The sequence below is a fragment of the Xenopus laevis genome, chromosome 7L (assembly GCF_017654675.1).
Source record: "Xenopus laevis strain J_2021 chromosome 7L, Xenopus_laevis_v10.1, whole genome shotgun sequence".
Taxonomy (NCBI): Eukaryota; Metazoa; Chordata; class Amphibia; order Anura; family Pipidae; genus Xenopus; species Xenopus laevis.
The window spans coordinates 97,570,878-97,706,405 of record NC_054383.1 but is presented as its reverse complement, the minus strand read 5'-3'; the positions used below and the strand labels follow the sequence as shown (position 1 = coordinate 97,706,405).

Below are 135,528 nucleotides of genomic sequence, written 5' to 3'. Positions count from 1 at the left end.
AAAAACCAAATAATTTTTAACAATTTGGAATATTTGGATAAAATGGAGTCTATGGAAGAAGGCCCTTGCGTAATTTGGCAATTTCTGGATATAGGGTTTCCGGATAACAGATCCTATATCTGTATATATATTTTTTTAAATATGAATTACTTTCCTGGCTTTATCAGTAAATAATTTCTGCAATAGAGGATCTTGTACATTGAAGAGCACTATTTTTTGTTTCTTTTGTGCTTCATGGTGGCTGTGATTACCATATTAGCACAGAAAACCAGTGCTTTTAGTTGTTTGTATGCACAACTCATGAATCATGTATGTCATGATTTTGTAACTAGTGACTTCCATGCTGGTGTGGGTAGTGTGTCTGTTGCACAGGAAGGGCTTAAATGCTTAGTTTATTTTGCATATCTGTGATTGATAGCTATTTATAATAACAGATTTGAAATTCATATTTAAGACCTGGCCCTTCATGGGCTTTAATGCTGTTTTTCAACTTTCTTTACAGTCATCTAAGAAAGACTGCATACAGGGCCTTCATAGCATCGGCACATGGATATTTGCACCCTCCAAAAGGTAAGGCCATTCCAGCATGTGTGGTCAACATTGTGTGAGTCTCTTTACCTTACCCTGTCGAACTTAATAGAGGCTTCATGAAGATTTATGATTATGCAGCCTCCTACATGGTGTGTATACTGTAAAAGTGCCATCCTCCATTGTTTTGTTTAGAAAAGGGAATGTCAAGCTATGGAACAAATGACTGACATTGTTAGATGAACTGTGCTAGATATGAATTAATATAATTAGTTGTTCTTCATGTCATAAGGAGATGCCTCTATTTACTAGAAAATGCCTAATGGCATCTCTGTTAATTCATATGATCCATATTAAGCCGTCACTGGAATGTTTTCATTGGCAGTTTTCCACCATTATAGAAATGCTATGTGTGACATAAGAGAAAAGTGTGGGGCTTCACTGGATTGCCTGTGCAACTAAGCAATATAATACCTGTGCTTTAAGTTATGCCAATTACCTGTTTAGTATTTCCCATACTCATTATGGGGAATACTAGAATTCCTGCATGTAATCCTTTTAAAGAGGCAGCTCATACCTTACCACTTGAGATTTATTCTGTTGGATGTTATTTCCCACGAGAAAAGGGGGCGTGAATTAAAACTAAAACAGATAGAAGATTCACAAATCTCCAATTAAAAAATGGCCTGTCTACACCTTCATATTTAATTTAGCAGTATAGATAATATCAACTGTTATTGGTTCTTAGTTCTTGGTCCTCACCAAAAACCAACATAATGCATCTACTTTAAGAAATTTGAACATATGTGAAGAGAAGAAAGACTGATCAATCAACTTGTTTCAAACCAAATCTTTCCATGTCATTCATAGGGACTGAACAAAAACAAGACAAAGAAAAGAAACACATGGCCGATGATGTAATATTACAGTAATATTTAATATGAAAACAACAATAACAGGCAAGTAAATGCTGAAAACCTAATTAACAAAAAAGATTTTTGGTGCCAAATTAGGCAAATCCAAGGTTAAAAATACAAAATGAATGATTAGCAAAGTAGTAGTCCTTCTGCTCTAGCGCCCAGGCTCATCAGATGAATCATCCTCCTCTTCTGATCTTGGGGGTCTGGTGGGTGGCTGCCTCTCTGGGGCCGTGCGCTTTGCTTGAGTATGTTCAGTGTGGTCAGATCCACGTTTCCTTTTCTGACCATGCCTCTCACGTAGAGGAGGCTCAGCTTGAAACTCAGTCATTTGCCCAGTGGGTGTAGGGCAAGATTCCTGCTTGGTCTTTTTCTCAAGCGGCTCTTCAGAACTTGACATGCGTGATGTCTGTGGAGTTACTGCTTCTTGATGGTCTGGGTGTTTCCTCTTGGCATTTAAGTGCTCACCATTAGAATTTTCCCTAGATTGATTGTCCAGGTGGTGAGTCGTCTTAGTGCTCTTCCCACTTGCTGTGTTAGCAGGATGGTGTTGAGTGCCAGTTGTAAGTGCATCACTGCACACACCTCTGTACTGGGAGCTTACATGTGACAAATAACTACTAAGAGGTGGGCTTGAGTCACATTCATCTTCAGAGAAATCTGAAAGACTTGACAGCTCCTCATCTGAACTCTCACTAGAGATTAGTTGTGTGCTTGAAGCTGAGGTTGTGGCTTGCTCCGTTGTAACATAGGAACAGCTTGGGCGTTCATCTCTCAGCTCCTCTTCGCTGAGTTCAGTCCGAACAGAAGAAGAAGTGCCCTCTGTCTCCGTAAACTCTCGTTCAGTGTGGTCAGATCCACGTTTCCTATTCTGACCATGCCTCTCACGTAGAGGAGGCTCAGCTTGAAACTCAGTCATTTGCCTAGTGGGTATAGGGCAAGATTCCTGCTTGGTCTTTTTCTCAAGCGGCTCTTCAGAACTTGACATGCGTGATGTCTGTGGAGTTACTGCTTCTTGATGGTCTGGGCGTTTTCTCTTGGCATTTAAGTGCTCACCATTAGGATTTTCCCTAGATTGATTGTCCAGGTGGTGAGTCGTCTTAGTGCTCTTCCCACTTGCTGTGTTAGCAGGATGGTGTTGAGTGCCAGTTGTAAGTGCATCACTGCACACACCTCTGTACTGGGAGCTTACATGTGACAAATAACTACTAAGAGGTGGGCTTGAGTCACATTCATCTTCAGAGAAATCTGAAAGACTTGACAGCTCCTCATCTGAACTCTCACTAGAGGTTAGTTGTGTGCTTGCAGCTGAGGTCGTGGCTTGCTCCGTTGTAACATAGGAACAGCTTGGGCTTTCATCTCTCAGCTGCTCTTCACTGAGTTCAGTCCCAACAGAAGAAGAAGTGTCCTCTGTCTCCGTAAACTCTGTCCCCCCTTCTTGCACAGTCAGGAAGGGCTCTCTGCACAGGGGACACACGGGATTGATTTCTGCCCACTTCACTATGCACTGGTGGCAGAATGTATGTATGCAGTTATCTGGGTGGGAGATATTCTCTATCCTCTCCATACATATGGGGCATATTGCCTCCTGTCGGTTGACATGTGTAGTGCTTGTACTAGATCTTGATGGTTGTTGGTAATCTCGCATTTATGATAATAACAAAATAAACTCTTTAAAAATCTGCAAAATGATAGTAGCATAAGTTACAAAACAGCCTTTATCATTATCTAAACAACAACAACATTATTAGGCCCATGGCTCCTAAGGCTAGACTTGGTTTAAGAGGCAAAATGACTTCTCATTATAGTAAGCTGAAGGAACTTTCAAAACATGATTTTAAAGAACTAAACACATTTTGGTGTGTTTGGTAGGATTTTTTGATGTATGTCAATAAATATAAGAAATGTTTCAGCCTATAGATTCCCATTTCCACAATCATCCATCTAACTCAAATGTAAAGCTAAAGAAACAGCATACATTAACCAAAGTGATGCCTAAAGCACGCTTAGCACTCAGGTGAACATTAAAACCCCAAACAGGTATGAGATATAGAGGAGTAATTGATAAAAGGTGCTTACCTCTCGATATCCAAGAAATTAATGATGGCTCCTGTGGTTGGCTCTGCTTGCAGCACGGTGTTTGTGATGTCATAGAGGTCACCATAGTGACCGTTAACAGACATATCCAAACATTAAGTTGCAGTGGATAAGCGCTGATATCAATAGGATTGCTGGTGGTCTTATAAAATGTCAAATGGTTAAAATGATTGGAGCACCCAGTGTATTCATATTAATACTATTAAAGCCTCTGCATTCCACTACATATTGGAATATTGTTGGTTGGATTTGCTTCCTTTCAGCCATAAGATCATTATTGAGGTTGGCCAAAATTGCTTAGCGTTTATAAATGAGCCCAAGAGTGTCCAATTAGTTTTGGGCAGATAGTGTTTTATACCAATGTCATTATAATTATGCCATTCAGGTGAGTGGTGCAATCTGGCGAAAGCCCAAATAACTGAGAAGTTCCACAGCATGTGTCCATGTCAAAGCAGGAGAATACCTCCACACGTTTTTGACAATAATAGACATGAAGAGGAATATTTGTATTGCTTGACATTATGATTTTCTTTATGTGGACAACAAATTAGAAGCATTAAGGTATTACCTAAATATTATAGCATAAACAATATAAGTATATATATATATATATATATATATATATATATTTGTACTTCATCTGGGCCATGTGGTATTTTTTCTTTTTAAAGCACAGCATGAGTGTATAACTTCCTTTATACTTGGAAGTGAGTGGCAGTTGACATTTTTCTTGCCTTCACCAGCTTAAGATGATGAAGATATTTTCCGTCTTCAAATAAAACTATGACTTGAAATTCCTCCAAGATAACTGACATCATGCTTATGTCCTATAATATAACCATACATTGCTTTGGTTGTTTCCTCTCGGTGTGTTGCAACTTTCTGGGAAAAAATAAATAAAAAAACATGCAAATATAAAAAGTATTGTACAAGTGATACCTATATTGGCTAACAATAAAAATATAATGCAAGCTTTCAGAGCACCAAGGCCCCTCCGTCAGGCAAAATACAAATGAAAGCTAGAAAGGCACAGCATATGTACTGTTAGATCAGTGAAAGGTATTCATGTTACACATAGATAGAGATTAATGAGGCACATTTACTTGGGTTCGAATAGTCGAACGATTTTTAGTTCGAATCGTTCGATTCAAAGTCGTAGTCGAAGGTCGAAGTAGCCAATTCGATGGTCGAAGTAGCCAAAAAAACATTCGAAAGTATTTTGTCTTCTATTCCTTCACTCGAGCTAAGTAAATGTGCCCCTTAATGTAGAGATAATACAATGAATTAGGCATTAAGACAGGGCCTTAATTTAGCATCAGGTTTCATGTCCCACTATGTGACCTGACTGAATCCAGACTCCTGGACTATTTGCAACCCACCCTAATTCATTGTATTATCTCTACAATTGATCTCTATCTATCTGTAACTTCCTAATTTATTGCCCATAAATACCTTTCACTGATCTAACAGAATATATGCTGTGCCTTTCTAGCTTTCATTTGTATTTTGCCTGACGAAGGAGCCTTGGTGCTCTGAAAGCTTGCAATGTATTTTTATTGTTAGCCAATATAGGTATCACTTCTACAATACTTTTTTTCTATTTGTTTTTTTATTTGTTATTTTTGCTACTGGCTAACGCGGTATCACAGTTTTTGTATTGTGCTTAACTTTCTGGGAAAAAATCCAATTTCTTCCGGTTCTTCATGGCTACCAATCGGCAACAGTTGCAGTGAAAGGACTGGATTGCTGTAGGACTTGCTATAGGAGATCAGTGTAGCTGAAAAGATTTCTCCACAGCACAAAAATATGAACCCATTATTTAAAAGCTTCAGGAGCTCAACACCTTCCTTCCTTCCTAACGTTCATATCATTCAGACATGCAAGTTAGGGAGCACAAGGTATAAAGGAGTCTTGTCCTTGCCTTATGTTCCGTGGAAAGCAGTTTAGGGAGGGCTGCTTTGCACCTGCCAGTACTGCTCTCTGCACCTCTTTCTGGATTTGCAATATGGCACAAGGTTTAGAGTGCAGCAATGATGAAATAGTTGGGTAAATGAGCAATAAGTGGTGGGATTTCTCCAGTTCTTAGTGACCTAGCACTTGTCTGACACATTCAAAATGTGCCTCTTCTGTGTTTCTAATGCACTTTCTAATGTCTTAACACAGTGGGAAAGTTAACAAAGTTAAAGGGGAATTCAACCCTTTAAGAAAAAACCCGTACCTCCCACCCCACAGAGACGCTGCGTGGTACTCCAATGCCAGATTCTGCGCAGAGGGGTAAGTATAAAGTATGGGGCATTTCCCCAGGGGGGGCAGTTAGGCTGGGGGGAGGAGGGAGGGGTGGGAGGTACAGGTTTTTTTCTTAAAGGGCTGGGGGTCTATGTAGGGTAGGCATTTGTTAGGGTTTAATTCTCCTTTAGACACCACACTCTGTAGTAATTTACAGGAGGGTTGGATGTGGTTGGCTGAGGGTGCTGGTAATCCGTACCATAACGTTACAGAAAATCTGTGCTTTTAGTTGTTTGTATGCACAACTCATGTATCATGTATGTCATTTTGTTACTAGAGACTTCCATGCTGGTGTGGATAGTGTGTCTGTTGCACAGGAAGGGCTTAATGCTTGGTTTATTTTGCATATCTGTGATTGATAGCTATTTATAATAACAGATTTGAAATTCATATTTAAGACCTGGCCCTTCATGGGCTTTAATACTGTTTTTCAACTTTCTTTACAGTCATCTAAGAAAGACTGCATACGGGGCCTTCATAGCATCGGCACATGGATATTTGCACCCTCCAAAGGTAAGGCCATTCCAGCATGTGTGGTCAACATTGTGTGAGTCTCTTTACCTTACCCTGTCGAACTTAATAGAGGCTTCATGAAGATTTATGATTATGCAGCCTCCTACATTATGTGTATACTGTAAAAGTGCCATCTTCCATTGTTTTGTTTAGAAAAGGGAAAGACAAGCTATGGAACAAACGACTGACAGTGGTAGATGAACTGTGCTAGATATGAATTTATAGAAATAGTTGTTCTTCATGTCATAAGGAGATGCCTGTATTTACCAGAAAATGCCTAATGGCATCTCTGTTTGCTAACATTTCATATTTAATTCATATGATCCAAATTAAGCCGTCACTGGAATGTTTTCATTGGCAGTTTTCCACCATTATACAAATGCTATGTGTGACATAAGAGAAAAGTGTGGGGCTTCACTGGATTGCCTGTGCAACTAAGCAATATAATACCTGTGCTTTAAGTTATGCCGTTTACCTGTAGTTTAGTATTTCCCATACTCATTATGGGGAATACTAGAATTCCTGCATGTAATCCTTTTAAAGAGACAGCTCATACCTTACCCCTTGAGATTTATTCTGTTATTCTGACGTTATTTCCCATGAGAAAAGGGGGCGTGAATTAAAACTAAAACAGAGAGAAGATTCACAAATCTCCAAATAAAAAATTGTACATTATGTGAAGAGAAGAAAGACTGATCAATCAACTTGTTTCAAACCAAATCTTTCCATGTCATTCATAGGGACTGAACAAAACAAGACAAAGAAAAGAAACACATGGCCGATGATGTAATATTACAGTAATATTTAATATGAAAACAACAATAACAGGCAAGTAAATGCTAAAAAACCTAATTACAAAAAAGATTTTTGGTGCCAAATTAGGCAAATCCAAGGTTTAAAATACAAAATGAATGATTAGCAAAGTAGTAGTCCTTCTGCTCTAGCGCCCAGGCTCATCAGATGAATCATCCTCCTCTTCTGATCTTGGGGGTCTGGTGGGTGGCTGCCTCTCTGGGGCCGTGCGCTTTGCTTGAGTATGTTCAGTGTGGTCAGATCCACGTTTCCTTTTCTGACCATGCCTCTCACGTAGAGGAGGCTCAGCTTGAAACTCAGTCATTTGCCCAGTGGGTGTGGGGCAAGATTCCTGCTTGGTCTTTTTCTCAAGCGGCTCTTCAGAACTTGACATGCGTGATGTCTGTGGAGTTACTGCTTCTTGATGGTCTGGGTGTTTCCTCTTGGCATTTAAGTGCTCACCATTAGAATTTTCCCTAGATTGATTGTCCAGGCGGTGAGTCGTCTTAGTGCTCTTCCCACTTGCTGAGTTAGCAGGATGGTGTTGAGTGCCAGTTGTAAGTGCATCACTGCACACACCTCTGTACTGGGAGCTTACATGTGACAAATAACTACTAAGAGGTGGGCTTGAGTCACATTCATCTTCAGAGAAATCTGAAAGACTTGACAGCTCCTCATCTGAACTCTCACTAGAGATTAGTTGTGTGCTTGAAGCTGAGGTTGTGGCTTGCTCCGTTGTAACATAGGAACAGCTTGGTCGTTCATCTCTCAGCTCCTCTTCGCTGAGTTCAGTCCGAACAGAAGAAGAAGTGCCCTCTGTCTCCGTAAACTCTCGTTCAGTGTGGTCAGATCCACGTTTCCTATTCTGACCATGCCTCTCACGTAGAGGAGGCTCAGCTTGAAACTCAGTCATTTGCCTAGTGGGTATAGGGCAAGATTCCTGCTTGGTCTTTTTCTCAAGCGGCTCTTCAGAACTTGACATGCGTGATGTCTGTGGAGTTACTGCTTCTTGATGGTCTGGGCGTTTCCTCTTGGCATTTAAGTGCTCACCATTAGGATTTTCCCTAGATTGATTGTCCAGGTGGTGAGTCGTCTTAGTGCTCTTCCCACTTGCTGTGTTAGCAGGATGGTGTTGAGTGCCAGTTGTAAGTGCATCACTGCACACACCTCTGTACTGGGAGCTTACATGTGACAAATAACTACTAAGAGGTGGGCTTGAGTCACATTCATCTTCAGAGAAATCTGAAAGACTTGACAGCTCCTCATCTGAACTCTCACTAGAGGTTAGTTGTGTGCTTGCAGCTGAGGTCGTGGCTTGCTCCGTTGTAACATAGGAACAGCTTGGGCTTTCATCTCTCAGCTCCTCTTCACTGAGTTCAGTCCCAACAGAAGAAGAAGTGTCCTCTGTCTCCGTAAACTCTGTCCCCCCTTCTTGCACAGTCAGGAAGGGCTCTCTGCACAGGGGACACACGGGATTGATTTCTGCCCACTTCACTATGCACTGGTGGCAGAATGTATGTATGCAGTTATCTGGGTGGGAGATATTCTCTATCCTCTCCATACATATGGGGCATATTGCCTCCTGTCGGTTGACATGTGTAGTGCTTGTACTAGATCTTGATGGTTGTTGGTAATCTCGCATTTATGATAATAACAAAATAAACTCTTTAAAAATCTGCAAAATGATAGTAGCATAAGTTACAAAACAGCCTTTATCATTATCTAAACAACAACAACATTATTAGGCCCATGGCTCCTAAGGCTAGACTTGGTTTAAGAGGCAAAATGACTTCTCATTATAGTAAGCTGAAGGAACTTTCAAAACATGATTTTAAAGAACTAAACACATTTTGGTGTGTTTGGTAGGATTTTTTGATGTATGTCAATAAATATAAGAAATGTTTCAGCCTATAGATTCCCATTTCCACAATCATCCATCTAACTCAAATGTAAAGCTAAAGAAACAGCATACATTAACCAAAGTGATGCCTAAAGCACGCTTAGCACTCAGGTGAACATTAAAACCCCAAACAGGTATGAGATATAGAGGAGTAATTGATAAAAGGTGCTTACCTCTCGATATCCAAGAAATTAATGATGGCTCCTGCGGTTGGCTCTGCTTGCAGCACGGTGTTTGTGATGTCATAGAGGTCACCATAGTGACCGTTAACAGACATATCCAAACATTAAGTTGCAGTGGATAAGCGCTGATATCAATAGGATTGCTGGTGGTCTTATAAAATGTCAAATGGTTAAAATGATTGGAGCACCCAGTGTATTCATATTAATACTATTAAAGCCTCTGCATTCCACTACATATTGGAATATTGTTGGTTGGATTTGCTTCCTTTCAGCCATAAGATCATTATTGAGGTTGGCCAAAATTGCTTAGCGTTTATAAATGAGCCCAAGAGTGTCCAATTCGTTTTGGGCAGATAGTGTTTTATACCAATGTCATTATAATTATGCCATTCAGGTGAGTGGTGCAATCTGGCGAAAGCCCAAATAACTGAGAAGTTCCACAGCATGTGTCCATGTCAAAGCAGGAGAATACCTCCACACGTTTTTGACAATAATAGACGTGAAGAGGAATATTTGTATTGCTTGACATTATGATTTTCTTTATTTGGACAACAAATTAGAAGCATTAAGGTATTACCTAAATATTATAGCATAAACAATATAAGTATATATATATATATATATATATAAGTATATTTGTACTTCATCTGGGCCATGTGGTATTTTTTCTTTTTAAAGCACAGCATGAGTGTATAACTTCCTTCATACTTGGAAGTGAGTGGCAGTTGACATTTTTCTTGCCTTCACCAGCCTAAGATGATGAAGATATTTTCCGTCTTCAAATAAAACTATGACTTGAAATTCCTCCAAGATAACTGACATCATGCTTATGTCCTATAATATAACCATACATTGCTTTGGTTGTTTCCTCTCGGTGTGTTGCAACTTTCTGGGAAAAAATAAATAAAAAAACATGCAAATATAAAAAGTATTGTACAAGTGATACCTATATTGGCTAACAATAAAAATATAATGCAAGCTTTCAGAGCACCAAGGCCCCTCCGTCAGGCAAAATACAAATGAAAGCTAGAAAGGCACAGCATATGTACTGTTAGATCAGTGAAAGGTATTCATGTTACACATAGATAGAGATTAATGAGGCACATTTACTTGGGTTCGAATAGTCGAACGATTTTTAGTTCGAATCGTTCGATTCAAAGTCGTAGTCGAAGGTCGAAGTAGCCAATTCGATGGTCGAAGTAGCCAAAAAAAACATTCGAAAGTATTTTGTCTTCTATTCCTTCACTCGAGCTAAGTAAATGTGCCCCTTAATGTAGAGATAATACAATGAATTAGGCATTAAGACAGGGCCTTAATTTAGCATCAGGTTTCATGTCCCACTATGTGACCTGACTGAATCCAGACTCCTGGACTATTTGCAACCCACCCTAATTCATTGTATTATCTCTACAATTGATCTCTATCTATCTGTAACTTCCTAATTTATTGCCCATAAATACCTTTCACTGATCTAACAGAATATATGCTGTGCCTTTCTAGCTTTCATTTGTATTTTGCCTGACGAAGGAGCCTTGGTGCTCTGAAAGCTTGCAATGTATTTTTATTGTTAGCCAATATAGGTATCACTTCTACAATACTTTTTTTCTATTTGTTTTTTTATTTGTTATTTTTGCTACTGGCTAACGCGGTATCACAGTTTTTGTATTGTGCTTAACTTTCTGGGAAAAAATCCAATTTCTTCCGGTTCTTCATGGCTACCAATCGGCAACAGTTGCAGTGAAAGGACTGGATTGCTGTAGGACTTGCTATAGGAGATCAGTGTAGCTGAAAAGATTTCTCCACAGCACAAAAATATGAACCCATTATTTAAAAGCTTCAGGAGCTCAACACCTTCCTTCCTTCCTAACGTTCATATCATTCAGACATGCAAGTTAGGGAGCACAAGGTATAAAGGAGTCTTGTCCTTGCCTTATGTTCCGTGGAAAGCAGTTTAGGGAGGGCTGCTTTGCACCTGCCAGTACTGCTCTCTGCACCTCTTTCTGGATTTGCAATATGGCACAAGGTTTAGAGTGCAGCAATGATGAAATAGTTGGGTAAATGAGCACTAAGTGGTGGGATTTCTCCAGTTCTTAGTGACCTAGCACTTGTCTGACACATTCAAAATGTGCCTCTTCTGTGTTTCTAATGTCTTAACACAGTGGGAAAGTTAACAAAGTTAAAGGGGAATTCAACCCTTTAAGAAAAAAACCCGTACCTCCCACCCCACAGAGACGCTGCGTGGTACTCCAATGCCAGATTCTGCGCAGAGGGGTAAGTATAAAGTATGGGGCATTTCCCCAGGGGGGGCAGTTAGGCTGGGGGGAGGAGGGAGGGGTGGGAGGTACAGGTTTTTTTCTTAAAGGGTTGACTTCTCCTTTAAACAAAGGAAACAGAACCAATGTACAGCATTTATACATTGTATAAAATAACAAAGGAATTAAAAATATATATACACACACACACACACACACACATGAAGCCATTGGCTCTTTTTTGATGTTTGTGTTGAAGGCAGGCAATGATGATCTCTTCTTCTTGGCTGCAGAATGTGACGGATCTTCCAGACACTGCAAGCCCCCCCCACCCCAAGGTTGTGAATACCTGATAAATAATTTAAAAGAATTAGAAACTAGCAGTCACCCTAAATGTTATCCTGTTAGCCATTTACAAGGGGTACCCACTAAAAAGCGCCACTGCCCCAGTTGGAAAACCTTTAGCGTACAGTGGTACTCTAATTGTGGAACATCCAGAGCAGTGATCCCCAACCAGTGGCTGGTGAGCAACATGTTGCTCTCCGACCCCTTGGATGTTGCTCCCCGTAGCCTCAAAGCAGGTGGTAATTTATGAATTCCAGGCTTGGCGGCAAGTTTTGGTTACATAAAAACCAGGTGTACTGCCAAAATAAGCCTCTTGTAGGTTGACATTGGTAGTGCACATAGGGCTACCAAATGGCCAATCACAGTCCTTATTTGTCACCACCCCGGATCATGCTTGCATTGCTCTCCAACCCCTTTTACATCTGAATGTTGCTCATGGGTAAAAAAAAGTGTGGAGGACCCCTGATCTACAGAGAGGGTTGGCCTCCCTAGGGGGCACCAGTTTTCTTAATTGAATCTCTTTATAAAACCAATTTACAGCCCAATTTGTATTGATGATTCATAAAGGCTAATCTACAAACAAATTTGTACTGTAACCTTGCTATGAGAGAGACCCAACAAGAAGGCCATTTACAGTGAGATTTGGGGTGAGTGACAACATTTTCATATCTTTGTAACCTAGTTATGAACTGGGAGCCTAAGAAACTGCTGTCACAACAAGGGGGCTTAAATTTTTCAAAACATCTTATTCTCTGTAATGATTAAACCGTGCCTTGTACTTGATCCAGACTAAGATATGATTAATCCTTTTTGGAAACAAAAAATCCAGAAACCCCAGGTCCCAAGCATTCTGCATAACGGGTCCCATTTCTGTATGTGCAATGCTAGCCAAAGAAACAGCATTAAACAGGGTGTTTGGTCCCCAGTGACAAGTTAATGTTGATGGCAGTGGTTACAGGAAAATTCAACCCTAAAGTTAAAAAATGTTAGGGGCATTTGCCCGGGGTAACACATTTAGGCTGGGGGTCTATGTAGGGTAGGCATTTGTTAGGGTTTAATTCTCCTTTAGACACCACACTCTGTAGTAATTTACAGGAGGGTTGGATGTGGTTGGCTGAGGGTGCTGGTAATCCGTACCATAACGTTACAGAAAATCTGTGCTTTTAGTTGTTTGTATGCACAACTCATGTATCATGTATGTCATTTTGTTACTAGAGACTTCCATGCTGGTGTGGATAGTGTGTCTGTTGCACAGGAAGGGCTTAATGCTTGGTTTATTTTGCATATCTGTGATTGATATCTATTTATAATAACAGATTTGAAATTCATATTTAAGACCTGGCCCTTCATGGGCTTTAATACTGTTTTTCAACTTTCTTTACAGTCATCTAAGAAAGACTGCATACGGGGCCTTCATAGCATCGGCACATGGATATTTGCACCCTCCAAAGGTAAGGCCATTCCAGCATGTGTGGTCAACATTGTGTGAGTCTCTTTACCTTACCCTGTCGAACTTAATAGAGGCTTCATGAAGATTTATGATTATGCAGCCTCCTACATGGTGTGTATACTGTAAAAGTGCCATCTTCCATTGTTTTGTTTAGAAAAGGGAAAGACAAGCTATGGAACAAACGACTGACAGTGGTAGATGAACTGTGCTAGATATGAATTTATAGAAATAGTTGTTCTTCATGTCATAAGGAGATGCCTGTATTTACCAGAAAATGCCTAATGGCATCTCTGTTTGCTAACATTTCATATTTAATTCATATGATCCAAATTAAGCCGTCACTGGAATGTTTTCATTGGCAGTTTTCCACCATTATACAAATGCTATGTGTGACATAAGAGAAAAGTGTGGGGCTTCACTGGATTGCCTGTGCAACTAAGCAATATAATACCTGTGCTTTAAGTTATGCCGTTTACCTGTAGTTTAGTATTTCCCATACTCATTATGGGGAATACTAGAATTCCTGCATGTAATCCTTTTAAAGAGACAGCTCATACCTTACCCCTTGAGATTTATTCTGTTATTCTGACGTTATTTCCCATGAGAAAAGGGGGCGTGAATTAAAACTAAAACAGAGAGAAGATTCACAAATCTCCAAATAAAAAATTGTACATTATGTGAAGAGAAGAAAGACTGATCAATCAACTTGTTTCAAACCAAATCTTTCCATGTCATTCATAGGGACTGAACAAAAACAAGACAAAGAAAAGAAACACATGGCCGATGATGTAATATTACAGTAATATTTAATATGAAAACAACAATAACAGGCAAGTAAATGCTAAAAAACCTAATTACAAAAAAGATTTTTGGTGCCAAATTAGGCAAATCCAAGGTTTAAAATACAAAATGAATGATTAGCAAAGTAGTAGTCCTTCTGCTCTAGCGCCCAGGCTCATCAGATGAATCATCCTCCTCTTCTGATCTTGGGGGTCTGGTGGGTGGCTGCCTCTCTGGGGCCGTGCGCTTTGCTTGAGTATGTTCAGTGTGGTCAGATCCACGTTTCCTTTTCTGACCATGCCTCTCACGTAGAGGAGGCTCAGCTTGAAACTCAGTCATTTGCCCAGTGGGTGTGGGGCAAGATTCCTGCTTGGTCTTTTTCTCAAGCGGCTCTTCAGAACTTGACATGCGTGATGTCTGTGGAGTTACTGCTTCTTGATGGTCTGGGTGTTTCCTCTTGGCATTTAAGTGCTCACCATTAGAATTTTCCCTAGATTGATTGTCCAGGTGGTGAGTCGTCTTAGTGCTCTTCCCACTTGCTGAGTTAGCAGGATGGTGTTGAGTGCCAGTTGTAAGTGCATCACTGCACACACCTCTGTACTGGGAGCTTACATGTGACAAATAACTACTAAGAGGTGGGCTTGAGTCACATTCATCTTCAGAGAAATCTGAAAGACTTGACAGCTCCTCATCTGAACTCTCACTAGAGATTAGTTGTGTGCTTGAAGCTGAGGTTGTGGCTTGCTCCGTTGTAACATAGGAACAGCTTGGTCGTTCATCTCTCAGCTCCTCTTCGCTGAGTTCAGTCCGAACAGAAGAAGAAGTGCCCTCTGTCTCCGTAAACTCTCGTTCAGTGTGGTCAGATCCACGTTTCCTATTCTGACCATGCCTCTCACGTAGAGGAGGCTCAGCTTGAAACTCAGTCATTTGCCTAGTGGGTATAGGGCAAGATTCCTGCTTGGTCTTTTTCTCAAGCGGCTCTTCAGAACTTGACATGCGTGATGTCTGTGGAGTTACTGCTTCTTGATGGTCTGGGCGTTTCCTCTTGGCATTTAAGTGCTCACCATTAGGATTTTCCCTAGATTGATTGTCCAGGTGGTGAGTCGTCTTAGTGCTCTTCCCACTTGCTGTGTTAGCAGGATGGTGTTGAGTGCCAGTTGTAAGTGCATCACTGCACACACCTCTGTACTGGGAGCTTACATGTGACAAATAACTACTAAGAGGTGGGCTTGAGTCACATTCATCTTCAGAGAAATCTGAAAGACTTGACAGCTCCTCATCTGAACTCTCACTAGAGGTTAGTTGTGTGCTTGCAGCTGAGGTCGTGGCTTGCTCCGTTGTAACATAGGAACAGCTTGGGCTTTCATCTCTCAGCTCCTCTTCACTGAGTTCAGTCCCAACAGAAGAAGAAGTGTCCTCTGTCTCCGTAAACTCTGTCCCCCCTTCTTGCACAGTCAGGAAGGGCTCTCTGCACAGGGGACACACGGGATTGATTTCTGCCCACTTCACTATGCACTGGTGGCAGAATGTATGTATGCAGTTATCTGGGTGGGAGATATTCTCTATCCTCTCCATACATATGGGGCATATTGCCTCCTGTCGGTTGACATGTGTAGTGCTTGTACTAGATCTTGATGGTTGTTGGTAATCTCGCATTTATGATAATAACAAAATAAACTCTTTAAAAATCTGCAAAATGATAGTAGCATAAGTTACAAAACAGCCTTTATCATTATCTAAACAACAACAACATTATTAGGCCCATGGCTCCTAAGGCTAGACTTGGTTTAAGAGGCAAAATGACTTCTCATTATAGTAAGCTGAAGGAACTTTCAAAACATGATTTTAAAGAACTAAACACATTTTGGTGTGTTTGGTAGGATTTTTTGATGTATGTCAATAAATATAAGAAATGTTTCAGCCTATAGATTCCCATTTCCACAATCATCCATCTAACTCAAATGTAAAGCTAAAGAAACAGCATACATTAACCAAAGTGATGCCTAAAGCACGCTTAGCACTCAGGTGAACATTAAAACCCCAAACAGGTATGAGATATAGAGGAGTAATTGATAAAAGGTGCTTACCTCTCGATATCCAAGAAATTAATGATGGCTCCTGCGGTTGGCTCTGCTTGCAGCACGGTGTTTGTGATGTCATAGAGGTCACCATAGTGACCGTTAACAGACATATCCAAACATTAAGTTGCAGTGGATAAGCGCTGATATCAATAGGATTGCTGGTGGTCTTATAAAATGTCAAATGGTTAAAATGATTGGAGCACCCAGTGTATTCATATTAATACTATTAAAGCCTCTGCATTCCACTACATATTGGAATATTGTTGGTTGGATTTGCTTCCTTTCAGCCATAAGATCATTATTGAGGTTGGCCAAAATTGCTTAGCGTTTATAAATGAGCCCAAGAGTGTCCAATTCGTTTTGGGCAGATAGTGTTTTATACCAATGTCATTATAATTATGCCATTCAGGTGAGTGGTGCAATCTGGCGAAAGCCCAAATAACTGAGAAGTTCCACAGCATGTGTCCATGTCAAAGCAGGAGAATACCTCCACAAGTTTTTGACAATAATAGACGTGAAGAGGAATATTTGTATTGCTTGACATTATGATTTTCTTTATTTGGACAACAAATTAGAAGCATTAAGGTATTACCTAAATATTATAGCATAAACAATATAAGTATATATATATATATATATAAGTATATTTGTACTTCATCTGGGCCATGTGGTATTTTTTCTTTTTAAAGCACAGCATGAGTGTATAACTTCCTTTATACTTGGAAGTGAGTGGCAGTTGACATTTTTCTTGCCTTCACCAGCCTAAGATGATGAAGATATTTTCCGTCTTCAAATAAAACTATGACTTGAAATTCCTCCAAGATAACTGACATCATGCTTATGTCCTATAATATAACCATACATTGCTTTGGTTGTTTCCTCTCGGTGTGTTGCAACTTTCTGGGAAAAAATAAATAAAAAAACATGCAAATATAAAAAGTATTGTACAAGTGATACCTATATTGGCTAACAATAAAAATATAATGCAAGCTTTCAGAGCACCAAGGCCCCTCCGTCAGGCAAAATACAAATGAAAGCTAGAAAGGCACAGCATATGTACTGTTAGATCAGTGAAAGGTATTCATGTTACACATAGATAGAGATTAATGAGGCACATTTACTTGGGTTCGAATAGTCGAACGATTTTTAGTTCGAATCGTTCGATTCAAAGTCGTAGTCGAAGGTCGAAGTAGCCAATTCGATGGTCGAAGTAGCCAAAAAAAACATTCGAAAGTATTTTGTCTTCTATTCCTTCACTCGAGCTAAGTAAATGTGCCCCTTAATGTAGAGATAATACAATGAATTAGGCATTAAGACAGGGCCTTAATTTAGCATCAGGTTTCATGTCCCACTATGTGACCTGACTGAATCCAGACTCCTGGACTATTTGCAACCCACCCTAATTCATTGTATTATCTCTACAATTGATCTCTATCTATCTGTAACTTCCTAATTTATTGCCCATAAATACCTTTCACTGATCTAACAGAATATATGCTGTGCCTTTCTAGCTTTCATTTGTATTTTGCCTGACGAAGGAGCCTTGGTGCTCTGAAAGCTTGCAATGTATTTTTATTGTTAGCCAATATAGGTATCACTTCTACAATACTTTTTTTCTATTTGTTTTTTTATTTGTTATTTTTGCTACTGGCTAACGCGGTATCACAGTTTTTGTATTGTGCTTAACTTTCTGGGAAAAAATCCAATTTCTTCCGGTTCTTCATGGCTACCAATCGGCAACAGTTGCAGTGAAAGGACTGGATTGCTGTAGGACTTGCTATAGGAGATCAGTGTAGCTGAAAAGATTTCTCCACAGCACAAAAATATGAACCCATTATTTAAAAGCTTCAGGAGCTCAACACCTTCCTTCCTTCCTAACGTTCATATCATTCAGACATGCAAGTTAGGGAGCACAAGGTATAAAGGAGTCTTGTCCTTGCCTTATGTTCCGTGGAAAGCAGTTTAGGGAGGGCTGCTTTGCACCTGCCAGTACTGCTCTCTGCACCTCTTTCTGGATTTGCAATATGGCACAAGGTTTAGAGTGCAGCAATGATGAAATAGTTGGGTAAATGAGCACTAAGTGGTGGGATTTCTCCAGTTCTTAGTGACCTAGCACTTGTCTGACACATTCAAAATGTGCCTCTTCTGTGTTTCTAATGCACTTTCTAATGTCTTAACACAGTGGGAAAGTTAACAAAGTTAAAGGGGAATTCAACCCTTTAAGAAAAAAACCCGTACCTCCCACCCCACAGAGACGCTGCGTGGTACTCCAATGCCAGATTCTGCGCAGAGGGGTAAGTATAAAGTATGGGGCATTTCCCCAGGGGGGGCAGTTAGGCTGGGGGGAGGAGGGAGGGGTGGGAGGTACAGGTTTTTTTCTTAAAGGGTTGACTTCTCCTTTAAACAAAGGAAACAGAACCAATGTACAGCATTTATACATTGTATAAAATAACAAAGGAATTAAAAATATATATATATATACACACACACACACACACACATGAAGCCATTGGCTCTTTTTTGATGTTTGTGTTGAAGGCAGGCAATGATGATCTCTTCTTCTTGGCTGCAGAATGTGACGGATCTTCCAGACACTGCAAGCCCCCCCCACCCCAAGGTTGTGAATACCTGATAAATAATTTAAAAGAATTAGAAACTAGCAGTCACCCTAAATGTTATCCTGTTAGCCATTCACAAGGGGTACCCACTAAAAAGCGCCACTGCCCCAGTTGGAAAACCTTTAGCGTACAGTGGTACTCTAATTGTGGAACATCCAGAGCAGTGATCCCCAACCAGTGGCTGGTGAGCAACATGTTGCTCTCCGACCCCTTGGATGTTGCTCCCCGTAGCCTCAAAGCAGGTGGTAATTTATGAATTCCAGGCTTGGCGGCAAGTTTTGGTTACATAAAAACCAGGTGTACTGCCAAAATAAGCCTCTTGTAGGTTGACATTGGTAGTGCACATAGGGCTACCAAATGGCCAATCACAGTCCTTATTTGTCACCACCCCGGATCATGCTTGCATTGCTCTCCAACCCCTTTTACATCTGAATGTTGCTCATGGGTAAAAAAAAGTGTGGAGGACCCCTGATCTACAGAGAGGGTTGGCCTCCCTAGGGGGCACCAGTTTTCTTAATTGAATCTCTTTATAAAACCAATTTACAGCCCAATTTGTATTGATGATTCATAAAGGCTAATCTACAAACAAATTTGTACTGTAACCTTGCTATGAGAGAGACCCAACAAGAAGGCCATTTACAGTGAGATTTGGGGTGAGTGACAACATTTTCATATCTTTGTAACCTAGTTATGAACTGGGAGCCTAAGAAACTGCTGTCACAACAAGGGGGCTTAAATTTTTCAAAACATCTTATTCTCTGTAATGATTAAACCGTGCCTTGTACTTGATCCAGACTAAGATATGATTAATCCTTTTTGGAAACAAAAAATCCAGAAACCCCAGGTCCCAAGCATTCTGCATAACGGGTCCCATTTCTGTATGTGCAATGCTAGCCAAAGAAACAGCATTGAACAGGGTGTTTGGTCCGCAGTGACAAGTTAATGTTGATGGCAGTGGTTACAGGAAAATTCAACCCTAAAGTTAAAAAATGTTAGGGGCATTTGCCCGGGGTAACACATTTAGGCTGGGGGTCTATGTAGGGTAGGCATTTGTTAGGGTTTAATTCTCCTTTAGACACCACACTCTGTAGTAATTTACAGGAGGGTTGGATGTGGTTGGCTGAGGGTGCTGGTAATCCGTACCATAACGTTACAGAAAATCTGTGCTTTTAGTTGTTTGTATGCACAACTCATGTATCATGTATGTCATTTTGTTACTAGAGACTTCCATGCTGGTGTGGATAGTGTGTCTGTTGCACAGGAAGGGCTTAATGCTTGGTTTATTTTGCATATCTGTGATTGATAGCTATTTATAATAACAGATTTGAAATTCATATTTAAGACCTGGCCCTTCATGGGCTTTAATACTGTTTTTCAACTTTCTTTACAGTCATCTAAGAAAGACTGCATACGGGGCCTTCATAGCATCGGCACATGGATATTTGCACCCTCCAAAGGTAAGGCCATTCCAGCATGTGTGGTCAACATTGTGTGAGTCTCTTTACCTTACCCTGTCGAACTTAATAGAGGCTTCATGAAGATTTATGATTATGCAGCCTCCTACATGGTGTGTATACTGTAAAAGTGCCATCTTCCATTGTTTTGTTTAGAAAAGGGAAAGACAAGCTATGGAACAAACGACTGACAGTGGTAGATGAACTGTGCTAGATATGAATTTATAGAAATAGTTGTTCTTCATGTCATAAGGAGATGCCTGTATTTACCAGAAAATGCCTAATGGCATCTCTGTTTGCTAACATTTCATATTTAATTCATATGATCCAAATTAAGCCGTCACTGGAATGTTTTCATTGGCAGTTTTCCACCATTATACAAATGCTATGTGTGACATAAGAGAAAAGTGTGGGGCTTCACTGGATTGCCTGTGCAACTAAGCAATATAATACCTGTGCTTTAAGTTATGCCGTTTACCTGTAGTTTAGTATTTCCCATACTCATTATGGGGAATACTAGAATTCCTGCATGTAATCCTTTTAAAGAGACAGCTCATACCTTACCCCTTGAGATTTATTCTGTTATTCTGACGTTATTTCCCATGAGAAAAGGGGGCGTGAATTAAAACTAAAACAGAGAGAAGATTCACAAATCTCCAAATAAAAAATTGTACATTATGTGAAGAGAAGAAAGACTGATCAATCAACTTGTTTCAAACCAAATCTTTCCATGTCATTCATAGGGACTGAACAAAAACAAGACAAAGAAAAGAAACACATGGCCGATGATGTAATATTACAGTAATATTTAATATGAAAACAACAATAACAGGCAAGTAAATGCTAAAAAACCTAATTACAAAAAAGATTTTTGGTGCCAAATTAGGCAAATCCAAGGTTTAAAATACAAAATGAATGATTAGCAAAGTAGTAGTCCTTCTGCTCTAGCGCCCAGGCTCATCAGATGAATCATCCTCCTCTTCTGATCTTGGGGGTCTGGTGGGTGGCTGCCTCTCTGGGGCCTTGCGCTTTGCTTGAGTATGTTCAGTGTGGTCAGATCCACGTTTCCTTTTCTGACCATGCCTCTCACGTAGAGGAGGCTCAGCTTGAAACTCAGTCATTTGCCCAGTGGGTGTGGGGCAAGATTCCTGCTTGGTCTTTTTCTCAAGCGGCTCTTCAGAACTTGACATGCGTGATGTCTGTGGAGTTACTGCTTCTTGATGGTCTGGGTGTTTCCTCTTGGCATTTAAGTGCTCACCATTAGAATTTTCCCTAGATTGATTGTCCAGGTGGTGAGTCGTCTTAGTGCTCTTCCCACTTGCTGAGTTAGCAGGATGGTGTTGAGTGCCAGTTGTAAGTGCATCACTGCACACACCTCTGTACTGGGAGCTTACATGTGACAAATAACTACTAAGAGGTGGGCTTGAGTCACATTCATCTTCAGAGAAATCTGAAAGACTTGACAGCTCCTCATCTGAACTCTCACTAGAGATTAGTTGTGTGCTTGAAGCTGAGGTTGTGGCTTGCTCCGTTGTAACATAGGAACAGCTTGGTCGTTCATCTCTCAGCTCCTCTTCGCTGAGTTCAGTCCGAACAGAAGAAGAAGTGCCCTCTGTCTCCGTAAACTCTCGTTCAGTGTGGTCAGATCCACGTTTCCTATTCTGACCATGCCTCTCACGTAGAGGAGGCTCAGCTTGAAACTCAGTCATTTGCCTATTGGGTATAGGGCAAGATTCCTGCTTGGTCTTTTTCTCAAGCGGCTCTTCAGAACTTGACATGCGTGATGTCTGTGGAGTTACTGCTTCTTGATGGTCTGGGCGTTTCCTCTTGGCATTTAAGTGCTCACCATTAGGATTTTCCCTAGATTGATTGTCCAGGTGGTGAGTCGTCTTAGTGCTCTTCCCACTTGCTGTGTTAGCAGGATGGTGTTGAGTGCCAGTTGTAAGTGCATCACTGCACACACCTCTGTACTGGGAGCTTACATGTGACAAATAACTACTAAGAGGTGGGCTTGAGTCACATTCATCTTCAGAGAAATCTGAAAGACTTGACAGCTCCTCATCTGAACTCTCACTAGAGGTTAGTTGTGTGCTTGCAGCTGAGGTCGTGGCTTGCTCCGTTGTAACATAGGAACAGCTTGGGCTTTCATCTCTCAGCTCCTCTTCACTGAGTTCAGTCCCAACAGAAGAAGAAGTGTCCTCTGTCTCCGTAAACTCTGTCCCCCCTTCTTGCACAGTCAGGAAGGGCTCTCTGCACAGGGGACACACGGGATTGATTTCTGCCCACTTCACTATGCACTGGTGGCAGAATGTATGTATGCAGTTATCTGGGTGGGAGATATTCTCTATCCTCTCCATACATATGGGGCATATTGCCTCCTGTCGGTTGACATGTGTAGTGCTTGTACTAGATCTTGATGGTTGTTGGTAATCTCGCATTTATGATAATAACAAAATAAACTCTTTAAAAATCTGCAAAATGATAGTAGCATAAGTTACAAAACAGCCTTTATCATTATCTAAACAACAACAACATTATTAGGCCCATGGCTCCTAAGGCTAGACTTGGTTTAAGAGGCAAAATGACTTCTCATTATAGTAAGCTGAAGGAACTTTCAAAACATGATTTTAAAGAACTAAACACATTTTGGTGTGTTTGGTAGGATTTTTTGATGTATGTCAATAAATATAAGAAATGTTTCAGCCTATAGATTCCCATTTCCACAATCATCCATCTAACTCAAATGTAAAGCTAAAGAAACAGCATACATTAACCAAAGTGATGCCTAAAGCACGCTTAGCACTCAGGTGAACATTAAAACCCCAAACAGGTATGAGATATAGAGGAGTAATTGATAAAAGGTGCTTACCTCTCGATATCCAAGAAATTAATGATGGCTCCTGCGGTTGGCTCTGCTTGCAGCACGGTGTTTGTGATGTCATAGAGGTCACCATAGTGACCGTTAACAGACATATCCAAACATTAAGTTGCAGTGGATAAGCGCTGATATCAATAGGATTGCTGGTGGTCTTATAAAATGTCAAATGGTTAAAATGATTGGAGCACCCAGTGTATTCATATTAATACTATTAAAGCCTCTGCATTCCACTACATATTGGAATATTGTTGGTTGGATTTGCTTCCTTTCAGCCATAAGATCATTATTGAGGTTGGCCAAAATTGCTTAGCGTTTATAAATGAGCCCAAGAGTGTCCAATTCGTTTTGGGCAGATAGTGTTTTATACCAATGTCATTATAATTATGCCATTCAGGTGAGTGGTGCAATCTGGCGAAAGCCCAAATAACTGAGAAGTTCCACAGCATGTGTCCATGTCAAAGCAGGAGAATACCTCCACAAGTTTTTGACAATAATAGACGTGAAGAGGAATATTTGTATTGCTTGACATTATGATTTTCTTTATTTGGACAACAAATTAGAAGCATTAAGGTATTACCTAAATATTATAGCATAAACAATATAAGTATATATATATATATATATATATAAGTATATTTGTACTTCATCTGGGCCATGTGGTATTTTTTCTTTTTAAAGCACAGCATGAGTGTATAACTTCCTTTATACTTGGAAGTGAGTGGCAGTTGACATTTTTCTTGCCTTCACCAGCCTAAGATGATGAAGATATTTTCCGTCTTCAAATAAAACTATGACTTGAAATTCCTCCAAGATAACTGACATCATGCTTATGTCCTATAATATAACCATACATTGCTTTGGTTGTTTCCTCTCGGTGTGTTGCAACTTTCTGGGAAAAAATAAATAAAAAAACATGCAAATATAAAAAGTATTGTACAAGTGATACCTATATTGGCTAACAATAAAAATATAATGCAAGCTTTCAGAGCACCAAGGCCCCTCCGTCAGGCAAAATACAAATGAAAGCTAGAAAGGCACAGCATATGTACTGTTAGATCAGTGAAAGGTATTCATGTTACACATAGATAGAGATTAATGAGGCACATTTACTTGGGTTCGAATAGTCGAAAGATTTTTAGTTCGAATCGTTCGATTCAAAGTCGTAGTCGAAGGTCGAAGTAGCCAATTCGATGGTCGAAGTAGCCAAAAAAAACATTCGAAAGTATTTTGTCTTCTATTCCTTCACTCGAGCTAAGTAAATGTGCCCCTTAATGTAGAGATAATACAATGAATTAGGCATTAAGACAGGGCCTTTATTTAGCATCAGGTTTCATGTCCCACTATGTGACCTGACTGAATCCAGACTCCTGGACTATTTGCAACCCACCCTAATTCATTGTATTATCTCTACAATTGATCTCTATCTATCTGTAACTTCCTAATTTATTGCCCATAAATACCTTTCACTGATCTAACAGAATATATGCTGTGCCTTTCTAGCTTTCATTTGTATTTTGCCTGACGAAGGAGCCTTGGTGCTCTGAAAGCTTGCAATGTATTTTTATTGTTAGCCAATATAGGTATCACTTCTACAATACTTTTTTTCTATTTGTTTTTTTATTTGTTATTTTTGCTACTGGCTAACGCGGTATCACAGTTTTTGTATTGTGCTTAACTTTCTGGGAAAAAATCCAATTTCTTCCGGTTCTTCATGGCTACCAATCGGCAACAGTTGCAGTGAAAGGACTGGATTGCTGTAGGACTTGCTATAGGAGATCAGTGTAGCTGAAAAGATTTCTCCACAGCACAAAAATATGAACCCATTATTTAAAAGCTTCAGGAGCTCAACACCTTCCTTCCTTCCTAACGTTCATATCATTCAGACATGCAAGTTAGGGAGCACAAGGTATAAAGGAGTCTTGTCCTTGCCTTATGTTCCGTGGAAAGCAGTTTAGGGAGGGCTGCTTTGCACCTGCCAGTACTGCTCTCTGCACCTCTTTCTGGATTTGCAATATGGCACAAGGTTTAGAGTGCAGCAATGATGAAATAGTTGGGTAAATGAGCACTAAGTGGTGGGATTTCTCCAGTTCTTAGTGACCTAGCACTTGTCTGACACATTCAAAATGTGCCTCTTCTGTGTTTCTAATGCACTTTCTAATGTCTTAACACAGTGGGAAAGTTAACAAAGTTAAAGGGGAATTCAACCCTTTAAGAAAAAAACCCGTACCTCCCACCCCACAGAGACGCTGCGTGGTACTCCAATGCCAGATTCTGCGCAGAGGGGTAAGTATAAAGTATGGGGCATTTCCCCAGGGGGGGCAGTTAGGCTGGGGGGAGGAGGGAGGGGTGGGAGGTACAGGTTTTTTTCTTAAAGGGTTGACTTCTCCTTTAAACAAAGGAAACAGAACCAATGTACAGCATTTATACATTGTATAAAATAACAAAGGAATTAAAAATATATATATATATATACACACACACACACACACACACATGAAGCCATTGGCTCTTTTTTGATGTTTGTGTTGAAGGCAGGCAATGATGATCTCTTCTTCTTGGCTGCAGAATGTGACGGATCTTCCAGACACTGCAAGCCCCCCCCACCCCAAGGTTGTGAATACCTGATAAATAATTTAAAAGAATTAGAAACTAGCAGTCACCCTAAATGTTATCCTGTTAGCCATTCACAAGGGGTACCCACTAAAAAGCGCCACTGCCCCAGTTGGAAAACCTTTAGCGTACAGTGGTACTCTAATTGTGGAACATCCAGAGCAGTGATCCCCAACCAGTGGCTGGTGAGCAACATGTTGCTCTCCGACCCCTTGGATGTTGCTCCCCGTAGCCTCAAAGCAGGTGGTAATTTATGAATTCCAGGCTTGGCGGCAAGTTTTGGTTACATAAAAACCAGGTGTACTGCCAAAATAAGCCTCTTGTAGGTTGACATTGGTAGTGCACATAGGGCTACCAAATGGCCAATCACAGTCCTTATTTGTCACCACCCCGGATCATGCTTGCATTGCTCTCCAACCCCTTTTACATCTGAATGTTGCTCATGGGTAAAAAAAAGTGTGGAGGACCCCTGATCTACAGAGAGGGTTGGCCTCCCTAGGGGGCACCAGTTTTCTTAATTGAATCTCTTTATAAAACCAATTTACAGCCCAATTTGTATTGATGATTCATAAAGGCTAATCTACAAACAAATTTGTACTGTAACCTTGCTATGAGAGAGACCCAACAAGAAGGCCATTTACAGTGAGATTTGGGGTGAGTGACAACATTTTCATATCTTTGTAACCTAGTTATGAACTGGGAGCCTAAGAAACTGCTGTCACAACAAGGGGGCTTAAATTTTTCAAAACATCTTATTCTCTGTAATGATTAAACCGTGCCTTGTACTTGATCCAGACTAAGATATGATTAATCCTTTTTGGAAACAAAAAATCCAGAAACCCCAGGTCCCAAGCATTCTGCATAACGGGTCCCATTTCTGTATGTGCAATGCTAGCCAAAGAAACAGCATTAAACAGGGTGTTTGGTCCCCAGTGACAAGTTAATGTTGATGGCAGTGGTTACAGGAAAATTCAACCCTAAAGTTAAAAAATGTTAGGGGCATTTGCCCGGGGTAACACATTTAGGCTGGGGGTCTATGTAGGGTAGGCATTTGTTAGGGTTTAATTCTCCTTTAGACACCACACTCTGTAGTAATTTACAGGAGGGTTGGATGTGGTTGGCTGAGGGTGCTGGTAATCCGTACCATAACGTTACAGAAAATCTGTGCTTTTAGTTGTTTGTATGCACAACTCATGTATCATGTATGTCATTTTGTTACTAGAGACTTCCATGCTGGTGTGGATAGTGTGTCTGTTGCACAGGAAGGGCTTAATGCTTGGTTTATTTTGCATATCTGTGATTGATAGCTATTTATAATAACAGATTTGAAATTCATATTTAAGACCTGGCCCTTCATGGGCTTTAATACTGTTTTTCAACTTTCTTTACAGTCATCTAAGAAAGACTGCATACGGGGCCTTCATAGCATCGGCACATGGATATTTGCACCCTCCAAAGGTAAGGCCATTCCAGCATGTGTGGTCAACATTGTGTGAGTCTCTTTACCTTACCCTGTCGAACTTAATAGAGGCTTCATGAAGATTTATGATTATGCAGCCTCCTACATGGTGTGTATACTGTAAAAGTGCCATCTTCCATTGTTTTGTTTAGAAAAGGGAAAGACAAGCTATGGAACAAACGACTGACAGTGGTAGATGAACTGTGCTAGATATGAATTTATAGAAATAGTTGTTCTTCATGTCATAAGGAGATGCCTGTATTTACCAGAAAATGCCTAATGGCATCTCTGTTTGCTAACATTTCATATTTAATTCATATGATCCAAATTAAGCCGTCACTGGAATGTTTTCATTGGCAGTTTTCCACCATTATACAAATGCTATGTGTGACATAAGAGAAAAGTGTGGGGCTTCACTGGATTCGCTGTGCAACTAAGCAATATAATACCTGTGCTTTAAGTTATGCCGTTTACCTGTAGTTTAGTATTTCCCATACTCATTATGGGGAATACTAGAATTCCTGCATGTAATCCTTTTAAAGAGGCAGCTCATACCTTACCCCTTGAGATTTATTCTGTTATTCTGACGTTATTTCCCATGAGAAAAGGGGGCGTGAATTAAAACTAAAACAGAGAGAAGATTCACAAATCTCCAAATAAAAAATTGTACATTATGTGAAGAGAAGAAAGACTGATCAATCAACTTGTTTCAAACCAAATCTTTCCATGTCATTCATAGGGACTGAACAAAAACAAGACAAAGAAAAGAAACACATGGCCGATGATGTAATATTACAGTAATATTTAATATGAAAACAACAATAACAGGCAAGTAAATGCTAAAAAACCTAATTACAAAAAAGATTTTTGGTGGCCAAATTAGGCAAATCCAAGGTTTAAAATACAAAATGAATGATTAGCAAAGTAGTAGTCCTTCTGCTCTAGCGCCCAGGCTCATCAGATGAATCATCCTCCTCTTCTGATCTTGGGGGTCTGGTGGGTGGCTGCCTCTCTGGGGCCGTGCGCTTTGCTTGAGTATGTTCAGTGTGGTCAGATCCACGTTTCCTTTTCTGACCATGCCTCTCACGTAGAGGAGGCTCAGCTTGAAACTCAGTCATTTGCCCAGTGGGTGTGGGGCAAGATTCCTGCTTGGTCTTTTTCTCAAGCGGCTCTTCAGAACTTGACATGCGTGATGTCTGTGGAGTTACTGCTTCTTGATGGTCTGGGTGTTTCCTCTTGGCATTTAAGTGCTCACCATTAGAATTTTCCCTAGATTGATTGTCCAGGTGGTGAGTCGTCTTAGTGCTCTTCCCACTTGCTGAGTTAGCAGGATGGTGTTGAGTGCCAGTTGTAAGTGCATCACTGCACACACCTCTGTACTGGGAGCTTACATGTGACAAATAACTACTAAGAGGTGGGCTTGAGTCACATTCATCTTCAGAGAAATCTGAAAGACTTGACAGCTCCTCATCTGAACTCTCACTAGAGATTAGTTGTGTGCTTGAAGCTGAGGTTGTGGCTTGCTCCGTTGTAACATAGGAACAGCTTGGTCGTTCATCTCTCAGCTCCTCTTCGCTGAGTTCAGTCCGAACAGAAGAAGAAGTGCCCTCTGTCTCCGTAAACTCTCGTTCAGTGTGGTCAGATCCACGTTTCCTATTCTGACCATGCCTCTCACGTAGAGGAGGCTCAGCTTGAAACTCAGTCATTTGCCTAGTGGGTATAGGGCAAGATTCCTGCTTGGTCTTTTTCTCAAGCGGCTCTTCAGAACTTGACATGCGTGATGTCTGTGGAGTTACTGCTTCTTGATGGTCTGGGCGTTTCCTCTTGGCATTTAAGTGCTCACCATTAGGATTTTCCCTAGATTGATTGTCCAGGTGGTGAGTCGTCTTAGTGCTCTTCCCACTTGCTGTGTTAGCAGGATGGTGTTGAGTGCCAGTTGTAAGTGCATCACTGCACACACCTCTGTACTGGGAGCTTACATGTGACAAATAACTACTAAGAGGTGGGCTTGAGTCACATTCATCTTCAGAGAAATCTGAAAGACTTGACAGCTCCTCATCTGAACTCTCACTAGAGGTTAGTTGTGTGCTTGCAGCTGAGGTCGTGGCTTGCTCCGTTGTAACATAGGAACAGCTTGGGCTTTCATCTCTCAGCTCCTCTTCACTGAGTTCAGTCCCAACAGAAGAAGAAGTGTCCTCTGTCTCCGTAAACTCTGTCCCCCCTTCTTGCACAGTCAGGAAGGGCTCTCTGCACAGGGGACACACGGGATTGATTTCTGCCCACTTCACTATGCACTGGTGGCAGAATGTATGTATGCAGTTATCTGGGTGGGAGATATTCTCTATCCTCTCCATACATATGGGGCATATTGCCTCCTGTCGGTTGACATGTGTAGTGCTTGTACTAGATCTTGATGGTTGTTGGTAATCTCGCATTTATGATAATAACAAATAAACTCTTTAAAAATCTGCAAAATGATAGTAGCATAAGTTACAAAACAGCCTTTATCATTATCTAAACAACAACAACATTATTAGGCCCATGGCTCCTAAGGCTAGACTTGGTTTAAGAGGCAAAATGACTTCTCATTATAGTAAGCTGAAGGAACTTTCAAAACATGATTTTAAAGAACTAAACACATTTTGGTGTGTTTGGTAGGATTTTTTGATGTATGTCAATAAATATAAGAAATGTTTCAGCCTATAGATTCCCATTTCCACAATCATCCATCTAACTCAAATGTAAAGCTAAAGAAACAGCATACATTAACCAAAGTGATGCCTAAAGCACGCTTAGCACTCAGGTGAACATTAAAACCCCAAACAGGTATGAGATATAGAGGAGTAATTGATAAAAGGTGCTTACCTCTCGATATCCAAGAAATTAATGATGGCTCCTGCGGTTGGCTCTGCTTGCAGCACGGTGTTTGTGATGTCATAGAGGTCACCATAGTGACCGTTAACAGACATATCCAAACATTAAGTTGCAGTGGATAAGCGCTGATATCAATAGGATTGCTGGTGGTCTTATAAAATGTCAAATGGTTAAAATTATTGGAGCACCCAGTGTATTCATATTAATACTATTAAAGCCTCTGCATTCCACTACATATTGGAATATTGTTGGTTGGATTTGCTTCCTTTCAGCCATAAGATCATTATTGAGGTTGGCCAAAATTGCTTAGCGTTTATAAATGAGCCCAAGAGTGTCCAATTAGTTTTGGGCAGATAGTGTTTTATACCAATGTCATTATAATTATGCCATTCAGGTGAGTGGTGCAATCTGGCGAAAGCCCAAATAACTGAGAAGTTCCACAGCATGTGTCCATGTCAAAGCAGGAGAATACCTCCACACGTTTTTGACAATAATAGACGTGAAGAGGAATATTTGTATTGCTTGACATTATGATTTTCTTTATTTGGACAACAAATTAGAAGCATTAAGGTATTACCTTAATATTATAGCATAAACAATATAAGTATATATATATATATATAAGTATATTTGTACTTCATCTGGGCCATGCGGTATTTTTTCTTTTTAAAGCACAGCATGAGTGTATAACTTCCTTTATACTTGGAAGTGAGTGGCAGTTGACATTTTTCTTGCCTTCACCAGCCTAAGATGATGAAGATATTTTCCGTCTTCAAATAAAACTATGACTTGAAATTCCTCCAAGATAACTGACATCATGCTTATGTCCTATAATATAACATACATTGCTTTGGTTGTTTCCTCTCGGTGTGTTGCAACTTTCTGGGAAAAAATAAATAAAAAAACATGCAAATATAAAAAGTATTGTACAAGTGATACCTATATTGGCTAACAATAAAAATATAATGCAAGCTTTCAGAGAACCAAGGCCCCTCCGTCAGGCAAAATACAAATGAAAGCTAGAAAGGCACAGCATATGTACTGTTAGATCAGTGAAAGGTATTCATGTTACACATAGATAGAGATTAATGAGGCACATTTACTTGGGTTCGAATAGTCGAACGATTTTTAGTTCGAATCGTTCGATTCAAAGTCGAAGGTCGAAGTAGCCAATTCGATGGTCGAAGTAGCCAAAAAAAACATTCGAAAGTATTTTGTCTTCTATTCCTTCACTCGAGCTAAGTAAATGTGCCCCTTAATGTAGAGATAATACAATGAATTAGGCATTAAGACAGGGCCTTTATTTAGCATCAGGTTTCATGTCCCACTATGTGACCTGACTGAATCCAGACTCCTGGACTATTAGCAACCCACCCTAATTCATTGTATTATCTCTACAATTGATCTCTATCTATCTGTAACTTCCTAATTTATTGCCCATAAATACCTTTCACTGATCTAACAGAATATATGCTGTGCCTTTCTAGCTTTCATTTGTATTTTGCCTGACGAAGGGGCCTTGGTGCTCTGAAAGCTTGCAATGTATTTTTATTGTTAGCCAATATAGGTATCACTTCTACAATACTTTTTTTCTATTTGTTTTTTTATTTGTTATTTTTGCTACTGGCTAACGCGGTATCACAGTTTTTGTATTGTGCTTAACTTTCTGGGAAAAAATCCAATTTCTTCCGGTTCTTCATGGCTACCAATCGGCAACAGTTGCAGTGAAAGGACTGGATTGCTGTAGGACTTGCTATAGGAGATCAGTGTAGCTGAAAAGATTTCTCCACAGCACAAAAATATGAACCCATTATTTAAAAGCTTCAAGAGCTCAACACCTTCCTTCCTTCCTAACGTTCATATCATTCAGACATGCAAGTTAGGGAGCACAAGGTATAAAGGAGTCTTGTCCTTGCCTTATGTTCCGTGGAAAGCAGTTTAGGGAGGGCTGCTTTGCACCTGCCAGTACTGCTCTTTGCACCTCTTTCTGGATTTGCAATATGGCACAAGGTTTAGAGTGCAGCAATGATGAAATAGTTGGGTAAATGAGCACTAAGTGGTGGGATTTCTCCAGTTCTTAGTGACCTAGCACTTGTCTGACACATTCAAAATGTGCCTCTTCTGTGTTTCTAATGCACTTTCTAATGTCTTAACACAGTGGGAAAGTTAACAAAGTTAAAGGGGAATTCAACCCTTTAAGAAAAAAACCCGTACCTCCCACCCCACAGAGACGCTGCGTGGAACTCCAATGCCAGATTCTGCGCAGAGGGGTAAGTATAAAGTATGGGGCATTTCCCCAGGGGGGGCAGTTAGGCTGGGGGGAGGAGGGAGGGGTGGGAGGTACAGGTTTTTTTCTTAAAGGGTTGACTTCTCCTTTAAACAAAGGAAACAGAACCAATGTACAGCATTTATACATTGTATAAAATAACAAGGGAATTAAAAATAATGACAAAATATGTGACAACAGTATTTCTTAAATTAAAATGCATGAAAATATAGCACATTACTCCAGGGCTTGCTTAACTAACATATATATATATATATATATATATATATATATATATATATATATATATATATATATATATATAGAGTATGTAAAGAAGAAGCAGCACTCGTCAATTGCAAAAAAGTGTATTAAAAGATCAGAGCATCACTCAAGGCAACGTTTCGGACAACATATGTGCCCTTTGTCAAGCCCAAAAAGAGTTCTCTCAGCTTATCACAGGTATCACATTATATAGGCAACAAACAGGAAATGACCTCAAAATTTGCATATACACAGGTACAGAGCATTATCATATACATGTATCTATAGAAACATAGATACATGTATATGATAATGCTCTGTACCTGTGTATATGCAAATTTTGAGGTCATTTCCTGTTTGTTGCCTATATAATGTGATACCTGTGATAAGCTGAGAGAACTCTTTTTGGGCTTGACAAAGGGCACATATGTTGTCCGAAACGTTGCCTTGAGTGATGCTCTGATCTTTTAATACACTTTTTTGCAATTGACGAGTGCTGCTTCTTCTTTACATACTCTATTTGATGTGGGGATGTGACGGCGTCTCCTATTGGAGCGAGCACCGACCAACACAGCAAGTATACTTTTAAGAGTGCTGGGGCACCCATTGTATAATTTTCTATATATATATATATATATATACACACACACACACACACACACACACACACACACACACACACACACACACACACACACACACACACACACACACACACACACACACACACACACACACACGAAGCCATTGGCTCTTTTTTGATGTTTGTGTTGAAGGCAGGCAATGATGATCTCTTCTTCTTGGCTGCAGAATGTGACGGATCTTCCAGACACTGCAAGCCCCCCCACCCCAAGTTTGTGAATACCTGACAAATAATTTAAAAGAATTAGAAACTAGCAGTCACCCTAAATGTTATCCTGTTATCCTGTTAGCCATTCACAAGGGGTACCCACTAAAAAGCGCCACTGCCCCAGTTGGAAAACCTTTAGCGTACAGTGGTACTCTAATTGTGGAACATCCAGAGCAGTGATCCCCAACCAGTGGCTGGTGAGCAACATGTTGCTCTCCGACCCCTTGGATGTTGCTCCCCGTAGCCTCAAAGCAGGTGGTAATTTATGAATTCCAGGCTTGGCGGCAAGTTTTGGTTACATAAAAACCAGGTGTACTGCCAAAATAAGCCTCTTGTAGGTTGACATTGGTAGTGCACATAGGGCTACCAAATGGCCAATCACAGTCCTTATTTGTCACCACCCCGGATCATGCTTGCATTGCTCTCCAACCCCTTTTACATCTGAATGTTGCTCATGGGTAAAAAAAAGTGTGGAGGACCCCTGATCTACAGAGAGGGTTGGCCTTCCTAGGGGGCACCAGTTTTTTTAATTGAATCTCTTTATAAAACCAATTTACAGCCCAATTTGTATTGATGATTCATAAAGGCTAATCTGCAAACAAATTTGTACTGTAACCTTGCTATGAGAGAGACCCAACAAGAAGGCCATTTACAGTGAGATTTGGGGTGAGTGACAACATTTTCATATCTTTGTAACCTAGTTATGAACTGGGAGCCTAAGAAACTGCTGTCACAACAAGGGGGCTTAAATTTTTCAAAACATCTTTTTCTCTGTAATGATTAAACCGTGCCTTGTACTTGATCCAGACTAAGATATGATTAATCCTTTTTGGAAACAAAAAAATCCAGAAACCCCAGGTCCCAAGCATTCTGCATAACGGGTCCCATTTCTGTATGTGCAATGCTAGCCAAAGAAACAGCATTAAACAGGGTGTTTGGTCCCCAGTGACAAGTTAATGTTGATGGCAGTGGTTACAGGAAAATTCAACCCTAAAGTTAAAAAATGTTAGGGGCATTTGCCCGGGGTAACACATTTAGGCTGGGGGTCTATGTAGGGTAGGCATTTGTTAGGGTTTAATTCTCCTTTAGACACCACACTCTGTAGTAATTTACAGGAGGGTTGGGTGTGGTTGGCTGAGGATGCTGGTAATCCATACCATAACGTTACAGAAAATCTGTGCTTTTAGTTGTTTGTATGCACAACTCATGTATCATGTATGTCATTTTGTTACTAGAGACTTCCATGCTGGTGTGGATAGTGTGTCTGTTGCACAGGAAGGGCTTAATGCTTGGTTTATTTTGCATATCTGTGATTGATAGCTATTTATAATAACAGATTTGAAATTCATATTTAAGACCTGGCCCTTCATGGACTTTAATACTGTTTTCAACTTTCTTTACAGTCATCTAAGAAAGACTGCATACAGGGCCTTCATAGCATCGGCACATGGATATTTGCACCCTCCAAAGGTAAGGCCATTCCAGCATGTGTGGTCAACATTGTGTGAGTCTCTTTACCTTACCCTGTCGAATTTAATAGAGGCTTCATGAAGATTTATGATTATGCAGCCTCCTACATGGTGTGTATACTGTAAAAGTGCCATCTTCCATTGTTTTGTTTAGAAAAGGGAAAGACAAGCTATGGAACAAATGACTGACAGTGGTAGATGAACTGTGCTAGATATGAATTTATAGAATTAGTTGTTCTTCATGTCATAAGGAGATGCCTGTATTTACCAGAAAATGCCTAATGGCATCTCTGTTTGCTAACATTTCATATTTAATTCATATGATCCAAATTAAGCCGTCACTGGAATGTTTTCATTGGCAGTTTTCCACCATTATACAAATGCTATGTGTGATATAAGAGAAAAGTGTGGGGCTTCACTGGATTGCCTGTGCAACTAAGCAATATAATACCTGTGCTTTAAGTTATGCCGTTTACCTGTAGTTTAGTATTTCCCATACTCATTATGGGGAATACTAGAATTCCTGCATGTAATCCTTTTAAAGAGGCAGCTCATACCTTACCACTTGAGATTTATTCTGTTATTCTGACGTTATTTCCCACGAGAAAAGGGGGCGTGAATTAAAACTAAAACAGAGAGAAGATTCACAAATCTCCAATTAAAAAATTGTACATTATGTGAAGAGAAGAAAGACTGATCAATCAACTTGTTTCAAACCAAATCTTTCCATGTCATTCATAGGGACTGAACAAAAACAAGACAAAGAAAAGAAACACATGGCCGATGATGTAATATTACAGTAATATTTAATATGAAAACAACAATAACAGGCAAGTAAATGCTGAAAACCTAATTATAAAAAAGATTTTTTGTGCCAAATTAGGCAAATCCAAGGTTAAAAATACAAAATGAATGATTAGCAAAGTAGTAGTCCTTCTGCTCTAGCGCCCAGGCTCATCAGATGAATCATCCTCCTCTTCTGATCTTGGGGGTCTGGTGGGTGGCTGCCTCTCTGGGGCCGTGCGCTTTGCTTGAGTATGTTCGGTGTGGTCAGATCCACGTTTCCTTTTCTGACCATGCCTCTCACGTAGAGGAGGCTCAGCTTGAAACTCAGTCATTTGCCCAGTGGGTGTGGGGCAAGATTCCTGCTTGGTCTTTTTCTCAAGCGGCTCTTCAGAACTTGACATGCGTGATGTCTGTGGAGTTACTGCTTCTTGATGGTCTGGCTGTTTCCTCTTGGCATTTAAGTGCTCACCATTAGAATTTTCCCTAGATTGATTGTCCAGGTGGTGTGCCGTCTTAGTGTTCTTCCCACTTGCTGAGTTAGCAGGATGGTGTTGAGTGCCAGTTGTAAGTGCATCACTGCACACACCTCTGTACTGGGAGCTTACATGTGACAAATAACTACTAAGAGGTGGGCTTGAGTCACATTCATCTTCAGAGAAATCTGAAAGACTTGACAGCTCCTCATCTGAACTCTCACTAGAGATTAGTTGTGTGCTTGCAGCTGAGGTTGTGGCTTGCTCCGTTGTAACATAGGAACAGCTTGGGCGTTCATCTCTCAGCTCCTCTTCGCTGAGTTCAGTCCGAACAGAAGAAGAAGTGCCCTCTGTCTCCGTAAACTCTCGTTCAGTGTGGTCAGATCCACGTTTCCTATTCTGACCATGCCTCTCACGTAGAGGAGGCTCAGCTTGAAACTCAGTCATTTGCCCAGTGGGTATAGGGCAAGATTCCTGCTTGGTCTTTTTCTCAAGCGGCTCTTCAGAACTTGACATGCGTGATGTCTGTGGAGTTACTGCTTCTTGATGGTCTGGGCGTTTCCTCTTGGCATTTAAGTGCTCACCATTAGGATTTTCCCTAGATTGATTGTCCAGGTGGTGAGTCGTCTTAGTGCTCTTCCCACTTGCTGTGTTAGCAGGATGGTGTTGAGTGCCAGTTGTAAGTGCATCACTGCACACACCTCTGTACTGGGAGCTTACATGTGACAAATAACTACTAAGAGGTGGGCTTGAGTCACATTCATCTTCAGAGAAATCTGAAAGACTTGACAGCTCCTCATCTGAACTCTCACTAGAGGTTAGTTGTGTGCTTGCAGCTGAGGTCGTGGCTTGCTCCGTTGTAACATAGGAACAGCTTGGGCTTTCATCTCTCAGCTCCTCTTCACTGAGTTCAGTCCCAACAGAAGAAGAAGTGTCCTCTGTCTCCGTAAACTCTGTCCCCCCTTCTTGCACAGTCAGGAAGGGCTCTCTGCACAGGGGACACACGGGATTGATTTCTGCCCACTTCACTATGCACTGGTGGCAGAATGTATGTATGCAGTTATCTGGGTGGGAGATATTCTCTATCCTCTCCATACATATGGGGCATATTGCCTCCTGTCGGTTGACATGTGTAGTGCTTGTACTAGATCTTGATGGTTGTTGGTAATCTCGCATTTATGATAATAACAAAATAAACTCTTTAAAAATCTGCAAAATGATAGTAGCATAAGTTACAAAACAGCCTTTATCATTATCTAAACAACAACAACATTATTAGGCCCATGGCTCCTAGGGCTAGACTTGATTTAAGAGGCAAAATGACTTCTCATTATAGTAAGCTGAAGGAACTTTCAAAACATGATTTTAAAGAACTAAACACATTTTGGTGTGTTTGGTAGGATTTTTTGATGTATGTCAATAAATATAAGAAATGTTTCAGCCTATAGATTCCCATTTCCACAATCATCCATCTAACTCAAATGTAAACCTAAAGAAACAGCATACATTAACCAAAGTGATGCCTAAAGCACGCTTAGCACTCAGGTGAACATTAAAACCCCAAACAGGTATGAGATATAGAGGAGTAATTGATAAAAGGTGCTTACCTCTCGATATCCAAGAAATTAATGATGGCTCCTGCGGTTGACTCTGCTTGCAGCACGGTGTTTGTGATGTCATAGAGGTCACCATAGTGACCGTTAACAGACATATCCAAACATTAAGTTGCAGTGGATAAGCGCTGATATCAATAGGATTGCTGGTGGTCTTATTAAATGTCAAATGGTTAAAATGATTGGAGCACCCAGTGTATTCATATTAATACTATTAAAGCCTCTGCATTCCACTACATATTGGAATATTGTTGGTTGGATTTGCTTCCTTTCAGTCATAAGATCACAAGCTTTTGTCACAGTGATTGCAAGCAAATGGCTTCTCTCCTGTATGGATTCTCATGTGCCTGACAAGCAAGGAGTTGCCACCAAAGCGTTTTCCACATAAAGAACAAATATATAGTCTCTCCTTTGGAACTGATATTTTCTGATCCATTTCAGTTGGATTTGTTCAAGCCACTCCCTCCTCATCTTTTTTACCTTCATTTGGTAATTCCTTTGGAACAGATTTTGGTTTATTTTTCTCAAAGATGTCTTCCTTGACCTTTTCTGGCAGCTGTTCATCATCATTATCATCCTCCATGTTACCTCCTGTAGCCCCATCTCCTGCTGAAGAACAATGTAACTGTTAGTGGAATGGAATACGTTTAACAAAATGTAAAAAGACATTTCTATTATGAATAAAATTAAGGGGCAGAGTTATTAAGGGTCAGATTGACTATTTTGAGAATTTTTATAGTCAAAACTCTCAAATTCGAATTGTGAATAATCCAAACTCGATTCGAATTTTAATTCAAATTTCGAGATTTATCAAACCTTGATCCTTGTATAAATTTGACTATTTGCCACCTAAAACCTGCCGAGTGCATGTATAAGTGAATGGGAGAGGTCCAGTGACCCATTTGAAGATGTCACTAGCCTTCCTGACATTCAAATCTTTTTCAGAGAGAAAAAACGAATTTATAGTTTAGTCAAATTCGATTTGAGTTTTCGGGTCTCTTAATATTTGTTCGATTTATATTCGATTTATATATTCGATTTTTTTATTAAATCACCTCCCAATTAAATTTTGAGTATATTTGAATTAATTAGAGTTAAAAAAAAAAAATCACATGAATTCTAAAGTCGACCTTTAATAAATGTGCCTCTAATTGAAGGGAAATCATATCCCTCTATACAGCAGTCGAGAGAAAGACTTATTCACTGTTTCTAGTCAGTTTAAAGAAAGAACACACAGATACATATTCAGTCAAACCCCCTGTTAAGATACTTTAACAGTTCAGACAAGCCAAATCTGACTGTATAAATGAGGCCACCAGTGAGCATACCCACAATACAGCATATAAAAATGGTTTTCTTGGTATTGGCCAAGGGACTGTTGGAACATCAGTCCTCATCTTTAATATTATAAAAATATAAAGATAAAATGATAATCAAAGTCATGGCCCTCCATGGAATTATATGGCCTTATAGTCAGACCCTTTGACACACACAAAGAGTATCACCGTTTTTTTTTTTTATGAAATCTCTTTAGAAAACCAATTCACAGCCGAATTTGTATTGATGATTCATAAAGGCTAATCTACAAACAAATTTGTACTGTAACCTTGCTATGAGAGAGATCCAACAAGAAGGCCATTTACAGTGAGATTTGGGTGTGTTTATGTGTATTGGATACTATAGGAACTACAGCTGGGTTGTTGACTAACTTTTCATATCTTTGTAACCTAGTTATGAACTGTGAGCATAAGAATCTACTGTCACAACAAGGGGGCTTATAATTTTAATAAAAATATTCATTTTTCTCTGTAATGATTAAATGTGATCCAGACAAAGATACAATTAATCCTTTTTGAAAACAAAACATCCAGAAAACCCTAGGTCCCCAATTCTACATAATGGGTCCCATTTCTGTATATTAATCTTATTTTTGATCACCAATACAAACATTATTTTTATGACAATGCCCTTTTAATATTTTACATACCTAATGTGGATTTTCTACAGCTTTGTTCTTGTAGTGGAAGCTGATCACTTAGAGTGTGTGCCTGCTGCTTAACTCGTAATATAATATATGTGTGTAGATCAAAGACACTTTGAGAAAGGCCCTGGACGGGCCGAAACGTCAGTCCATAGTTCTTAAATAAATTTTTAATTGATTTTTCTAAGTCCTGTGAGTGATCCTTTTCTTCGATTTATATCATTTAGTTTGCTGATCATGCACCCAGGCGATTTATCACCTTTTATCGTGAGTGCTGGCATCCCCTCGACACACTTTCGAGGGGATGCCAGCACTCACGATAAAAGGTGATTATATATATATATATATATATATATATATATATATATATATATATAAAGAGTTCAAGGCTGTTGCACACATCCACACACCTATATTTGAGTTACTTACCCTGGTGCTACCAGAAATTCATGACTTTGAAGAAAAAATTCCCTGTGTGCACCAGCATCTATGCATTTTTAGATATATATATATTGACTTTCATGCCTACGTTTTCCCGAAATGATATGACCTATTAGTCAATTATATGTATCCCACTGTCCACCACACATCAATGCCAATATTCAAGTAGGATATTGTTGATATTTGAATGCACTGTAGGCACTTCCCTCACTCACTTCATTTAATCAATAGAACAATACTCATGAGTGAAATTACAACAGTTTTTACTTAAAGTTGAATCTTGATTTTCACTGAAATCAGAAGTTCCTACATTTTGGATTCTAACCAGAACATCGGGGTTGCTGATAGTATAACCTGTTAAAAAGTACAAATAGTAGAACCTGTTAAAAAGTACAAATGGTTAGTATGGAAGTTAGTATTTTACTATAAATTATGACATCTGGTAGGAGCTATAGACTGAATGTTTGTGTGAAAGTTACCTCAGCAGTTTATTTTAGGCCCTAAGCTAAAGAAATATGCAGGGTAGGAATATGGTATGCCCTTCTTTTATGCTTTTTAAAAGATAAGTAAACCTTCAAAAAAGTACATTTTCTCAGGATGCTTTTCTAAGCAGGTTTGCACTTTGCACTACATATTTTTTTGGTTTCAAAGCTATTTCAGGTTTTATTAACTGCCTATGTAATTAATTTGGTAAAATGGTCATTTCCTGTAACTGCAGTCGGAGAGTTATATTTAGAAGGACAAACAGAACTGTTAGATGTTACGCTTAAAAATAAAAGTATATTTTCCATGTTGGATATAAAACGTTAGACCTTACTTCTTTCCCATATAGCATTCAGGCACGAGTGAAAAGAAGGGATGCTTAGGATAGGCAGTCACCTAATAAAGGCCATACACGTCCACATTTGTTTAGAGACGCAATTACCCATGGCAAGTAGATCTCCATGAATCTCTTGTACTGCATTTTGGTACAGTTCCTTCTGCCATTCTTCTAGACATTGCCAGTCATCTTCAGAGAAGTATGCTGCAACATCATCAAATGTCACGAAGGTCTGGAAAGAGATTTAAATGTTCATATTTCAACTGAGTGTTCCCATGCAAAAATAAGCTTATCTGTGCAAATTCATAGTTACCAACAAAACCTAATATATAATATTCAGCACTTGTAGGGGTGTCTTTTTATGTTTATTGTTAACGGAACAAATGGAAAAAATATATGAGTCTTGGAATTCCCATACAGTTGTACTAAAATTTATAAACTATTTAAAGAATCTAATTGATTCAGATAACCTAGGGGAGTGGGCCTGAGGTTTAGTTGTGTTAATATCAATTCATTACTAATCAAATGAATGGGGGGGAAAGGAAACATTACCATATCATCCTATGGTATTGGATAGCTGAGATGAGTTGTTCTTTTGGGCAACTGATATATATACAGTGATAAATAATAAGTCTGAACTGATGGGCTTTTCCAAGGTGAGTTTATAAATATTTTTGTTGGTTGGGCAGAACACTTCCATGTTGGAATTACAGGGAGACCTCTGAATTTAACTTTATTCTGTTTTCTTGCAAGTAATACCCCTCAGTTTTTTTTTCAAGTGGGATGTATCAAACCTACATCGTTTGTTTTTAATTGTAATTGAAAAGTACAAGCGATACCTGCATAGTAATTTCAGTCATGGCTTTCGGAAACGCTAATTTGACCAGCAAACGAGTACTTGGCACACAGCAGAAACCGCCTTCATCTTAAGTAAAGTCTACGGGTAGATAAGCACAATACAATAAATGGATAATTTAAGAACTTCCATGAAAAGGTTCTAACGCTGTTTCTGGACTTAAATACCCTTCAATGCTAATGAAGAATGGGCTCATGTTTTAACTGGCCCTTTATTTTTACTGCACCAGCTGTGAGTATGGGGTCTAAGGGGTATATTTATCAAAGAGTGAAGCTACAGATCACCAGAGTCCACTAGTGTGATATTCTGCCACTTTCCATTAATTTCTACTGGATTTTTAAAAGAGTATTTATCAATGGGTGAAAGTTCACCCTTTGAGAATTATGCCTGTAAAGATCCCATGGAAATGAATGGAAAGTGGCAGAATATCACACTAGTGGACTCTGGTGATCTGGTACACTCTTTTATAAATATACCACTGCAAATAAATAAAGCAATACTGACACATGCCAAGATTTTGTAGTAACATGTCAGTGACACTCTCTAACACTGGATCTATTTTTTAAAATGAAAACCTTGCGTTCCTCAGCTGCCCTTTACTTACCAGTGTCATCCCTCTTTGCTATGATTGCAGCAATCTTGATGTTGGACTTGGGAGAGGTGCAGAGATCCAATAGGATGAAGCAACAATGAATAAACAGGGTCTCCAGCCAACCGGTTCTTTGCCACACCCCCAAACCCAAAATCATGGTCGCAGCAACCGTGGCATAAGTAAATAGTGGGTGGGGGAGGCAAAGAAGTTGTCCCTACACTGGTCAATAAAGCTGCCACCCAGTATCTTAAAACTAAGTAAGCTTTCCATGTATGGGGCCCTTTTATTGACCTGCCTAACAGATATCTGACCCAACATTGGCAAGGTATCTATGAGACAAGCTTGAAAATCCCATGGGGCAAGGATCATGGTTGCACATTGCTGTAGGCTACTCATTATAAGCATTGGCCCTTTGTGCTTAACAATTGGATTTAGCCTGCCATGTCGGTGGTCAAAGTAGTGTAAGATCCTCCTGATTGTTGACCTCACCAAAGTGCTTTTAAAAGGGTGGTTCACCATTAAGTTAGCTTTTAGTATGTTATAGAATGGCTACTTCTAAGCAACTTTTCGATTGTCCTTCATTTTTTTCTTTTTTGTACTTCCTCTGACTAGATGCAATGGATGTGCAGTACCACTAGTGAGCTAAAAAAAATAATGCCTCTGCCAGCAAGCCCAGACTGGCAATCTGAGTTCTGGCAACTGCTAGAGGGGCTGCTGTTAGTTCCCATAGACAGTCATTTATTGGACAGGTGGGGCTGTTTGGGCCTTGTTGTACAGGTATAGGACCTCTTATCCAGAATACTCTGAACCTGGGGATTAATCAGTGGTGTAACTAAATGAATCTGGGACCCATAGAAAATAAATTTTAGGGCCCCCAACATATGCAGAGGATGCATATGATCATTAGTTAGGACCTAATGGGGCCCCCAGTACCTCCTGCCCCCCCCCCCCGAAACAGCAAAGGTTTGCTTCCTCTGTAGTTATGCCCCTGGGTTTAATAGATAAGGGGGGTCTGCAGTTTGGATCACCATACTTAAAGTATATTAAAGTAAGTTTTAATATGTTATAGAATGGCCAATATTTTTTATTACTCATCTTTATATTCAGGCCCTCTCCTAGCCATATCCCAGTCTCTTATGCAAATCAGTGCATGGTTACTAGGGTAATTTTGTACCCTAACTACCAGATTGCTTAAAGAGATACTGTCATGGGAAAAAAAAATTGGATTGCAGTGCAGAATTCTGCTGGAGCAGCACTATTAACAGATTCATTTTGAAAAAAAATGTTTTCCCATGACAGTATCCCTTTAACATGCAAATTAAAGAGCTGCTGAATAAAAAGCGAAATAACTCAAAAACCTTAACTAATAAAAAATGAAAACCAATTGATTCAGAATATCACTCTCTGCATCATACTAAAAGTTATCTCAAAGGTGAACAACCCCTTTAAAATCATTTAAACATTATATAAAGCCAATTGGATGTTTGCCTCCATTAAGGATTAATTAGTCTTTGGGAGATGTCCTTCCCATAATTCAGAGCTTTTTCTGCATAACATATCCCATACCTAAACCAGAAATGCTGTGGCCTATTTGGACTGCCAATCCAGACCTGTGGGTGAGCCAGCAATCCCCGGGTCATAAAGCATTGGTGCTGTAGAATGCACAGATGTGTGCAACACTTTTACGTACACAGCAATCTGGTTCCTGGATCATGTAGAGGCGCCCCCTATGGTTCTGCTGAGATTTCCTGACTTGCTTTATTAGGGCTCTAGCTATTACAGCAGTGACACTTGCTTCTTTGCACGAAGGATAATATAGGCACATATCTCCTGCACCCCTGAATGAATGAACCTTCCCTTGGCCAGATATCCGTTTACCCAGAATCCTTTGCAGCGAATATTCTGAGTCGTCTGTGCCTGCGTCGAGAGGTAGGGCAATAAGCCGACTGTGGGCCCATTCTTTCTATCACTGGCTACAATAACCAGTGATAGATTTTCATACTGCCGTCACATTTCTCTGGAATTTTTCCAGAGACGTATATTATACAGCGCACCTACTGCGCCACTGTGGGTTTATAGAAAGGAACGCTAATAATAATATGATACAACAAATAAGGGAGCCGGAAAAGATGCAGCCTCTGGTCGGGTGAATTCTACAAATCCACCATAAGGTGGCGCTCGAGAATCTGTTTTTTGCGTTAGTGAAACTGGATCTCAATAAAATTGTTGTTCCGCGAAGCAGTCGCGCGGGGCATGCCGGGATGTGTAGTTCTATGGATTTCAGCGTTTTTGTCCCTGGGTAGTCCTGGCATAGTGGAACTGGATATTTCTCCTTAGCAGTCAGCTGTCGGCCAGCGCCCAAAAGAAGGCTGTGCCTGTGAGTGAGTTGTGTCCCTGAATAATCTCAGTGCTGCGGGGGCCGCCCTGCTATACATATTCATAGCCATGGCCAGTACGCACTGAGATGGTGTAAGGCTTATCATTGCTAGACTGTCTTGTCTGCTGCTGTTCAACTACAACTCCCACAAGCCTCTGTTGCTGATATTGAAATGGAGCAACTGGAGGCTGGAAGGAGCTCCCTCCCAAACCTTCCCTAATTAGCTTTCTTCCCATGTTGTTGTGGTGCGGCTCAATGTCAGGGCAGATGGGGGGGGGGGGTCGCAGAGAAGTCACTCCTCCTCCTCCTCTTCTAACAGGCACTGTAAGGCCAGACAGCTGCCAGATTATACTGCAGGGTCTAGGAACTGGTGCTGGCCTGTGATTTAAGGCCATACCTCCCAACATTTTGAAAATAAAAAGAGGGACATAATTGTTTTGACCACGCCCCTTTCTGTGACCACACACCCTAATTATCATGTCCATTTTACAAAATTTGGCAGGGCCGGGCCAAGGGGTAGGCTGAGTAGGCACGTGCCTATGGTGCAAAGCTGGGGGGGCGCCAGGCACGTACCTCCTCTGTCGCCTACCCTATGTCTTTCCCCGCAAATTTGCACTTTTTGCACTACCGTTTTGCACATGCTCGCGATGAGCCGGTGCCAGCCCGGCAGAGTTGCCTAGGGCGTCTGTAGGTCTGGGTTATGAAAGTTTTAACACATTTCTGTGTTTTATTTTTCCATTTATTACAGTTTTGCTAATGAAGGTGAATTGCCCTTTAAACTGTCAATCACAGTTTCCCCAAGAGACCTGTTATCTTATATTGTTACAGTTACTTATCTGAAATTGTTACAAATGTTTCCAAGTGCACCTGTTGGCTGTTCTGGGCTCTCTGCCAAAAGCCAATTAAGTTAGAAACATTGTATCTTTTTCCTGCTGTTCAGTGCAGAAAAAAAATGGGACTTTGGCATCCCCAGCTTCTTCTGTTGCTTAAATATTCATTTTGGGGGTTTCGTTTTCCTTTAAGCAAATGCTGCATTCGATAGCAATTGTTTTTACAAATAACTTTAAAGCAATAAAATTATTTGTATATTGGAAAGTGTCTTAGAATTCTGTTTTTTTACAAGACAAAATTTTATTTCAGTTTTAACTTGCCCTTTAATGAATGTATATTGCAAAGTTGTCTTAGAATTAAATTTTCTTTCATTATGCAGATACAGGTATAGAATCTGTTATCCAGAAGCCCGTTATCCGATTTATGGGAAAGCCATCTCCCATAGAGACTATTTTAATCAAATGATCCAATTGTTTTCTCTGTAATAATAATAAAACCGTTCCTTATACTTGATCCTAACTTAAAGATAATCCTTATTGGAGGCAAAACAATGCTATTTAATCAACTAATTGTTTGACTAATTTTTAAGTACACTTAAAATGGTGAGATCTAAGATCCCTTGTCTGGAAAACCCCAGATCCGGAGTATTTTGGATAACAAGTCCCATACCTGTAACAGTTTTTGGGTGGAGTAATCATTCTTTATTAAATGTGCTCCAGCTATACTGCATTGCTTCATGGTTTGCTAACTTTGAGCTTCACCCACTTGTAGTTGTGCCAGTCCAGTTTAACTGCATGTATAAATGTGGCATGTACATTTGTTGTACTGGTTATTGACCAGCTCATCACTACCTCAGCCCATGGGCCAGTGCTCCTCTGAAAACCATGGATTGTATTTTAGTGGGCATATCCTGGCAGCCCCAGTCTGTGCACATTCACAGTAGAACAGTTTAGCACAGTCTGTACAAACACTTAGGGGGTTATTTACTAAAGTCTGAATGCCAAAAACTCAAGAAATTCAAGGTTTTTTTTTTTTAAACTATAAAATCCAAATTTTAAGTGGGAATTTTTTTTTTCCAGAATTTATGAAACCCCAAGGGTGTTAAAAGTCTGAATAAAAAATTACTCCAACTCAGACCTGCCGAATTCATGTAGAAGTCAATGGGAGAAGTCCTGAAGGTATCCATATCTGTGCATGTTTTCATGCAGTAATCCAAAGATTTCGTAGTTTTCGGGCACAGGAAATTTTCGGAAAGATTTATTGATATGGGGAAAAACCCAGTTCGGATTTGGTCGAAGTAGTTTTCAGAAAATACTCAGATATTTCAATTTTGATAAATAAGCCACATAAAGTCTGCAAATTTCATCATCCCTATAAACTCTTAAAACTGTACCCACCAAGAAAAAATTCAGACTTTGGTGGGAAAATTACATGCAAACTAGGGATGCACCGAATCCACTATTTTTGATTTGGCCAAACCCCATTGCAGAAGATTTGGCCGAATACCGAACCGAATCCTAATTTGCATATGCAAATTAGGGGTGGGAAGGGGGAAACATTTTTTATCTCCTAGTTTTCTGACAAAAACTCACAAGATTTCCCTCATATGCATATGCAAATCAGGATTCAGTTCGGCCGGGCAGAAGGATTCGGCTGAATCCTTCTGAAAAAGGCCGAATCCCGAACTGAATCCTGGATTCGGTGCAACCCTAATGCAAACTCATGCATATTTTTCACGGGTCACCCATAACTTGAAGTAACAGCTCCTGTTCCCTGTAATTTGCAGTACAATAAATAGGGCTTGTGCTGAACATACTTTGTGTATTGTTTTAAATATAATAATTCTACCCTTTGTGTTATTATGTGAGCTGAAGAAGGCAAACAGAGAAACTGAAAGAACTCCATTTTGATCCTTGCGAGGTATATAATTATATTAGGGATGCACCCAATTCAGGATTCGGACGATTCCTGAACCTTTTGTGAAGGAATCGGCTGAATACTGAACGAATCCGAACCCTAATTTGCATATGTAAATGAGGGGGAAAGGGGGAAAATGAACCACGCGCAGTAAAGAAAATGTTGACTTTCTTGTTTTGTGTGACTCTTTACATCATACTAAAAGTCCATTCAAAGGTGAACACCTCCTTTAACTGCTGCCAGATTATTGTTTTGTTGTTGTAAATTTAATGTATTTGTAAGTTGATCATTTCCCCCTTTTTATTTTAAAGGAAAACCAGACTCCGTAACACATCACATGTGAAGACATGGCACCAACTATGGATAGCCGAGAAATCTTGAAAAGAAATAAGGTAGTGTGGTATTTCAAATATAAAAACCCTGGCAGTACAAGCGTCTGCTGTAGGCTCTGTGGGAAAATTATGGGAAAGATCACTGCATTGTTAGGGAGGAAAGATGATTTGCACGAAAACTGCAATTTGTGAACGTTGCTGCATATAGTTACATAGTTAAATCGGGTTGAAAAAAGACAAAGTCCATCAAGTCCACACACCCCTCCAAATGAAAATCCAGCATCCATACACTGATAGCAGTGTGGGTAAAAAAATGTCTATCTTGTGCCTTATTCCAGGATAGTTGTTTTTGCTTATCATGGCAGTCAATCCCAATATATATATATATATATATATATATATATATATATATATATATATATATATATATATATATATATATATATATATATATATATATATATATATTAGATTAATACTCGTCATATGTAGGAACATCCTCTCGTTTATATTGTTGAAGGATAGCCAAGTTGATGGCCAAAAACCTACTTTTGTATGGTCATCTTAAATGGGTTGTTCACCTTTATATTAACTTTTAGTACGATGTAGATGATGCAGAGAGTGATATTCTGAGACAATTTGCAATTTGCACCAGTTTGCAATTTCAGCACTCTTGTTTCTAGGGTCCAAATGCCCCTAGCAACCTTGCATTGATTTGAATAAGAGGCGGGAATATGAATAGGAGAGGGCCTGCATAGAAAGATGAGTAATAAAAAGTTGCAAAAACAATAAATTGTAGCCTTACAGAGCATTTGTTATTTTAGATGGGGTTAGTGACCCACATTTGAAAGCTAGAAAGAGTCAGAAGAAGGAAAAGTTGCTTAGAATTGTCCATTCTATAACATACTAAGGGGCAGATTTATCAAGGGTCGAAGTGAATTCGAAATTCAAAGTAATTTTTTGGATACTTCGACCATGAAATAGGATACTACGACTTCCAATTTAATTTGACTCAGATTCGAAGTAAAAATCGTTCGAATATTTGACCATTCGATAATCGAAGTACTGCCTCTTTAAAAAAACTTCAACTTCATTACTTCCCCAACTTAAATCTGCCGAAGTGCTATGTTAGCCTATGGGGACCTTCAAGAGCATTTTTTTTTTAAAGTTTTTTGTAATCAAAGGGAAAAAAAATCGTTCGAATCATACGATCGTACGATGCAAAAAAACCTACGAATTCTATTTCGAATTTCATAGTATTCAATTCGATGGTCGAATTTCGAAGTATTTTCCACTTTGAAATTCGACCCTTGATAAATCTGCCCCTAAGAGTTAACTTAAAGGTGAACCATCCCTTTAATATGTCTTTGGTTCATGGATAAGACAAGATTCCTGATGACTGTCAAAATTAGTCTGGTAAATGTGAACATTAAGGGTCAGGGCACACAGGCAGATTCAGGGAGATAAGTCGCCCGGTGACAAATCTACTCTTCTTTGGGACGACTAATCTCCCTGAACTGCCTTCCCGCCAGCTAAAATGTAAATCGCCGGTGGGATGGCACTCGGTGCGAAAAGTTTTCCGAAGTTGCCTCACTTTAGGGAGCCCCGACCCTAAAGTGCCATTTTCATCCGAAGGTGTAGTGTATCTTTTTGCTTTGTTTGTTTAAACTTCTTATCATAGGTTTTTGTTGGGTCATTTTAGATCAAAGGACAAATGAAGACCTATATATAGCTTCATCATCCCCTGTGATGATTGAGACAACGGTTGGTAAATATGATTTACTTCTATAGCATACTACTGTTCTTATTTAACTGAGATTTTCCATCCCTACCCTACACTGGCCTCTGTCCATCACTTGAGTCACAAGCCTTAGTAAATAAAGTTAATGTCATGCAATTCTCACTGCTTTCAAAAAGGATACAGGAATCGCATTTCAAGGGATTGAAGAAAGATTGTGCTATTAAAAATGCAAACATCAATTGCCGATGCGGTAATGGCGGAGCTCACCTGGAGTTGTCTGTCCTCCTACTCTGATGAAGTGCCCAGTCCTAGGGCACGAAACGCGCTAGAATTGCACACCCACCGATGTAAGCTTCATATGCGTCTGAATAAAGCCGAAAATTGATGTTACTGGTGCCGGACTCCTGAGTAATACTTAATCAGCGCTCCGCAGCGATTTGGGTGATTGGTGGAGGGAAATCCACACTACTCTAATCTCGCTAGGTGTATAACTGCTTATTTTTATAATTCAGTTGGATCTACTTCAATTCTTACAGGAAAGAAAGGAACTTTTAGTGGTATGATCATATATTCCTTGCACGTCCATTGAAATGAATGGGAATACAGTGCCATATCAGTTGGTTAGATGCATCTCCTAGCAAAAAAGTGCCCAATGTATATACACACTGCTGTGTGGATGAAATAATACTCTGACCTTATTACTGCATGTTTGGATAAAATACCTGAAGGAAGCCATGTCTGGGGGACCACTGGATTTTGCCACATCTTCTCATACTAGTGACTGTATTGTGGATTTCTATAATTAGATCTGCCTAAAGCTAGCCACAATGAGATCTTTGCGTCTATGGCCACCTTTACTTAATTTAAAAGTTGTAGTGTGTTTGTCATTCTCTCATATTCGTCTCTAGCACTGTTCACACCACTTTTTTCATGTATGCTGGTGACGGAGTAGATCAGTCCTGGCCAACTTAAGGTGCACATATATGTTGGCCATGTATAGGACCTTCTTAACATTGTGCCCAACCTATATCTGGTCTAAAATTTATCCGAATGGTTAAAAAAAAAACATTTTGCATTGCCATGCTGATGTGGTCCTTTCCAGTGTGTATTCCTAGGTCTCTGTTATCATCCAATTGTTTGCCCTGTGTCTAGCCTATCCTATCTTCCCAGATTGGTCCACCAGAAATTTGCTGAAGGTCTGCTGGTTTGGCAGCCTTATCAAACAAATGTATCTTATAGTTTATATAATCAGCTTTATTTAGTGTAGTATGCCAATAATACAATATATACCACATGGTCAAAGGTCAGGTATGTCAAAAGAATAATTGTAATAGTAAGATTTTATTATTAGCTAGGCCTCTGACCTTTAGACTTGAGTTTATTTTATGCTTTTTGATTCTCCAACTTTGTTGGTCAGCAGTTTTAAATATGCTGTTGATTTATAAACTATAATGGTAATGGATATTTGTTTTTAGAAAAGATCAAGATCCATATATAAGTAGCCTGGAAGAAGAAAGCAAAACATGCTGTTTTCCCTCTACCAGTAAGCAGTGTGTCTTTCATTTCCTAAATAACTGCAGTCGTCTATGTTCTGAATTTTCACAATGGTGGAATTATGCCTGGCAAAAAGCAAAGCATGTTCATTAATGCAAAGTTAAAATCTGATGTATTTGCATCAAGGGTTGCACCGTTTGGCCTGTTTAAAACCGGGATGGGGTGGGGCCGTGATGGAGCGGAGTTGTGATATCAAGGGCGATTGACCGATCGCTGTGTCAATCATAGGGAATCCTGCCAGGTTTTTCTAATTTAAAAACCAGGCAGGCAGTTTTGACCTGGACACCCCTTCAAAAAAGCGGGTCTGGGTCAATACCGGACAGGTGGCAACCCTATTTGCAGCTTAGTAAATTGCCAATGCTGTGGTGAATTTTTTGATTTGCTGAAGGTTTGTCAAATTAGAATTTTTCACACTTAAAGGAAAACTATACCCTTCAAACAATGTACGTATCTATAAAAAGATATTGCATAAAACAGTTCATATGTAAAACCCTGCTTCATGTAAATAAACCATTTTCATAATAATATACTTTTTTTAGTAGTGGCTAATCATAAATAGAAAACTGCCATCTTAAAAAAATAAGGGCTGCCCCCTGGGATCGTATGATTCACTGTGCACACAAACATACAAACAAACTATTATTGTTAGGACACATGAGCCAATTAACAAACGGAGTTCTGCCTTTTGCTTCCACACTTCTTCCTGTTACAGTTAGAGTTGCAGTATTTCTGGTCAGGTGATCTCTGAGACAGCACACAGACCATCACAAAATGGTGGCTCAAGGCAAGAGATGTAAAGGGCAATATTTACTTAAATATATATTCCAGTTTGGTAAGATTCTTTAATATGCCACTTCATATGATATGAACTATCTGTTGCTCAAGTATTCATTTTTGGGGTATAGTTCTCCTTTAAGTAAATATCCCCCCTTGTTTTTTTAATGCTGTGCTGATCATGAGAAAAGGTATTTAAGGTGGCCAATTGCAAGTTGTGCCTCTGTTTGACCCTCCTCTGAAGAGTGACAGCATGGGATCCTCAAAGCAACTCTCAAAAGATCTGAAAACAAAGATTGTTCAGTATCATGGTTTAGGGAAAGGCTACAAAAAGCTATCTCAGAGGTTTAGACTGTCAGTTTCAACTGTAAGGAATGTAATCAGGAAATGGAAGGCCACAGGCACAGTTGCTGTAAAACCCAGGTCTGGCAGGCCAAGAAAAATACAGGAGCAGCATATGCGGAGGATTGTGAGAATGGTTAGAGACAACTCCAAAGATCACCTCCAAAGACCTACAAGAACATCTTGCTGTAGATGGTGTATCTGTACATCGTTCTACAATTCAGCGCAATTTGCACAAAGAACATCTGTATGACAGGGTGAGAAAGAAGCCCTTTCTGCACTCACGCCACAAACAGAGTCGCTTGTTGTATGCAAAAGCTCATTTAGACAAGACACAGTCATTTTGGAGACAAATATTTAGTTATTTGGTCATAACAAAAAGAGCTTTGCATGGCAGAAGAAGAACACGCCGAAAGTTCTCTACACTCTGGCATCATTTCGGCCACTTGCAAGATGACAGATCTGGTCCATACTAAGGAGGAATAGTCAGCTTCGTGTTATACCTTCCAATAGGTTTTCTAGAGCAACAGTGTCAGGGAGGTGCACAGTCTGTGATTGAGTAATATTGTATAAACCCCACTATATGACTAAAGCCTGCTGTACATATGTGTCACATAAGTGCAGCCTTTAGATTAAAAAATCTTATAAAATGAAATCATTTATTTCTATTGTTTGTTTGAAAATCTGTAGATACTCTTTGGTGTATAATTAGACGTGCTTTCAACCTGCAGGAGTTGATGATTCAATCAGAAAAGAGGGGAATGGCGCAACAACTCCTGTCAAATCGCCAATATAGAAAACCTACTTGGAACATTTCTCAAACGAGGAAAATTCTAATGATGACAACCTGCCGTTTGGACAACAAAAGCTTCCTACAATCCATAGACCAGAAAGCAATACAAAAGGGAAGGAAAGTCTCCTCTCCATCGTGCTTAAGAGGGCTAATGCAGGGAGTCTGTATCCACCAGATTACCTGTATTTTAATAACTATAAATTCCATGAATACACCAAAGGTATCCCAAGAATTGCTTAAAAAGGGATGTTTTGCAGCACTAACGTGTCAAGTGTGCAGACATCAAAAAGCAATGAATTTCTTAGCAGTTTTCTGTCTGTGAAGTCTGTGCCCGGATTCCAAACCACTAATGAAATTGACAAACCCTTCAGATGCAACATATGCTATAAAGCCATAGGTATTCTTAACGTCCATTTGAAAACGCATACTTATGTCCGGCCATATCAGTGTAATGAATGTGACAACTGGAATTTAAAAAGCTTCAGTTATAACACAAGTCTCATTCAGCACAAACAAATCCACAAAGTAGACCCTGTAGAGAGTGGAAAGACACATTCTGAGAAGAAATGAGCCTTGCTTTTGGGGTGTTACTGTGATGCTGCTTCCCACTTACATAACACTTGCTAAAATATGATTGTTTATGTAAGATATTTGCACGGTTTCAGTAAAATGTCACCTTGCTGAAGATATTGACTACATTTCCTTTTATTGGAAGCTGCTTTAATAAATTGAACTGCAGTGATGCAAGCCAATCTCACAATAAGAATTATAAGTAACAAAGTACAGTCAGATGGCAGTCTAGGGGTATCATAATCAAGGGCACAGCCCTGTGACTGCTTAGGGACCCAGTTGGGCACTGACTAATAGGCAGTTTCATTAATTCCCAAAATTAGAGTGGGCTTAAAAGGATTTTGCTGAGGAACCCTTTAGCAAAATCTTGGACTAAGAAATGTGTCTGCATGATATTGGATACGCTGCCTTAATACATGCATGGAACTGGAAGGATGGCAGTATAGTATTGAAATCTTGAATAATTGGGCTTGCAATTATGGTAGTGATTGATACAGATGGTACAAGCTGTTCTGACATGCAATACCTGGATTTACAGCTTACAGACATGTATGATCCGTGCTATTATGTATAGGGTGTGTTGAATAAAGTGCCAAACTGGATGCTTTAAGGTACATTATACTAATTATTTATGGATTGAAACAATAGAAGTTGTATCGTTTTTTTGGGGTTTTTTACATTTACAAAACACTGGCACTCCCACTTCTGGATTGCAGCATATTTCAGTTCTTATTAAATCCCTGGCAGCATTCAAGTTCTATACTAAATTTAACAATACGGGAAACTTTCATATTAGAAAAATACTGAACAATATTTAAATCACAGATGGCATTTATCCCTACAGAGCTGGGAGTATGGCAGCTACTCACCAAATAAAAGTGCATATGCAGATATAAAAGGTTGATGATGCCCATATGCCTGGCTTAACATTTATACAAAAAGAATGTAAGCCTTGCTAACAAGGCTGATGTAATTGCTAAAAGATAACCTTTTCCAAGAGAATTCAGTTCTGAAAACAAACTTTTCTATCGGCTTTCACGTTAGAGAATGCTGCTTTCTGAAACCAATGAATTTTAACTTAAAGGAGAACTAAACCCCCCCCCCCATTGTGATAAGTCCCCACTGGCCAACCTCCCTGCACAGTCTTAACCCTGAATTCTTTCCCCCTAGAAATAGCGACTGTAAATGCAAAGTAAGTGCAGCGGAGCTCACGAGCGCCATCTTCTTCTCTTCGGTAACCTTTGTGGCTTCCTTCTCCCCTTCAGCAATTTCCATCTCTTTCAGCGTATGTGCAGTTGTCGCGAACTGGAAGATTGCTACAACTGCGCATGTGCCATTATGCCGCTCACTTCGCGAAGATTACCGAAGAGAAGAAGATGGCGCCCGTGAGCTTCGCTGTGCCCACTCTGCATTTTCGGTTGCCTATAGGGGGGAGGCAGGGAGGGGGGGCCAGCGGAGGGGGCCAATGGGGACTTATCACAATGGTGGTTTAGTTCTCCTTTAAGATTTCTCCAAAGGAAGCAATATAACAGCTCCCATTTATATTTATAAAATAATTCATGGAACACAGTGTTTTTTTTACGTCCCAGTGTGAAAACACAGAGAAAAGTCCAACCTGCCCCTTTTCTGGATGTAGTGACAGAAAGAATTGAGATCTGTCTGTTTTGGCTATTAAACACTAATGTTTGCATTCCCTGGCCCCATGTGTAGAGTGACAGATGCATCTTATTCTTTCTTGTCACCACACACGCAGGACTGATTGGCCAAAATGTTGTGTGCCATTAGCCTTATAAATAAGGGCCCTATGTCTTATAACAATGTAAATCTGTATGGGGGTTATGTAATAAAAAGCACTAAGTTTGCCCATGAGCAGTAACCCATAGCAACCAATCAGCAGGTAGCATTTACTGGTCACCTGTTTAAAAGCAAACATCTTATTGGTTGCTATAAGCAACTGCTCCTAGTGCCTTTTATTACATATGGGGGTTTGTGCAATGAAATTACATATAAATAAGGGAAATATGAAGAGTGTGTAAATCCTAAATTTAAATTATAAGCAAAAGCATTATTATTGAGAGTTTCAAAGTGTTGGGCACCCCCCCAGAGTGATTATAATTGTTTACCTGAGACCCTGGGTTGGTGCCTCTTTTAGATGATAACCCTACTGACCCAGGGTACTACTACAAGAGCGCCATGCCGCCATCTGTTTTTTGTCTTCCTGTTTCCTCTCTACGGCCTGGTTTGGGTGTGCATGGGCAGTAGAGTGAAAAGCCAAGATTATAAGCAAAGAGCCAGCTTTTTTAATAAACTATGTATACACACCTAACCTGGGGCTCAGAGAGGATCGAAGAACAGTAATAATATGGTGTTGTGATGCTCCTACAGTAGTATCATAGGCCAGTGTTGTTTATAGCAAACGTGCACCGCCCTAGTGTTTAATGTTGCTGCTTTTTCTGGAAAAAAATACCGGCCTTCCTATTATTTATCTTTTTTTCTTATTAATAATATTGGGATCAACCATCATTTTTACAGGCCAGATGGCAACCCTACCAGTGTCTCAAGTAAGTTATTATATAATCCCCCCCCCAATGATTATGCCTTTCCTTTTGCTTTAAAACATATTTTTCCATTTAAAATACAGTTTCACGATGATATGTTTGAAGGGGACAACGAACCGACTGCTACTGGAACCTTTGGATTTCGTCTGACCAACAATGCCTAGCATTCCGGATCCGGGGAACTTGCACAAAGAAACACCAACGAGTGGATCAGAATAACAAGTTCCGTTTATTGAAGGTCAAACATAGGCTTATATAGGTTATAAGTAAAGACGTCCCAATATAGTGACGTATCAGCATAGTTATTAGCATAGTATATGTCTGTAATAGGTATAGCATTCAGGATGGACAAGAGAGACAAATATGTGCATTCGCGTTAGCTAAGATATTTTGTCTGAGGCAAGCTGATAATATTGTTTATAGTACATGATGATACTTATGCAAGGTTGTCTAAGAAGAGAGTACAGGGTCGTACAGAAAAACAAGTACAGAGGCCTACAAGGGTCGGCACGTAGGCATGTTAACCCTTCAATGTTGTACAGACATTTTCTTCTAACATTTTCAGAAGAAAAAGGGGTAAATCTTCTGCTGTTGCTCTGCTTAGAAAAGTGCACAGAAGAGTCATCCGATATTTCTCTGCTCCTTCCTAAGCAGGGCACCATTAACTGACTTTCCTCTTTTGGTCCGCAGAACTGACCAGCAGGAGGCGCTTTTGTTTCATTTTTATTATACAGGTGTGGGACATCTGTTATCCAGAATGCTCGGGACCTGGGGTTTTCCGGATAAGGGATATTTCTGTTATTTGGATCTTCATATCTTCAGTCTACTAGAAAATCATTTAAACATTAAATAAACCCAATAGACTAGTTTTGCTTACAAAATGATTAATTATATCTTAGTCTGGATCAAGTACAATGTACAGTTTTATTATTATTATTAAAAAGGAAAAATTTTATAAAAATTTGTATTATTTGTAAAAAATTTAGTCTATGGGAGATTGTCTGAGACTTCTGGCTTAGGGGTTTACGTATAACGGATCCTATACCTGTACTAGCATATTTAAAAACTACTAATATTTTGAAAGCTATAATTTTACTTCTGTGTTTTGAGGGTTATTTATTTGTCTTTGAAGATATACGAAGACCAAATATCCAGGTCACTGGCAACCACTTGTAATGTAGCAGCAACTGAGAAACTATGGGATAAAGGTTTTGCTTGTGTCAGATCAATTTGGGTAGGGATATCTAACTGATGGGGTCACATGCTGTTGGGGTGGGTATATATGATTCTATCTACTAATATGCAAACATTATCAATGATTTTGTAAGTTAATTTGGGCCCCTGAGAAATGTAAAAAATCTGATTGTGGGTGGAACTTAGTACCTTTGTAGTTGCCTCAGGACCCTACCCTATCTGTGTAAGTACTATCAGCCCATCTATAACTTTTTTCCTTGCAGCTTCTACATTAGTTTTTTATTTCTACAGTAGTTTTGTTGTTTCTGTTGCCAGCTTTCTGCCTGGAGGTCCCATTTGCAGATCCAGATTTACTGTTGCAAACCACTTGGCAAGAATCATTTTACTGGAATAGTATTTAAGGCAGTGGCACATGGGTGATTTCTAGTGTCTTGTCCCCTGCCCATAGAGCTACAGGTATGTTATCCAGAATGCTCAGGACCTGAGGTTTTCCAGATAACAAACTTTCTGTAATTTAGATCTTCATACCTTAAGTCTACTAGAAAATCCTGTAAACATTAAATAACTCCAACAGGCTGGTTGTGGTTCCAATAAGGATTAATTATATTTTAGTTTGGATCAAGTACAAGGTACTGTTTTATTAACACAGTGAAAAAGGCAATAGTTTTTTTAGAATTTTGATAATTTGGAGGCTATGGGAGATGGCCTTCCCATAATTCAGAGCTTTCTGGATACTGGGTTTCCTGATAACGGACCCCATACCTGTACTAATTTTTGCAAGGGCAAATCAATTAAAATTGCCCCTTATACTCAAGCTTTTTTGCCTAGTACTACATATTCAGTGCCATTTGTTACCCAACTTCCAAGTTTTGTTTTTCAATTACGCATATTGGTAACTAGCAAAAAGTAATGTTTTTCTTCTTACATCTCCATGACAGTAAAGCTGGCCATAGATGCAAAGATACGATCGTACGAATCATCGTACGATCGGACTTTCCCATTACCTGACCCGCCACTAACCATTCAGATCAAAGTCTTACCAGTCAGATTAGTTAAAGAACAGATCAGCAATGTTCTGCCCCTGACAACAATCGTACGATATCTATGTCCAACCAAAGCTAGTGACAGTCTCCCACTGAAAATCGTAGGATCGGCAATACACGCAGAGATATTATCGGCAGCCGACAGAAATTTTCTAACCTGTCTGATCGACCAAACGACCGATCTCCGCCGGACGAAAAATGTCGGGACTCTCCACACACTGTTCGAAAATCGTACGAATCCTCGATTCGTACAATCAGATCTTTGCGTCTATGGCCAGCTTTAGGGGAGCCAAAGGTCTTTGCTCTCTTGTTCTAACTGGGATCAGACTGATCACAATTAACTGCTGATAGATTGTTACTGACAGCTGCAGTTTTACACATACCGTTTAGCACAGTTAGGTCCATAAATCTTTGTACAGAGACAATTTTTTTCTAATTTTGGTTCTGTACATAACCACAATAAATTTTAAATGAAACAATTCAGATGCAGTTGAACTGCAGACTTTTCGCTTTAATTCAGTGGGTTAAACAAAAAGATTGGCTAAAAATGTGATGAACTAAAGGCTTTTTTTTTTTTGAACAAATAAAATAGTTAGGGCTTCCCTTTATTATATTATAAAACACTTATTTATAAATGGCACAAGTGACTGCAGCATTAGTACAAGACATTGCACAGATTTGCACAGTGATTGGCTTCTTATTCATGGACTTCCAAGGCCCATTAAACCTGGTGAAGGCAAGTGTATCGTTGGCTCCACTACTCCAGGTTGAGAGAAGTGGATCCACTCTCGCACATCAGTAAAACTGCACTGACAAGTACATCTTCCACCTCCCAATTGCTACATGAATCGGACCTGAGCGGGGATTGGCCCAAAAATGAGAAAGCAGGCATTTTTAGGTTGACAAGCTGAGAGTAGTGGAGCCGATGCTCTGTGTTTCCCCAGCCTTAGGGTAATGCTGAAATCGGCCTGCTGAATTATACAGGTGAAAGATCAGCCCCCTACATGGGTATTAGTCTCCTCTCCTGCCTGTACCTGGAGCTATTTCTTCAGCTTGGGTACTGGCACATCAGCTGATTTTGGCACAAGAATACAAACTCTTGCATTTCTTTGCTGAAATCTGCCAAGTGTGCCGGCACGTGAGCCCATGCAATAGTCCAGGCAGAAGAGGAGGCTAATGCCTGTGTATGGGCAGGTGTTTGGCCTACTTCAGCCCCCATGTGATATTAGCCATAGCCCTATTTATACAACTGTGACAGAGTGAGACTGGAGAGCAGACACAGGTCCCCGGTTACTCTGTTTCCTTGTCTGGAGGGGTGAATATTATCCATGGGATCTTAAGAGATGTTGTTTCAGGGTGTTTCAGCCCACCAGCTATAAGAGCTCTATGGAACACGAGATGTTCAAGGTATTTCCTTTTATTTCTTATTCCACACTGTCTTTTGTCCTTTGATTGCAATAACACTGTTTAACATCACATTATATGCTCCCCTGCCTTTATAGCATGCATACCTTCCTGTGTATTATATGCACGGTGCACCCCTGCCTGTGTATTGTATTGCATGCACCCCTGCCTGTGTATTGTATGCTCCCCTGCATGTGTACTGTATTGCACGAACCCCTGCCTTCTATTGTATTGCATGCACCCCTGCCTGTGTATTGTTTACACCCCCATCTGTGTGCAGGATTCCTTGCCCCCCTTGCAGAGCTTCACACATGTATATAACGTGCATTATACAATATGTTGCAGAAACACACCGAGCATAATGCTATTATAAGCACGGTAACCTATGTATTAGTCAGGGTGAACAGTACAAAATAGGCGAATTGGAAAAGAAAAAAGGATTGTGTCAGAAGTGGGATTCGAACCCACGCCTCCAGAGGAGACTGCGACCTGAACGCAGCGCCTTAGACCGCTCGGCCATCCTGACGACTTAATACTGCATGGCTCTGAGCTCTCTATTGATAATAAACAAAAAGCAATTGATTCACTACGTGTTCAAGTGATGATCGTGTATGGCTGCCTTCTAGAATAGCTGTATGGGGCACGAGATATTTACTAACGCGTTCTTATTTCCAGGGCTCCTTTCCGGCGCCATGTTTTCTTCTCACCTGCGCTCGCATACTGAAAACTGCTGAGCGTTCCTTCCTCTGCCGGCTCTTCCGCCCACAGCTTCCTGTACAAAGCGACGCGCCTATTCACTAACCCGTTTCTTTGGCTTATGGACGAGCTTCAATGAATTAAAATGATTGAAAATGTGCCAATACAACTGCCCCAGTGGCCTAATGGATAAGGCACTGGCCTCCTAAGCCAGGGATTGTGGGTTCGAGTCCCATCTGGGGTGTGGGCGTACTTTTATTCTTGATTGAAACGCTCAGTAAACTGCTAACCACCAGCGCCTTACATACTGCCAATTCCATTTCCCAATGACTGTGCCTTTAGGTTTTGCGTATTTGTGAAAGATATGAGCGGCGCTATATGTCACGCAAACTGCGCTTCCATCCCGGAAGACTCGCAAAATAGCTTGAGAAAAGGCGCGGTGAGTACAGTGGGAGGAACCAACGTATCGCAGGGGTGCAGCTGTGCTGTGTTTATTACACAGGAATAACTGTACTGGCCCAATTTCCACACTGTATTCTTTGGTTGTGGTTTTCTAGAACTTCAATTGCTGGCGCTACCGTCGTGTCCGGTTTCTAGAACCTCGCCTTGGTCATCGCTTTATTGGCTGTTACCGCTCTGTGAGGTACTTTAATGAGGCACTTTGTTTAATAAGCAGCTGCCTATGCGGTTACACTATTGGTCTCATTCAATAAACACCACAAAAAGGAAGCACATTCCATCACTTTATTCATGTTATATAGTGATTTACACTGTTTGATAGTCATGTGATTCCCCTATCAATACACAAATATACGATGTGACATACAAAAGTAAATGTTCTGTACCATTCAACTCTCCATACAAACAAACTATAAAAAATAATGCTGTGTTTTAAGCTTTCCCTTATTTATCATTGTTGTTTTGTGGTCCCGCCCTGTATATTATACATAATACATTTCCCTGATTTTACATTTTCATGGATTTTTCGCCATTTATTTCTGGTCCCCCAGAAAAACATAAAATGGGGGTTCTACTGTATATATATATATATATATATATACCATGTCATCATCATTTATTTATATAGCAATGACAAGATACGCAGTGCTTAAAGGTATAACAAATCATTATTACAGCTGGAGACAATAAATGCTTTGATAAATTCCCATGAAAGCTACAATTTCTGTTATAAATCCAGATTCACACAGTCTGTTTGAGACTGCAGCTTCAGTTGTGAGATTTGATATGATTAAGTATTAATATAAAATCCAACCCCTAAATCCTATGTCCCCAATAGGCTTTGTCAGGGCTGCTTTTATACAGCATATTGGCCTCGACAAGCCTTCCCTCTGACTGAGCAGGTTTTAAAGGTATGGGTTAACTTTAGATTGTTATAGAATGGTCAATTATAAACAACTTTTCAATTGGTCTTCATTATTTTTTTTATAGTTTTTTTATTATGTGCCCTTCTAGCTTTCAAATGGGGGTCACTGACCCATCTAAAACAACAAATGCTCTGTAAGGGCTCTTACTGACGAGCGGTTGAAGCGGCACTCCCCTGTGTTCCGTTTTTCTGCGTTCAGCCGCAGGGGAGCACAGGAATAGACGCATTTAGCTTTTTTCAATGGGGCTGTACTCACACAGGCGCGTGTAGGCGCCGAATGCAGGTTGAGACGCAACATGTTGCATCTTTCCTGCGTTCAGTGCCTACACGCGCCTGTGTGAGTACAGCCCTATTGAAAAAAGCTAAATGCGTCTATTCCTGCGCTCCCCTGCGGCTGAACGCAGAAAAACGGAACACGGGAGCGCAGCTTCAACTGCTCGTCAGTAAGAACCCTAAGGCTACAAATGTATTGTTATTGCTACTTTCTATTACTCATCTTTCTATTCAGGCCATTTCCTATTCATACTCCAGTCTCTTATTCAAATCAATGCATGGTTGCTAGGTTAATTTGGACTCACAACCAGATTACTGAAATTGCGACCAGATTAACGGCAGAATAAAAAGCTAAATAACTCAAAAACCACAAATAAAAAAATGAAAACCAATTGCAAATTGTCTCAGAATGTCACTCTCCACATCATACTTAAAAAGTTAACTCTGATTAACCCATCAGGATGAGCAGCACCCTAACATATTATAACAGCTCCCTGGTAGATATAAAAACAGCACTTAATAGTAAAAATCCATGTCCCACTGCGACACATTCAGTTACATTGAGTAGAAGAAACAGACTGCCAGAAAGCATCAGAAAGTGCTGGCTCTTTCTGAAAATACGTAACCAGGCAAAATAACCGGAGATCGCTGCCTACACACCAATATTACAACTAAAAAAATACACTTATTGGTTCAGGAAGAGAGCGAATTATTTGCATTGTAAACAGTTTAATTTAGAAATGAAAAACACACCATAAAAATCATGACAGAATCCCTTTATGCCCTCTGTCTCACACCATAACACTATTTATGGTACCATATCGTGGCCTCCTTGTGGATGTCTCTTGCTGCTTTCAAACCACTTTTTATTGCTGTGTCAATCCAGCCGTGAGGAAAAGATGTGTATTCCCCCGCAAAATATATTCTTCCTTCAGGCATTGCTAAATGTTCATAAATGTCACCAAACTGGTAAGGGGTGAAATGGGCAAAAGCCCCCATAGTGTAAGGATCCAGGGACCACTTTTTCACCACAATCTTTGGGCAGGCCCTTCGGAGTTCTTCTTTTGGCTTTTTGTGGAGGGCGGCTAAATCATTAAAAACCACATCAGCACATTGTTCATCACTGAGGGCTGAAAAGAACATGGAGTCATCTCCCAGTGTGTAGGAAACCAGCAGGATGCCTTTCCCGCTGGTGAAATTGTGACTTGGGTAAAAGACATATCGGATTGGCAGATCAGTAGCAGATCTTCCTCCAAATATCCCATCCTCCTCCCAGAATCTTTCATTGCAAGCTAGTATAATCTTTGTAGCACTGGTGTAATGGACAGAACTGAGTGCATTGTTCTTTTTGGGGCTTAGAGGGGGCAGAAACTGAATGCGCCTGGTGGCTTTAGCAGTTGAAGTGATGATAACATAGTTAGCCTCAAGACTAGTAAGTCCAGAGGATTTATATTTGCGGTATTGCACAATAACAGACCGCTGTTTCTTAATCACCTTTTCCACGGTAGAATTTAAGTAGACGACTTCTTTAATACTCTTGTACAGTGCCAATGGCAACTGATCAAACCCTCCTGTGATCTCATCAAGCCTGGAGAAAAGAGTAAGGGAAAATCTCTGGTTAAAGGTGAACCCAAAAATATTGCCTAATTCCCAATATACATTCATTAAACATTTTTCAGTTTTTTTTTGTAAATGTAATTGCTATGGAAAGTAGGATCTCTTTCTACATTCCTGGTTCTATTTCTGGAAACAATGTATTAGACGTCCGTTCTCCTCCAGCCAAGACTCCACCAACTACAATGCCTTGCGTGCTTCTTCACAGAGCAGTTGCTGTATTGTTTTAATAGTCAGAAACACCAGTGCAGAGAATAGCAAGAGATGGATACCACTTTTAGTAGCAATTACATTTGTAAATACGTTAAAGAGAAAATAAGTTTTAAAAATGGTGTATCAAAACTATGTGAACTTCCAGAAATGATTGTGTTTTTATGTAAATATAGCTGATTCCACAGATTGAGAGGAAGCCATGTTGTTTGTAAGGACATTTTGACTTGTGGAGCAGGCACTCAAAATGAAGGCATTCTTCCACCAGGCAATTTAATTAAATTAAAAAAAGTTTATTATGTCCACATGTGCAGCCTTAAGCGTTTCGTCTTGCTGAGGGCGGTGCCCCTGGGCCTCTTCCTTAATGTGAGGAGTTATTACTACTTTCTTGAGAACCTTGATTCATTTTTTTCATACAATTGTAAGGACCTTTTGCCTTACTCCCTTAGGCTGACAGTGTAAGGCAACCCTCTCATCCCTCACAAAGTCCCTCTGCCTTCTGTAGTGGGTGGTGCACAGATAGTCTGGAAAGCAATTGGACTTCAAGTCCCAGAAGCCATCATTTCACAATGTAACAAGGTGAGGGAGGGGCTGAATTACACTGTGAGCCTAAGGGGGCAGGGGCACTAATCCTATGGAGCATAGAGACAGACAGTGATAGTTTCTGATCTGTGAAATCCAGTATATCTGTGTAAACAATACAGTTGAATTCATTTCTGAAACTTCAGATAGTGTTTATTCACCTTTTCCACATAACCTCAACTGAGAAACCACAGTGAGAAATCCAAAGCTGTTTATTAAACATCCACTAAATATAAAATATGATGAATAGAATTGTATTTTTTAATACCCATACACTAAAGCTTTAATAGGGGGACAGTCATTTCTACACTAAAAATGTTTGGTATACCTAAACCTCGAAATCACCAAATGATTTGTTTTCCTCCAAAAAAAACACATTGCATCTCTCTAGCAAGCATAGTGTTGTTAACCTGTCATTTGTAGCAATAAAATGAATATGTTAACACAGCCAGTATTGTGAAATGAGTAGAGGAGCTGCTATTATACTGTGGCCCAGCCCTGGATATTAGTTGTCTTTTAGGAACTCCCTATAACACAGTGAAGAGTCATATTCACCCCACACCCTTTAGGAAGCAGGACTTCCTGGGTGATTGTGCAGAAGAAAGGACAGTAGAACGTGGAATCTGCACACTTTCACTGTCAGGGTTTTGCTTTAAAGCTGATGATCTGCTGGGCCAACAAATCTATGGCCACGACTTTGGTTAGTCCAGAGATTGGGCATGTTAGGTGTTGATGCATTGCGCTGGTCAGTTCATGATGCATCAGCAGATGAGAAAAAGAAAAGGAGCTGCAGTTTCTGCTGAACATTTGAGTGCATCTTTGAGTATTGTTTATTGTGCATAGGTGTGATCTTTCCATTTGTGGGGTGCCAGTTAGTTTATAATGTCTTTCCTTTCATTATACCAGAAGATAATATTTCAAAATGCAAGGCTTACTGTAATTTGTTTCTTAAAGGGGTGTTCGCCTTTAAATTAACTTTTAGTATGTTTTTTAATTTTTTATTATTAGTATGTTTTTTTTTTATTACTAGTACAACATAGAGCGTGATAACAGTGAGACAATTTTCAATTGTTTTTGGGTTAACTAGCTTTTTATTCAGCAGCTCTCCAGTTTGCAATTCTAGCAGTCTGGTTGCTAGGATCCAAATTACCCCAGTAACCGTGCACTGATTTGAATAAGAGACGAGATTATTAGGAGAGGGCCTGAATATAAAGATAAGTAATAAAAATTAACAATGAGTCTGAGCCCCCCCCCCCCCTATTTGTAAGCTGGAAAGGGTTAGAAGAAGGCAACTATGTCAAAAACTATAAAACATGAAGGGCAATTGAAAATTTGCTTAGAATTAGCCATTTTATCACATACTGTAAGTGAATGTAAAGATGAACCACCCCTTTAAGGGTGTTTACACAGAAGGCTTGTGGTGACTCCTTTTTATACCCCTGCACAGGTTTCCAGCCCCAAAAGAAAAGTAACAGTAAACTTTATTCCTTGTTGTACCTGCTGTTGCCGAAATAGATTTCGCCAATGACAGATTCCAGGAAAGAGATGTAGAACTCTGCGTTCAGATTCATGTAATGCCCAACCATTTGTACTGCTCCCCTACTAAGAGCCGCTTCTTCCACCAGGTAAGACTGTAAGAAAAAGAACATGCTTGCTTACTATTGAAATAACTGAACATGTCTTTTGCCTTTTTACTTTTCAACAGTGAAAATATGATCAAATAAGATGCACTGACACCTACTTTTATGGAAGCTCTGTCAAAAATATCCAGTATTTCTGAGCATTCCTTTCCGTTCATTTCATCAAGAAGCTAGAAAAGGCCAAGCATAGTTCCATATGTTAGCACATACAAGGCAATCAGTACCCTCTAACATAAGCTTATTCAGTTACTTTTACGTAAAATAAAAAATAATAATAAAAAAAGGAAATATATATATATATATATATATATGTACACACACACATACACTTCCAAAAAGATCAGGTCTTAAAAATATAAACAAAATGTATTAATAAAATAACAGAGACTAACGTTTCTGCCTTCTCTCTTTGAGAAAGGCCTCAGCTAGCCAACTGATGGCACCTCCAATTGTTGTGCTATCTGAATATGCTGAGCATACTAAGGAGTATTTGACCCATTCATATCTGGAGAAGTGTACTTTTACGTGGAGGAACTCTCTTCAATTTGTCTGAATCTGGTGTATCATCAGTGTTGGACTGGCCCTCCGGGATACCAGGAAAACTCCCGGTGGGCCCAGGTGTCAGGGGGCCCTTGTGCTGCTAAATATTTGGCCTATTTCGTGGCCATTTTTTATTTCTTTGAGAACAAAGAGGCTAAATAGATGGAATAATAGATTATAGCATGTAAAGAATAGAGACTAGGAGAATAGAGGTTGAGTGGAAAGAGAAATAATAATTGTACTGAGAGTGGGCCCCTGGTCTATGGTTCTTTGGTGGGCCCCTGGTCTAAGTTTTTTGAGTGGGCCCCTGGTGTCCCAGTCCGACACTATGGGGTACATTTATCAAAGAGTGAAGTTAATAGTGAAGTTCCGCCACTAGAGTGAAATGCTGCCACTCCCCATTCATTTCTATGGGATTTTTAAAGGCGTATTCATCAAAGGGTGAACTTTCACTTTCACCCATTGATAAATACGCCTTTCAAAATCCCATAGAAATGAATTGAGAGCTGCGGAATTTCACTCTAGTGGCGGAACTTCACTCTTTGATAAATTGACCCCTGTGTATCATGTGTAATGTACGCAGGTACAGGTTTTGGTTCTGTTATGCAGAATGCTCGGGAGCTGGGGTTTTCTGGATCAGGAGTCTTTCCATAATTTGGATCACCATACCTTAAGTCTACAATCTACTAAAAAAATCATTTGGATGGGTTTCCCTACCAATAAGGATTAATAATATTTTAGTTGGGTTCAAGTACAAGGTACTGTTTTATATTTACAGATAAAAAGGAACTATTTGATTAAAATGGAGTCTATGTGAGATGGTCCAATTCAGATAATTCTGAATCATGGGCTATGAACACGACTTTAACTGTACTTAAAGGGGTTGTTCACCTTTAAATGCACTTTTATTATGATGGAGAGAGTGATATCCTGAGACAGTTTTTTTGCTTTTTTTTTTAATTTTTGGTTTTTGAGTTACTTAGCTTTTTATTCAGCAGCTCTCTAGTTTGCAATTTCAGCAATCTTGTTGCTAGGGTCCAAGTTACCCCAGCAACTATGCATTGATTTGCATAAGAGACTGAAATATGAATAGGAGAGGACTTGAACAGAAAGATGAATAATAGAAAATAGCAATAACAATACATTTGTACATATGGGGTCAGTGACCCCTATTTGAGAGCTGGAAAGAGTCGAAAGAAGAAGCAAATAATTCAAAAACTATAATAAAGCAAAAATGAAGGTCAGTTTAAAAGTTGCTTATAATTAGCCTTTCAGTAACCTTCAAACATTTAACATAAAGTTGAACCACCCCTTCAATATATTAAATAAAATAACAAAAACAAGGCATAAAAAGAAATGGGGCATACCTTTTTAATTGAAGCACCATAAAGACTGCTTATGTTTTTCTTCTCTTCTGAATCCTTAAGCTCGAAATTAAACTGATTTGGATTGCTCATCACATCCCTCTGAGTTTTCCTTATATTGTTAAACATGTATATATTGTCAGGGTCCGAAGAAATAAATGTGTTAAGTTGCAGTCCAAGCTTCCGGACATATTCACGTACGATTCTGTAGGGAGAAATAGCGAGCACATATTATTGGTGATCTATGGATTGATAAGGTTGGTTACAGGGTGTGTGGTTAATAAACATTTATGATTCCCAGAGGGTGGTACAGAAGATTTTATTTTATATATTTAGCACTATACACTCAATTGCTACAGCAATTGCAACTCTGGATATGGCTACAAGTCACTTTCAGGAGAGGGAATTACTGTAGGTATTGCAGGCATATTCCCTCAATATATCATTTAAAGCCAGCAGACCATGAACCAGCATCTCTTTAAAATGATCTGGAGGCACAATGCAGCGACTTTATTGGATTGCCGGTAGTCAATATGGGTAGTCAAAGCTCTGGGGCCTCAGGCTATCTTCTTATCTTTCCACATTATACTGTTCCCTAAGCACATATTCATAATGGATACAGGAGAAGATGGGGCAGGAGGAAAGTCTCTAATCTTTAGGGGTGTCTGGGCCTGGTATTTAAAGTAACAGTTCAGTGTAAAAATAAAAACTGGGTGAATAGATAGGCTTTGCAAAATAAAAAATATTACTAATATAGTTAGTTAGCCAAAATTGTAATGTATAAAGGCTGGAGTGACTGGATGTCTAACATAATAGCAAGGACAAAACTTCTTGCTTTGCAGCTCTCCATCTCTTAAAGGAGAAGGAAACCCTGTAAAAAAAAACCTTACCCCCAACCCACTTAGACCCCTCTCCGGCTTCCCCCAGGCTAGCTGCCCCTCGGGGAATTGCACCATACTTTATACTTACCCCTCGTTGCAGATTCTGGTCACGGCATCCATCTTCCGGGTCCTCGGTAAGTTGACTGGGAAATCGGCGATCTCAGTTTTGGCGCATGTACCAGCAAATTGCTCCAACTGCGCATGCGCCGACATACCGATCTCCCAGTCAGCTTACAGATCACCTGGAAGATGATGCCTTGAAGTCCGCTGCCAGAATCTGCGACTAGAGTAAGTATAAAGTATGGGGCATTTCCCCGGGGGGCAATTAGCCAGGGGGGTACAGGGTTTTTTTCTACAGGGTTTCCTTCTCCTTTAATCAGCGACTTGAAGGAGGCCCACATGGGACAACTGTTTAGTGATTTTGCTTTTCATCCTTAGCATGCAGGTCAGATTCAAAAGCTTCATAAAGTTGGGTCTGACTATTATGTTAGACATCCGGTCACTCCAGCCTTTATAGATGACATTTTTGACTAACTAACTATTGAAAACATTTTTAAGAATTAGGCATGCATGCAATCCAGGATTTGGTTTAGAGCTCATCTCAATGTCAGTACTTGTTGGTGCTTTTCTTATAACACTGAGTCTGGTTCATTGTTTGTAGCAGAGGGAAGCCCTCGTTAATCATCTCTTCCATGGCTAATAAAACCAGTCCCCAAATATAAATACCTGTGTACAGTGGGCAGACGCATAGGCCCGAGCTCAGCATACCAGCCTTCTGGGTCTCTGTATGTCAAAACTCGACCTCCTACGTGATTGTTTGCTTCCAGCACCGTCACCTGTTATTTGGGAGTGGGAAAAGTATGTTTTATTCCAGTGTACCAATAATTATAACAGATTTGGTTAAAGATTTCAAGGTTGTTATGCTGTATTTTACATTTTTATATTATTTTTGCACATTTGCATATCTATATATATTACAACTACTTGTTGCATTTGCTCTTTTGCTGTTTTACAACCTATGGTTGCTGTGGGGAGTGTCAGTGCACATTCTGCAAAGTTAATGCCTTTGTACCAGCTTTAACAGATCTCCTGGGACAAAATATGCCTTTCCCATAAAGTTGACTAGCAGAACAATAACATTATACAAAGGAAAGCTTTATTTTCAGTACATGTCTGGAGGCCTGATGATCCTGACTGAAACCCTCAGTCTGCTATGGCCCTGCATGTGAGTGACCAAATTTGACACACTCATTTGGCTCCAACAAGCAGATCTGGCAGTGTATGGAGAGCTTTTTGTACCAATTTACACAGCTCGATGGACTTACTCTGTGGCCAGCCTCCAGTAGAACTTTTGCGGCAGAAAGGCCAGCCATGCCTGCACCGACCACCACAATGTGTTTCCTGTGAGGTGACTTGGTTCTGTGCAGTCCATTCTTGGCAATATCCAGCAACTCTTCATATTCAGGATCATCAAGGCATTCCTGCAGCTGGCTAAGGTCACTTTTGCAACCACATATTGAGATTAATAATAGAAGACACTGGAGAACTGGGGTAAGAAAGAAGATAGAGGTTAAAAACAAAATCAAAGCAGCATGAACTGACCCAAATCAACACACCCCATAGATCCATTTATCAATTTGGCATGACTAGAAAGCCTCCCTGTCCCTAACTTTTCTGTATCACCTTCCCAGCAACACTGGTGGATGGATGTACATGGATAATTTTTTCAAATTAAAAAGTCTTTACATTTAGCTGAAAACAATACAGAACACTGTATATCAGTTAGCCCAATATTGTAATTACTGTACTGAAAAAGTTAGCCGGCTTACTCGTCTCATTGTTCCCGGACAGAAGACAGCAGTCCTCCCAGGCTCCGCTATGTTCTCTTTATACCTACCTAACTGACCGCAGTTATACCAGGCTAAACCCAACTATTCTATCTCCATTTTATTTGTATATATCAAAGTGACAGACGGCAGCCCCATGTATGATACCTTTCTCCACATTTTCTGGGCTTGTTAAATTACTATCATTTGTTGTGTAGCAGTGCTTAGCCGTTCACTAGACAGGACTCAACTGAGCCTTATTTATTTTATTGATTTCCAAGGTGGTTTCCCCTGGTATCATTGCAGCAATATTTGACCAAAACACACACATGGGCAATTAAAATGGGCTGTATTGGAGGTAGTCCAACCACTGAGCAGAGGAGGTAGGTGTTACAAAGAGAGGTGAATGGATCTTAAAACTAAATTCTCTAGCTCCGAAAGGCTTAAATGAAATTTGGAGCATAAAAAGTTTTTTGTAAATAGTGTCTAATATTAAAAACTTTTCTTTTTTCAGAATTCTTTGATACTGGCCCACTTATCTTACAAAGTCAATTGAACTAAAAGTTGGGGTACGGTAAGGTGTGTTTTTTGTACTGACCCTAAACTACAGTATATATAATACGTTGAATTTTTTTTAAAAAATGTTGTGGTTTACAGTGTTTTTTACACTGGATTTGGGTATAATCCCTATTTGATTAGGTATAATTCCTAATTTTAAATGACATGTTTTTGGATTACAATGGTAGGTAGACTTTAATATGAGTAGTACCTAAGTTTATTCTTGTAGCTGCTGTATGCAGTTTGTTTTAGTAATGCAACAATTGTTCCTATATGTCAAAAAATGTTTTGGCTATTTTAATGTGCAACATTTTATGTTACAGTGTGTTAAGTTGTTTTTCACTATTTAAATTAAAAAATGGATATATTTCTATTTCTATTTGGGCAGCTATGAATATTCACAGTTTTTTGGACATTATGAAGGGTTGCTTCTACTGTTTGGACGTGTAACTTGGAGTACCTAACGAGTGGAAGAAGGAAGCACTTGGCAGCACTTACAAATTAATTATACTAATTTACAGGGGTGGAGCTGTAAGGTGGGGTTGGTTTTATAAGGTGTGTTTGTATTTTTGTATTTCACTTGATAAAGGATCCTTGGGATCCGAAACATGTTGTGATGCAATAAATAATTATTTGCGGCAGAGACTGCGTCTTATGTGCTCCATCCATACCTTTTGTTTGCTGAAATTGTCTATGGGTCTTCTGGTGTGGCCTGACTGGAGAGTGAGCACGATACACAGGTGAAGGTGACTGAATTTACTCAAAGTTTGAGCTCAGATTACAGCAGGGATGGGAGGAGGGAGGGGGAAAGGAGCAAACTGAGCATGCTCAAGCCCTGCCCTGGAGGTTTAAGCAGAAAACAGGAAGTCTGATACAGAAGCCCATGTGTACACAATAGAAGGAAATAAAAGCTGTGTTTCTTTTGACAGAGGACTCAGAGCAACATTACTTTGAGGATTTTCTGGTGTATTTATACAGACCTTTCTGATAACGTTTACTTAATTTTAGCCTTTCCTTCTCCTTTAAAGGAACAGTAACACCAAAAGATTGAATTGTTTTAAAGTAATGAAAATATCATGTACTGTTGCTTCAAAAACATAACTATTGATTATATAAACAAGCTGTTGTGTATCAATGGGGGAAATTGAAAAAAGACTATATGGCACAGGTTAAATAGTGGATACCAGATAACACCACCTCTGTCGCTCACTCCTCTGTCCCTCCATCCTTCCCTCCTCTGTCTGTCTTTCCCTCCTCTGTCCATCCCTCCCTCCCACATTATGGTGTGGGGGCGGGGTTAGCCAACCGGGTTGCCTAGGAGGCCCATTCGGCTTGGCCCGGCCCTGTTCTACAGAGTTTATCTCCTATCTGCTGTGTAACTTGAGCCTTTGCTCCTTGGCATGGCTGTCCCCATTGCTACACAGCAGCTTATTTATATAGATAATTAGTGTTTCTGAAGCAAACAGATCAGTTTTACCAGTGCAGGGCATCACTGCATTATATGTTTGTTACTTTAAAGCACTTTTTTGATGTTACTGTTCCTTTAAAAGCCTTTATTCAATTGTGGGTTCTGACCTGGGCACCAGTAACGTTTCAGACTAAACCTGCTATTTTATCAAGCTTTATAAAAGACTGGTGTCGGTCTGAAACGTTGCTGGTGCCAGGGTCTGAACCCACAATTGAATAAAGGCTTTTAAATTATATTTTATTTGGTGGTGCTGTCAATTGTAAGTGCAGGTCTGGACTGAGAATCAAAATAGGTGCTGGCATTTTAGGTACACAGAGGATAAACAGCCCCAACCACCCCAATAAATAGTGAGTGTCTATGGCATCTTCAAACAACTCCTCTGGCATTTGCCAGAACCCACAGCATGCCAGTCGGCATAAGATGATGGACATGCACCCATTGCCAAGTTTATTGCCTAAAAGGTGCTGACAAAATTGGTGTGTGAGCAATATTTGACCACGCATTTGTTGACTAAAAATTCTGGAAATACACAATTAGAATTTCATACCTTCCAACATTTTGAAAATAGAAAGGGGGGGGGAAATTGGCACGCATAGTGCAGCGCCTATTTTACAATTTTTAGCATGTTTATTTTATGAAATTTGGCAGGTGATGAAAGTTTGAACACATTTGTGTGGTTTTTATATTATTACAGTTTTGTTAATGAAGGTGAATTGCCCTTTTAGATGCAAGTCACAGTTTCCCCAAAAGACTTGCTTAACTTTGTTACAAAAGTATCAAAGTTGCACCTGCTGAGCGTTTTGGGCTGTTTGCCAAAAGCCAAGGTTAGAAACGTTGTATCTTTTTCTGGCTGTTCAGTACAGGAGATTAAAGAGAAAGTTGGGACATTTCAGTAAGAATCCGGGAAAAATGGGACAGTTGGAAGGTATGTCATTTATTCTAGCATCATCTTGAGGAACCTGACAAAAAGCATCTTGCTACAGGGTATAGAATAGATTAACCATAAACTCAACACTGAGTACTCCCATGGTTTGTTCATTGGGAACTGTAGTTTGATGGGGAACTCCAGAATGGAAGAGGATTAAAGTGCTTTTTTACAGTCACTTCGTGTTCTAATGCATTTCAATGGCAACATTTCCCAGGTTTGAATTATGTTTTACCACATTTTACATAATTTTGCCCGTTTTCATTTTTTATTTTAAAAAAAACAAAAAAAATACAGTCTTCCCTTGTAAATGTGAGTTTTTCTGCATTTTAAGGGGTTTTTTTTCAGTTTACACAATTTTTACAGAAAAACCCTGATTTTACATACCCCCGTTTTACTGTTTCAGGGAATTTATTTCAAGGTGTTTTTTCTGGTAACTTGGGGAAAAGTAAAAACTGGGTTTGATTGTCTAATTTCAACAGAAGACCTCAGACATTATACTGCCACATTTACACACACAAACAAAACTAGTCATTCTGCAGAAGTTTAGGAAAGGGGCAGTCCAACCTGCTGCCCATAGGTTCTGGAAGTTGTAGTCCAACAGAAGGTAGAAAGCAATAGATCATCCCTGTTAAATACAGTAGGCATAAACAATGGTTGTACTTACAATGGGTGTCCATGTCTTCCTCTTTTAAAGTGCCCAATGTTATTTTCTCAATGGCCCATCTAGTTATATAGTGTGTGATGCAGCAGGACAATGGGAGTGCTTTGCTTTTGTTGCATTGACTAATAGCAGGGTGTGACATCTCTCATTATGGGCCAGATTCAATTCAATGAGAAAAACTTATCTCATGGTGTTTAAAGGAACAGTAACAACAAAAACGTGTTTTAATGTAATTAACATATATTTTATATTGTGCAAATATTGTACTGTTTCCCTAACGTAACTAGAGGGGGACGGGTCCTGGTGCGTGACGCGCAGTCGGGCCCCCCTCCGTACGCGTATTTTCGGCCCGTATTACAGTGGCGCGGCTGCCGGGGGCTCCCCCAGTAGTTCTGCCACTGCAAAGCACCGGTTACACAGTAGATACCAGATGCACTCTGTAGAATTCCATTGTATTCTATTACAGAGCTTATCTCTTATTTGCTAAGTAGCCTGTGCCTGTTATCCTTTTCCAGCTTGAATGGCTGCCCCCATGGCTACACAACAGCCTTTTTTCTTAAGCTATAGTAGTCTTTCTAAAGCAAACACACAGCTTTTACCAATGCATAGCAACAGTACATTTTATTGAATTACTTTAAAACACTTTTATGTTTTTGTGTTACTGTTCCTTTAAGTCTGTTGTAAAATCTGGATTTCAATTAGGAGAAAAGTTGTCCTCATTTAACTGAATCTGGCCCAATCAACAATATAATTGTCAAATGTATGATATATATATATATATATATATATATATATATATATATTTATATATACAAAAAGAACAAAAAAAACAGCACCACGGGTCTTGCAGTGAAAAAACTTGTATTTTTACATGGTAAAACCGACATTTCGGTCCCTCTTGGGACCTTTATCAAGGTGATATTAATTACATACATAGGAAACCAATTAAATACCCTCCACCCACATCACGTGACTGTGCCTGTATCAACATGTGCAAATTTAACTCTTTGTATGGCCATTCAGACAGCAGCAGTGAAAATATTCTTAAAACATCAAATATAATAACCACTAATTTATAAAAAAAACATTTTGATTAAGTAATATATAAATGTATATAAAGTGCTGCGTGCTTAAAATAGTGATTAGGTTGAAAAACCTTAAAATCTATAAAACTATACTTAAATGTCACCTACAGGATATTCCAAACCATATGTATTTCTAATTTCTAACTTGTTTAGCAAGAAATATAATCTGTTGCTGAGTTACATCACTAACCAAAACACTCATTTCTATCTAATATATTGCAACATATTATTTATTTCAAAACATTGTTTCAAATTTTTTAAAAAGTTAAAAGTATAGTAATAGTTATATTTCATTATCTTAAGGCACCAAAGTTTTATCTCCTATCCAAGTACCCATTAAACTGAAGGGTAGAGTTTAGTCCTTTAGGGGCAACACACCCTAATTCGAATGTCCAGAATGCTTCTTTCTGTAACAGAATGCCGTCAACATCTCCACCCCTCCGTGGATTCTTTACCAAATCAATGGGCATGCATTTAATTTGGGTGTTTCGCTTTCAGCCAATGCTGAGCAATGGGTTGTTTAGATATATCCTATTTCACCTTTTTATTGTCATAGTTAGTATCCAGTGCCGACTGTATCGTTGACCTATGCATGCTGATTCTGTCCCTCAGTTGTCTTGTGGTCTTGCCCCAATACAGCAGGCCACACAGGCATTTAATAATGTATACCACATTCAGGTTAAACTTTGAATGTTTTTTTTGGCTACTTCGACCATCGAATGGGCTACTTCGACCTTCGACTACGACTTCGAATCGAACGATTCGACTAAAAATCGTTCGACTATTCGAGCATTCGATAGTCGAAGTACTGTCTCTTTAAGAAAAAACTTCGACCCCCTAGTTCACCACCTAAAAGCTACCGAGGTCAATGTTAGCCTATGGGGAAGGCTTCCTAAGCATTTTTTGGTCGAACAAAAATCGTTCGAATTGCGGTAAATCCTTCGACTTCGATATTCGAAGGATTTACATTTGGCAGTCGAATATCGAGGGTTAATTAGCCCTCGATATTTGACCCTAAGTAAATCTGCCCCTTGGTGTGTTGCACATCACAGTTATTACATTTATAAACGCCTGGTTTTACTGTACTCCATCCTGTTGAGTGTACATACTTATTTGCCGGGTCTGCGGGTGTCAGTAGTTCCCTCAAGTTTCTATTGCGTTTGTATCCAAAACGAAGTTTCTTGTTCACAAGCTTAGACATATCCGGATCAGTGCTGACCAAAGGCCAGTGCTGTAAGAGAGATTTCTTAATTAAAGAAGAACATGGCCCATATGTGTTTATATAGAACAAGTCATCCTGATTCCTATCTTGAACCTGCATTTTAGCTTGCAATAAGGTGGCTCTATCCAAATTTAGGGCCCACTCCCTGGCTTGTACAATAATTTCATTGGGGAATCCCCTCCCCAGGAAGCGTGCCGACATGGCCTGCAATGCTTTCTTCCATTCCTCAAGATCACTCGTGATTTTAGCTACTCGCAACATCTGCGATCTGGGGAGAGAATGCACCAAGTGTTTGGGGTGACTGCTCTTATAGTGAAGCAAAGTGTTTCTGTTAGTTTCTGATAGATTTTTGTTTAAAGTTTTTTATTAGGCACATCCTTGTACACTGTGACATCCAGATAATGCATTGTTGTATTGTCATAACTTAAGGTCAATTTGACCGCAGACGGCAATAAATTGAGATCATTAGTGAAGGAGATTAAATCCTCAGTGGTGCCGTAGCATATGAAGAACAAGTCATCAAGTAGCGCCTATAATATGCTCCAAAACGACGAAACAACGGGTGACACAACAAGTGCTCACTTTCATATTGGTACATATATATATTAGCATAGGTAGGCGCTACATTCGATCCCATTGCTGTCCCCGACAATTGAATGTAAAACTGGTCTTCAAACTTGAAAAATTGTTATATAAAATATATTCCAGGAGTGATATTATAAATTCAATGGGTGGGCCTACGTATCCGTCACAGTTACTCAGCAGATCTCTCACTGCTGCCAAACCTTGAACAAGGGGGATGCAGGTGTATAGACTTTTAACGTCCATGGTTACAAAGTAAAAGTCAAGTTTTTCACATTGAATACTATCTATTAACTGCAAAAAGTCGTTGGTGTCGCTACCATGGAAAAATACAAGTTTTATATATATATATATATATATATATATATATATATATATATATATATATATATATATATATATATATATATATATATATATATATATATATAAATAAATAAAACAATGGTTAAAATTATGGTAAATATGCTATTCTTGTAACCAGATTAAAGAAAGTCTCGCAGTAGTTTGGCGAGAGTTAAAATGAGATTGTAAGGGGAATTGAATAAAACATATACAAACATTTGCATATGAAAATTTACAGGAACTCTAACCATATGTAAAATACTGGGTTCCCCTTGCACACTACACCATATTTTTTGCTTTAGTACAGTGCTGTCCAACTGGTGGCCCGCAACCCCCCTTTTGTGGCCCCCTACACGAAAGTCTGCCTGCTGTGACTGCTTACCTTGTGTAAGATTTAAAAGGTATCAATACTAAGATTAATTGGCCCCTGCATTGTTTACTCCTCAAATTCAGACTAGAATAACCTGCATTGTTCACACCTGTAACACATCTATTATTCACACCCCTAAAGCCCTGTACTATTCACACCTCAGACCCAAACTGAAAGTGCCCTTTGTTCACACCTTATACAAACTGCTGGAGGGGCACCAGTATTGTGTCACTGTATGTAGCACAGTATGAACTGTTCAGGACATCCGGAGTGGGTCCTGATAGGTTTCCCTGTCTATTGTTGTATTATGCCTTCCCTGTGTGTGCCATACTCTACCTTCCCAATGTTCCCTGTGTGTGCCATACTATGCCTGCCCTATGGTCCTTGTGTCTGCCATACTCTGCCTGCCCTATGCTACACATTAAAAAATGATCTCAACTGTCACCGATTAAAAACTTTAATTTTTGTAAATTAAATCTTGCAAATATTAAAGGGGACTTGTCATCTAAAAAAAATATTCCAAATCCTATTTTATCAAGTTGTCAAGCAAAATAAACTTTAAATACACTATATAAATTATTTGAATCTTGTTTCCTTCAGTCTGGGAATTCATAATTATAGCAAGTAGGCAGGAGCCATTTTGTGAACACTTTTATTAAAGGAATTGTTCAGTATAAAAATAAAAACTGGGAAAATAGGCTGTGCAAAATAAAAAAATGTTTCTAATATAGTCAGTTAGCCAAAAATGTAATGTATAAAGGCTGGACAGACTGGATGTCTAACATAACAAAACAGAACACTACTTCCTGCTTTGCAGCTCTCTGGTTTCCACAGATTACCAGGCAGTAACCAATCAGTTACTTGAGAGGGGCCACATGGGTCATATCTGTTGTTTTGGAATCTGAGCTGAATTTTGAGGATCAATTGCAAACTCACTGAACAGTTATGTCCCATGTGGCCCCCCTTCAAGTCGCTGACTAGCTCAGAGTTACAGAGCTGAAAAGCAAGAAGTTCGATTTTGGCTAATATGTTAGACATCTAGTCACTCCAGCCTTTCTACATTACATTTTTGCCTAACTATAATAGAAACATTTTTTATTTTACACATCCTATCTATTTAAGCAGTTTTTATTTTTATACAGAACTGTTCCTTTAAGGCAAACTTTGCAGAATCTCAAAATCTTTTTTGTGCACCACAATGGGGGCTCTGATATCCATCCCCATGCACTGGCTACACAATTAACTGGTAAAGAGAGAGGGGAATGTGGGGAGAGCAGTGACATCTAGGAAGTGCTGAATGGAAAGGGTAAGTAATTGCCTGCCCTGCCTCTATGCCTAAGGCTTAGGAGGGGCAGACAATATTTGATTGACAGCTGAGATTTTTAAATGAGATTACAACAGATATGAATGCTTTAATTAAAAAAAGAATTTTGTAACAACTTCTATGATGATATAGAACTTGCACAATTGTCTTATACTGTGGCTTGGCAGAAAGATATTAAGGGTCACTTTGACAAAGAAGATTGGCAGTCAATAACAATGTTATGAGATCTTCTAAAAATGTATCCCTCCTGGAAACCAACTACAAAGTCTTATTTAGATGGTATTTAGTTCCAGCCCGTATTGCCAAATTTGCCCCAACTGCGGATCCTGTGGCCAGGTGGGAACCATGTTCCATATCTGGTGGGAATGCCCATATGCAAAAAGGTTCTGGATTAGAATTTTTACCATGTTGTATTCAATTTTCCATGTGCTAGTCCCTAAAATTCCGAGTACACCATTGTTATATAAAAAATATAAAAACAAACTCACACTAATTCCAATTGCTTATCGTAATTATGACAGCAGTTAAAAGAACCATTGCAAAAGCATGGAAAACTAAACTGATTTCTATTGATGTCACGCACGAAACAGAAGGTAGTTTGGATAATGACCCAAGAAAAAATGAGCAGTTACATAGCAGATTTTTTAAAAATGTGGTCTCCATGGTTGGAATATCGTTACGGGCCGGATTGCCACTTAGTTCTGCTTAGCATTTGATATTTACCCTATTGTTCTTCTCGAGTAAAATTTGAGGCAGATAGGACTATCCATAGGTATGTCTTTATTGTTTTTAGTGAATTGTTTAACTATTTGAGCTAATGGTTTCTGGGTGTACATTGATTGTTGTCAATTATGTTGTAAGAATGTAATATTAACAGATGGTGCTTTACCTATGGTCATTTAAAATAGTTAAAGATATATGTACACATATCACAGTTTTTGATATGTACGATGTATACTTGTACTCAAAGCTTTTCTCCTTTGTTGACGACTGCCAATGTATATCCTGTGTATTCTGTAAAATTGAATAAAAATTATTGAAATATAAAAAAAGAATTTTGGTTTCATGTAAAACCAAGGACTTTTATTATACAGATTTTTATGTCTGGGTGACAGGTCCACTTTAAAAATCAGAATTAAATCATTAGTTTGAGAAAAGGAAATAGTGTGCTACTAAGTAAGTATGTGACCTGACCATTTTCACGCAATCTGCCATTGGCGCACAGACTCTGAGCATACGAGGGACCACACACACGTTACTTCTGCCTTTCTGCTCATGAATGATTAGAACATTCACTTCTTCACTTCTACATCTGCCCATGCACTAGCCAACATTGGACATCAAAAGATTAAATTTACAAACATGCCTCATTCTTAAATATCTATACTACATGGATATAGATTGAGTTTGGCAGGCCACTATACATATACCTGTAATCAGGGTCGGACTGAACCGGCGAGACACTGGGAAAAGCCCCACCAGCCCAGACCCGCCCCCCACGGCTGCTCCAAACTGTGCACTGCTCCCTGACTTCCGCCGACCCATATCGCGTCTGCACAAAAAGCTAAGAAGGTACGCGCCAGCAGGGGGGAAAGGGGGACTGAAGGGACTTGCGGTTGGAGTGGGGGGCCCGTGGAGGTGATGGTGGGGTGCCAGGGTTTTAGGGTTGCCACCCAGCCAGTATTTTACCGGCCTAGCCGGTAATTTGTAAAAACATTTACAAAATCCCCTGCCGCCGATGAAAACTTACATTTTCGTCGTCTTCGGGTGGTGGGGTGGTGGCCCCGCCCCTTTGTGACGCGTTCCCCGTGGCTCCACCCCTTTTGCGGCACTTTTTTCTGCCCCACCAGTGGCCGGTAATTTTTTTTTTTTAAAAGGTGGCAACCCTACAGGGGGTATGTGTGGGTCCTTGATGAGGCAGCCCCGGTGTGTCCGGACCCTCAACCCCCTAGTCCGAAGCTACCTGTAATAGACAAAAATTGCAGATTTGTACACCGAAACGCTGCTAAACTTTTTAACAAAGCCCGTTATGGAAATAATACTTCAACTAACAAGGTCCCCCCGAAACCCTGTTTGAGTTCCTTAACTTAGGCGGGGTTTACTTCACGATTGCTCATGCCGAAAGTCTTAAACAGTCATAAATCCACTCCTTAGTGTTTGTCCTAATTGCATGCTACCTGTGGCTTGAAATTTTTTTGACAGTGTAGTCTTAGCCCATGTTGTGAATAAAGGCTTTTACATTCTAAAAAATCACTTGTGGAACTAAACTGGGGTTCATTTAGAGGGATTGAACTTGATGGACTTTGATCTATTTCAACCGAACTTAACTATGTACTGTAACTATGTGTTATACTTTTGGAGGTGATGTTTCAATTGTATGGTTAATATACACACTTCTGGTCATATCCTCTCGCAGTATTAGCCCATTAAAAGTAGTGATCCACTATTTTGGATTCGGCGAAGCCCCGAATCCTTCACAAAAGATTTGGCCGAATACCGAATCCGCATATGCAAATTAGGGGTGGCAAGGGGAAAACATTTTTTACTTCCTTGCTTTGTGATAAAGTCACATGATTTCTCAAATTGTCCCTAATTTGAATTGGCAAATTCGGGTTCGGCTGGGTAGAAGGATTCTGACGAATCCTGCCGAAAAAGGCCCAATCCTGACCGAATCCCAAACCGTATCCTGGATTCGGTGCATCCCTAATTAAAAGGTTCCTCTCCACAGAGTCATGGCCCGTCAAAACCGTTCAATTTCAGAAATCAGCATTAAACTTCACTCTGGAGAACCATATAAATTAAGTGTTTATATTTTTTCTGCACAACATGTTTCGGATCCACTGATCCTTCATCAGGTGCTTGATGAAGGATCAATGGATCCCAAACATGTTGTGTAGAAAACATGAGTGAACTTTAATGCTGATTTCTGAAATTGTATGGTGTCTGGGGGTTTGATAATGACTAAGCTCAATTGAGAAGAAGTTGAGGACTGTTGATTTTACTGCATATAGTAATGTATACTGTCAGGAATATAAGTGGAGGCCGCATTTTTGTATTCAGTTTAAATATGTTTTTGTTCTCCAGTATCTGGTGTTTTGTCCCCAGCAGTCAATTTCTTTGGCCTCTCTGATTTTGTCCCACAACCTCAATCATTTCTGGGTCAGCCCATGACTTCCCCATTTGCACTTGCGTTTTTTCTTTGGACAGACTGACTGCAGCTGGATGGATCATAAATAGTCTGTCCAAACACTGAGCCATGGTTAGACAGTTCAGCTAAAATCACTTTGTACCAGGCCAACCATTATCTTAGCTCATAACATTCTATCACTTGTAAATACAAATCTATGTTTCCCCTAAAACAATTGGCAGTGAATCCTATCTTCATCATTTTTGGTTTGTAATAGATGAAAAATGTACTTAGAAGATTTCTTTATTGAAACTAATTCCCCAAAATTATTTAAAAAAAAAAAAACAGATTGTTCACTCAATTCCAGATTTTGTGGTTGATATGGGCTGCCCCACTGTGCTGTGCTGCCTTTCTGGTTGGTATCTGCCACAAACCATATATGTTGCATTGCAGATAGAACCCCTTATTTAATATTATAACCCACAAAAATTTCACATTGGGAAACAAACGATGTTTGTGATGCAATGCGCAATGATAATAAAGATAATTATATAGTACTAATGATTTACAGTGCTTGGCTGGGCTGGGCCTGAAATTCAGCCCTGTCGTACAAGCATACCAGCCCTTGTTTGTATATTACTAAATTATTGTTTTATGCAGCTTGTTTCTTTAAATTGAAGGATGGGACATTAAATTGGGAGGGTGGGAACACTCAAATTGGAGTCTTATGTGCCCCCTGATAAATAAAGTGTTGCCTCCATTCAGTAGAACTTCATTTATAAGGAACGGGTGGGGGGAAGCTTTGGCATCAAACACGTAAACAAACATTAGCATCAACAACAAAACCAATTCATGTTTATTTCTTATAAAATATACGCCAGTTGAATTACTCAAACCAAGAAGAGAAGTGGATAATGTAGTAAATGAGATATAAACATCTGTCCACACATGAAAGCACTACTTGCATAGACTACATCCAGTAGGCATGCACCTTGCTTTATCTGTTACACTTCATTCTATGCTGACAGATTTTAATCCCATTAATGGATGTTATTATATACTGTAACATTCTTTAGATGCAAATATAAGCGAATATAGACATATAAACTTAACACTACTGATGACAGAGCATCTTAGTGGCTGCACCTTCTCTGGGTGCCATTTACAACATTGTTTATAGGGCACTTATTAAAACACATAATGCAATGTATGCTATACAACTATTTCTGATCTGTGGTGTAATACTCTCATTGTAAAGCACCATATTCGATTACTCAATAGGTAATGCTAATATATTACTGCAATCCCTGGCTTTGTTGGCTTCACATTCTGAGTCAGGCTGGTTTGTCAGTAAATCCTGGCTGCAGAGATCACTGCTAGCAGACTTCCTCCTGTTACCTGACCATTCATCTTTCTTGCAATTTCCCACTTCAACAGCAATAATCATGCCAGGGCATGCCTGACTAGAACTCGTTACACAATCAGTTTTGATTGATGATCTGTGCCCCTCTGTTCTAAAAGATCAAAACGACTCCCTTGGAAAACCTGCTGGATCACTCTAAAGGTGCAGTGAGTGCAGAGATGTGCAACTAACCTGGTAAAAAGAATGAAAGACTTAAACCAAGTCAAAGTTGGGATTGTGTTCTTTAGAGAATAGGTTCTTGCAAGGGCATAGGATTAGTGAGTGGGTCCTCTACACCAGGGATCCCCAACCTTTTGAACCAGTGAGCAACATTCAGAAGTAAAAGGAGTTGGGGAGCAACACTAGCATGAAAAATGTTCTTGAGGTGCCAAATAAGGGCTGTGATTGGCCATTTGGTAGCCCCTCTGTGAATTGTCAACCTGCATTTAGGACCTGTTTGGCAGTGCACCTGGTTTTTATACAACTAAAACTTGCCTCCACACCTGGGATTCAAAAATAAGAACCTGCTTTGAGGCCGCTGGGAGCAACATCCAAGAAGTTGGAGAGCAACATGTTACTCATGAGCTACTGGTTGGGGATCTCTGCTCTACACTTATTGCCTGGACAGTGAAATGCTTGAAATTGTCCTCTGTGAACTTGTCCTAGAGCAAGTGACATAAGATAACACAATGTTTTGGGGCTCCAGGAAACATTGTCGTTACACCTAATCGCTTGACATAAACTGCTATACAAGTCATCCAGAGATCTGAGGTCAACCAGGATATACCGTATGTCACATCTGCAGCCAAACTCTTTAGACTAGGGGTCCCCAACATTTTTTTTACCCCTAAGCCACATTTAAATATTAAAAGAGCTGGGAACCAACAAAAGCACTGTGATTGGCGATTTGGTAACCATGTTATATAAGTTAATGGGCATAGTAAGGGAGAATGGGGGGGTGGAGGCTTGGCTTAGGGTATAGATCATGTGGCCCAGCTTGAAACGATTGGTTCCCTTGGAAACGCCATGTCGCAAAGGATATAGGAGGAGCGGGGACTCTGTCCTTTGCCCAGTTAGTAGTAATAAAATAATAATAAGTCTATTTAATATCCAAGTGTCCCATATTCCAATGTACAGCTCCATCTAGTTATCCAACTGGCATTGTAGTTCTTTTCTGTGTATTTCCTTTACTTTTACAAATCAATCATGTTTGTGTATTTCATGTGTGGCCCCAGACAATTTTTCTTTTTCCAATGTGGCCCGGCGAGCCAAAAGTTTGGAGACCCCTGGTATAGATAATGGCAGGGAGGACCACAAGTTTTAGAAACAAAATGTACAAGTTGGTACCCGTATTAAAAGATGTTTGCATACAGTGGTGTAACAATAGTGGAAGAAGACCCCGTGGTCGTGGGGCAGCCTGGATTGCTGGGTCTGCTTCTTCTGTAGTTCTAGGCATTCTCCTCTCTCCAGCTGCTCTTACCAACTATGGCACAAGCGGCCAGGAGGCAGCAGTCGCAGGTGGATTGTGGGAGGGCCTACTAGGGGCTGCTGTGCTCACAGGATTTTCAAAAACAATTTTTGCAAGAGGCACGGCACACAGTTGTTCCACCACTTTTTGCAAATGCAAGAAGTCTGACTGATAAAATGGGAGAGATGGAGCTACTGCCACTCAAGGGGAAATGTGACGTAATTGGTATTACCGAAACATGGCTGAATGAGTCACATAACTGGGCAGTTCATATAGAAGGTTGTTCTTTGTTTCAGAGGCACAGGGGCATTGGAAAAAAAAGATTGTAAAGAGTCCAGCAAATTTATTGTAGGGGTATGCTATAGACCCCCTCATTTATCTGTAGAGGAAGAGACTAAGCCCCAGTTGCAAATAGAAAAGGCTGCTAGTTTGGGTAAGCGATGGTAATGGGGGATTTTAATTACACAGATATTGATTGGAACAAGTTTATAAACTTAGGACAATTTTATGTCATAGGTTGTTGAGGAGCCAACCAGAAATCATGCTATACCGCAGTGCCGGGCCAAGTCGGCCGGGCGCCCAAGGCAACCCAGCTGACTGCATCGTCCCCCGATGTTCGCGCATGCACAGAAGAGTGCACACTCGGTTTTCAGAAAGAAGCAGCCACAACTTAAAGGACAAGAAAAGTTAAACTAAATAAGTAGGCTAGAAATGTTATACATTATGTTTTGGGCTTCTGTACCAGCCCAAGGCAACCACAGTCCTTTAGCAGTAAAGATCTGTGTCTTTGAAGATGCCCCAGTAGCTCCCCATCTTCTTTCTTGCTGATTTACCGCACATGCTTCATGCTGCTGTCAGTTACTGAGCTTAGGGACCCACTCACAATATACAGTACACATAGAATATAAATGTCACAATATAAGGCTGATTGGTAATTAATATGGATGATTACTACATGGCAGCACAGAAACCAGTGCAGCTAGCATCAGAATCAACAGCTGCTCAGAGCCCACTGAGCATGTGAGTGTCGCAGACACATTTCAACCCCCTGTGACAAGTTTAAAGTCCTGGATCATTGTTGCTATTGACAAGCTGAAACTTTAGGCTGGTGCAATAAGTTCAGTATATAAAACATGCCCTATTCATTTTTAGGGTTTAGTTCTCCTTTAAGGACACAAGGGCCTGAACTAGGAGAAGGCGTCAGAAGAGGTTAGTGCCTGGCACCCAGGCCGGGACTGACAATCTGTCCTTTCAGGCAAATGCCCGAAGGGCTGCTCCATTTATTGCTAAAAGGGCCGCTTTGTGGAGTTAAACTTTAGTATGCAAAAGGAAGGACGTGCTTTTTTTTCCCCCTCACTAGTGTTCCCCTCTGCGTGCAGTAACAGTTATCTGACAAACTGATCTGAAGCCCTCCCCCAGGGCGGTATCTTTTTTCTTTTTCTTCTGTGCGGGGAAGAGAAGTGGGACTGGGGGAAAGAGCTTTCATTAGAGTGGTATAAGGGCCCCCTCATTGCACTGGCTGCCTTCTTTATGCCACTGCTCTCAGAGCTTCGCAGAGATGGTGACGATCCTGAGCTGAGCTGCAGATGCTGTAAGAGAAGCCTGGGTTTGTTTATTTAGATGTAGAGTCTGTGCAACCTGTCAGATTGAGTTACAGCAGGGCTTAACCCGTGTGCTGGCCAGGCCTGCGCTGCATTGAATGAAGAGAGGCAGCATTTGAGAACTACTATGGCAGCATAGCCATTCCCCTGTACTAAGCACAATTCAGCAGGAACGGCACCTAAGTTTGCTCATAGTCTGCACAGAGATATACCAGAAAACTACGGCAGCATAGGTATTCCCTGTACTAAGCACAATTCAGCAAGAACAGCCCCCTAAATTTGCTCATAGTCTGTACAGAGAGATCAGAAAGCTGACCTATACAAGCAGAAATGGGCAGTGGAGCTAGCAGGCTCCATCTTCTGAAACTTCTTGTACTTTTTCAATCATTTTGGTGACACTGAGCTTGCTGTAACATGTGCAATTGAAGATACTACAGGATTACCTTAAACTGCACATGCACCAGTAAGATCTGTGTAGCCAAACTGATCGGAAAAGAACAAAAACCATAAAGGCTGAACTTGATGGATGTGTCTTTTTTCAACCTAACATGCTCTGTGTACTATATCATATATCAGACATATATAAGACATACACACTATAGACTTCAAGTCTCCAAATGCCTTTATTGGAATATATGGCAGAAGAAAGGATTATTTATTGCAACATGTGGTCAAAAGGCGTTTACAGATACTTTTATACTCTATTTGAATCCCCCACCTCTGCTTTTGTTCTTATTAGAATGTGCCTGGTGGTGATTAGGATGGAGATAATGTGGCATGGTCTTTGCTTAATGCTAATCCTGTAAAGCTTTCAGTGGGTGTGGGGCAGGACTGGAATGTCATCCCTCTGATATATAATATATGTGGAATGTGACACTGTCATACAGTTAATGTGAATGAATTGTAATTGAAACCAGCAATTAGGCATGATTTAGTTTCGCTATGCTGCCAAAAATGACTATGTGCCAGAAAAAGTGCCCAACAGGCACAATCTGTCAGATTAAAGCTGTGCCGGAGCCACCGTATGTTAGTCAGGATGGCCGAGCGGTCTAAGGCGCTGCGTTCAGGTCGCAGTCTCCTCTGGAGGCGTGGGTTCGAATCCCACTTCTGACAACTGTCTTTTAAGATAAAGGGAAGAGATTTCTGTACTTTGTTGGTTGCTGAATATATTAAAAGATTGTGCCTTCATACACTGTAGTACATGGTGAGACTAGTCTATAATATTTATCTCCTAATCATCTATAACTATATATATGGCATACCCATCATTTGTGCCACAGTAACACTCCCTAGTTCTACCCAAACTTTTTTTCTGTGTCCCCTCCTTATTTTTGCCACTCTGAATTATCTGCTGGAATCTAATAGGAGCAAGATGGCGGCCCTAGCCATTGTTGAGTCCATATATATATATAATAATATACTTATAATACTTAGAGCAGGCTAAAACATTTTAATTCTTAAGCAGCCATAAAGGAAATACCTCAGCGGAACCCGTGCTCACTGCATTGGTGGAAGGTGTTAATAGATAGTCCAGAACTAGTTCTGCAACAACTGTGCCTCTCTCATTCTCCTATCAGCCATTTCTGTAATACTATATAAAAAAAATATATTATACAGTATGTCTTTATTAAAGTTCAGCTGATTATTTTATTAATGGGGCTTGTGGAAGGAGCTTGAAATACATAATGATTTATTATTCATTTATAGTACATTATTATTTCTGTCTTTTTAAAAACATCTCTAAATTTTTTTTTTAAGTACTAAGCTATTGTTATTCCATGTATTAATAAACAAGAGATTTTCAGAAATTTCCCTTACAACAATTTTGTAAAGTGGCAGAAAAACACTGCCGAAACCCGGGATCGAACCAGGGACCTTTAGATCTTCAGTCTAACGCTCTCCCAACTGAGCTATTTCGGCTGTGAGTTTGTTAATACTTGAACACTGCTGTTAGTGCTCTTGTGAATGAAACTTGCCTATTAACTGTTTGTTATCAGCTAGCCTTACAGCATAGGTTGGGTCAATCGGGGGAGGGAAATCAGTCACTCATTCCACTAGAATCTCTGTCCACAGGACTAACTAACTTGCATTATCATTCTCTTATCATTTTAATGAGGCCATGAGCATGACTGTCCAGGCTCAGGAACTTTGGACCCCATGGAAAAAGTGGAAATCTGTGCACCAACGCCCCCCAGCCATTGTACTAACACAATATCACCTGCTGTCTGGAAGAGTGAGTTAGGGCAGGATGCCACGGACGATTCCAGCACGATCCAACGCATTGCGCAAAAACCCAGGCATCACGCTGGATGCAACGGAAATAAGGTAAGTAATTCTATTGTCGGATCGTGTCGCATCGTTGATGCGACGCAACGTCTGCATCCGACAGTCGTGTCGTGTTACATCAACAATGCGACACGATCCGACAATAGCATTACTTACCTTATTTCCGTCGCATCCGACGTGGCGCCTGTTTTTTTGCGCAGCGTGTCAGATCGTGCCGGAATCGTCTGTGGAGTCCTATCCTAAGAAGTAGCAGCAATGTGGCCATGTTTCATCTGTTTTCTTCTAAAAAGTCATTATTTATGCCACCAGGTATCGTCATTGGGTTGGCACCAGTCAGGTTGGTACAATATCAGCAATGTGGCAACACTTTATGAGTGGCACGTGAAAAAGAGTCTAGCCATTTGGCATCACTCAATCACTAGCACATGAAAGTGATATTTCTTTATAGCAGAAAATGCTTAAACGTTTAATGTGTAATGCTATAGCACTTTATACAAATCTATCATAAATAACCTTGATAGTTTACAAGGACATTGACTGCCACCTAGTGGGACACCCAGACATGAAATCTAGTTGACTTGAGTAAAAGAACTCATGGCAGCGGTGGGATTCGAACCCACGCCTCCAGAGAGACTGGAGCCTAAATCCAGCGCCTTAGACCGCTCGGCCACGCTACCACTTGCTTGTGTTTATTCACCACAATATAAACATTTGAATTACTTTGGGAGATTGAAATGGAACCATTTAAACTATGGGGTTTGGCAGATATATGGTTCCCTCCCACCTTACTGTACAGTGCAATAACAATATATAAGAAGAAGGGTACATTTTTGTTCCTATAAAGAGGATCAGCGCACCAGAGGCCACTCATTTAAACTAGAGGAAAAGAACTTTCATTTGAAGCAACGTAGGTGGTTCTTTACAATGAGGACAGTGAGGCTGAGGAATGCACTGCCGGGTGACGTTGTGATAGCTTTTATGAATGGCTTGGATGATTTCTTCGACAAGTATAATATCCAAAGCTATTGTGATACTAAAATCTACAATTAGTATATATATTTGTATATATAGTTTATGTTAGTGTATAAAGGGTCGGTGTTAGTGATGGGCGAATTTATTCGCCAGGCGCGAATTCGCGGCGAATTTGCGCGATTCGCCGCCAGCGAATAAATTTGCGAAACTCCTGCGAAAATTCGCGGAAAAAATTCGCCGGCGTCAAAAAAATTTTTTTCAAAAACGGGCGCCGGCGTCGGAAAAACGGGCGCCGGCGTCAAAAACGAGACGCCGGCGCCGTTTCGCGAATTTTTCGCCGTTTCGCGAATTTCGCCGCAAATTCGCCCATCACTAGTCGGTGTGAGTGTGTGTGTACATGTATGGATGCTGGGTTTCATTTGGACGGGTTGAACTTGATGGACTTCAACCCAATTGAACTATGTAACTATGTGAAATGGACTCTCAGAGTATCCTATTGTTTCTAGTTCTGTGATATGACAGTACAGGCTGGTATAGCACCCATTGGTCTATAGCACCCATTGGTCTAATATAAGATTTAAAAAAATGTGACCACCAAGATCAAATAAACAGTAAGAAGACATATAACACTGTTTGAAAATAAAACACATATTCTAGAATTCATATCTACCTCTAATAGCTGTGCCGGAGGAATTGCATGTTAGTCAGGATGGCCGAGCGGTCTAAGGTGCTGCGTTCAGGTCGCAGTCTCCTCTGGAGGCGTGGGTTCGAATCCCACTTCTGACAACTGGCTTTTAAGATAAAGGGAAGAGATTTCTGTACTTTGTTGGTGCCTGACTGCTGAATATATTAAAAGATTGTGCCTTCATACACTGTAGTACATGGTGAGACTAGTCTGTAATATTTATCTCCTAATCATCTATAACTATATATGGCATACCCATCATTTGTGCCACAGTAACACTCCCTAGTTCTACCCAAACCTCTTTTCTGTGTCCCCTCTTTATTTTTGCCACTGAATTATCTGCTGGAATCCAATAGGAGCAAGCTGGTGGCCCTAGCCATTGTTAGTAGATATATTGGTATATAGTTTATGTGAGTGCATAAAGGGGTCGGTGTGAGTGTGTGTGTACATGTATGGATGCTGGGTTTCATTTGGAGAGGTTGAAATTGATGGACTATGTAACTATGTGGAATGGACTCTCAGAGTATCCTATTGTTTCTAGTTCTGTGCTATGACAGTACAGGCTGGTATAGCACCCATTGGTCTAATATCTCAGGGTCTGACCACAAGAATGTAGTAGATGTATTTAGTGGAGTGGCGGAGTGCAAGATTAGTTATGCCAGTGCTTAGCTGGGTATAAGGACTGATGGCAAGGGTCAAAGAATTTACGATAAACATGTATTTATTTAATGGTGCCACAGTTTGGGCACACACTTCATGTGGCAATGCTTGTGCATTGGTGACTGTGCCCTTTAAATGGGTAGTTCACTTTAACTCAAAACCAATTGCAAATTGTCTCCGAATATCACTCTCTATCACTAAGGTTTAAAAAAATGTGACCACCAAGTCCACAACCCCAATGCAAAGCCGAAATAGCTCAGTTGGGAGAGCGTTAGACTGAAGATCTAAAGGTCCCTGGTTCGATCCCGGGTTTCGTCATAATATCTTTGCCTTACAGATCTAGATTGCTAATATCTGATTATTGGCAGTGTACAAATATTGCAAAAGAATTATAGTGCACACTAGAGTTATGAATCGGAATGTAAAAGCTGTTGGATGCAGCGCCTTAGAACGCTCGGCCATCCTGACAATACACCAGCACAATATGCAATACATTCAAAGGAGAAGGAAAGCCATTTGGTACTTGGGGGGGTGTCAAATGTAAGGCACCCCCAAGTTATTGTATTTACTTACCCGACACACCCTATCAGCAGAAAACTGCACCGACCCAGGGGTACTTCCAGTCAGCACCACAACAAACTTCTTCCTGCTTCTTCTTTCTTCTCTCGGCTGCGCATGCACAGTAGAGCGAAAAGCTGAACTTTAAAAAAAAAAAGCTGGTTATTTCATTCTACTGCACATGTGTCTGCCTTGGGAAATTTGAAAAGTTACGAAGCAGGAAGATCGCTCCATGGTGCTCGCTGTTAGTACCCCAGACCGGTGCAGTTTTCTGCTGATAGGGTGCGTCAGGTAAGTAAACACTCTACTTCTGTTTTAAATGTATCACAAATCTGGCCATTGTATTGTCAGGATGGCCGAGCGGTCTAAGGCGCTGCGTTCAGGTCGCAGTCTCCTCTGGAGGCGTGGGTTCGAATCCCACTTCTGACAAAGTACGTTTTTTTTTCCTGATTATGTCCAACAGCTTTTACATTCCAATTCATAACTATAATTAACCCTTTAAGTGCCACAGAACATATAATCTACATTCTGTGGATAAAAGTACCACAGAACATAGGCACAGCTGACAACCGACAATCAAATCATACTTACTGAGATTTTCGTTTCCTGGACTGAAACATGGCAGTGGCCACTGATGGGTTAAGTTGACAGGAATTAGTAATTAATCAATAAATTTGGCTCCCTGCCCCACTAACCCATCCTCATTAACTGAAAGTAGAGATCTCTCCCCACTAGGGTCGGGAAGCCTGGTGCCCACTGCCAGTTTCAGTCCAGGAAAGGAAAATCTCGGAAAGTATGATCTGATTATCAGTTTTCCCGTTCCTTCACATGGCAGTGAGCACCAATGGGATTTAACAAGCTTACACATTTGGGAGGGATCATTAGGAAACACTGAACAACTATGCAGGCCACTGCCCAACCTTTAAGTCAGAATAACGGACTGGGGCCAAAGGCCACCTTATTTCAGTATCTAAAGCTATCACAGAAGAAGCCCTTATAATAAGAGCACTGTGCATTTTCAGATGTCATGGCTAGATGAGAATACTGCAAGAGAACCACCGTACTGACATGGCGACACTAATGTCCTAGATAGAGAACCTGAAAAGTACAAGAGTTTTATAAATCACTCACCGTAAGGCTCAGGATTAAATTTAAATACAGTTTGAGAGGTGAAGCCATCAACTTTAATCTGTTGCAAAGATAGATTAACTTTTTTGAAGCCTGCAAACAAAGGTATGTTGAATCAATCCAGAATTTATTTGTTACACTAAATAAAGTAGAATCCAAGTAATAATATATTAGTAGCTTGACAGTATGTAATAATATGGCACACAGGGCCATACATTTAGTAGTTGCAAAAATATAACGATCTGTAAAGAAAAAAAGGTTAATATACTGAGCAATTGTCACATATGAGTAGGGATGGGCGGATTTGACCCGTTTTGTCAAAAATTTGCCACCGGTGAAATGTCGCCAACGCCCATAAAAATCTATGGGCGTCAAAAAATTTGTCGTGCTGCAAATTTTTTTTGATGCAGTCTTTTTTTTTGTCGCACAACACCATACAAGTCTATGTAAAGTTCACCCATCCCTACATGAGTAATAGACTGCAGAATATAGTATCCATAGGTTTAAGGTTGTGCAAAGTAATTATGAGCTGTACAATACACATACAGTAGTATTATTATTCTAAAAAGTTGCCTGGAAATGAACTGCAGCAAGGTGAAAATAAACTGCATAAGTGCACGTATCAATATACCCAATCTGTATCATTAAATGATGGATAGCAGAAGTGCCACCGTATTAAAATGCTGCATATTTGTAACATTACAAAAACAATACAATCAACTGGGTAGTTGTAACCTGGAATGGTGCAGAACCACAGAGATGACTGAAAACGCAGCATGGTCAAAAAAAAAAAAAGAACATTACAGAAAACCAACATTATGATTACTTGTGGTTGCCACGTGCAACGCATTGCAAAGAATGACCGCAATATTATCATTCTGGTTAGTTGCCATATAGAAGTAATTACCAGCCGTGCAACATGACTAAAATAAAGAATTAGAATAAAGGCATTTATGAAGTTGATGTACATCAGTTTGGTTATTCAAGATTCACAGACAGTCGGTGAGGCCAAAAACACGCAGCAGGCTGAAAAGGAACAGTAAGCTGACGTTGCATTAGGAGCTTTTCCCTGAAAAGGGAAAATGATTCAGAAAATTTAACTGATTTGTTTAAATGGCTGGATAACTTGTCTGTTTCTTCAAGTCTGTGCCCTTAGGCTAAGGCCACACTAGGCGATAGCGCCGCGATTTGACTCGCGGCGACTTTTCGCCGCGACTTTTAAGCCGCAATCGCTGGGGAAACTTTTGCGCTGGCGTCTATGGGGAATCGCGAAAAATCGCCAGCGTAAAAACACACGCGGCGATCTTTTCTCTACTGTCGCTCGAAATTGCCTCGCTAGGCGATTTCGAGCGACAATAGAAAAAAGATCGCCGCGTGTGTTTTTACGCTGGCGATTCCCCATAGACGCCAGCGCAAAAGTTTCCCCAGCGATTGCGGCTTAAAAGTCGCGGCGAAAAGTCGCCGCGAGTCAAATCGCGGCGCTATCGCCTAGTGTGGCCTTAGCCTTATACAGCACAAGAGTTTTGTTACCCAGGCCTTACCAGGCCTCTCCTTGGAATTTGAACTTTCCTCTTAAAGGAGATTTTTTTAAGGCTTTTCTTTTTCAAGGAAAGCGTAGTTAGATCATTTACTTGATTGGTCAAGCACATGTATTCTGATTGGTATAACCATATGGCTTATCTGTTTCCTTGGGAAACAAGCCCATTTTCTCTAGGCACTTTTTACAACACAGCACATGTGAATGCGGATAGCTGCAGTGTAATTTGTATGGACAATGAGCAGCAATCATTTATTTTTTTCACACAATTGTGCATCAAGCGGCTTGTCTTCCGTTCAGCCGCAGGAGAGCGCAGGGGTAGATGCACTGAATTACGGTCAATGGGGCTGTACTCACACAGACGCATGTAAGCGCCGAACGCAGGTAAAATGCAACATGCTGCGTCCTAACCTGCGTTTGGCGCTTACATGCGTCTGTGTGAGTACAGCTCCATTGACAGTAATTCAGTGCGTCTACTCCTGCGGCTGAACGGAAGAAAGCACAATGTAGGGGAGCGCAGGTAAAAACGCTCGTCTATAAGATCCCTAACCCTGAGGATTCCGTAGTATATGTCCAAATTCAGGCACTCTGATGCTCTTTACTCACCCACTTCTCCTGCCCATATTCATTATTAAACTCTGGGGGAGACAATGATAAGCTCACATGACAGGAAATGAGGATGAGTTAGTGGGACGGAAAGCCAATTTTATTGATTGCTTTCTAATTACTGTCACATGATGGGGGTTAACCTATTAGTTCCCACTGCCATGTGAAGGAACAGAAAACATGAGTCCTCTGCTGCCTGCACTTACTCCTCTATCCAGTAACACCCCCCCACTCAGATCACCATGAAGATGTCTTCTTGTGATGTCTCTAGTCCTCCAGCTTTCCCTGGCCATCCCCCGTCAGCATTAACTGACGGGTATCCCCTCCCACTGACAGATGTGTCCCCTAGCAGAGTTTAAAGCCCCACCTACCTACTTCCTCCCTGTCTTCTTTTTCTCTCTGCGGTGTCCTCTGCAGGAGGTATATTTTTTCTTTTGTGGCTCACCCGGTCCTTTTTAGGGCTGGAATCCAGGCGCAGTTGGCCTCTCTCCGCCTGAAGCTCCAGGTTAGCGTTCGCCTTAGCGCATTCGCTCTGGGGATCCCTCTTAGCGGCCGGGGATTACAGGTCTGTGGACTCTAACTCACTTGGCGTTTGTTTGCCGGCGCGTATGCGCGTGCGCGCGCACGTTTTTGTCGCGCGCACGTTTTTCGCGCGCGCGCGTTTTTTCGCGCGCGCGCGTTTGTCGCGGGCGCGCGTTTTTCGCGCGTTCGCGTTACTTCTGACGCCCGCGCCGGCGTCATCACGCTGCGCCTTTTGGCGCCAGTTCTTAACCGGTTTTCGGCATCCTTGCCTTTGGCCTGGTAGTTTTTACTGTGCTTAGGCTCCTTAGGATTGCCGGCTGCCGAGAATTGTGCCGCCCCTCAGGTTATGGTGAGTCACTTTCAGGTAAGTGTTTACTTCGAAAAGAGGCATTATCTGTACTGAAAGTAAATTGTTTCTTACAGATGGAAGATTCATCTGGGAGAAAGAGGTTGGCTTCTGGATCTGAATCTGATGTTGTGATAGTCTGCAGAGCTTGCAAGAATCCCGCTGTTAAGGGGAAGAGGCTCTGCAAACAATGCATCCTCGAGTTGCTTGACAAGGACTTTGGTCAATCTGCTCCAGCTAGCAAAAAAGCAAAATCCGTAGAACTGGAGGGTCAAGCTTCCCCTTCGGGGGCTGAGTCTGCCTTATCTGATCCGTCTCCAGCGGATATCTTGTCATGGATTTCTCAAGCTGTGTCACAGGGCATTAAGGAAGCAACGGTGAATCCAGGCCCTTCAAATCCTAGACAACAAGTACCGTATGAAGAGTCTGAGGAAGAGGAAGATACGGAGGATGAATCCGATCCCTCTTTTGATGTCAAATTAATTCCAGCCTTGATCAGGGCTGTGAGGCATTCCCTTACTCTGCAGGATGAGGAGCAGACATCCACGCCCATTTTTGTCTCCAAAAAGGTGAGACAAACTTTTCCTATGCATAAGGAAGTTGAGGAGTTAGTATCAGCCGAGTGGCAGAAGGGACCAAGAAGAGTTCCGGTCGAACCTAGATTGGAGAAGTTCTACCCCTTTCCTGCTGGAGTCTCCAAGGTTTGGGACTCTCCCCCTACAGTAGATGCTCCTGTAGCACGTCTTTCTAAGAAGACGGCATTACCAATTGATGATCTCTCAGCACTTAAGCATCCTATGGAGAAGAGGATGGAGACAGAGTTGAGGAAAACCTATTTGGTTGCTGGGGCAATGTTGAGGCCTTCTGTCTCGCTAATTTCAGTAATCAAGGCCATGTCTCTTTGGACAGAGTCAGTGGCTGTTGATACCAATGAGGAGACCTTAAGCGAGCAGTCTTTGCAGGTTCTGGAAGACATCAAGATGGCATGCAATTTTTGTCTCGAGGCTGCTGTGGATTTAACCAGATTGGCGGCTAGAAGTATGACTTTTTCGGTCGCAGCCCGTAGAGCCTTGTGGCTTAAAGCTTGGTTTGCGGATACTGCCTCTAAGAATGTTCTATGTAAACTTCCTTTTGAGGGGCAGATGCTCTTTGGAAAGGCGTTAGAGGAGATCATTAATAAGTCTTCAGGAGGGAAGAGCACTTTTCTCCCTCAAACTCCCAGACGTTTTAGGAACCCTCCTAGACGTCAGGATCGTTTCATGCCTAGACGTAGGGATGACTCAAGATTTTACAGACCAGGCAAGGAGTTTTTTCGTGCCAACACTTGGAGGACAGGGCAGTCCAATGTGTTCAAGGGGTTCAGACCCAAGGAAGCTAGATCCCCCAAAAGGCAAGCCAAGCAACAATGATATGAGGCCTGTCCAGATTCCTGTGGGAGCAAGATTATTAAAATTTGCAGGGGTCTGGGCAAAGGAGACGAAGGATGTTTGGGTAAAAGCTATTGCGACCCGAGGTTATATGATAGAGTTTCTTTGGAAAACCCAGATACAATCATTTCATCCAGACTCCGGTCCCTCGGGAGGAAGACAAGAAGGTTTTTTTTAAAGGAGTATATCCAGAAACTAATTCTGAAACAAGCAGTGATTCCAGTGCCCCAATTCTCAACAGCGAAAAGGCTTTTATTCTCCCCTGTTCCTGGTCCAGAAAAAGTCAGGCGATATGAGGCCAATCCTGGATCTCAGGAAACTAAACAAGTGCGTGAGGGTTCGCTCCTTCAAGATGGAGTCCATCTTAACCATCAAGAGGGCGGTAAGTCCTGGAGACTGGCTCATCTCAATCGATCTAAGAGACGCATATCTGCATGTGCCCGTCGCGGTAGAACATCAGTGTTTCCTCAGATTCTTTTTCCTAGGGCAGCATCTACAATTCACCTGCCTTCCGTTTGGCCTTTCCACGTCACCCAGAACATTCTCAAAGGTCTTAATAGTTGTCATTGCGAGGTTAAGGAAACAAAACATAGAGGTTTATCACTATTTGGACGACCTATTAGTTGTAGCCAGAAATCCAGAGATCCTAGAAAGACATCGAGACACAGTGATGTCGGAGCTACAGAGGTTCGGATGGTTGTTAAATCTGGAAAAGAGCCAACTTGTACCAACTCAGAGATTAGTCTATCTGGGAGCTCAGATAGATACATGTCTAGGGATGATTTCCTTGTCTCAGGAGAGGATCTTCAAGATAAAGCAAATGATGACAACGGTGGTGTTTTTACACTGTCTTCCAGCAAGACAATTTATGCAGGTTTTAAGCAGTTTGACTTCAACAATTGGAGTAGTTCTTTGGGCCAGATGGAATATGAGGAAGATTCAAAGGCTATTTCTGATGCAGTGGGATCGACACAGGAAAGATTGGAACCAAATGATTTACTTTTCAGTGGAGGCAAGAAATCAGATGTTATGGTGGCTGAATGCCTCAAATCTTCGGAAAGGATTCCCTCTGCTAGATCAAAGGCCATTAAACATCTTCACAGACGCTTCGGGTTCCGGTTGGGGAGCACATTGCCAGCAGTGGTCAGTCCAAGGTCGTTGGGAGGAAGATCTATCTCATCTGCAGTCCAACATCCTGGAATTAAGGGCAGTCTGGAAAGCTCTACAGGCTTTCGAACCTCTACTTTGGGCAGAGGAAGTCTGCATAAGATCGGACAACGTCTCAGCAGTAGCTTATATCAGGTGTCAGGGAGGCACCAGGAGCAGGGCAATGATGAAAGAATTGAATCCCATTATGGAATTTGCCCAGTCATGTCTCTTGGGGATAACGGCAGTTCATATTCCCGGGAATCTGAATTGGAAGGCGGACTGGTTGAGTCGCAAGCAAGTAGATCCTGGAGAATGGAGCCTCAACAGCCAGGTTTTTCGGAAGATATTGGGAAGATGGGGGAGACCCGATCTGGATCTCATGGCCTCTGTGAACAATCACAAACTTCCAATCTTCTTCTCCAGAGTTCCATGCAGGGAAGCGTGGGCGACGGATGCATTTGCCCACAGTTGGAACAACCTTTGGGCTTACGTATTTCCCCCATTCGCAATGATCTTCAAGGTTTTGAAGAAGATTTTGAGGTCCCGGATCGAAGTTGTCGCAGTCCTACCGGATTGGCCGAGAAGGCCTTGGTATCCGTTGTTAAGGAGGTTGGCTGTGGACAAACCAATGAGACTCCCTTACAAACCAGACCTTCTGTTCCAGGGTCAATTTCTTCATCCTGCTCCTCAACAACTAAAGCTAGCGGCATGGAGACTCAGCTCAACAGGCTGAGGGAAGAGGGCTGTTCGGAATCCCTTATAAATACTTTGTCTAAATCTCGGAAGAATAGCACTTCTTTAAAATACGATAGGATTTGGAGTGTTTTTTCTTCTTGGGCTACGAAGGAAGGATTCAATCCTGAAAACCCTGAGGTGATTCAAGTGTTGGAGTTCCTTCAGTTGGGTTTGGATAAGGGCCTCAGCACTAGTACCCTTAGAGTTCAGGTATCTGCACTTTCAGCAATTTTGGGAGTTCAGTTTGCCAGCAATCCTTTGATAGTTCGCTTTTTCAAGGCTGCAGTAAGAATTAGACCACCAGTTAAGGAGCTCGCTCCCTCTTGGGATTTGCCGCTTGTGCTGGAAGCTTTTTCAATATCTCCTTTCATTCCTGAAGAGAATATATCCATGTGGGATTTAACTCTGAAGTCGGTATTTTTGGTGGCTATAGCTTCAGGTCGAAGAGTCTCCGAACTGCAAGCTCTGATGGCTAACCCTCCTTACACAGTTTTCAGTGATCAGGGAGTGACACTCAGACCAAGTTTATCATTTCTGCCGAAGGTGGTGTCTGAATTTCACCTAAATGAACCGATATGTCTTCCAGCCATTGACAGAAATTCAGATCAGGAGAAGGATATTCCTGAAGTTCTGGATATAAAGAGATGTTTGGAGAGGTATCTGACCTCTACAAGACCCTTTAGGAAGTCTGAAAGAATGTTCATTATCCCTTGTGGAGCTAACAAGGGTCAAGCGGCTTCGATTTCCACGATTCGTAGATGGATCATTACTATGATCAAGAAGGCTTACTCGCTAAAAGGGCAAGAAGTACCTGAGGGGGTCAGGCCCCATTCAACCAGAGGTATGGCGACGTCTTGGGCGGCAGAAGCAGGAGCACCTACAGATGCCATTTGCAGGGCAGCTACCTGGGCTAGTCCTAATACTTTTGTTAAACATTATCGTTTAGATGTCAGGCTAACCAAAAGAGCTGATTTTGGTCGTAAAGTTATTCAAGCAGTACTGAATTCTAAGTAAATTGTTTGATTCTCCCACCCCTTGTTTCATTGCTTGGGTATTACCCGTCAGTTAATGCTGACGGGGGATGGCCAGGGAAAGGAGGAATTCTATCATACTTACCGTGATTCCCCTTTCCTGGCCATCCCCCTAGTCAGCATTCCCTCCCGAATCTTAGAGCTTTTTACAGAGACAGGGAGGAAGTAGGTAGGTGGGGCTTTAAACTCTGCTAGGGGACACATCTGTCAGTGGGAGGGGATACCCGTCAGTTAATGCTGACTAGGGGGATGGCCAGGAAAGGGGAATCACGGTAAGTATGATAGAATTCCTCCTTTCTTGGACACAGATCTGCAGCCTACATACCCCAGGTTACCCCTAGTCTCTGGTGCAATGTAAGTCTGCTAAAAAAAATTAAACAAACCCATTAGGATTGTTTTGCAATCAATATAGGCTCATACAGCTTACAGTACAGTACAAGTACAAGGTACTGTTTTATTATTACAAAGTAAAAGAAAAAACATTTCTTAAAAAAATCAGTTGCTTAAAATGGAGTCTATGGTCTTTATGTAATTTGGAGGTGTCTGGACAACAGGTTTATGGATGAGGGATCCCATACTTTACTTCCTAATTTTGTACTGGTGGCAGGTAATGCTAAGTGCTATACTACTTTGCTTAAAACAAACAGACCAACTTGCCCCAGTGGCCTAATGGATAAGGCACAGGCCTCCTAAGCCAGGGATTGTGGGTTCGTGTCCCATCTGGGGTAGGATTAGAAGAGGTCACTTTTTTTTTTCTTTCTTTCCGTACGTAATTCACAAAGGCATTAGAAGAGCAAAGTGCACACACATATGTTGTTGGAATTAATTTTTGTATCGCTTCAGAACTTGACAACAGAGATCAAGTCGGCCGTAGCGATGAGTGAAATTTTTTGCCAAGTTTGGCAGTGAAAATGACACCCAAAGAATCCAATGGGTGGAAAACATTGATGCAAAAAAACTGTCACCCATTGACTTCAATGCATTTTGGTGAATTTCTGCAGCTTAGCTGCCCTTAAATAAGGCCTCCTAGACAGATATTTGCCAAAAGAATCTGCCATTTACTGTATATATATTGGGCAGATTTAAAAATCCTGTTGGGGCAACTTGTTGATGTGGTCCTCTCCCAATGGCCTGCATTGGCCTTTGATCTGATCGCTGGCCCGAGGACCAAATAATTCAATCAGCCTAATATGGGCCATTACATCAGTGGCCATATACGGTAAAAAAAGTCTGCACAGTTGGCCTGCGTCATCCACTGTGTTGGTCCGGGTGCAGTCACACTGAGTAGGTCTCATTGCGGAAACATATGAATATAGGTACTGGAATCCACTCAATGTGTCTGCACCTGGGCCAACACAATGACTTGGTGCAGACACAGATGGCAGCAGATATGAGTTTCTCAGCCTGTGCTTATGTCTCTGACACACAAAGCAACTGATGAGAAATCTCCTTTCCTCCTGCAGAGATCCTGGCTAATCACTTAAAAAAGCCTTGTTACGTTTATATTCAGGTGATTGTCCAGGATGCAATTCCAACTAATGTGAAAGGGAAGGTATTACAGGCAGTGGTGATTTCCTGCTGGGTGATACAGGGTAATACAGTCAGTAACATGCAATGAACTGACTGTGAATATATGATCCTGCCACAATGGTTTTTAAAACAAACATCCACACTCACCATCTTTTAACTCTGCTGCAGTTGTTACAGGACTCTATAAGCCTCCCAAATCTGGATCCGCTATGCAAAAGTCCACTTGAAATAGAATAGAGGCAAACACACACTTCCCTATAAATATTTTTTGCCAGTCACAATGGTGCCATGAATCTCAGCGACGAAAGGTCTTAACTTTTCAATTGACATTACTAGAAGTGAGACTCGTGAAACCGACGGGATAAAGGCAGCTAAACGGCATTGTACATTGCTGACAAGCGGTGTGTTTGGCCTCCTCCTCTGTTAGTGATGCCTGTTCTAATTCGATAAATGGTTTCTTTTGTGGTTCTTTCAAACCTTCTGTCATAAATCCAAATTATGCACATTGTTGTTCTCAAAGGTGCATCCCTTTTCCTTTAGATGTACATAGAATGCTGAGGCTTATCCAGGGAAGTTAGCCCCTCGACGTTGGGCCATTCTCTGAGTAGTTGTTTCATCTTGCCAATTCATGGGTAGGTGCATATTTCACTACATTTAACACCTGCGCACTTAAGTTAGGACCAGAGCAATAAAGAATTAAAAAATAACTTGGTCAATTTTACCCAGTCCTCCTAAATTAGCCACTGTTTTGTCCCTAAACTGTGAAAATCCCAAACAGGACAGGAACTCCCGTGTGTGCATGAATTTTCTCGTATTCTGTTCTCTGTAACCTCACTGGTCACTTACATTGAAGTCCCGGTAAAGCTGTACAGGCATTGGATGGGTGAAGTAGGAATGTCCTCACATGTCCAACATCCTGTTGGGGCCCTAGAATTTCCTGCTGTGCAACTGACCGGGAACCTCAGGGCTGCTCCTTCTGTCATGAGGCAAGGTCAGAACCTTGCCTCGGGTGGCATGGAGAAGCCAGATACCAGGAGCGACAAAAAGCTGCCGCTGGTAATTTTAAGAGCTGAATTTCTATTTTTAACAAGAAAATTCAGCTCTGCTAGTGCAGCAACCCGCTCCAACACCCAAGTTACATAGTAAAATCGGGTTGAAAAAAGAAAATGTCCATCAAGTCCAACCCCTCCAAATGAAAACCCAGCATCCATACACACACCCCTCCCTACTTTTAATTAAATTCTATATACCCATACCTATACTAACTATAGAGCTTAGTATCACAATAACATTTGATATTCTGTCTGTCAAAAAATCATCCAAGCCATTCTTAAAGGCATTAACTGATTCAGCCATCACAACATCACCCGGCAGTGCATTCCACAACCTCACTGTCCTGACTGTTGATGGTATTTTTAGTAGTACCATTTTTGACCTCGTGTAAGACAAAACTCAGTAAAGGAAAACCTTTAGTAATAGTCAGGCAATTTATTCATACATAATACAACATAACAGTTTTGTCTGGGTAAGCTGTTGGAGTAACACACAGAATGTCAGCCAAGGACTTACCAAAGACCCACCTCTTGGTCCAGGGGTTATATAGCTTTCAGAAGGCATTTACAGTAATTGTGACAAGGGGTTCACGGAAATACCATACATGGTCTGGCGAGGAGACTTACTGACATATACATTTATACATTCCTGTAAGATGTGCAGTTTTGCAACATAAGAGTTTCCTGGTTCCAACTGTCCACAGCCTCGTAGACATCTGTTGGCTAATCATAGCCATTGTGGTACAGACAGCTATTGAGCAACACTTCTGCAAAAGGGCATAAGAGACATGCTGACACTATGCTGACACTCTTCTAAGTAACAGAGTGGAGATAATTTATTTGTATGGCCTAGTATAAGTTATATGAGTGACCATTGTCCACAGTTGACCATTAGCCCTTATAGTCCATCCTGCCTTGGGCCCTATAGCGTTATGGCGTCATAGAGGGCGGGGGTGACAACTATCAACCCTCTGACACTAGCCATTCGTCCGTCTTAGGAATTAGACCGTTCCAGATATATTTTATAATAACACTGTGAAGAACCCCCTACGTTGCTTCAAATGAAAGTTCTTTTCTTCTAGTCTGAAGGGGTGGCCTCTGGTACGGTGATCGTCTTTATGGGTAAAAAGGTCCCCTGCTATTTGTCTATAATGTCCTCTAATGTACTTGTAAAGTGTAATCATGTCCCCTTTGCAAGCGCCTTTTTTCCAGAGAAAACAACCCCAACCTTGACAGTCTACCCTCATAATTTAAGTCTTCCACACCTCTAGCTGAAAGAGCAGAGTGGGAGGGGATCGGTATCAGGGCTGCTCCCTCAGACAGCAGCAGCTCCTGAAACGCTTCTGAGGAACCTGCACACTTTGGCGTTAAGACCAACTTAAACAAAGGCGTAAAAGTCACTTTTGGCTACTAATTGTGAAAAACCTGGACCTTGTTTACACACAAAAAACACTGGCACTCTCTGACTCCACAGTGAACAAAAGCCAAAAACTTAAAGGGGTTGTTCACCTTTGAGTTAACTTTTATTATGATGTAGAGAGTGATATTCTGAGACAATTTACAATTGGTTTTCATTTTTTATTATTTTTGATCACCTTTGGAAAATATCACCCACTTCTTCTAAACTAGCCATTATCCAAAATTAGCCATTGATTGAAACCAGAAAAAGACCATAGCCAAACTGTGCAGCAGAGGCTCCTGTCTGTACATAGATCTGGTCGGTCCCATAAAAAGAAGCTTAAAAAAGAACTAGTATTTTGCACACATGATATTCTCCTCAATTAGCTTATTTTGGTCTAAATTGTATAAAATCTGGCTACATAAAACAGAGATCCTCTGATGCCAGAATTCAAAGAGTGGCTCACCTTTAATGTGCTAGAATGGGCAATGCTAAGCAACATATATATATATATATATATATATATATATATATATATATATATATATATATATATATATGTATATATATATATATATATATATATATGTATATATATATGTATATATATATATATATGTATATATATATGTATATATATATATATATATATATATATATATATATATATATATATATATATATATATATTTTTACTTTCTAGCTTTCAAACTGACCCATCTAAAAAAAACAAACATATTTTCTGTAAGGCTACAAATTTATTGCTACCGAATACACACACAGGTTTTGCATTACCACTGATTTACATAGACGCTGGTACATTTGGCAACCAGACAATACAATAGATTATATTTTCCATACCTCCCAACTGTCCTGTTTTTGCGGGACAGTCCGATTTTGACAGCTCAACCTGCAGTCCTGGATTGTTACTGCAATTTCCCAGCTTTCTCTTTGATCTCCTGCGCTGACGCCAGAAAAAGATACAAAGTTTCTAAAACTTAAAGGAAAACTATACCCCCAAAATGAACACTTAAGCCACAAATAGTTCATATCATATTAAGTGGCATATTAAAGAATCTTACCAAACTGGTCTATATATTTAAGTAAATATTGCCCTTTTACATCTCTTGCCTTGAGCCACCATTTTGTGATGGTCTGTGTGCTGCCTCAGAGATCACCTGACCAGAAATACTTCAAGTTTAACTGTAACAGGAAGAAGTGTGGAAGCAAAAGACACAACTCTATCTGTTAATTGGCTCATGTGACCTAACATGTAGGGTTTGTTGGTATGTTTGTGTGCACAGTGAATCGTACGATCCCAGGGGGCGGCCCTTAATTTTTAAAATGGCAATTTTCTATTTATGATTACCATACTTTCCAACATTTAGGAAACAGAAAGAGGGACAAAAAGATTTGATCACACCCATTTTATGGCCACACCCCCTAATTACCATGTTAATTTTACATAATTTTACATAATTTGGTCCGTCCCGCTCAAAATGGACATTTGGGAGGTATGGATTACCCAATTGCACATACTACTTAAAAATCTATTATTATGAAAATGGTTTATTTACATGAAGCAGGATTTTACATATGAGCTGTTTTATGCAATATCTTTTTATAGAGACCTACATTGTTTGGGGGGGGGGTATAGTTTTCCTTTAATTTGCTTTTTACAAAGAGTCAAGAATACTTGGCCGGTGCACTTACATTTGTTACAATTTAAGATATGCAAAGAAACAATTGTAACTAATTAGGATAAGCAGTAGTGATGTGCGGGTCGAGAATTTCTCAAACCGCACCCGACCCGCCCGCTCCCTAACCGCATCTGACCATACCTCCCAACTGTCCCTTTTTCGGAGGGACAGTCCCTCTTTTCTTTAACCAAGAAAATGCTTTATTTTCCAAATTCACAAAAATGTTACACATTACATGTTCCGTGTAGTAATAAAGTATTGCATGTAATATCCTGCATTGCTGCTGTATTATTTCTCGTGAACAATGAACAATAAACAATATAGCTCTCATACCTCAGCCTCCTGTTCAATGCGTCATTTCACAGCCGCTTGCTCAGCACAGTAGGGGCAACCGCATCCACCTGGGGAAGGGAAAGGAGGGGGTGGGCCGGGGAGGGTGTACAAATGTGAGAGACTTGATAGGCAAATTAAATCTAAAATGACCTATCTTTCTATGGCTTAGCAAGATATTGACACCATGGGAGCCATATTTTATCATGCTGGTCTCTTTTATTTTCTAGCGTAGCCGCCATCTCTTCCATTTGTGCATAGGAAGTGATTAAAGTAATTAAATCTTTATGTTCATAGTTGGTATTGAGTTTCCATTTCCTTGCTATGATTGTTGCAGCAGCCGTAAAAATTTGAAACAATAGTTTCCTCATTGTAGGTGTAGATTCTGGTGGGTTGGTGTTGAGGAGTGCTATTTCAGGCTTAAAGGGTAGCGACCACCCCAATTCAGTTTTTATCCATTCAAAGACCGTGATCCAAAACTTTTGCACTTGTGGGCATTCCCACCACATATGCAATAGGGTTCCCGCAGTGTGGCATCCTCTCCAGCAATTAGGGTTATAATTAGGATTGATGCGGTGGATCTTGGTTGGGGTCAGGTGCCACCTAAATAGGATTTTTTTATTCATTTCTATGTGATTAGTGCACCTAGTTGCACCCTTAGACGCCGCAAATATCATGTCCCATTCCTTTGGCGTAAAACTAACATCTAGATCCTGTTCCCATCGTATCTGATATAGTAGTTTCTGATTAGGGTCTTTTTGTAGGAGCAACTTATAGCAATCCGATAGCACACCTTTCCCATATCTACTTGTTCTGCATAGATGCTCCATGAAAGTGGAGGGTTTTATTATTTTGTAGCTTGGTAAATGTGTCCTCATCAGATGGCAAATTTGCAGCCATGTATACCTGGAACTCTCTGTTAGGCCATATTTCCTTTGCAGGTCCTCAAAAGGTCTCCAAGAGTTAGCTAAATATAGGTCTCCCACTGATCTGATGCCTTTGTCGTGCCAGTCTCTTAATTGTACTTGTGGGATCAGGCGTCTGAGTGCTGTAATAGGGGTAAGTATAGAAGGGAACGACCCCAAATTATACTTCTTGCGGTGGACATCCCATGTGTGCAAAAGTAACTTGGTTGTCGGTAAGGCTGCAGGTGTTGCTGGTCGTACTTGCCGGGGAAGCCAAAGAATATCGGCCATGGTGTGTCCTTCTAAATAGTGGGATTCTATATCGACCCAGGATTTGTGACCAGGGTCACTATGCATCCTTATCACATTTTCAAGCAGGGACGCCTTGTGGTATAGGGAAACATTAGGTATACCTAAACCTCCTGAGTGTGTTGGGTACTGCAGTGTAGTTAGGGCTAATCTAGGCCTTTAGCCTTTCCAAATAAATGTCTGGAGTACATTTTGGAGATCTTTAATATATTTCGGAGGGATATGTAGTTGTAGTGTGCGAAATAAATAAAGAACACGGGGGAGAATGGTCATCTTGATCGTAGCTATACGCCCTAGCCAGGAAAGTTCAAATTTTTGCCATTTGTTGCAGTCTGTTTTAATTGCGTGTAGCAATGGTGGGAAGTTCAGTTGGTAGGCATTGTGAAGGGTCTTGGGGATTTTAACCCCTAAATAAGAAATATAAGTATCTCGCCATTCAAATTGGTATTCCTTTTGCAGTCTTTTCACTGTTTCTTGAGGAATACCAATTGGGAGGGCCTGCGTCTTTTTACTGTTAATCTTGTAGTGAGATATCTTTTGAAATTCTGCTAATTCTTCCGATACAGTTGCTAAAGAGGAGGTCGGGTCTGTCAGGGTAAGGACTATGTCGTCAGCAAATAGTCCTATTTTATGTTCTTCATCCGCTATTCGGATGCCCTTGATATTTCTATGTTGGCAAATTCTCTCTGCCAAAGGTTCGACCATCAATGCAAAAATAAGTGGCGACAGGGGGCACCCCTGCCGAGTTCCATTCCTGATGCGAAAGGCGTCCGACAGGGCCCCGGGTATGCTAATTTTTGCTGACGGAGCAGTGTACATAAGCATAATTGCATTCAATATATTTCCCTTAAACCCCACTTTTTTCAGTACTTCCTGCATATACCTCCAGTTAACCCTGTCGAACGCCTTTTCAGCATCTAAAGAAAGCACCAACAGGGGGTGTTCCTCTCTGTTTGCTAAGTGAATGAGATCCAGCAGTTTTCTAGTGTTGTCAGGGGCCTGTCTGCCCATGACAAACCCGACCTGATCGTTCCTTACCAACCGCGGAATAAGTGGGGCAAGTCTATTTGATAGAATTTTAGCATATATTTTAATATCAGTGTTTAACAGTGCTATTGGTCTGTAATTGGCGCAGCAATCCGGAGATTTGCCCTGTTTTGGGATTGTGACTATGTGAGCTGTAAGGAACTCTGGGTTAATCACGTTGTCTGAGATCCAATGGTTGTATAATTTAGCAAGCCGTGGTGTCAGTATATCTGAAAATAGTTTATAGTAGCTGTTGGAAAATCCGTCCGGGCCTGGTGATTTGCCGGTTTTGAGTTTTTTTATTGTGTCTGTTATCTCCTCTTCCGTTATCGGGTCATTCAGAGTTTCCAATTGTTGAGAGGAGATAGAGGGGAGTGGCACTGTGGAAAGGAAACGGTGAATGTCTGCCTGTGAAGGGTTGTATTCCTGAGACTGTTCAGATAGATTATAGAGCCCCCTATAATATTCCAGAAAGGCTGCTGCAATGTCTTTTGGGTTGGTGATGTGTTTCCCATTGTGATTCAGGTGCTTGATTCTAGATTGTGCCTGAACAGCTTTAAGTTTGTCTGCCTTATTGCTTTTAGTGTAGTATTTCAGTTTTAATAGCTTAAGTCTATATTCTGTTTTGTCCAATATCAATTTATTGAGTTGTTCCCTGTCAGTGACCATTTGTTTTTTGATCTCAGCCTGTCGTAATGGGTTCAAAGGGGTATGTAGGGAAGCCTCTAATTGCTTTAGTCTCGTCTCTAGCATAGTTTGTTGGGCTTCTCTATTGTTACTGACCTGTTTGCTAAGTTTAATTAGTGTGCCTCTGGTGACTGCTTTATGAGCTAACCATAGCGTCTGGTGTGATGTTTCAGGTTTGGCGTTAAGTTGGAAGTATTCTTGAATTCCTTGTACAATCTGTTGTTTGTGTTCAGTTCTCGTTAATAATGAATCGTTCAATCGCCAGGTAGTGGGGCCCTTCGAGTCAATTGGATTTTGGGACAGTCCCTCTTTTGACAGCTCAACCCGCAGTCCCTCATTTGTACTGGAAAGTCCCTCTTTTCTATGCACTGAACAGCCAGAAAAAGAAACAAAGTTTCTCACTTAATTGGCTTTTAGCAGAGCCCAGAACAGCTAACAGGTGCAAATAAGATACTTTGTAACAATTTTGAGACACAAAAACACAGTTTAGATAAGGAGAAATATTTTCAAACTTTCATAACCTGCCAAATTTTGTAAAACAAACATGGTAATTAGGGGGTGTGGCCACAGAAAGGGTGTGGTCAAAAAAAATCGCTGTGCTACGTGCGGAAAAATTTTTTTGTCCCTCTTTTTACTTCCAAAATGTTGGGAGGTATGATCTGACACGGGCCCGCTGCTCCCCTTTATTTATAGACCCGCACCCGACCAACCCGGCAGTGACGTCACAAAAGGGGCGGGACAGGGCAGGCGGAAGTCTATAAATTCCAGCATTGGAAGCCGGCAGTACTAGGTTGTGCATTTTGCCCAGGGGTGGGCCCGCACATCACTAATAAGCAGGTCTCTTGGGAAGCAGCAAAACCACCATGGACAGTGCCCACCTCTGGAAGCAGAGATTGCGACAGATTCACAAGAGGCGGCGCGGGCCCTGGTGCAGTCACAACCCCAATAGTTCCACCACTGCTCTTGGGGAAACTGTGACCTGTCGCTTAAAGGGCAATTTCACGTTCATTAACAAAACTGAAATAACACATGCAACCAGACGGCTGATACTAACAAATAATATTGCGCGCAGAGGGCCCCCTGGTGGGTATTTTTGGTAACCCCCTTGAAACTGAAGTGTTCATCTCTCTTCCTTCCCTTAAGCAATTAAAAAATAAATCTGCGTTTAGACAAGTACTCGCCACACAACCATCTACTTTGCCGAACAATAAACAGATGCCTTTTATTTTGATAACTCCCTCCAAAAAAAACACGTACTGCGTCATTACGCTTAAAATTAGAGTAGTGTCGACGTCAAAGTCTCTCGAGAAGAGATTTGGGACGTCGTAATGGTTATAAAGCAGGATGACGTCGATTGAGTTGCGGGATATTTGATCGGCGATGTGGAGGGTTGTACGGTAGTGTGCCGGATTCGGGCGCGTGTTAATGATTAATATGACACGTGTGTAGGATGTAGGTTTGTGTTCACGGGTTGCTTTTTTTTGTTATTCTTGCGCACTATTTCTTTAGATACTCTGGTTTCTTTCCCTTCCCAGCTCTCCTGCGTGTTCTGCTTGATTCCTGGGTACAGAAGGCCTGGCTCCCAGAACCTGCCCCTCTCCGTTATATCGTGTCTGTATGTTCAGTAGCGACTATCCCTGTCAGTCCCTCTGTTCTATTGTAGTTCCTCTCTATTACACACACGAGGGTCTGTTTGAGGAGTTATTGAACCTGCCTGTGTGTGTTTATGTGGGAGGAAACTGGGTGCCCTGGAGAAACCCATTCACATACTGACTCACCATAGAGGCCTTTGCATTTAGTGCCCCTGTCTAAGATCTTACAGGAGATTGTAAAAAGAGACCATCTGCAACTTTTGGCTCGTTTGAATTTGTTTGTGCAGCTCACAGTCCCAGGAATGGTGCAGTTCACTTATTTCGGCAGCTGACATGATCAACTTTATCTTAATCGTGTTGCTTTGTTCTTTCTAGGTCCAAGAAAACTCATTTGCCTTCACCGCACAATGGTAAGACCCCCAAACCTCATAAAATTAGGGATGCACCGAATACAATATTTTGGATTGAGCCGAATCAGAATCCTGATGAAAAAGGCAGAATCCTGGATTCGGTGCATCCCTACATAAAATGTATGTTCAATCCTATCCTCAGATATAGACAAGTAACTGTGGTCATGGGCCTGGCTCTTTGGTTGTGCAGCTTCAGTGTCTGTCAGTCTGTACCAAATCAGCTTTTCCCAGACCTAGAGAAACCACCAGGTTGGACTCTTCCTTGAGCTGCCTGTGCAGATACAGGTGTGGGCATCTCCCAGTGTCTGATGCTCGTGTATAATACTGCACACATCCTTAGCTTAGTCTTTTGGGATATTCCTGCTGTTCTAGTAGCAGGGAGTTTAGGGATATGGCTAAGAGACCAAAGGGTATATCTGTATTGGAGTGTTCTTAAAGGCAAATGCCTGCTTTTTAGGGTGGCGTTGAGGGGGTTTAATTCAAACTGGATGTGGCATGTGAGACACCACCAACCTCCACAATTTCTGCTCTATTCTGTGTAGTTATATGCATTGTACTTTGCATTCTTTCACTTTTTTTCTTTCTTTCTCCCTCTCTCCTAGGGACTTCATGTTTGCTCACTCTGGTAACCTTTTGAAGATTTTATTTTTAATACGAAATATCTCCTCCAATCTCTGTTTCTACTGAATAAAGAATTCATACTTTGGCAAGATGTGTGTTGCGTGATTTAATATTATATATAATGCCATGTGGGGGTTTTTAACCACAGAAGTATTGGAAACTATTAAACACCTTAAAGGAACTGTAAAATCTCAAAAAAGTGTTGTTTTTTTTAAAGGAATGATCAATTAATGTACTGATTACATTGGTAAACCTTTTGTTTACTTCAGAATCACTGCTATAGTTAAAATAAACAATCTGCTGTGTAGCCATGGGAGCAGCCATTCAAGCTCAGTATAAGCATTAGATAATTGATAAGCTCTTTAGTATACAATGGAATTCTTTAAAACTTGCCTATCTGCTCTATAACCTGTGCTTTTTCAGCTTTGAAAGGCTTCCCCAATGGATACACAACCACTTGCTTATATGAACTATAGTCTTTCTGAAGCAATTGCAGCAGTTGTAGCCTGTGCAGGTCAGCAGTATATTAGATTTCAATACTTATTTTTAAAATATTAGCTTTTGGTGCTGCGATTATCTTAAACTGTTATTTGATATAAAGATGGCAGCTCCTATGGTTATATAATATATATTGTATATATTACAGCTTGTCAAGTGAACCGTGAGTAATTCTAGAGATGCAAAAAAAAAAATATGTTAGATTGGTTTTCGTAAGGCAGTGGACTGGTCTTGATGTGTAATCTAAATTCACTTTGTATTAAAGATCATTGTTTTTTTTGTTTTATTTGTACTCTTCTTCAGAGCAGCATCAAGATTAACATTTTTCTGACCAAAGCTCTTCTTAATCTGTTTTACATAGTGTTGTAGATGAATATATGCATTAACAAGTCTTCTAAAGAGCCACCATTCTGAAGCTCTGAGGTTGTATACACAGCATAACAATTACATATAAAATAAAACTGATAACCACTGCAAGAGCTAAAGAAGGTGCAGTGTGTAGGGAAAAAGTAGAAGGCGCAGTGTGTAAGGACTGGCAAGTTCGGTAGTTGGAAAAGGAGAGCTGTTGAGCATTGCAGGTAGTGGCTTATATGCTGAAGCAATGCTAGGTTAGATGGGGATAAGCGTCTCTAAGAAATGTTTTAACCTTGTTTAAAGGTACAACAATGAGTCAGGTGAAACGTGAGGGGTTTTCAGGTATGCTGCTGTAGCAAAGTCTCGATAGTTGCGTTAGGGTAAAGGTATTGATTGAGTTATTCAGTAGAAGAGTAATAAGCTGTATGGTGAGTACCTGAAGAGAAGTTCAGGGATGAATTGATTTGAATGTCAAGGTTATTAGTTTGAATGTTCTCCTGACATTGTATATAGTGTGGCATGACTGAGAATACCTTCTGCAACTCTCTGTGATTCTTTAAAATAAACTATGGGTGAAGTACCAAATTTTTAAAAATTGCAAAAGGTGGGGGGAATTCACAAAACTAGTTAGGACTAAACTCCACTGGAGATTTTGTAGGATAGTGTTGGACCAACAAAACACATCCTCCAAGTCACATGCGTCAAAATATAATGGGACAGATACAAGAATCTTACAAGGGAGATTTTCTATCCAACATGACTGTCTGATGGGATGCATGCTTCGTCTTCATCTAATTAGATGACCTCTGATGGTGTTTGACTGGCATTTTTTTTCCCATTGAAATACATTAACTGCCAGATGTAGCTGCATGAACAAACTATACCATCCAACTTTTGGGCAGATTCCATTCAGTAAGAACCTCCCATGTAATTTTAACCTTAAACCAAAATTGCATTTACACAAGTCGAAGCCAGACAATTAAATTGACAATCATTTTAATTCCAGCTTCACATTTTTCAACATTGATATACAAAATATTAATAATGGCAGTAGTTGCAATTTCTATCTTTTATTTCCCTTATGTAAACCCTCATTTAAATGTAATGTTTCCTAAGCAAGCCAGGGATTGTGGGTTTGTGTCCCATCTGGGGTGGTAGGTGATGGTTTTTGTATCATTCTGCAAATTTACACTTTATTTGCAGGTATTGCCCTCGGCTGCCATATTGACCCTTTTTTCTCATGCTGTTTTACTCTATTTGGCAGTGCGGTAAAGGATGTTTATTGTGGCTGAAGAGGGAGGTGGAGGCCATATAGGCCAAAATTGGTTTTGAAGCCACATATCTTGAGGAGTCCCGAATAGCCACTTTTATAAGAGAGAGCAGTACCAAAGGTTGAGATTAGAGAAGACTCTGAATGATTTGGAAACCATTCCAGTGGTGCAGTCTGTGGAACCCACCAAATTTAATTAGGGTTCTGGTAAGATACAAAAAAGTCCATTTTGAGCAGGTGAGCACAGCTGATTTTTTGGGGGCATTCTGAATTAGTGTGTACTGTGGTCTCTGTGAAGCTGTTGGTTTTCTGTACTATTAATAATTTATAAATATAAATTGCCTATAATTCACATATATTCCTGATAAAGACTTAAAATGATGTACAAGTATGTTATCCAGAATGCTTGGGTCCTTGGGTTTTCTGGATAACAATATTTCCATACTTTGGATCTTCATACCTTATCTATCAGATGTCCTGAAAAAAAAAAAATTATCCTAGGTATCAAAAACGGAACACAAAGGGGATTCTTTTTTAAATCTGATTGTTAAAATCTTGAAAAATTCTAGTTTTTTTTCACTAGAAAATACAAATTTTTTATACCCCGATGCTGCAAAAACCTCTCGAGGTTCTGTATAAGTCAATGTGAGAGGAACCAATCTGGATTCTTTGTTGGTTTAGCCTGAAAATCAGACTTTTTTATTTTTTTGACGTTTGCAAAAACTCAAATAAAAAATTCAAACAATTCCGGGAAAAAGGCACAAAAAATTTGAGCAATTCAGGGAAAAAGATTTGGGTTTTTGCCTGATTTTATTGAGTTTTGCCGCAATCCGATTAGATCAAGTTTTTTTTTGTTGTTTTTTTTTTTTAAAATCAATAAGCTAAAATCGGGTGTTAGAGTTTGGTCGTGTTTTTTTAAATCACATGAGATAGATTCAGATTTTAGTAAATAACCCCCAATATGTTCAAAACTATCTGGCAGGGTAACTGAAGTGGAAAGTCTTCTGGCAGTGAATGGATTAAAGTGTTTGCAATGTATCAAGGAGGTAATCTAAAAGTAAAAGATCACAAAATGTTCAAAAATGGTCTAATAGAGAGTGTAAATTCTTCTGAGTGAAAGGGTTAAAGTGTTTGCCACATATCCAGTAATAATATAGGACACTCAGCATTTCTGCCCTGCATGTCTAATAGCAGAGGTAATTGTTTACAGAAGTATAAAGAAATGGTTAACACTGGCCGAAATAGCTCAGTTGGGAGAGCGTTAGACTGAAGATCTAAAGGTCCCTGGTTCGATCCCGGGTTTCGGCATGAACAATGAAGTTCTCTTTTAACAATCTACTAATTGTATTTGCAGTGTAAAATTCAAACAAAATCATTATATAGAGAATAAAGTACCCCCTCTTGTAAAATATAAGGATATTATAAGTTACCAAGGAGTTTCATGATCATATAAAAACACGAGGCCGAAGGCAACTGGGGGTACTTTATTTATTATAATACACAAGTTTCAGTGAGTCATGTGACAGAAATGACATCAGAACTCACCGTTTATAAGGATATAATTTACAGGATATTCATGGCTTTTGTGTATTATATAAATATACTATAACTGATGTTCAGTCCTCAGTAATGTGCACAGAAGTCACCAGATCTAGACATAAGTGTGGTCATGTGACATATCTTACAATTCAGAACATGGAGGGATTTAGACCAGATGGTGTTAATCTGCATATTCTACTCAAGATGATCAGTGGGGCCTTCACAGAGCCTGCAGTAGCATTTGAATTCAGATAGTTGCTTATGGCTTCAGTCAGGTACATATTCTTAGGTCCATAAACGTCTTAGAGTGGTGTCTGTCTAGAAAAGAATGGGATGAATGAAAAGCAAAAGGGAATGGTAACGGGGTGCAGGAAAGAACTGATAGAAAATACAGCACCAAAAGGGCAATGGTTACAGGGAGCAGAATAAAGGAAGGAGGGTGATCCAAATGAAGAGATTCAAAGGAAAGGGGAACTATTGTGAAAATCAAATTGTCTAAATGGAAAGATATGGTGAAAATTAAAATATTTAATACCAAAGGAGAAAACTACTGTGCATGCTTACTTACATCCAACCTTCCTAATTGTAGTGAGGTCTGATTACTGTTCACAATGATCCAGTAAGTGTTTGGCACTTATACAATAATTTATTTATTCACTTTTTAACTAATTTAATAGTGTAATTTATTAAATAATTTAATGGAGTGATTTCAACTATGCACACACAGTAAGGAATTAATCACCAAATTCTGATTAATCCAGTACGTATCATTTTAGTCCATTCAACGGTGCAATTTAATTATTTTTATTAATTTGTAATTACCACTGAAGCAGTGTGGGGTTACCTTATTTCTAATTAATTGGTTTGAAAATAGAAATATTCTCAAATGTATTTTTTTTTTTAACAAAAATGCTTACTTTTTAAATAAAAGAAGCAATATTAGACTACTAGGAGTCTTTTTTTCTGAGAGCCAGTCCAAGTTGGTGGGATTGGCAACACTTTGCTGTGATGTTACAAAACCAGTAGCAATGTCTGGCCCCTATGCTGAATGCAAACCATTCTTCCAACAACTACCTGCCCTTTTTCTAATTAAAGCTGGCCATAGACGTAAAGATAACGTGGCACAACAATTTGTTTTGTATGATTTCCGGACCATGTTTTTATCATCCCAACATTTTTCATACCATGGCGATCGGTCGTTTAGTAGATTGGACAGGTTATAAGATTTCTGTCGGCTAATGTTAGGATCCCTGCATGTGCTGCCTAATCTGACACTATCAGTGGGTGACTAGTATTTGTTGGACATAACTTGCAACTTGGACATAACTTGCAAATTGGAAGATTACGCCATACGATAGGCTAAAATCTGCACGTCTATGGCCAGCTTGAGTCTGCTCTATATACTGTGGATTTTATTAGCGGTCTGGTCTGTGCATTGTTCTGGATAAAATAAAGATAAAAGAGAACCTGATTCAAACTAAAATATATAGATATTAAGATATCATATTTTGCTTAATATAAACAGATATATAAGAAACACAAACTATTTTATGCACAAAAATAAAATCGGTTTGGAAAGGCTCCCAAATGTGTTAATACCAAATACTAAATGTATATTGTTATGGAGATTCTGACTTGAATACATCAAATATACCCAGCAGAATACTACCACGTTTCGGATGCACTATTCCACAAGTCTGCATTATTTAGATTTTCATTATGTAATAATGCATTTTTTTAAAGTACACATTCTGGTGAATCCGAAATAGGTAAAGTTGCTCTTTTATCTCCAAACTACAAAGCTTTCCTAAATGTAGTGGTTTTTATGGCTTTTCTAAAAGTTGTCTTAAAAATCTGTCACATTTATCTTGTATTTCTTACATACAATGATAAAACACCCTAAATATGAACATCAGGAGTTCCAAACCATTTCATGCCATATATGCCTATGTACACAATTGTTGGGCAATTAACAGGAGTGTGGCTGGAGCACTTAAGATTTCAATTGGCTTTCTATAAAAATATGCCTATGTATACCATCGTATGTGGCCTGTAGGGACCCCAGTTTAAAACAGTATATATTAACCCTTTAAGTGCCAGCAGAATTTCACATTTTGGTTACGCGAAATGCCAGCCGTTTTTGAAACATTTTGTGCTCTCTCACTTTAGGGGCATTTTCTGAGGGGAAACCTATAGTTTACCTAGGAAAACTATACATTGTTTTTTTCGGTAGAAACTGAGCTTTCTAAATCTGCCTGAGTTTTCATGTATTTCCACCTGTGCAAAAAAATTTATAGTGCTAAATACCAAAAAAAAATTAAAAATGACCATTTTTCATCGTATATCAATTTATACCAGAAAAATATTTCATTTTACGGATGAAAATCCAACTGATTTGGAAAGCCTTATGTCTCTCGAACGTGCCAATACCAAATATGTATAGTTTTAGGGAGATTTAGGATTTCTGTACAGCAAAAACTCCCGGCAGTATATTACCGAATTTTGAAAGCACTAAGGCAGAAAACGGCATGCTTTAGATTCCAAGGCAAAAAATCCTGAAACCGTAGGTTTACCCCAGAAAACCATACATTTTTGAAAAGTACACATTCTGCCGATTACAAAATGGGTAACTATGTCTCTCTACTCCCAACTACCAAACATAAAAGCTTGTCTGAACATAGCGGTTTTTCAACAAAAAATTCAAAATTCTGAAAAATCATTTCAAAGGTTTTATTTTGCTGCTCCGCATATCCCAAACTATATTAGGTACCAAGAAAAAGCACCTGAAATATGATTGCCAGGGGTCCACTGAACAGTTTGATACCCATTATGCATAGGTTTACCAAAGTATCTGGCATTTAGAGACACCAATATGAAGTTAGCACATCCAAATTGTTCAGGACTTTACTTCAGCTACTGAGAAATCAACACATTGACTGCATTTTTTGTGGGGTAAAAACACAGAAATATATGTTTACCCCCCAAACCCATATATTTTTGGAAAGTACACATTCTACTGAATCTAAAATGGGTACCCATGCCTTTCTGCTCCAAACTACTGAGTCGCAAGGCTTTCCCAAAATTGTCGGTTTTGGTGAAATATCTGAAAATTGCCTCAAAGCTTCAACTTCCCAGCACCATATCACCCATGTGTCATTACGTACTAAGAAAAAGCACCCTAAATATGATTGCCAGGGTTCCTCTGAACATTTTGGTGGCCATTGTTCATAAGTTTACCAAAGTATCTGGCATTTAGAGGCCCCAAAATGAAGTTAGCGCATACAAACAGTCCCGTGGGTAACTTCAGCTAATGAAAAATCAACACATTGACTGCATTTTTGTGGGGTAAAAACACAGAAATATATGTTTACCCCCCAAACCCATACATTTTTGGAAAGTACACATTCAACAGAATCTAAAATGGGTACCCATGCCTTATTGCTCCAAACTACTGAGTCGCAAGGCTTTCCCAAAGTTGTCGGTTTTGGTGAAATATCTGAAAATTGCCTCAAAGCTTCAACTTCCCAGCACCATATCACCCATGTGTCATTACGTACTAAGAAAAAGCACCCTAAATATGATTGCCAGGGTTCCTCTGAACATTTTGGTGGCCATTGTTCATAAGTTTACCAAAGTATATGGTATTTAGAGGCCCCAAAATGAAGTTAGCACATACAAATTGTCCTGTGGGTAACTTCAGCTAATGAAAAATCAACACATTGACTGCATTTTTGTGGGGTAAAAACACAGAAATATATGTTTACCCCCCAACCCCATATATTTTTGGAAAGTACACATTCTACAGAATCTAAAATGGGTACCCATGCCTTTCTGCTCCAAACTACTGAGTCGCAAGGCTTTGCCAAATTTGGCGGTTTTGGTGAAATATCTGGAAATTGCCTCAAAGCTTCAACTTTCCATCATCGTATTGTCCATGTATCATTACCAGCATAAAGCATCCTAAATATAAACATATGGGTCTACTAAACAGTTTGATGCCCAATGTGCATAGATATACCAAACTATGTGGCGCACAGAGACCCCCAAATGACAATAGTGTATATACATTTTCACGACTGACGCGCTGGCTGCTGCAATATAAGCACCTGGTGTGTGTAATATGCGACATTAGACCCCCCTAACAGTACAGAGACCACAGAAAACCATATATTTTCAGAAAGTACACATTCTGACGAATCCAATATGGGTAAATAAGTGTTTCTACTGCAAACTGCCAAACTGCAAAGCAATGCTGAACATAACGGTTTTTATCAAATTTCTGAAAATCGTCACAAAGCTTGAATTTTACCCCATTATATGCCCCACAGTTTGTAACGTATGAGCATAAAACATCCTAAATATGAAGGCCAGGGGTCTACTGAACACTTTGATGCCCAATAAGCATAGATATACCAAACTATGTGGCGCAGAGACCCCCAAATGACAATAGTGTATATACATTTTCATGGCTGACGCGCTGGCTGCTGCAATATAAGCACCTGGTGTGTGTATTATGCAACATTAGACCCCCCTAACAGTACAGAGACCCCAGAAAACCATATATTTTCAGAAAGTACACATTCTGACGAATCCAATATGGGTAAATATGTGTTTCTACTGCAAACTGACAAACTGCAAAGTACTGCTGAACGTAACGGTTTTTATCAAATTTCTGAAAATCGTCACGAAGCTTGAATTTTACCCCATTATATGCCCCACATTTCGTAGTGTATCAGCATAAAACATCCGAAATATGAACGCCAGGGGTCTACTGAACACTTTGATGCCCAATATGTATAGATATACCAAACTATGTGGCCCACAGAGACCCCCAAATGACAATAGTGTATATACATTTTCACAGCGGACGTGCTGGCTGCTGCAATATAAGCACCTGGTGTGTGTATTATGCGACATTAGACCCCCCTAACAGTACAGAGACCCCAGAAAACCATATATTTTCAGAAAGTACACATTCTGACGAATCCAATATGGGTAAATATGTGTTTCTACTGCAAACTGCCAAACTGCAAAGCAATGCTGAACATAACGGTTTTTATCAAATTTCTGAAAATCGTCACGAAGCTTGAATTTTACCCCATTATATGCCCCACATTTCGTAAAGTATCCGCATAAACCATCCTAAATATGAACGACAGGTGTCTACTGAACACTTTCATGCCCAATATTCACAGATTTACCAAACTATGTGGCGCACAGAGACGCCCAATTGGATATATAGTAGATAAAATTTACAAGACATAACAAAATAATACAGAAAGTGTGAAATTCAAATAAATTACTAAAATCCAATAAAACCACAAAAATCTATACTTTTTTTTTCAGACTAGTGTAATCAGACATCAGAATTACAGTTTGAATATTATAGCTTGGCAAAATAGGTTTTACGGACAGAATAAAGCAAGCAACAGTTATGCAGCGCTGAAAATGCAATAAAATGGCTAACAATGCACCAAAATCCCTAAAATTTCCAAATAATCACCGAAATAACATACAAAAGGTATTGCACAGTACGGTTAGCGAATACGCTATTCGCAAAGGCAATAAAACATTTTTTTGGGCCAAAAACACAACGATGCAATATGAAAAAAAAAAAAAAAAGCTACACAACATTGTATGTGTGTGCGCATGTGTACAATTGGTAAATTGCATGTTATGTGCATGTGTTTGTGTGTGCAAGTGTATGTACCCCCCCAAGTGTGTGTGACCCCCCTGATCCCCCAAAAAATGTATGTGAGTGTGTGTAAGTGTAAATCTAAGCATGTATTAGTGTATAAAGTGTGTGTAAGTGTATTTTGTGTGTGTGTTACACTAACCTGGGGTGTGTAGCTGCAGATCTGTGTCCATGATGGCAGGAGGAGTGGAGAAGCAGGAGGGAGTCGCCAGATCCGTTGACCCGATGCGTGGGCGTCGCTGGAGGGACCCGGAAATGCAGGCAGCAGCAGCAGCGCGCAGCCACGTGCGTCTGTTGCGTTTATGGGGCCCCTGGACGATCGCGCCCCAGGAGCCCCTTTCCCACCCGCTCCGCTCGTTGCCTAGGGGGTTCTGAGCGAGCGGGGAAGGAGCGAGCAGCATTTAAAGCCGCTCCTGAGCTCCCCCGCACGCATATGCTGCAGAACGTAGAATCTACGTTCTGTGGCATTTCAAGATACTTTTCCACAGAATGTAGATTCTACGTTCTGTGGCACTTAAAGGGTTAATAAACACTGGGCAAAGTGGCACCTTTGCAGTTACCCATGGCAGCCAGTCATATGTTTGCTTTCAGTGTTTAACTTGAAGCTGGCTGAAAAACGTATCTCTAATTGGTTGATATGTGTTACTGCCCATGTGCAAAATTGCTCAGTGTTTATAAATGAGCCCAAGAGTGTCCAAATAGTTTTGGGCAGATAGTGTTTTATACCAATGTCATTATAATTATGCCATTCAGGTGAGTGGTGCAATCTGGTGAAAGCCCAAATAACTGAGACGTACCATAGTAATGGTTGTAATCCAGAAAACATTCCATTTTAAAATAAAAAAAATATTCCAAATCCTATTTTATCATATTAGTCAAACATGGGGAAACCTGATGTCCATCCCCATGCACTGGCTACACAATTAAATGGTTAAGGGAACTTGGGGAATGTGTGGAGTGCAGTGACATCTATGAAGTTCTGAATGGAAAGTGAAAATAATTGCCTGCCCCACCTCTATGCCTAAGGCATAGAGCAGGGGCAGACAATATTTGATTGACAGCTGAGATTTTGAAATGACTTTAAGCTATGAATGCTTACAAATAATTTGGTTTTCATGTTTAATTTGAAAAGGACTTTTACTATACAGATTTTTATGTCTGAGAGATCGGTCCACTTTAAGGAAGTAAATGGCAGTCAAATTTAAATTCCATGTCAAGGTAGGAGTTTTAATACCTTCACGTGTTTTTGATGTTAGGTCACATTCCAATACAGACCATATGATCGTATTGTGTGCACAGAATATTCATTTTCTATATGTTTGTACTTTTGCATATGCCTGGGCCATGGGCTCTTTTTAATGTTTGTGGTGAAAGCAGGCAATGATGATCTCTTCCCTTTAGTACAAAGAGATGAAAGTAGATTAGATCAGTGTAACATAAATACTTAGTGCTTTTCACTGATTGTAAAGAGTTGGGCTTCACTGGATTGTCTGTGCAACTGAAGCAATATAATACCTGTGCTTTAAGTTTTGCAGTTTACCTGTAGTTTAGTATTTCCCATACTTATTATGGAGAATACTAGACTACCTGCATCTAATCCTTTTAAATAAGCAGGTCATACCTTACCACTTGAGATTTATGGTGTTGGACATTGTTTCCTACTTCAGAAAAGGGGTGTGAATCAAAATTTAAGCAGAAAGAAGTGTGGATTCAAAATCCTCCAATCAAAAATGGCCCTTCTACACCTTTAAATCTAATTTAGCAGTATAGATGATATCAAGTGTTGTCTAGTTCTTGGTCCTCACCAAAAACCAGTATAATGCAAAAAACATCCACTGTATGCAAAAACAAGACAAAGAAACACATGTTGATGTATTATTACAGTAATATTTAATATGAAAACAACAAAAACAGCCAAGTAAATCCTGGAAACATAATTACAAAAAAGGATTTTGTTTGCAACAAATCCTATTTAAAAAATACAAAATGAATGATACCAAATTGCAGTTGTAGTCCTTCTGCTCTAGCGCTCAGGCTCATCAGATGAATCATCCTCCTCTTCTGATCTTGGGGGTCTGGTGGGTGGCTGCCTCTCTGGGGCCGTGCGCTTTGCTTGAGTATGTTCAGTGTGGTCAGATCCACGTTTCCTATTCTGACCATGCCTCTCACGTAGAGGAGGCTCAGCTTGAAACTCAGTCATTTGCCCAGTGGGTGTAGGGCAAGATTCCTGCTTGGTCTTTTTCTGAAGCGGCTCTTCAGAATTTGATATGAGCGATGTTTGTGGAATTACTGCTTCTTGATGGTCTGGGTGTTTCCTCTTGGCATTTAAGTGCTCACCATTAGGATTTTCCCTAGATTGATTGTCCAGGTGGTGAGTCTTCTTAGTGCTCTTCCCACTTGCTGAGTTAGCAGGATGGTGTTGAGTGCCAGTTGTAAGTGCATCACTGCACACACCTCTGTACTGGGAGCTTACATGTGACAAATAACTACTAAGAGGTGGGCTTGAGTCACATTCATCTTCAGAGAAATCTGAAAGACTTGACAGCTCCTCATCTGAACTCTCACTAGAGATTTGTTGTGTGCTTGAAGCTGGGGCTGAGGCTTGCTCATTTGTAACATAGGAGCAGCTTGGGCTTTCATCTCTCAGCTCCTCTTCACTGAGTTCAGTCCCAACAGAAGAAGAAGTGTCCTCTGTCTCCGTAAACTCTGTCCCCCCTTCTTGCACAGTCAGGAAGGGCTCTCTGCACAGGGGACACACAGGATTGGTTTCTGCCCACTTCACTATGCACTGGTGGCAGAATGTATGTATGCAGTTATCTGGGTGGGAGATATTCTCTATCCTCTCCATACATATGGGGCATATTGCCTCCTGTAGGTTGACATGTGTAGTGCTTGTACTAGATCTTGATGGTTGTTGGTAATTTCGCATTATGATAATAAAATAAACTCTTTAAAAATCTGCAAAATAATAGTAGCATAAGTTACAAAACAGCCTTTATCATTGTCTAAACAACATTATTAGGCCCATGGCTCCTAAGGTTAGACTTGGTTTAAGAGACAAACACTCATCACTTCTCATTATAGTAAGCTGAAGGAACTTTCAAAACATGATTTTAAAGAACTAAACACATTTTGGTGTGTTTGGTAGGATTTTTTGATGTATGTCAATAAATATAAGAAATGTTTCAGCCTATAGATTCCTATTTCCACAATCATCCATCTAACTCAAATGTAAACCTAAAGAAACAGCATACATTAACCAAAGTGATGCCTAAAGCACGCTTAGCACCCCAACATTAAAACCCCAAACAGGTATGAGATATAGAGGAGTAATTGATAAAAGGTGCTTACCTCTCGATATCCAAGAAATTAATGATGGCTCCTGTGGTTGGCTCTGCTTGCAGCACGGTGTTTGTGATGTCATAGAGGTCACCATAGTGACCGTTAACAGACATATCCAAACATTAAGTTGCAGTGGATAAGCGCTGATATCAATAGGATTGCTGGTGGTCTTATAAAATGTCAAATGGTTAAAATGATTGGAGCACCCAGTGTATTCAAATTAATACTATTAAGGCCTCTGCATTCCACTACATATTGGAATATTGTTGGTTGGATTTGCTTTCTTTCAGCCATAAGATCATTATTGAGGTTGGCCACTCAGCAGTGACCGTTGCAACTGGGGACATCTTTATAGACAGAGGGGGTGATTTATAAACACTAGGCAAAATAGCACTAATCACTAATTGGTTGATATGGATTTCTACTGCCCATGTGCAAAATTGCTCAGTGTTTATAAATTAGCCCCAGAGTGTCCAAATATTTGTTTATGCCAATTTCATTATAATCATGCCATTCAGGTGAGTGGTGCAGTCTGGTGAAAGCCCAAATAACTGAGAAGTACCACAGCATGTTGTAATCCAGAAAACATTCCACTCGGGTCTCCGTGACAGGTATTAGATTAAAGCTGTCAATGAAGTATAATGCAGTTAAATTTAAATTTCATGTCAAAACAGGAGTTTTAATACCTTCACGTGTTTTCGAAGAGCTTTTGATGTGAGGCCACATTCCAATACAGACTGTATGATAGTATTGTGTGCACAGAATATTTATTTTCTATATGTTGGTACTTGTGCATATGACTGAGCCATATGGTATTTTTTTTCTTTTAAAGTACGGCACAAGTTTATAACTTCCTATATACTCAGAAATGAGCGGAAGATGCCATTTTTTTTGCCTCAGACGTGGTGTTCACCAGACTAAGAAGCCAGAGATATTCTCCCTCTTAAAATCAAACTACGAATTGAACTGAATTGAAGATAACTAATCTAAAACTATGCCCTTCTATAATATACCCATTCTTCAAAAAATCTTGTTTCCTCTCAGTGTGTTGCAACTTTCCAGGGAAAAAATGGAAGTAGTTAAGCCATGGGCTCTTTTTTATGTTTGTGATGAAGGCAGGTGATGATGATCTCTTCCCTTTAGTACAAAGAGATGAAAGTAAATTAGATCAGTGTAACATAAATACTTTGTGCTTTTTTTTCCCAAGATTCAAACCGTGGTGTCTTAAGGGGTTTAAGGGTGGGTACTTATGACATAGCTTAAAATATCTCAATGTCCCCGCAATATCAAATACTGGAGCTGCCAGTTCAGTAGATAGTCCTGGTCGCGTGCAGTCCTGGTTGCATGCGGGTGACGTCACTGCCTGATGCATTTTGTCTTGCGACTTCCTCAAAGGCTTTGTGATCTGTGTTGCACGCCTTCCTTTTGCCATGCGGCATTAACCGTGGCAATGCAAGTTCGCTCACACGCACACTCCTTCCCCCTGCATTGTCCACGCGTTGCCTTGGTATCCCGTTGTACCTCCTCGGTTTAGAGCTACTGTATTTTAAAATTACATATATAAAATCCTATCGCACATCAAACAAATAGAAATGGGTTAAAACTTACATAAGGGCCCCTTTTTTACAAATGTCATTCAGAGTTTTGAATTCTCTTTAAAGCTAAGGAAAGGCAATAAATTACTTTAAATTACCTTTAAAAAAAATGTTTTCTTATAAAATAGGTCTCAAATTTATATCGACATTTAGAACTTTGGGTGTAAATGTTTCTAGGGAATACTGTATATCCATTTACTTTCACACTGTAAAGTGGTTTTTACCAGGTCTCCCCGTCTCCACCCATTTTCAACCTCTTCTATGCCCCAATAAATTAATACTGATGGTTTCATTCCATAAACCTCTTTGAAATGTTTGGACACACTGTGGTTCTCTTTTCCGTTTTTTATATTATTGACATGCTCTCTAATTCTGTCTCTTAGCATTCTATTGGTTTTCCCAACATATTGTAAGTCACGTGGGCATTGTACATAATGAATAACATTTTTATGTTGTACATTTAATGCTTTATTTAATCTTAAACTCCCTTTTATTAACTCCTGAGGTGAAGGATTTTTATTTCTTTCCATATTTGCAAGCCTTACATAGGAGAGTATGTATAAAACCCAGCCCACACTATCATATTTCCTCCCTTTGCGTTAACAATGAATGATTTGTTAAAATCTGTTTAAGATTCCTTGCTCTCTTAAATACTACTCTTGGTTGCTCTAGAATGATTTCTGCAGTTCTGGATCACACTGTAATATGCTCCAGTGTTTCTTAATAATTTTGCCAATATTTTTGGCTAGGGGATTATATGTGGTGGAAAATACCCCCTCTTTGTTTCCTTTTTTGTTTAGGAGACCCCTTCTTTCTATTCCATTTACCTCATTTCTCTTGATTCTTTAAATAACTTAAATTGCTCTATTGCCTTGATTAGGCAATAGACCAATTTGACTCAAGTCTGCAATCTGATTTGAAATAAAATAATCTATGTGTGTGAATTATAGGTAAAGTAACCCCTTAACTTGCACCTCCGACTCATATGGTCTAACAGTCTAACTGTTCATTTAAAACTTATTGTTCATTGAATTTTTTCTTAATTCTGCACATCTGGCTAAAGGAAACACTTTTAATCCATTGAGGGTGGTGATTACTACTAGGCACTACATAATTCTTGCATCAACCTCAAAGTTCACTTCAAAAGTGTGACTGCCATTCTTTACATAGATTTCCAAATCTAGAAAATTAATTATTTTTGGGCTATGAGTCATGGAAAATTCCAAGTTAAGGTTATTTTGATTAAGGGAAGTGACAAATTTGGTCAAAGCATTTTCAGAGGCCTTCCAAATGATTACAATATCATCGATATAGCGACGCCATAGGAGTAGGTCTGCACCCAGTTGTAGGTGTGGAAGGATGTGGCACTCCTCCCAATATCCCATGTGTAGATTGGCATAACTGGGCACAAACCTAGTTCCCATGGCTGTCCCACAAGTTTGTAAATAATATCTGTCTTGGAACCAGAAAAAAATATGTTCTAAAATGAATTCAATCCCTTTCAGAATAAATTCTTTTTGAGAGGATGGGATTAGATCATCACTCTCTAAAAAAAATGGGCTGTAGCTTTAAGGCCTTGACTGTGCCTTATTGTATATAAGGATTTAACATCAAGAGTTGCCAGTATCATATTCGTCTCCCACTTAAAGTCTTGCAGGATTTGAATTACTTGGGTTGAATCTTTCAGGTAGATAGGGAGGGTACATACTTTTGCAGCATCCTATCTATATATTGTGATAGGTTACTTGTGTGTGAACCTATCCCTGAAATAATTGCCTGCCCTGAAGCTTTGTTAAACTTTTATGAATTTTTGGGAGACAACATAGAACTGACACAACTGGATTAGGTAATCCCACTCGTTATCACTTAAAATACCATTTCCCCTGGCTTCATTTAACAATTGCATCAGTTTCGTGCGAATATTTCCTAAAGTTTTGTATGGAGTTTGATCTTCTAATTGGTATTGACACATTTGTAAATATTTCTGTTTGTCCATAATAACGGTGCTTCCACCCTTATCTGCAGCTTTAATGACTATCCTATCGTCACTTTTTAGCTCCTTATGGCTAGTGTTTCTTTTTGAGTGAGATTGTAATTGTTTCTATTTGTGTTCTGTTCATATGTTTCTTGTAAAGCTCTAAGATCTTCATAAAATTTCACATAATGGCCTTTCCTTTCTATGGAGTCATGTGGGTATAATCTTGCTAATTTTTCTGTGTCTATAAACTTCTCAAATGTTTTGATCCTATTTGTAGGTGCAAATGTTAAACCTTTTTAAAGGACATTTTCTTCTACCTTGGTTAGAACTCTTTCACTCAAATTAAAAGTTTGTGTTTGGCTTCTTTATGTTTTTTTCTTGCTTGTCTACTCCTTCTTGTGGTATGTGATCCTTCATGTGTATTCCTCTTATTGATTTCCAATTCTGTTCTGCTGTGCATTCGGTGCATTATGTTTCATATTTCTCTCTCTTCCCTCTGTGTGTGCTTTAGCAGCAGGCAACTAAATCTCCCCGAATTTCCTCGTGTGGACCAACCCTTAAGTTTTGCAGTTTACCCGTAGTATAGTATTTCCAATACTCATTATGGAGAATACTAGACTACCTGCATCTAGTCCTTTTTAAAGAAGCAGGTCATACCTCTGACCACTTGAGATTTATGGTGTTGCACATTGTTTCCTACTTGATAAAAGGGGCGTGAATCAAATCTTAGGCAGAGAGAAGAAAAACTGGCCCTTCTACGCCTTTAAATCTAATTTAGCAGTATAGATATCAAGTGTTGTCTAGTTCTTGGTCCTCACCAAAAACCAACATAATGCAAAAATTATCTACTGTATGCAAAAACAAGACAATGAAACACATGGTGATGATATAATACAGTAATATTTAATATGAAAACATGCAAGTAAATCCTGGAAACATAATTACAGAAAAGGATTTTGTTTGCAAATTATACAAATCCTATTTAAAAAATATAAAATGAATGATTAGCAAATTGCAGTTGTAGTAGTCCTTCTGCTCTAGCGCCCAGGCTCATCAGATGAATCATCCTCCTCTTCTGATCTTGGGGGCCTGGTGGGTGGCTGCCTCTCTGGGGCCGTGCGCTTTGCTTGAGTATGTTCAGTGTGGTCAGATCCACGTTTCCTTTTCTGACCGTGCCTCTCACATAGAGGAGGCTCAGCTTGAAACTCAGTCATTTGCCTAGTGGGTGTAGGGCAAGATTCCTGCTTGGTCTTTTTCTCAAGCGGCTCTCCAGAACTTGACGTGAGCAATGTTTGTGGAGTTACTTCTTCTTGATGGTCTGGGTGTTTCCTCTTGGCATTTAAGTGCTCACCATTAGAATTTTCCCTAGATTGATTGTCCAGGTGGTGAGTCTTCTTAGTTCTCTTCCCACTTGCTGTGCTAGCAGGATGGTGTTGAGTGCCAGTTGTAAGTGCAGCACTGCACACACCTCTGTACTGGGAGCTTACATGTGACAAATAACTACTAAGAGGTGGGCTTGAGTCACATTCATCTTCAGTGAAATCTGAAAGACTTGACAGCTCCTCATCTGAACTCTCACTAGAGATTAGTTGTGTGCTTGGAGCTGAGGTTGAGGCTTGCTCATTTGTAACATAGGAACGGCTTGGGCTTTCATCTCTCAGCTCCTCTTCACTGAGTTCAGTCCCAACAGGAGAAGAAGTGTCATCTGTCTCCGTAAACTCTCTTTCAGTGTGGTCAGATCCACGTTTCCTTTTCTGACCATGCCTCTCACGTAGAGGAGGCTCAGCTTGAAACTCAGTCATTTGCCTAGTGGGTATAGGGCAAGATTCCTGCTTGGTTTTTTTCTCAAGCGGCTCTTCAGAACTTGACATGCGTGATGTCTGTGGAGTTACTGCTTCTTGATGGTCTGGGTGTTTCCTCTTGGCATTTAAGTGCTCACCATTAGAATTTTCCCTAGATTGATTGTCCAGGTGGTGAGTCGTCTTAGTGCTCTTCCCACTTGCTGTGTTAGCAGGATGGTGTTGAGTGCCAGTTGTAAGTGCAGCACTGCACACACCTCTGTACTGGGAGCTTACATGTGACAAATAACTACTAAGAGGTGGGCTTGAGTCACATTCATCTTCAGTGAAATCTGAAAGACTTGACAGCTCCTCATCTGAACTCTCACTAGAGATTAGTTGTGTGCTTGAAGCTGAGGTTGAGGCTTGCTCTGTTGTAACATAGGAAGAGCTTGGGCTTTCATCTCTCACCTCCTCTTCACTGAGTTCAGTCCCAACAGAAGAAGAAGTGTCCTCTGTCTCCGTAAACTCTGTCCCCCCTTCTTGCACAGTCAGGAAGGGCTCTCTGCACAGGGGACACACGGGATTGATTTCTGCCCACTTCACTATGCACTGGTGGCAGAATGTATGTATGCAGTTATCTGGGTGGGAGATATTCTCTATCCTCTCCATACATATGGGGCATATTGCCTCCTGTAGGTTGACATGTGTAGTGCTTGTACTAGATCTTGATGGTTGTTGGTAATCTCGCATTATGATAATAACAAAATAAACTCTTTAAAAATCTGCAAAATGATAGTAGCATAAGTTACAAAACAGCCTTTATCATTATCTAAAGAACAACAACATTATTAGGCCCATGGCTCCTAAGGTTAGACTTGGTTTAAGAGGCAAAATGACTTCTCATTATAGTAAGCTGAAGGAACTTTCAAAACATGATTTTAAAGAACTAAACACATTTTGGTGTGTTTGGTAGGGTTTTTTGATACATGTCAATAAATATAAGAAATGTTTCAGCCTATAGATTCCCATTTCCACAATCATCCATCTAACTCAAATGTAAACCTAAAGAAACAGCATACATTAACTAAAGTGATGCCTAAAGCACGCTTAGCACTCAGGTGAACATTAAAACCCCAAACAGGTATGAGATATAGAGGAGTAATTGATAAAAGGTGCTTACCTCTCGATATCCAAGAAATTAATGATGGCTCCTGTGGTTGGCTCTGCTTGCAGCAAGGTGTTTGTGATGTCATAGAGGTCACCATAGTGACCGTTAACAGACATATCCAAACATTAAGTTGCAGTGGATAAGCGCTGATATCAATAGGATTGCTGGTGGTCTTATAAAATGTCAAATGGTTAAAATGATTGGAGCACCCAGTGTATTCATATTAATAGTATTAAAGCCTCTGCATTCCACTACATATTGGAATATTGTTGGTTGGATTTGCTTTCTTTCAGCCATAAGATCGTTATTTAGGTTGGCCACTCAGCAGTGACCGTTGCAACTGGGGACATCTTTATAGACAGAGGGGGTGATTTATAAACACTGGGAAAAATAGCACTAATCACTAATTGGTTGATATGGATTACTACTGCCCATGTGTAAAATTGCTCAGTGTTTATAAATTAGCCCCAGAGTGTCCAAATAGTTTTTTATGCCAAGTTCATTATAATTATGCCATTCAGGTGAGTGCAATCTGGTGAAAGCCCAAATAACTGAGAAGTACCACAGCATGTTGTAATCCAGAAAACATTCCACTCGGGTCTCCGTGACAGGTATTAGATTAAAGCTGTCAATGAAGTATATTGCAGTTAAATTTAAATTTCATGTCAAAACAGGAGTATTAATACCTTCACGTGTTTTGGAAGAGCTTTTGATGTGAGGCCACATTCCAATACAGACTGTATGATAGTATTGTGTGCACAGAATATTTATTTTCTATATGTTCGTACTTGTGCATATGACTGAGCCATATGGTATTTTTTTCCTTTTAAAGTACGGCACAAGTTTATAACTTCCTATATACTCAGAAATGAGTGGAAGTTGCCATATTCTTTGCCTCAGATGTGGTGTTCACCAGACTAAGAAGCCAGAGATAATCTCCCTCTTAACCCTTTGCCTGCCAAGCACGTACGCCATACGTGCTGGCAGGCGAAGGTCTTATCTGCCAAGAACGTACAATATACGTTCTTGCCCAGTTATTGGTTTCTGTCGGCATTGGCGGCTTTTGCCGCCTCTGCAGTAGGTCAGGCGTCTTAACAGCCCCCTAGGCAAGGGGGCTGAGGGGCTGTTGTCTCAGTCCTGCGACGCGATTGTCGCATGGCCAACCTCAAAGCAGCAGATGCAGTGTGATCGCATCTGCTGCTTCCTCCTTCATGCGTGCTCTCCCAGTGCCGCCTACCGACTTTCTGCTGCGGGACTCTGCACGTGGTGATCATCAGGGGCCTCTCCAGACGTTCCTCCTGCTTCAAAAAAGTTAAGTGGCCTATATTTACATACTTGCACACACTTACACTCATTTGCATACATTTATACATATTTACCCACACTTACATACATTTACACACTCATACAACACAACTTTTAGTAAAGATTGCTTTTTTATAATTTTTTTGGTATTTTGCACACTTTTGCACACTTGTATGCAATTTATTACACACTGTCACATAAGTTTTAGATGTGTACAGACCTGTATACACAAATACTTGGGGTTTTTTTTGTATTTATTCATTTTACCCTTTTGTCTTTTTTTGTTCCCCCTAAAATCTGTTTATTTTATTAGAGTGACAGTTAGATGATGTATTTGAACTGCTAGTTATTGTGTTAGATCAATTATTTTCTTATTTTATTGATTTTCACATTTTTTGTGGTTTTATTGCATTTTTATCCCTACTCATTGCCTTTTTCAGCGTAACTTTGCAGTTTGGTACTTGGTAGTAGAAAGGCAGCTTTTCCAGTATTAGATTTGTCAGAATGTGTACTTTCCAAAAATATATGGTCTTCTGGGGGTCTTTGTAGGGGGTCTTGCGGCACGTAATGCACTGGGGGCTTTGGTCACAGAAAGCAAATTGGCAGCTGAAAAAATTCATATGTGCTATTTTCATTTGGGGTCTACACATGCCCACCTGCTTTGGTATAACTACGCATATTGGGCATCAAACTGCTCAGTAGACCCTTGGCGTTCATTTTTTTAGGGTATGGGTATTTTATCTTGCTAAGTTATGATTTGTGGGAGATACAATGCTTCAGAGTCAGAGTATTGGGGAGATTTTCAGAAATGTCATAAAAATTGCCAAATGTAGCAAAGGTTTGCAGCTTGGTACTTTGGGGTAGAAAGACGTGCATACACATTTTAGATTCGTCAGAATGCCTACTTTCCAAAACTATAAGGTTTTCTGGGGTGAACATACATTGTTGTACCTTTGCCCGTCGCAAAATGCTGTAAATATGCTGATTTTGCAGTATCTAGATTTACAGAACTAATAACTCAAATCTGCTGTCTTTTTCTAGGTGTACCTAAGCATATTGGGCATCATACTGTTCAGCGGACCCAAGACTTTCATATTTAGGGTTTTTTATCTTGGTATGTATTGATACGTGGGAGATACGATGCTTCAGATTTGGAGTATTGAGGTGATTTTAGTAAATGTCATAAAACTGACAAATGTAGGAAAGCTTTGCGGCTTGGTACTTTGGAGTAGAAAGATGTTCTTACCCATTTTAGAATCAGGGGAATGTGTACTTTCCAAAAATATATGGTTTCCTGGGACAAACATACATTTTTGTACCTTTGCTCGTAGCAAAATGCTGTAAATGTGCTGATTTTGCAGTATCTAGCATTACAGAACTAATAACTCATATGGGGTGTCTTCTTTCTGGGGCCCCTATACTCCGCCTACTTAGGTGAACCAATGCATATTGGGCATCAAACTGTTGAGCGGACCCTGGGCTTTCATATTTAGGGTGTTTTATCTTGGTATGTAATGATTTATGGGAGATACAATGCTTCAGATTTGAAGTATTGAGGAGATTTTTGGAAATGTCATAAAAATTGACAAATGTAGGAAAGCTTTGCAGCTTGGTACTTTGGAGTAAAAGGGCATGCATACCCATTTTAGATTCGTCAGAATGTGTACTATATATCGTTTTCTTGGGTGAACATACATTTTTGTATTTTTTCCCCGAGAATTACAGAACTGTCTTCATTCTGGGGCCCCTATACGCCACATACTTAGGTATACCTATGCATCTTGGGTATCAAACTGTTCAGCAGACCCTGTGTTTTCAGATTTAGGGTGTTTTATCTTGGTATGTATTGATATGTAGGAGATACTATGCTCCAGAGTTGGTGTATTGAGGTGATTTTCGGAAATGTCAAAAAAATTGCCAAATTTAGGAAAGCTTTTCTGCTTGTTACTTTGGAGTAAAAGGGCATGCATACCCATTTTAGATTAGTCAGAATGTGTACTTTCCAAAAATATATTGTTTTCTTGGGTGAACATACATTTTTGTACTTTTTCCCCTTGAAAAAATGCTGTAAATGTGCTGATTTTGCAGTATCTGGAATTACAGAACTGATAACTCATATGGGATGTCTTGGTTCTGGGGCCCCTATACTCCACTTACTTAGGTGTACCTATGCATATTGGGCATCAAACTGTTCAGCAGACCCTGTGTTTTCAGATTTAGGGTGTTTTATCTTGGTATGTAATGATATTTGGGAGATACGATGCTTCAGAGTTGGAGTATTGAGGTGATTTTAGTAAATGTCATAAAAATTGCCAAATTTAGGAAAGCTTTGCGGCTTGGTACTTTGGAGTAGAAAGGCATGCATATCCATTTTAGATTCATCAGAATGTGTACTTTCGAAAAATATATGGTTTTCTTGGGTGAACATACATTTATGTACTTTTGCCCCTTGAAAAATGATGTAAATGTGTTGATTTTGCAGTATCTGGAATTACAGAACTGATAACTCGTATGGGGTGTTTCTTTCTGTGGCCCCTATACGCCACGTACTTAGGTGTACCTATGCATATTGGGCATCAAGCTATTCAGCGGATCCCAGGCTTTCATATTTAGGGTGTTTTATCTTGGTATGTAGTGATTTGTGGGAGATACAATGCTTCAGAGTTGGGGAATTGAGGTGATTTTCAGAAATGTCAAAAAAAAATTTGCCAAATGTAGGAAAGCTTTTCGGCTGGGTACTTTGGAGTAGAAAGAAATGCATACCCATTTTAGATTCGTTGGAATGTGTACTT

At 40.1% G+C, this 135,528-nt stretch overlaps 2 protein-coding genes, 2 long non-coding RNA genes and 9 other non-coding genes across 16 annotated transcripts; 8 read left to right on the top strand and 5 right to left on the bottom strand.

Moving 5' to 3' along the window:
• Window positions 1-35,806: 35,806 nt before the first annotated feature.
• LOC121395476 (dentin sialophosphoprotein-like) lies at window positions 35,807-42,124 on the bottom strand. The gene is made up of 2 exons (XM_041569047.1): window positions 41,085-42,124; window positions 35,807-38,346 (listed from the first exon to the last, which is right to left on the bottom strand). Exon 2 carries the CDS (start codon window positions 37,298-37,300, stop codon window positions 35,807-35,809), a length of 1,494 nt encoding a protein of 497 aa, XP_041424981.1. The 5' UTR covers window positions 37,301-38,346; window positions 41,085-42,124.
• A 1,860-nt stretch (window positions 42,125-43,984) lies between these two features.
• Window positions 43,985-53,773, top strand: LOC108696568. Of its 2 annotated transcripts, none has more exons than XR_001932290.2 (4): window positions 43,985-44,356; window positions 47,864-47,944; window positions 49,587-49,648; window positions 53,027-53,773. It is a non-coding gene; the product is annotated as an uncharacterized LOC108696568 (long non-coding RNA). The 2 variants fall into 2 exon arrangements; XR_005962562.1 differs by lacking the exon at window positions 43,985-44,356 and adding an exon at window positions 44,392-44,804.
• Window positions 53,774-59,773: 6,000 nt separating this feature from the next.
• LOC121395569 lies at window positions 59,774-72,251 on the top strand. Of its 3 annotated transcripts, none has more exons than XR_005962560.1 (4): window positions 59,774-59,860; window positions 66,064-66,241; window positions 71,382-71,446; window positions 71,814-72,251. It is a non-coding gene; the product is annotated as an uncharacterized LOC121395569 (long non-coding RNA). The 3 variants fall into 3 exon arrangements; XR_005962559.1 differs by lacking the exon at window positions 59,774-59,860 and adding an exon at window positions 60,790-61,196; XR_005962561.1 differs by lacking the exon at window positions 59,774-59,860 and adding an exon at window positions 64,353-65,316.
• Window positions 60,301-60,383, bottom strand: trnal-cag. The gene has a single exon. It is a non-coding gene; the product is annotated as a tRNA-Leu (tRNA).
• On the top strand, window positions 60,725-60,797 carry trnar-ccu. The gene has a single exon. It is a non-coding gene; the product is annotated as a tRNA-Arg (tRNA).
• LOC108696562 (L-amino-acid oxidase) lies at window positions 62,902-74,587 on the bottom strand. The gene is made up of 7 exons (XM_018226044.2): window positions 74,486-74,587; window positions 70,367-70,587; window positions 69,768-69,877; window positions 68,164-68,365; window positions 66,358-66,426; window positions 66,114-66,247; window positions 62,902-63,798 (listed from the first exon to the last, which is right to left on the bottom strand). The coding sequence occupies exons 1-7, from the start codon at window positions 74,496-74,498 to the stop codon at window positions 63,015-63,017; spliced, it is 1,533 nt and encodes a 510-aa protein (XP_018081533.1). The 5' UTR covers window positions 74,499-74,587; the 3' UTR covers window positions 62,902-63,014.
• Window positions 74,588-88,038: 13,451 nt separating this feature from the next.
• On the top strand, window positions 88,039-88,121 carry trnal-cag. Its single transcript has one exon. It is a non-coding gene; the product is annotated as a tRNA-Leu (tRNA).
• A 734-nt stretch (window positions 88,122-88,855) lies between these two features.
• trnaf-gaa lies at window positions 88,856-88,928 on the bottom strand. Its single transcript has one exon. It is a non-coding gene; the product is annotated as a tRNA-Phe (tRNA).
• A 961-nt stretch (window positions 88,929-89,889) lies between these two features.
• On the bottom strand, window positions 89,890-89,971 carry trnal-uag. Its single transcript has one exon. It is a non-coding gene; the product is annotated as a tRNA-Leu (tRNA).
• Window positions 89,972-90,969: 998 nt separating this feature from the next.
• On the top strand, window positions 90,970-91,052 carry trnal-cag. The gene has a single exon. It is a non-coding gene; the product is annotated as a tRNA-Leu (tRNA).
• Window positions 91,053-91,856: 804 nt separating this feature from the next.
• Window positions 91,857-91,929, top strand: trnaf-gaa. Its single transcript has one exon. It is a non-coding gene; the product is annotated as a tRNA-Phe (tRNA).
• Window positions 91,930-92,515: 586 nt separating this feature from the next.
• Window positions 92,516-92,598, top strand: trnal-cag. Its single transcript has one exon. It is a non-coding gene; the product is annotated as a tRNA-Leu (tRNA).
• A 22,970-nt stretch (window positions 92,599-115,568) lies between these two features.
• trnaf-gaa lies at window positions 115,569-115,641 on the top strand. The gene has a single exon. It is a non-coding gene; the product is annotated as a tRNA-Phe (tRNA).
• The last annotated feature ends 19,887 nt before the right edge of the window (window positions 115,642-135,528 follow it).

Bases quoted from the DNA above. Each gene is read 5' to 3' on its own strand.
- LOC121395476 (XM_041569047.1), bottom strand. From the start codon at position 37,300: ATGCGAGATTACCAACAACCATCAAGATCTAGTACAAGCACTACACAT.
- LOC108696562 (XM_018226044.2), bottom strand. The intron at 69,878-70,366 runs GTAAGTCCATCG...CCCAAATAACAG, and splicing joins TACTGGAGGCTGGCCACAGA to GTGACGGTGCTGGAAGCAAA. The intron at 63,799-66,113 runs GTACAACAAGGA...TCTTTTCTCCAG, and splicing joins ATCTATTTCGGCAACAGCAG to GCTTGATGAGATCACAGGAG.